Below are 140,743 nucleotides of genomic sequence, written 5' to 3'. Positions count from 1 at the left end.
AATTCACGCCAGATGTGGCCTGTGGGCCTCATCCACACGGTAATATGTTTTGACAGATCAGCGTATATAAAGTGATCTTATCCTATCTGAATGGTGATGATTGGATCACACCTGAGAAAAAGTCCTCTATTGATGAACAGAAGAGAAAAATATATTGGAGCTCATGCTGGTTTTCCTCCATTGAGCATCTGTTACTTGATGCTTTCATGTAGGTTGAGTTATGGAGGGCTTTCAGAGTGTACAGGATATTTTGGAGAACTCTTATAGCCATCTGTGCGTGCTACTTTGATTTCATTGTCATTTTAGCATTAAAAGGTGGTGGACCTGCTGCGGGCAAGAGAGCCTACAGTATTGCACTCGCATTATTAGCACTTGCAAGTATCACACTAATCCTCAAACCCTTAGCCTTATCTCAAAGAAATTCCCACCCCACCATGCATCAAGGGGGACTGTTCAATAGATCTTTTCCATAGTTTTCCTCTAGTCTCCAAACAATATCAGAAACAGTGATTACTAGTTTGCTATGAGGAGATTTGCATCCACAAATACATATACCTGGATCTCTCGTTTCGGTCCCTACAGAAAGACCATGCCTTCGGTAACTATCCCATGGGGCCTTGTCGAGGTGATTCACAGGTCACGCAGGAAAATGAATAGGAAACAACTTAGGGATGCCAAAATGCGAGCAATGAAAGCAATCACCCAGCGAAGCAGAATGACATGTCTTGTGGTGACAGGATTCCCTTCTCTTTAGAAGGTTAATCAACATAGAATCCTTAGTGTTTCATAGTCACTTCCAAACGTGGAATTTAGTCCCATGTTATACCGACAAGCAACAAATCGAGAGCCGCCGTCTACTTATTTCAATGTTTAATGTGGTCGTGAAGATGTCAGTCTGAAGCTAAATATTAGTTAATCACCATATTGAATACTTTCATGAATTAGCTATATTCTTCTTTCTCTTAATGTAGCAAGATTTCTCAAAGTGTATTTGATGCATTCTCGGAGTTCCTTGTTGGCGTTATATCTATTGGTCCCTTGGTCATTATCTTAAGCAAAACAAATTTTTTTTTCTCAAGCAATTGGGGAAAAAAATGTCATTAAGAAGAGTTTGTAGATTAGGTCAGGTGAATTGGACACAGATATTGAAACCTATCTATCTTAATAAGAGTTACAAATGCTTTAGGATACACATTACTGCTCATAAAAAAGTTCCTACTTTATAATAGCTTGGTGGCTTGTCAATCAACTACCACTCCCACTAATTTATTCAAGTTACAGAAACCCCTAACATCATGTGATAAAAGAACTATTCATTCAATCACCCTTCTCCTCCACGGTCTGCAATGTAGGCGGCAACCAAATCTGCAGCCAAGTTGCTCCTGCTTTTACATTGACTGTTTAATTTGCTCATTCTTGTCTGTTACTGTAATGCATAGTATTCCACCAATGCTCTATTTTCCCCTAATGGAACATCACAAGAACTTGTTCCTTGGAAGAGAATATCACAAGAACATGAGAAGATTTATGACTCTGTTCATAGTGTGGCTGGATTGTCTTGCCTTAACAAACATGACGAAACACCATCCATCATAGAAGGTTGACCTTATGCGTCGAGAGACATTTAGAGCCATACCAAGATAAGTTTGTAGTATGTTAGGTCCTATTAGTTAGTTTGATGGCCTCACTCTACTTTGATGGCATAGATGGTTTCGCTGTAATTTGAAATAAAGAGAACTAAGTGGTAGCCTACATTTTTCCAGTTAGTCCGGTGTTCAAACCTATACTTGCCAAGACTGTTGGACTTCTTGGAATTGCACAAGTTTGTGGTTCAATAAAGTTAATCGGACATGTTTCGAGCTGGCTTATTTGTTAAAAAAAAAGAAGAGAGCTTGTTTCGAGTTATGGAGTAGAGAAACTTTAAACTTATGCTAGGATATTAATTTGGTGCCAAAATTTGATCCAACTTAACTAAATTTCGATACATAACATTCATCTTGGATTTCTTGATTCAATGGAACTTTCTCTCTTGAGAGACTGCACCCTCGCAAGATCCCTATCCCGTCGCTTTTTTTCTTACTTTAAGGCACAAACATTAAATTGTCAGCTCGAGACAAGAGCTAGCATAACTGACACAGAGAAACACAGTAATTTTTAATGGCATACCATTTGGCCAGTTGTTTGAGCAACTATTGTTATAGATCATTGTACAATAAGACAGAGAGATCAGCATAACTAAGGCATTAGGTCTCGAATAGTTCATAGTAACTTTCCCTTAAATTAGATATTACTTGGTACAAATAAATTTGAATAAAAATAACTTTTCTTGCTAATATCTGTTCTCATTCCTAAACCAAAAGCCATCTTAGATGTGCATGGATTTTCACCACATAAAAAAGTTTCTTTTTTTTTTTTTGAAAGTATAGGGCAGCATTCCAATCACAACAGTCGACATAACCCAATAAGAGAAAGAAATATATAACTACTCATGGAGAAACAGACATAAACTTAGTTAATGCTTAGAGTCAAGAATCTGATGATTAAGAAGATTAAATAGGATGTTTGATTGACACCATGGACCACTCCAACTGTCTGATATGAGGGGCTCCCTGCAGACCTCTTGAAACACCCGAAAGGAATCAAGCTGGGCCTCTTCGCTCCTCCCAGGGGACGATAACGAAGTGGGACGCGGCTGTCCCATGCCCACCAAAAATAAAGAAAAGAAAAAAGAGGTCACACCGCTGAGGAGCAATGTATAATTTCACCTCTGTTCCGGACTACGAGCAAATCCAACCGAGAAGAAGGGGGAGTTTAAAAAAAAAAAAAAGTAGGGGCTCGTCAGCTCGTGCAGCATAATGTTGGACCTTTTTTTGTAAAAGAAGCCTAGGATGCTTTTAGTAAATTAAAAAAATATACTTCTTTCATAGAGCGAGCCGTCGACGTCGCGCTCTCTCTCTCTCTCTCTCTGTGCTTCCTTTCCTTTTCCTGCTTCCTTTCCTTATCTTTTTCTGGGGCACACTTTGGAGGGCAGCGGCAGCCAGAAAAAGGGGAGAGCACTTATGGAAAGGACTTGAGGGTGAAATAACACGTATCGCTCGTACGTGCTGGTATTCGCTTGATTCTCTAATCTGGGCCGCTTGATGTTGACGGCCTATGGTGGTCCCCAGTAGAGTTGTTACATGGGGTCCACCCAAGGGCATCATTCACCTTGGCCGGGGAGTGGATGGGAGGAGCTTATTTTATTATGGGAAATAACTATATGCGTTATATGATAGAGTTTTATGATGATAACAGTTTTGCCATTCGTTGGATTTTCGTGAATCACCAAGGCAGCTAATGGAGCTAGCCCATAGGGTGGCATGCTCCCATGTAACCGTACAATCAGAAAAGCCAATGGAAAGGATGAAGTTTTTTCCGCTATGGTATGATTAGCGATAAAAATAGCCATCTAATCGACTATACTATTATTGTGGTTCAAATTTGGCCCGAGAGTGACCACGTCGGAGGAGTCGAGAAAGCTGCCGGCCGAAGCGGAAGAAAGAGAGCCACCTCCCGTGCGACAGGGTACCTACACAAAACCTCACCAGTGGTTTCGGTGAGGGCCTCTGACACTCAAGTTAGAGTGGATCTTAGTTTGTCCAAAAGTCTTTGTAGTGTTATCTGATGGGGCTCTTTATAGTTCTCGTATATGTGTTCAGGTGGTGGAGGTATGGCCCGTCCTCATTATGGGAGGAGATGGGTTTTAGATAGATAGCACGTAGCTAGAGCTTGCTTGAGGCGCACGGCATAGGCCATTCCTGCAAACGGTAAGGCATTGATAAGTGTGACAGGATATGGCTGTAGTAGCATGGCGTTGTCCTTAGCTGTCGTTGGCACGCACGTGGATGCGGTCGTGGGTGAAGCCGAGCTCGATGAGAGGTCGCATCGTATATTCGGCGAGGTCGGCTTGACGAGTGCTGAGGTCGGCCTAGCTTCCCCGATTCCAAGATTTGCTCGATAAGGCGTCCTAATCTCGAGGGTCGGGATGCGTTGTTGGATGGGGCGCCCCAAACTTGGCCGGAGTGTATCGTCGAATATTAAGAGTGCCCCGAGCTCAGGTCGGGGCGCGTCGGTAAATATTAAGAGTGCCCTGAGCTCGGATTGGGACGCATTGGCGTATATGAAGGCACCCCAAGCTCGGCCAGGGCGTGTCGGCAAATATAAGGGACGCCTCGAGCTCGGTCAAGGCGTGTCGGCGAATAGTCCTGTGGTCGAAGGAACTCTTGGGCTTGCAGTTGGCACAGCAGGGTGTTCCGAGCTCGGGCTCGGGACGTCATTATAAGCATCATAAGAGGCTGCTGCAGGTCGTAGCAGTGGAAAGGCCTGACCGAGGTCAACTGAACCTTCGGCGGAGTCCGAGATCGGGCTGGTTCTGAGCAGGATCGAGGTCTTGCCTGGTCAGTGTTATGGTCTACCCGACCGGGATGGGACGATCTCCTGCCCTGAGCAGGATGGTCCATTTCACCCCATCAACTATATTATATATATATATATATATATATATAGAATTGCATTTACAGTTTCTTCCTCCATTTTAAATTATGTTTCTAGAATTTGGCATGCATTAATGTACATCGTGCTTTAATATATGTATACAAAAAGAAGTTTTAAGTTTGGATCGCTGTGGAGTTGAATTTTGGACGGTAGCTCTAGCGTAGAATTAACATAGATGAATGAGTGGTTATCTCATGAGAAACAAAAATAAGAAATTAGGAATGCAATTATAAGATTGGAATCCTGTTACCAAGCAACTTATAATTTATTCCTTTTAAGAACTAAGATTGGAGCTAACTTGACCTAAGGGTAAAATATGAACACAAGTCACTGGTATCCAACCCGGGTGACTTCGCTAACCTAACTAATTAGTATCCTAGTTTTCATTAGTAATTAGTTACTACTATTACAAGCTTCTTTTCTTATTTTTCTACTTTCTTTAATAACAAGGCACTGCTACTATATTCAACAAAAGTTTCTTTTCTTAATGTTACGAGGCAACCTGATCATTTGGAAGAGAGGAAAATCCCCCATAGGGGAAAAAAAAAGGAGGTAGGAGATTTTCATGTTTTGAAATTAACAAAACTTTCATTCACTTCTCTTGTCACGAAATTTTGCAAATTTCAGTACTTGACTGGCAACTTTAAAATTTTAGTTTGTTTCTAACTATATTTATTTGAAATTGATAGGCATTATATTTCTTGAAAGGTAAAGCATGGGTGACAGATGTGACTCTCTTCTCTTACTTAGAGGATAACCTACCATCAACCTAGATATAACAATCTTCAAAAATAAAGGATCAAGAAAACTTTTGCCTAAGGGGCCCTTATCACCTAGGCATATGGCCCATCCAAAACATTTCTCAACCCTGGTTTATTTTGCTCTGGGTTCATGCTAGTTGACATTTTCCTTCTAGGCACTCATGGCGTAATTAAGTTGACTTATATTGTTTATCTTTTATTAAACTTGTTGAATTAGATATCATGGATAGCATTACAAAGCATTATTAGATTAACATTCAGATAAATATATTTATTAAGAGCTACACACACACGTATGTATGTATATATATATATATAATGGTGTGGGTTTTTAATTTATATATTCTATGATATATCTAGCATACTAAAATTATTGCAAGATGTTTATACTATCAATATTGTATATGCAGGAGGCTTCCAAAATACATAAATTTGGTTCCTTACAGCGCGCGCACAACATATATTTCTATATCAATTAATTTTTAGATACATAGAAACCATTTACAACACTTGAATTTGCTCTTAAAGGTAGAAACAATAACTTCTTACTAGTGCATGGGAAACTAGCAGACCCAATTAAGTATTTGAGTTAAAAAAGAGTACAACTATACTTGTTTAGGGCATTTATCAATGTTAAACAAATAAAAGAGGGAGTATTAAGATAAGCCCGAGTGGCTAAGCAATGAAAACCTTGCTAATGAACATAAATGCAACTTAAGTTTTTTTTTTTTTTTTTTTTTTAGCGGGCGCCTTACAGTACATAAGTATGGATACATCCAATAAAATTAGAAAATAAAATATCATGAAGAGTCCTAGATAGCTCTTCCTCCTGCATGGCCTTATTAGCTTTTCTATAGCTATACTTAGCTAGAAAAGCCTCTTCGTTACGGAGTGAGAGATGGTCCCACCCAATGCAACTTGAGTTTAAAAGAAAAAAAATGACAAGGCCTTTCGTTTTCAGAAAGTTAACTCGCTATTTCCATGAGAAAAAGGAAATTTCCCATTTAAAGAGATCGTCGGGCATCAAAGCTGTCATGCTCATCTCCCTTTCAATCCATTAATGCGCATGGCTCGGTAGATGTCCCCTTCCTTCGTGGGGCCGGGAAATTGAAAAGCTAATATATTTAAAGGTCAAGGGCAGAGCTCATACATCCCAATATATTTCGAAAGAGCTTTGGAATTGGCCCCAGCAAGGGTATACTTGGACGTATATATAGCTGGCTTGGTTAACACGCACCCACTTTGGCAGCAATGGAGTTGAATCATGGTATATCGGATCAATAGATCTGATCCACTTGAGTAATAGGGCAAGATTTTAGATGCAGATTTCATCCATTTTGGAGTAATGGACCACAATTTCCAACATCTCGCGTGATCCAATTGAAATGGGTTAGATTAAATCTCCTCTTATGGAATTATGCCTTAGGTTGGTCCGGACTAGTTTGGTTGGAGTGAAACGTTTACGCTTTGTTGTGAATAGGGCTTGTTCGGATTGCCTTCATGCTCATGCAACTTTACAGATGCAATCAAGTTATCAGAGTGTATTTTTTTTTTAAAAAAAGAAAAAAACGCAATTTCTTTAGAGAAAAAGAGAGAAACTCTACTATAATTATTAGGGTTCGGATTTTTTGAGATGTATTACCTAAGAATCAAACACATGATGTATGATTGCAGAACAGAGATGTGTGACCGCTGAAACTAACTCTAGTTCAAATTCTTGCATTTTCTCTCATATATATATTTACTGCAATTGATTATTATTCATACTCAGATCCATTTTCTTAGGGTGGATTATGATATTGAAACACCTTACATATTGATGATTTGATCGGCTTAAAATGAGTTGGATTAGTCAAGTCCTCAACTATATTTGAAGTGCTTTTTCAGGAAGTATTTAGTTGAGCCATTCAATTTTATCTTAAAATAGTTTTAGATGGAGTTAGCTTAATCCATTTTGTCATAACAAAGGTTCGGTATATAAGAATATGCTTCTATATTAAAGGGAAAAAAGTTAAAAGGAAAAGGAAGGAGCGTCAACAGCTAAAAGATCATGCATTCAAACACCACATCCAATCTGATCATCAATTTAGGCTAATTCCTCTTGGATTTGTTTTAACATCAACTACATGCGATGCAAGTGTGAATATACAAAATGGAACCTCTTTTATCCTTTTAGTGTAAGTCACTAAAGCACATATATCTACTAAAATTGCATTTAGATGCCAATTAGTTGACCAGAAGGTAGATAGATTTAACTATTTGTACCCACTCCCTAACCAGGTAATGACTAGTTAAAATTATCTTAATTGACATTTCTGGATTAGTGAGATAAGTTGTGATAAAGCGAAAAGGTAAAGAGAGAGAAAATTGAGTTCATGTGGTTACCTTTATTTCACCCTTCTCTGTAAAATAAAGTTAACGATGTTAAATGGCATTTGGGGGCTTTGACTTAATAGCATTAACCCTCACTTTTTGACATATATTTGGCTGCTTAAGCTGTTAACCTACTCTTAACCAACAAATAACCAGCAACTAAACCCATCCTAAGAATAGCCATTAAATCAATTACAAAGGTTCCACATGAAGCATGACTTAACGTCCTCTCACGGCTCATCCCTCTTCGCCCACTTACACCATCATTATCGTTGTCACCACCACCATCTTTATTGTCATCATCATCAAGCTGCTAATTGATTACATCATGCATTATTTCTTTGGGAGGCGATGCTCTTTATTCCTTTGAAAGCGTTGCCTTGTTTTTTTTTATTATTATTATTTCCTTTTCTTTTCCTTTCTTTTAATTTGGGGTTAGAAGGTTGCGTTCTTCCAGGAAAGGCAAGCCATTTAACTAACGCCAAGAATCTCTAGAACAAGTTTACTTTTTGCTATTTGCTACCTAAATTACCTGAAAGCATTCTAGTGTGCTAGACATTAAGGAGCGCACAACTCTTACCAAACTATCCTCGCAACCTCAAACTCATGACCTTCTTCTGAACAGAAGTGATACATATCAAATTCTCTAAGATTAATTAGCTACATGTTGCCTTCCCAATTGGAAGTGAAGGTTGGAAGGACTTGGAACCCTAGACAAAGATGACAGCTGCCAAACATCAAAGGATTCTCGAATCAGCATCAAATCAGTCCATAACACTCGAATGATTACAAAAGCTTTCTAATGTACAGCAAGGCTGACTTGAAAACAGAGTATGCAAGTGATCCCAGGGGGGTCCAGCTCATGTGAATGGTCTGTGACTTGAAAACAGAGTATGCAAGTGATCCCACAGGGGTCCAGCTCCTGTGAATGGTCTCGTCATAAAACTGTGCCAACTGGTGTGGCTTCCATCCCACTGGAAGACTTGTTTTACCGCAGAAAATGTGACATCAAGTTTGAGGACTCCAAGATGCGAATCTTTGGCATCCGTACTCGCACAAATTCCAGCTTCATCTTTCTCACAAGTCGCTTGTCTTTCTCAAAAATATCGTTGCATGGCATTGAGATGAGACCCATTCAGTGGAGAGAGTGAGCCTGGTCTGGTCTGACGAGAAGCCCATTCTCAAGTTGTACGCAAATTACTATTGCCTGGGCCGGGACGGGCTTGGGCCCGATGCTCGACTACTGGCCGAACCAAGGGCTTCCGTTTTCCCACTGACGCTGCCCCCTCGCAAGATGGAAATGGAGGAGTCCACAGCTGACGTGCGCTGCACCTGACAAAAAAAAAAGCCATAAGAACAGTACAGTCGTCTGATTCATGATGCACAAAACACCTTCCATTTAAGGGTAGGTTGTATCAGTTCATGAAATCCTGGTGGTAGCAAAAGTGTGATTAAATTGGATATGCAGGGGATCGAACCCGCGAGGGCTCTACCATTTGAGCTACAACCCTGCCGGAGTGCAAGTTTGAAGCTTTCCAAACTTGTGGATCAGTTTGTCTCATTTGAACTCAATGGAGGTTTTAGTTAATGGCCATCATGGTAGGTGGATTTTTTGCGGATGAGCTTTCCGGCTTGACAACTATCATGCCCTCAATCTGAGATCGTGAGTCAAAAGTTCCGGTAACCACCGAATACTTATACAAAACTCTGCTTATAAGTATGCAAGGCATTTCATCACGACCATAGAAAGAAAACATTGCTCTGCCCTCGTAGCGGAGATGGAGGGATTTAGCTTGGCGTTTTGAGTTGAGAGGAATATTAACAGCCGAGGAAAATCAGAAGTTGCTGAAATGAATATGACCTTTCAGACTAGATTGTTCGACCAAGTAGAGCGGCCGGCCAGCCCTCATGGAAACTTACCAATTAAGGTTATAAATCCTTCTCCACAGGAAAACTTCAGCCACAGAGAAGATGATAAAATATTTGTGGTTGGCCTTGATGAGCAGACTCCAAGACGTGCCCCTCAAACAAGGGAGGAGAGTGAATGTTTGCCGCGCGCCCTTTGCGATTGCAGCTGCTAAGACCAAAACAGTCGTCTCTTCCTTCACTTTCAGCAAAACGTATCAAGCGTGCACGACTGCACGAGCTCCTTAAGTTCGCTTTGGACTAGATGGAGACGGAAGCGTGTTCCGTTTGGATTCTGGAAAGCGTGGGACCGGTTGATGTTTGGCTCTCTGCTGCCGACTTGGGAAAGAAGGGTGTTTCTGCAGCGGAAAAAGTCTTCACCGTCTTCCACGTTGGCTGCCGCATGCCTTGAGACTATTCTCGTTAAAATTTAAAGTTTATTGTGATACTACGTGGCTTATATTTCAACTTCTTGATTGTTATTTGGCTGGCCGAGCAGGCTGAGAATTTTTCTTTAGAGCACGTTTGGTTCGTAGAAAAAGAAGGGAAAAACGTATGGTCAACGAGAAATTAATGAGATGCCTCTTGTTTGGTTGGAATTTTCAAAGAAGAAAAACGGAAAAATTGTATTCCCATGAAAATATGATTTCCATATTTTAATGAAAAAAAATTTTCCATGAAAAATACTAAAAAGTTATTTTTCCATGGTCAGAAATCACTCCATTTTTATTTTTTTTCTCAAAAAAGCATTAATGATCTAATTTTTATTAAGGGTATAATCGAAATTACACATAACCTTTCCAGAAAAGTGGATGATCAATCAAATATAAGCACTCTGAAAATTTGTTACTTTTCCATGATCAACCAAATATGTCAAAAGTATTTTTCCAGGCATTGCAGATTTTTAGAAGAAAAAATGCTTTCTGCAAACCAAATGGCCCTTAGAAAATCCCTAGCTTGGCCCAAGTCAAGGTTGGCCTGACTTGGCCTCCCCTGCCAACTCGATTAAGATATTGATATGGTGCTATGTGTCACTCCGCAAGCATCCATCACCGAGGTAATCTTTATCTTCTAGGCACCGTTAAGTCCCTCCATTGCTACATGGTGCAACTTAACACGAGTCGTGGGGCTGGTGTGGTTCGCAAGATCTACAGCGGGCGGCGTCACTCTTGACAACATACTGAGAACGCTTTGTGTAATTGGTTGATCCACGTAACTTCTCCCACCTAACAAAAGTTGTTGGGCCCATGAAGCATTTGCGTAAATTCTTACATTCCCTTGTCCCACATGGAGGTGACATAAGGAGTGAAGAGGAGTTTATCCATGGTGGTCAAAAGGTTTTGTCAATAGTATCGTTATTAATTATATCATAAGAAGGCCCCTTGAAACCATTATTGATCATTATAATAATCATAATAGCAGTTATTTATTTATTTATTTAAAATAATAATAATTATTATTGTTACATGCAGCAATAAAATTTAGATAAAAGAAATAATGGAAGAGAATAATATTATTTTTCCAATCACTATTCATTTTATAAATATTGAAGTTTGAAAGAAAAACTATCAGAAGAATTAAATTCTGAAAAAGAAATAACATGTTTTAATGGTGATCATTTTTCTATGATTACATATAACCTAATAAAAGGGCACCAACGCCACTATAATGGCCATTATAAAGTTGTAGCAATCATTATGTTAAACCATAATCTAATCCTTTTGGACAGTGTCCTCGAAAATCTGACATCCAGCACTAATCAATGCACACTTTTGGTAGGTGGTATAACCATGCGATAAGGCCTTATTCCTCTTTATATTCCCAAACATCAAAAATAGGTAAAGAATAGTCTTTACATGTCTAAAAATAGGTGAGCTTACATGATACAATTCTATTCCACCATTTTGGTAGAGTGAAATTATATCATGAAAGAGGAAAAATTTCTCTCCTTTAATTATCTTATTATCCCTATCTATTTTTAAACCTAACCAAAATGTAAACGGGTGACTTTATCTTTACAATAAAATCTAACTCTTCTATGGAATCCAGTGCACTCTTCTGGAAGCCCCAATCTTCGAGTTTCTTCAAGATCAGTTTCGATAGGTCTGTGTTAGACGGAGATACAAGGGGCGGTGCAGGTTTTATTATTCGGAATCCGTTTGCTAGAGTCGTGACTATAGAAAGCAGTCAACTCTTCAACATATCGATTTCGAGTGCAGAGCTGAAGGCCGCTTGAATGGACCTTCGTCACGCCTGGTATGTTTTACGGGCCAATTTCATCATCTTGAAAAAGGACTCGATCATAATCATCAGCTAGATCCGAGGAGGTCTAAGGGGCAACGGTTGCGTCCACCCTTTGCTCTAAAATATATGGACAATAGTGAGGGATAAAAAAGCTTTTTATGCCAAACATGTCTTCCATGAAGCTAATAGGGCCGCGGATTGAATGTTTGCTTGTGTAGCCAGTCACTCGATAGAAAGTTGTCTTTGACACTACAAAATATTTTGTTTTTTGATTTTATTGGGTGCATCCGTACTCGTCTGGCATCATCCACCCGCCTAAGTGCCCAAAAAAAAAAAAAAAAAAAAAAAAAAAAAAAAAAAAAGAAGAAGAAGAAGAAGAAGAAGAAGAAGAAGAGGAGCAGTGACCTACTATGTACGATAGATCCGCATAAACTTCTATAGGGACATCTGGAAATATTGCCACCTGCGCCTCCTACGTGGGCCCCGCCAGGGACGGTGAGGCCGCCGAACCCGGACAAGGAGTACGGTTGGACGTCCCTGTCCTCCGAGTCTCACGTGTGAACTGGGAACGAATGGCTGGCTACTAAACCTACCGACTTTGTCAACACCCACCGCGACAGCCCATAATATTCTAAGAAGCAGGGGGCCCACATGAGGACCTCCCCCGACGTGTCGGGGTTGAGACGGCCGGCCGCGTGGTTTTCTACGTGGGTGTACTTGCCCGGCCTTCTCCATGGGCGGAACACGTGAGCCGAGGTGGAGACAAAACTGACGTCGTCGCACGGGTGGAGCGGCCGACTTTGGCCTTTGTACTCGCCTTCGCCCGCACGAAACTCGCCGATTCTGATTTAACTCCTCGCGCCGACCCGTGTCGGCAAAAGCGGGTTGGAGACCGAGAAGGACAAAGAGTCTGAGATTCACGAGAGTTGCCGCCCCCTGTTCCGGAGCGTTGGACGGACACGGGCGCTGTCTTTCGCGCGAATCACCGTTAGATCGTCCACTGGTCGCTTTGAGAGCTGTGCACGCGGATGAACGCTGGTGTCGATCCGCTTTGACATCTGTGCTCTGGACGATCCAACGGTGGATTGCCGCGAAGGAAGGAAGGACGGATTTTGGTGTGACTCCGGCACATTGGAACTTTGCTTTGCCCCTACTATGGAGAAAAAGTTTGCTTTGTTCCCAGCATAGAGTCCCTTCAAAAAAAAAAAAAATAAAAAAAATCTAAAACATATTATATCCATATTTTTATGACTTCTCCAGATAATCGGTTCCTCTTGTCATGGCTGGAAGCAGGAAGTCTAAACTCTAAACTTTATGATTAAAAAAAAAAGGTTTCTAAATAGACTCCAAAATCTGAATTTTTGGTGGTAAACTGTTTCTAACATTTCTTATCATATGCCATGAAATTTTTTTTGCTGCATTTTAGAATAAATACCATTATTTTCCGATGAATATTTTTTATTGGCGGCACCTTATTGTAAATACTACTACAATTTGTATTCTACGGTATAACTTGATGTGATCGAAATAGAACAACTATTATGGCTTTTAACTAATATGCCAATAAATAATATCATAATATATGAAATTTTAGAAGATTTGGTCACACCGAGGTTATCCAATATGCTATCATACACATTGTGGTGGTCATTGAACCTCTCATACTTGAAACTTTTTATGGTAAAAATATTTATAACAAGTTAGCATATCTTCTTAGCATTACTATATATAGATCACCGGTTGGATCGGACTTATATTAAAATATTAAAAATCAAAAATTATTTAAGATAAAAAATAATATAATAATATTAACATTTTTTGCATCAAAAATTATTATTACCTTTTATTACAACATAAATAAAAATAGTCATGAATTAACTATTCCTAGAGAGTTTGTAACAAAGTAATATATGATCATGATGACACACAAACGTTAATTTTTAAATATTGTCACAATAAAATTTTGAAATTATTATAAAGAATAAAATAAAGTAAGTTCATTTTTAACTTTTATGAAAAAGAAAAAGATTTTTCAATAAAATAATGATTAAAATATAAAATATTAGAATATACATCAAATTATTATTTAATGATATGAATATATGTTTATAAGTTAAATAAAGCATTCTTGTGTAAATCAAACAAGCGAACTCCTCCCTTTGTTCAAATTTTAGGATATATAGTTATTTTTTAGAATTTTTTACCAACATACATAAAATACTGAGATTGAAGCCTTAAGGCACTTACAAATGCCGCTAAAACAAAAAAAAAAAAATTATCATTTTTTTTGACAATATCGATATTAATTGCCGTCACCATCTTAAGATGGTACATAAACAAATAAAACAAAAATACCGCTAAAATATTTGCAATATTTTGTTTCCTTACAGTGGTATTTAAAAATATTGCTAGTAACCACTTTTGTCGTAATATAGTTGGCCCTTGATGTAATATTGGATATTACATTTAAGTGATATCTCTTGTACACCCTGAATTTTAGTTCGGCAAATCCCAAAATTTTTGAAAATTTTAGATATTATGCTTGCAAGAACTGCAAATTTAACATCCTCCTAGCCTTCCTCCTCGACGTCCTCTTTTCAGCTAACTTCCAGGATATTGCCGCTGGGAACTCATGCAAGTATGCGACCATGAAGAAGCATCAATAAATACACAATAATATTGTGCGCCACCAGAGACCTCCTAGCCAACTTTAACATGATCTGATGGGCAATCAAGCTTGATTTATGGTGCTACGCTGGTACGTTGGTGGGCTTCATCCGCCTTCCATACCGCTTCTACAACGCCTCGCGTGACTTTTGTTTTCTAGAAGCCCCACCCTTTGGCCACCTCAAGGTGAATTTTGACGGTAGCGTCTTGGCATGCGGAGACAGAGAAGAGACGGAGTTTGTGATTTGGGACTACAACTTCAGGTTGGTTGTGGCAGGCAGGCAACGCATTAGCGATATGACTGATCGAGGGGATCACCTATACGAGGAATTTTCTATGGACTGATCGTATCATCCTGAAGGAAGACTCTTCTACGGTGATTGAGTGGATTTGTCAAGCTGAGAAGTAGGACGATGGTCATCCATTACTCAGAAATATTCAGAGATTGGTATCCAGCTGCCTTTCTATTCAGGTTGTTCATGTGTATTGGAAGGAGAATAGGGTTGCTGACTAGATTGCCTTATTTGTTGTTCATCATTTAAGAAAAGTCTTGTGGGCAAGGTCGCTGCACCGCGTGTTGTGTGCACGACTCTGAGACGACTTGTTCTCCTCGGCGAGTAATGGGTTGGGTGGGCTCGCGTCATTTTTTCCAGACTTGAATGGTCAACTTACAATAAAAAGAAGGCATGACCAAATACCAAAGTATGATGTGGAAACACATGACAGGAAGAATCCCAGAAGCTCACCTTCGGCTCCTCATTCCTTTTTCTCTCCTTTCTATATTTATATCTATATATGGAGCCCGTGGAAGATAATAAACTGAGATCAATATAAGAGATCTAATAAGATTTGCACCATATTAGATAGATAGATAGATACACAGAGAGAGAGATGGGAAGGTCAGAGATGGATGGCAGGTGCAGGAGGCATCCAGAGCACAGGCAGTCCAAAGGGGTTTGCCCTTTCTGCCTCAGAGAGAGGCTGTCTCATATTTCAGCCCCTTCTTCTACAGCCACCACCAATGCTTCTTCCACCTCTTCATGCTTTTCTGACTCCAATCTCTCTTCATCAGTTTACTCCCCTCCTAACCAAGACACCAAGACCACATGGCTCTCCCTTCTAAAAGGAAACCCTGGCAAATCCAAACCACTGAGGAAGAGCCGATCCTTGGCCTTTGTGATGAGAGAGAACAGCGAGGAAGACAGAGGGAAGCAGAAAGAAAAGGGGAGGAAGGAGAAAGACAACAACAACAAGAGGAAGAAGAAAGGAAGGTTCTGGTTAAGGCTGATGATTGGTTCAGACGGTAGAAAGAAGGAGATGGACGGAAGCTTGTCGCACTCCAAGACCATGAAGGAGAAGTCTTCTGCCAAGTGGGTATTGTTCTAATCCTCTTTTTGCTTCAACCTGTACAGCGGAATAAGACAAAGCATCACCAAAAAGATTGATTCTTAGCATGAGAAGCTATAGTTGTCATGGATATGATGTAAAACCCTTTATCTTTTGAGTATGAGAAGGTGGGGACCTTCTATTCAGAAGGTTGAACAACTTGAATACCATGTTTAAACTCTTCTTTGTAGCCAGCACAAGTTGACAGGGTTTAATTTTTGGTGCTGTTGACAAGGTTTGGTTGAGATCAGGGATTCTTATACTTTTGCTTGCTTTAATTTGCTTGTGTGGATCATTACTTATTAAATGAGATACCTCTTAGAGGCTGTCAAAAACCCTCTATAGATGTTTCCTACCTTTTGTACAGTGGACACCCAGGGCACATTCCAACAGGTAAAGTTTTGGCTGTGGATGGTGCAACATAGAATAACACAACCAATTCTGAATCATACAACCTGTGATTCCTCAAACCACCTTGACTAATGCATCTGATTGTTATCAAACCCACCGACAGACTTATCGTAAATCCATCAATCAAATCTCAATTGTTAGGATGCACCTATCACAAACATCTAATCGTACAGCTACATCAGTACCACCAGATCATCTCATCAGGATTGATATTTAGAATTCCAGAGCAAGAAACTACAAATCTACCTCGTCACTTTTTCATCCAATTTGCAACATGGAGAAGAAGTCATTAAGATCTGGAAAACAGAAACCTCGAAAAACCAGCTTCCATGCTCTAGAAAGGATTTCTGACACCCTTTTTCTCACCACCTGGAAAGTAAGCTCACACCATATCAAAAGTAATTGGCAACATTTCAAGAAGAAAAGTTTTATTTATTCTTTTGTCAAACCAAGCAGCACTTCATTAATTCTCTGATTCCATATAAAGGAGATGAAACCAAATGAACAAAGGTATATTCACTGCTGTCTGAGTTATGTACTCAGCCCCTATAACAAATACAGCAATATGGGTATTGGTATCATCAATCTCCTATGCTAACCCAAATTCCTTGGAGGGAAAAAGTGACGAGTTGTTAGCTTTTTTGAATAGTCTGTAGTTCTGCACAACTTCCATTATGTTTTCATGAAACAAAATACCGATATGGTAAAACCAGATTTGAATTTGGCTTCCTATTATGAGCGTGCCCGGCCCATACTATATATCTGAATGCGCTTATGAAATTCACGACATGATTCATATCATCATCACCACAACCATAACCATATTCATTGTTATGGTCCCTAGTTGGATGCTGCTTCAGAGTCTGAAAAACTTTATCAAGTGACTCAAAAGGAGGAAACTCGAGTATAATGTGTAGTTTCCTGAACCTTACCCAGCAGAAGAAATTTCCTTGCCCATATGTTGGCCCTAAAATTTTGAAATCCAGTCTTCATTGATGCCCATGTCAAGGCCATCCCTGAGGAGAAGGCAGCCATGCTGCCAATTGAATGATCCTCTGAGATACCTGCATCACGCAAAGAGAATGAAGCTGGTGAAATGTCATTCTGTTTTGATATTTTGGAGGATGAGCACCTCCTGCCTTGTTGTTCCTTGTTAGTTGCATACTTGTTGGCAATGGCTTCTCTGCTGCTACCATATTTCTGTTTCTCCTCTTTCAGAGCTTTTGATGGACTTCTTTTCATCTTCACATGCCCTTACTCTGAATGCCAAATATCCGAGCTTAATGGCCAGAAATGAAATGAATGAGGTTGAAGTAATAAAACATATACAATGCATAAAGGCAAAATACAATCCTCGAATTGGGCAGAAGCCATGTGAGCTGTTCAATAGATGCAGCTTCTCTGATTTCTCAAGCAGAAAATTTTACTAGGATGGTCGCTGTAATTTTTCTTGCCCAGCAAGAAAAAAAGATCATTACTTACGAAGAAATCTGACATGGAAGTGCTACTTCTAAAGTCTGGACAAACATAAATGTAGAATTCTAGAACACATGCAAACTGTAAGATGAGCAGTAAAATTATTCCCCCCCACCCCCTCAACCAAACATTTCCTTCTCTTTTCCTATCATTACGAAAATGGATGGTGCTTCTGGCAACTAACATAATACAACTTGGAAGGTAACATACTAGTGAGACACCAGATTCAAGATCCATATCTGTATCATTGATAATTCTTGCCAATGCTACGACTTGCTCGCCAACTTTACACCCTCGTTGAAGCCAAGGCCACTCTGTAAACAGAGAGGGCCATAATCACATAAGAAACTGCATGAGAGAAAATGGAACCTGACAATCTCCCTAGTGCTCATAACACTACGGAGGTCTTCTAAGGACCAGGTCAGCGAAGGTTTTGACAATAAAACCAAGTAAAACTTAAACCTGTCGGCTGCTTAATTAACAAATTGCAATACTTGCCATTAGAGAGGTGACCAAGCATAGTGTCAATGATAATTACAATCTGTTTAATGAAGATAATCCATATGTGAAATGGTCTAAAAATAGTTAATACCAGTTTAATGAGCAAAGTTTATAAAAAAACATAAAGGTGTAGCAAGGACCAATAAGACCACCACATATGAGTGAGCTCCAAGGCTTTACATCAGCTAGAAATAAGGCCTGAACCCAGACTGAGGCTAGAATTATGCAAAGGCATGCTCTTGACAGGTTCAATCAAGAGGCTCCACAGCTAAAATTTTTGCATATGGATATGTCTGTCGATGCAAGAAGGCATAAAGAGGGACAGAATTAAAGAATCACAAAAGACGGAAAAAAATCACACTCACATTTCTGCACGATAATTGTTCCCAATGGATCAAATCCATTCATATTGTGAGAATCCGTGTAGGTGTTTGTCTGGCTCCGTATCAATTATGTGCTAAGAAAACCTTGCATATTTATACAAGGCCAAAAAATGCTAATAATATCTTCCAGCTTGCCTTTTTGGATAAGATCTTAGATTATTATAAATGATAACAAAGTGGACTCAGCTGGTGGCCCATGTCGATTTGAAAATACTGCAGTATGGGCCTATATAGGGCTCAACACAGGCTAATTGTGGTGTTCACGATTGGAGTTGATTGGATTTAGAACTTTAACATAGCAACGACATCAAGGCTTAAATAGGAGGAGTATGTGAAAATTCGAGCGGGTATATATTTAGTTCCATATTAGTTATATGCTGGAAAAATTTTAGAAACTTATACAAGGCTAAGAAAAACAAATAATACCTTTTGGCTGGCCTTTTTGTATGAGATCTGGATTGTTGTGCATATGTTCCTCCTATTTCGAACTAGAACTTTTTTCAGCTTTCAGAAAAAATAAAAAACTGTTACTTGCCAAAAGAAATTTCTTGCAGAAAACAAAGTGTAGATAACCACAATAATGGGGTAGTTTGTTAAAACTTTAACAAAAAAAAGAGATGGCATCATCAATATAACCTATTTTTTTGCAAAACAGTTTCGAAAAATAGTTGATATACCTCGTCATTATAATATGGCATTCCATATATATATATGGAACAAATAACATTATATCTATATAATTCGAATTCCTTTATTGTCTTCACCAAATGGCGATTCACAATCTAGAACCTTATACAAAAAAAAAATATAAGAAACGTATATGGTAGTTAACAATCTTCCCCCATTAGGCATGAATTGTTCAATCAAATTGGATGAAGTCTTGGGATCTTTAAAGATTGCTTTAAAGTTCATCTTGAGCCAATGCACCGAATATCTTGCCTCAAATTAGGTACCACATTTTTGTTGTCCTTTGCTGATTGGAAACAAATGCTTTTAATCTCTTAATATTTCAGGCTCGCTTCTCATGAACATCATTAAATTGAAACAAAAAGACAAGTGGGAAAAAAGAAAAGAAAAAAAGGAAAATAGTACGATGAACAGTTACCTTTGCACAAATTGTTTTGGCATTACCTTCAAGATGAATGAGGTTAAGAAAACTATAAGAAAAGGTGGTGCATAGCGTGCAACCGTTCTCGCAGAACTATAAGATCAACATGCAATAATTAGTCTAAAATCATTTCACATAGTTAAACAGGAATAGAACTTGCATAGAAACTTAGCAGCATATCATAAGCAAGCTAACTGAGCTTCTTGTTCTTGGAGTTAATGAATAAAACATCGACATCCCGATCTTCAACAAGGAAACCATATAAAGATCAAACAAAGCAAGGTTTCATAAGTAGACAGGAATATATATATATATATATATATATAGAAGCAAAATATTTAATGCCTTGAAAACAAGAAATAGGGGTACGCATTCTTCTCATAACGATTCATTTAAATCCCAAACAGGGACAGAGGTTTGCGGAACGTTTGCATTAATCCTAGTGATTATTATTGCCAGAAAAAGATGCAGTCATACAGGTTTAATCCATATTCAATCTTCAACAAGTATTTCCTTCCATACGAAATCAAAACAAGAGGAAAAAAAACGAAAAGAAATTACTTCATAAGAGCTCAATTAGATAAAAATCCAAATCATCCCTTCTCACAGGCCCAAATGAATCAACCTTACCAATAAAACAGTAAAACACTGCTAGAACTGAAAGAGGTGGGATTGATGGAAACCTTTATTCTTGATGGAGAAATTCAGCATAAGATTTATTTAGAAGGGAAGAAGGGGAAAAAAGAGCGAGGGATAAGAGTAGGAAGGGGCGAGCAGAGATCTAACGGTCCAGATGTCGGCGGGGACGAGGATGATGATGGAGAGGGAGCAGAACCAGGCGCATCTGACGCCGAAGAGGATGTCCGGCCCCGCGAAGAACCGCAGGATTGCCACCGCCATGCCCAGAACCAGCGGAAGCGATATTGGAGGAAAAAAATACCCACATCTATCTCCTTTTCTCTCTGGAATTCTTCTCAATCACTCGCGTCCTTCTCCGGTGATGGGAGAAGAGAGAGAAAGCACGGGGAAGGGTAACGGAAGGCCAGTGCCGCTTTGATGGGCCGTGGAACTTCCGCCTCTCTCTTTCCCTCTCTTCCCCTCCTACTTGTCTCTCTAATAAGTATCATGTGAACGTCGACCTTTGTGGATTTTGGCCCAATATTTTTTACTTTTAGATAATAAAAATAATTCAGCTATAGCGTCCAAACATTCAGCAACATCAGAAATATTCTATTATTCTCCTACTTTCACGAGCAAATCCCAACTCTCTAATGACTTTTAAAAAAAGGCAAGAAATAATATGACCAATAACTTGGAGAGAATTCTCATACACACACCACTAAATTACTCTATAACAATTATAATTATTAAAAGAGTATTAAATTATAATGATCATAAAATATATGTAATCAATTATCCACAACTTAAATTTTATTCCCATTGCTTAATAGAATGCATCACATACAACTGAAATAATAATTTCTCTGGCAGTAATTTATTAACACCAATTTATGATCATGGTTTGGATTCAACTGATATTTTGAATGTATTCTATAATTCGTTTAAATTATTTATGGCTTTAGATCTGCTGTAGTTATGTTTCCGAATGCATATGGATCGTAGTCGTCCCGCCCCATTGGGAGCATAGGATGAAAGGGCATGACCACAGCTTGCTTTCACTATCACTTTAGTGTCGGCTCCACTCACCACTGCATCACAAATTCCCGCCATCATAGTCTTCTTTTGTCACTAGTCAGCCATCGCAGCTTTCTCAGGGCCGGCTCAACCCTTAGGTGACTACCTTAGTCATCTAAGGCCCTGCCCCCCAAATGCATTTATTATAGTGAGTTAAGATGTGAGCGTCCAAATGCATTTGAGGCCTCCAAATTCAAATGCTACATATCTTTTGAGAGCCTTAAATGCTACATATCTTTATAGCTATAAATGCATTGAGGCCTCCAAATGCATTTATATTGGGACGTATCTCTTACCTAAAGAAATTTATTATCTCTTTACTTATTTATCTATTGAGGGCTCCAAATGCTGTTAAGACCTTTGAGTTCGCCTTAGGCCTTCAAATACATTAAACTGCTTCTGAGCCTTCTCTCTCCTCACTATCATTATCTTCGCTCACCACCATGGCCTCCCTCCATCGTCATACCTAACACTTGCTTCATAAGTTGGATCCTTATCACCTTAGCCGGACAATATACAACCATTAGGGTCTAGGGCTCGCACCAAGCAACTCCCACACTAGGGAAACAAGAGGAGGGAGAAAGGTGAGGAAAGGAGAGAATGGGAGCGAGATTGGATGGAGAGAGAGAGAGGAGGAGGAGGGGTTGGGGACTCTCCGCACTCAAGGGGCCAACGAGACCAAAACGAGGCTGTGCAAGAGCTAGAGCTAGAGTTTTGAATTCAAATCCTTTGCAATGTTAGTTTTGCACCGCAAAGCTCTATTCCTTTATCAATAGTTGCTAGAAATGTGTCCAGACATTTTTTAGTGCGATACATGGTATATGTGGAGTTAAAGAAGAGCCATCCTTCTCCAAGATAGATGATATGGTGGCTATTCATGATGGTACTGCACTGTGTGGTGGCTAAATATCCTGTCGTAGATGGTCCTAAAATTTTTGTTGAAAAGAGAGAAACTCTTAATCTCTCTCTAGAAAGTTTAGAGAGAGAGAGAACAACTCCTCCTTTTTTTTTTTTGTTATTGATTAAAAATCAATCGGTGTCCTGGGAAAAAATAAATGATTCGGCTGATCCAGCAGATTGTCCTTTTACATACCAGGCTCTAATTTATGGAACTTGCAAGACCCAAAATAGTACATTGGAGTCAGCTCCTAGTAGAACTTGTCCATCTGCTCGCAAGCTCTTGCGTTGGATTTTTTTGCAGCTCTTTCCCTCTCTAAACCGGTGCTATTTTAACCGGCAAAAGAAAAAAGTGGTGTTATTTTGACATGGACTGAAAAAAAAGAAAGAAAGAGGTGGATGACAGCCATTAGACAATTCATTCTTCGTCTAGATTAAATGGCTGTAACAATTAGAGGATCTAAAGGTAGTCGCAGTAATCGATTGCCTCGTTTGTTGAGTTGGTTGGCGAAAGATAGCTCATTTCGACGTTTTGGAGAGCGGTACTCCAACAACTGTAAGTTCTATGTTGGGATGGTCCGAATTTTTATAAGGCCTTTTTTTTTCAACAGTAATTCATACCGAGTACAACCAATAAAATCAAAAAAAAAATTGATAAAAAAAAGAAATAAACTTATAATTCTCTAGAGGAATTCTTTCTGAATGATGTGCAGCATAGAAAACAATCTAGTTAGCACTATTTGCCTTCCGATAAACATGAGTGACCGAAAAGAGCCACACTCTCTCAAAAACTTGTGTATGTTCCGGAGCCGCGGTTGCCTATCGTCATAGTTGTGCTGGCCTTGAATTCACTCGATCACCGTAGCCGAGTCTCCTTCAAGATAAATATTGTCCGCACCCAAAACTCGAAGTCTAACTTTCTTGGTGACCGGTTTGGTTAGGCATGCCAAAATCAATATTTTATAATAATGACAGTCGTGGATTGGGCTGACAATATGGAAGGGCTGTAAGCCATGGAAATATAAGAGGCCCATGCAGTGCGGGAAGAGCTTTTCTAAGTCGGAATGCTGTATAGATAATTCCTAAAACACAAGATATTTAATCTTTTCAGTAGAATTCGGTATCCTACTTTCTTTCATGATTTTGTGTGCTGAGGTGCTGCGATTGAGAGAAATTCTTATATATTCCCTCATGACCGATCTAAATTGGATTATATCCATCGAATAATTTACTTAGGTGTCCAAACATATCCTAAATGATCTGGCTTTAAGTTGCATTCTAATGTCGCATTTGTAGCTAGGATGTCATGCAAATGTTCAAGATAGGCAAGTGGATTAGGCCTATTTCGAAGCTATACCCAGTTCCCCATCAAAGTCAAGCAATTCGTGAGAGGATAAGATAAAATCGAACTCAATTAGATTGGGTAGTTGCATATGAATTTTGGTTCATGTCTAAACTTTTCTAAGTACTAAAATTAATTTCTCAAGTGAATCAATCAAGATCAAAACTCAACATTTGACCCAAAACCAATATAGCATAGGGTTCACATCCAGCTATCAATATGTGGTGTATGTGTTTTATACCAAGTAAGATCCTCACCCGTACATGACTATATAACAAGTTGACAACATCCGGGGGCTGTGGACCAATTCATTGTTAAGCTCAGATCCTATTCGTCGAGGGTGTATAGGATGAGAACCATTCTTTTCCTACCATCCGAATTTTATTTGCTATCAAAAGAGCTCCTCGTATTAAAAGTCACACATCTCGACTACGAATTTAGCTCAAAATATAAACAACTCGAGCTTGGAACTTACCTGATCTTCTATCATCCAACTCAAATAAGCTCAAAATAAAAATTATAAAATATTGCATTCATTTATATAGGTTTTATAAGTAAAATGTATTTTTATTTTTATTTTTAAAAATAACAATATATGTTATACAAATATAACTGGTATGCACTCTAGCCATTAAAATTTAATTTTATGACTATGGTAAGCAACAGTCAGAGCTAACAATTTAATGTTTGATTGTGAAATAGGAAAAAGTTTAGCCGACGAAAAAACAAAAAAACGTCTCATATTGGGTTTGAGTTTTCAAATTAGAAATGAAAAAATAGATTTATCGTGAGAATAGAATTTCGCTATTTTATAGAAAACAAATATAAAAATCTATAGGAATTTGAATAATTTTTTTTTCTAAAAGTATCATTGAGCTTTTAGATAGAAAGGAATAAAATGTTTTTTTTATTACGAGCATAACAGATATTTTACAAAACTAAAGTATATGTTCGACCAACCATAAACTATTTTGAATATATCAATTTTTTTATTGTGAACCAAATATGTAAATATTATTTTTTATATATCAATTTTTTAAAATTAATGTTTCTAAAATCAACTTTTTCAAAAAATTATTTTAATAAAAAAAATTCTCACGAACCAAATAAATTCTATATATCTTGAAAGAGCATGGCCCCGACCACCTCCATCCTCCTCGTTTTCTCCCTACTCATCTCCTCGTACTCTTTGCACCGGGATCACATATCCCATCTCTACAGTTGGTTGAACAATGGCCATCTTTATTCTCTGTTTTTTTTTCCCTTATTCTCCATTTCCATGCCTTTGATATGCGGATCACGGCGGCAATAGTAGAAAAAGAGAATTTTCTAGGATCACCGTTCACCAAGAGAGCTCTCTCTCTCTCTCTCTCTCTCTCTCTCTCTCTCTCTCTTCTTTTTTGAAATTAACCAACAGTTTAGAGATTTCTTTGACGGAAAAATAATAATAGTGGCTAATAACGAGAGTACCCTATACCCGCTCTTCCTTTCATCATTAATAGACTACTGATACTAATCAAGTAATCAGTGTAGCAGTTTTAGCCGATCCATCAGATATCTGCTCTCATCGTATCCGAGTAGAACGGATTTTATTTGGTCCGGATGTAGATTTTAGATATAATATTAGGAGAGAGTTTGGGTCGGATATGAATAATGATGTGCTCCATTCCTAATCCGGTTGAATATAATATAATTTTAATCTTTCTCTCTCTTTCAAAATTTTCAAAATTTATTTCATTGGTAATAGTCGTCACAGCTCAATTTTATTTTTTTAATTTCTGTTGCAGTCCATCCCATCCATTTTATCCAAATGAGATGGATACGTGGCCGGTCTAGCCGAGTTTTTAAGGCTTGTTTAACAAAACTACTCGAGCTTATATAAAAAATTATTTATTATTTATTAATTATATTTTTAAACTGTCATAAAATTTAATATGTGTTTGACAAATAAACTGAAGAAATAGTTTTAGATGGTCATAAAAAAGTATTACATACCATTATACAAAAGCAAAAATAAAATATAATATATATTAATATATAGATATGTAATATAGTATAATATTACTATAATATAATATAATATTATTTTAATACACTTAATATAATATTTTATACTATAACATAATAATATAATATAATTTGATATTATATAACATAACGATATAATATAATATTATATTTATATTATAATGCAGTTTTTTGATTTTTTTTATTAAATATTTTTATTTTATTTAAAAATATTTTTAGAAGGCCAAAAAAATATTTTTTTGGGGTTCGCCAAATGGACTCCGTTAATCTTACGTGGTAGTTCATGGTAGCTCCAAGTTGATGCAACACGGAAAGCAAATAACCTGAGCTAGGGCTCTCGGGTGCGGTTTCGCTTTTCGCCAAGTCCCGGTGCACTCGTCGTTTTCAGTTCGAAAACCATCAGATCTACGTACCAAAAAAGAAGAAAAAAAAATATATATATATATAAGAAACCATCAGCTCTGCCGAGCGCAAATCAGCGGCCAAAGTGCTGGCCCCAAAGTTCATCAAGCAACAGACGCTTACACGTGGCCGGGCCCATCAAAACCCCTCCCCTGTCGCCGCGTAGGGGCTTCAGGGAAAAGGCTTACGTCTCCTTTGTCCGCAACGTTGCGTACGGTCAATAACGCTTGCCCGAGTCCACCGACACGCAAATCAGAAGCACTCGTTGGGTCGGAGTTATCCGGTGGTCCGAGTACCGATGCGTCCGGTGGTTCTCAATGCGAAATAAGGATCTGATGCCACGTATCGCGAGTCCAACGTTTGGTCACGTCAAAGAATCTGATGCTGAACACTAACATCAGCACCGTCGCATCGCTGGTCCCATTTTGAATTAAAATCTCTCTGGCATGGTAGGTCACGTCCGCTGTTCCACTCTTTTTATAGCCACATGGAATTGCCTGCACCCGTTGCCCACCGTATTGGGTTTGGTTGGATGGAATAAATTTCATTGAAATGGACATTAAATTCTCTGGAAAGTAAGGTTCCAAGGGGGAAATCGACCAGGAAGTGTTCTTAGAGATGGCTAAAGTCATCAGAAAATAAAAAAAAATGGGGGCCAAAATCACTGTAAAGAAAAAGTTTCAAAATACTTAATTAAATCTTAATCTCAAATTATTAAGGAATAATTGCATAAATCTTTTTTCTTTCATTTCGTTGGATTTAGTATCATACTTTTTGAGAAATGTTGAGATATCAGGTTCTTCTTTTCTACTTCATCTAATGTAATCACGGAACAAAAGTTCTAAACTACCATTACTCAATTGTTTGTTAACAGTATTATCTTGAACAGTTAATCATACTAAATCATCTGTATTTTGAGAAGTTTACATATAAAATATCCAACTAAATGCTACGAATTAAATCATAAAAAATAAATGCTTGATAGGAAACTATATCAATGATTGGTTAAAAACTGACAATATATACTTAATTTAAAGTCAAGTAGAAATATTTGAACATGTTCCATCATTGTGTTTATTTTTTTTTATCTCATTAAGAATAAAATTTGAAATGCCAAGAACTTAGAAATTGCAGGATATATAAATAAAACTAACATTATATATTTATATGCCACATCATTGGATTTTATGCTCAAACAACAATGTGATAATTGCATTTATTTGCACCCCCCCCCCCCCCCAAAAAAAAAAAAAAAAAAAGAAAAAGAAAAAGTCATACTTAGTAAGTATACTTTTGGCCCTCTTAACAATTAGCGGTCATTAACAAAATATTTATTAAGCTTAGTTTGTTGCACAATGGATCAAGTTCAACCATCAAAATAATAAATAAGATTTTTATCAAATAAAATAAAATAGAGTTTTTATTTTTTTTTAATTTTTGGTACAATGGTAGTTCATGTCAACCTAGCATGAATACTACCCTTAGCATCACTAGAAAACAGGCTACATAAAGGTAAGGAGAGAGAGTTGGGCTCAACCCATAGAACCTCTCTCCAATGGTGAGCAGCAAAGGAGGTGATCCAGTCTGCAGTCCTGTTCGTCTTCCGAAACACATGGGCAACCTGAATCGAACAACAACCCGCTTCTAACCTCTGGATATCCCTGAGAATAGGGTGGCCATCTTCCTGGCGCTTGACCGTACTTAATTTTTCATATTATCACATACAATCACAATTTGTAGTGAGCTGCGATCAACTCCCTTCAATCTTCAATATGTGAGGCCGAGAAGAAAATTGTATGAGATTATCAATAATTAAAAGCCAGAAACAAAATCCTGAGAGAGAGACCAACAGCCCTCTTACCCTTGCCATCCAACAATTCAATTATCGCATCATATGATAAATATTACATTCTAGATAGATAATCATAACATTTATTAAAAAGATAAAGAATTAATTATAATATTTAGAGATTAAAAGAAAGTTGAGTGGGAGGGAGGAAATCAACAACAATGGGGGGCTGTTAATGTGAGAATCCCTAGGAGGGAAGGAGGAAGAGAGAGAGGTGCATGCTTGTTGTTTGTCTCCAGAATCGTGGAAGGAGTGATTGTGGAGTCATGGAGGACAAGAGAGCATGCATGGATGAAATTGATCAGAATCTAATCTCTAAATTAATTAGAATTGATCATATTTCTCCAACATGTACCATTATTTAATTCGATTCTTCTCGTAGTTGATTAGATAAAACTATTTTTTAATTAAGTCTTTAAATTTGCTCAATGTCATATTAAAAACTACTTGTTCCTAATGTATAAATTCTATCAAGTAAAAGCATGGCTAAAAAATTTGAGACGAACAAAATCTATTTTTTGGATACTAAAGTATCCATAGTAAAGTAAATTAAATTTTCTCTATATCGAAAGCTATGTTGGATATAGAATATTAGATGTTGAGCACATAGAAAACCATCTAATTTCAATGGACTGGGGCGACTCGAGCGGTTGGGTCTTCCCATTTTAACGAAATGGTTTTTGATTTTTGAAAAAATGTTTGAAGGAGATAGCGACACATGTTTCACGCGACACCGCCCTCTCAGAATCTATTAAGACAAATGACACGAACGGCAAGTATTTTAGTAATTAGTACGAAAAAAAAAGCTAGGGAGGATCCATCTCTATCGCCATCCAGATCACCGCTCTAATGAAGACCAAGGAAAATGGACGACCGATTGAACCCGGTATGAGCCACCTCATAACCGTCCGCTTGTCTGGACTGACACTGCTCACTCTCCCATGTACCATCCCAGTTTTCAAAGGCCGGTGAATCTACCTGTCGGTGATGGAATCAGTTACGGATGACATTATTGAATCAGTATACATTACCGTTCGAACATAGTGCTTTATTATCCGGAGCCCAGGATAGTGCTGGATGACGGTACACAAGACAGTACAGACTTTGTTACATGAAACGCGCACTACAGGATAGTGGCAGTAAATGGCTGCCAGTTGTTTGACATGTTGGTTTCGAAGGCAGAGTTACGAACTATCTAGGTGAATCTTCAACATGCGTGGATGATACTGCAGGCCAGTTCGATTATTCTGAAGGATGACTCGGCCACGATTATCGGATGGATTTCAAAAGGAATCGAGGAGTCAGAGCACGGACCACTTCTTGATCCGGAACATAGGGATAATGATGAGAGATGAGAGGCCTTACATGCCAAGCATGTATTCAGAGAAGTCAATGGGGCGGCCGACTGGGTGGTTGGCTATGCGGCCCACCATTTAGGGTACATCTTTTGGTCAGGAGGGAAAGGGCTGTCAGTAGCATTCCGCGAGTTGTTGTATTTTAAGCTTGTTGGATATATTCATACAAGATATAAGAAAAAAAATATTTTATTTATTTATTTATTTTAGGGAATAGACACCGACTTGACGTCTCTCTCCTACTTTCCCATCCGTCCTTGGCACCCTGTGAACGTGGAATCCGCCATTGGAGTTCGAGAGAGGTGAGGAGCAACGGAACGGAAATCACGGGGAATAAAGTGGGGGCTATAATGGCAAGTGCCGGCACTGGGAAGGGGCCAGTTGGAACGGGGGCTAGTTGAAGAACCCTTCGCTCTCTCTTTCTCTCTCTCACACTCTCACTACCACTTCACTGTCACACATACTCTCTTCTTGGCGAGAGACCAGAGAACAAAGCGCGGGCGAAGAGAAGAGGAAATAGTACGTAGAGAGAGATGCAGAGGCGCAGGCAAAGCGCTAGCAGCCTGTCCCTCCTGCGGTGGCTGCTATCGTGCGCTATCGGCGCGCTTGCCCTAGGGGCGCTCATGGCCGTCCACGTGTTCTCCTTCTCCACCGTTCGCTCCCTCTCCGACGCCTTCAAGCTCCCCGAGGCACTCGTCACCGTCTCCCCCCTTTCTTTCTTATTCTCTTTTCTACGATTCCATTTTTTTTTGAATTTTTTACACTTAGATTGAGCCCCATTTGCTGTCGTTCAATTCATAGAAGTGCTACAATGTAAAGGAGGTTTTTTTTTTTTGTTGTTGTAAGATTTAATTAACCAGGATTACTATTTCAGCAATTTTGTAAGTTTTTTACTGATTTATCTACATTTGTTCAGGAAAAAAATGGGAAGAAATAGAGGGTTTAAGAGGACTTATGGTTTGGATTATTGTTCTGCAGAAATGTGAGATTGGGTGCCGGAGGTGGAGCGGCGAGCTGAGGTGGGCGCAGGAGTTCGCGCCGCCCAAACTCTTCAAATTGCCGACTTTCACTCAGAAGGTGAACCAAAATCATGTTTCTTGAAGCTCACCATTCGTAAAAATCATATCTTGTTCCAGTACAATTTAGCTTGTTTCGATCCAAAAGCTTTCGTTTTTGTGATACTGGCGAAGCAATGGCTAATAATTTTCATAGATCTTAGCTAGTCTTTTGAGATGCAAAGAAGTCATCCCATCTATTTCATTGCTGTTCGCTTCTCAAGACTTGACAGTTGGGCGGCGCCAAAGGGGTTTTGCAATTCAAGAAGCTGTGGAAGCCTCCATCGAGGCGTGATTTCGTGCCATGCGTGACACCCAGCTCATCATATTTGCGTAAGAGAGTTCCACACCTGTCCATTCTCTTTTTTGTGACACCTTTCTGTCCTGGTTCCTTGTTGGTATGACGGGGTTTGATACTTTTCAGCTCCTTCTGACTCGAAAGGTTATTTGCTAGTTTACGCCAATGGTGGGTTAAACCAGATGCGAGCTGGGGTGGGCACCTCTTTTCCTCAGTTTTGTCATCCATTTTGGTTCCCGTTTTTGGAGGAACTGCTATTCAAAATGCTATCAATTGTTCTGTTTCTTAAGTTTCTTGCACTACATCCAAATTCATTTTCCATTTGGCATTGGGAAAAAAAAAGGTTGCTGTATAATTGGCTAGAGAACTAGGTAATGGAAACCTCAGGTATGTTTTACTTCATTAAGTTGAAAATGTCATTGATCCTGACACCTGTACAAGGTTTCTAGAGCAAACATCTTCGGCAATATGTATCACTTATTTGTTTGTTAAGAAGATGAGATATTGTGTTTTTGGGGTTACATGAATATGAGAAAGGAGGAATGGCTTCTGACTAGATACAATGAATTCTGACTACTTAGATTACAAGATGAAATTATGTGATGATGTGCAAGCATCAGGATACAGATTATATTCTGTAGCATGTCTGTTTCTCTTTCAGGCAAGGCAATCTCTTACATACAAGCTTCTGCTGTTTTGGAGTTGTTTGTGGCCTTTGACTTTGCACGTTATAATGCAGAGGCACTAAATACTCCTCTGCAGCCTATAGCATGTCTTTTTCCAGCTAACAAGTTACATATGCCATGTGCCTGCTTCTCCATGTAACAATCAATTTCTTTGCATAATTAAGAACCATTTCTAAATGCATGGTTGGAAGTAAAAAAGAACAGAAAAATACTGGTAAATATTCAATATGTAATGTTAAAGATGAACTAAGAATTACAGTTGGATGGATCATTACTCTCAAAACAGCTAGAGAGTTACGAGGCACTTAAATAGCTGCACCAGCTTAATGCTTATTGCCTTACTTTTATGAAATTGATTAAAAAATAGATTTTCTATTATATATATGCAATAACATTAGGTTCTGTGTAGGGGTGAATATTATATTGTCAACATATTATAAAAATGTTTTTGTCTGTAATAGGTACTACTTGAAATTTTGTTTCTATATCATCACATTGATTCTATGCTCCTTCTTTGCAACAACAATATATATATATATATATATATATATATATATATATATATATATATATATATATATATATATATATATATATTAAAACTTTAATGTAAAGGAGGGTGGATCTTATTCAAGATTTACAACATGGCTGATAGTCAAACAGCTTTCAGCCTCACCAAGTTCAATTTAATTGCACAGCCAAGTCCCTTATCACAATGGTCTTCTATGTTTTTTTCTAGTCAAAATCTTGACTTAATCAGCCTCATAACATTTTATGCAAACCTAGCTATCTTTAACAACTAACTGAGACTGATTTTTGTGTTGGATTGCATGTTCCTGAAGTTCATGCTACCCCAGAAACTGCATCCATTGCTTTATGTATTAATGATAATTGCAAGCATGTTTTCAATACCTTATACGTGACAGACTTGATGGGTTCTTTAAATATGTTTCTCCACTATAGATCGATTAATGGCTGGAGCTACTCCCAACTCACTGATTATCATTTACATCCGTGCTGGATAAGAAAGTTCGCACATCTACATTGTCAAGTAATAATGTCAATCAGAGCAGGTTACAGGAAATTGAATAATAGTCAACTGCAAAATCCTACCCAAATCATTTCCAGTTCATTTTAAATTATGTGTTATTGCATACTACCAACATGCACATGCAATAATTGCGCTTTGAGTTGCCTCTGCTGGGATGAGGCTTAAGAACAATCACAACACTGAGATCATATATGTTCATGAGGTATTGCCACTGCATGGAAGATATCTGTTTGTTAGATCATCATTTGACATCACATCTTCTTTTTTTGTGCTTCTTCTTCTTCTTCTTTTTAAGTATAAGTTTGTGATCTCTGTTTTTGTATTTCTTTCGAATCATGCTTCTGTACAATATATGGCATCATATAGAAGTTATCTCTGTAGCACATCATCATTTACTGTTATGTAGCCTTTCCTCATGCAAGTAAATGCTAGGAGGCGTAAAACTTCTATTCTAAATCAAAGGCTTGGTGAATTATTTCTTATTTTCTGTTTTCCTGTTTGTTTATTGGTTGATCATTCAAGGACATAATCATTTTGAATGGCAGATATGCGACATGGTAGCTGTTGCACGTTTAATTAATGCCACACTTGTTGTTCCACATCTCGATAAAAATTCATTTTGGCAAGATTCTAGGTACATTCTTTGTTTCATAAGTGCCTTTTTTATATGAGTCTGTAGGTGAAAACTCCCTGAATGCCTTTCTTTTTGTAGTTTCCTTATATATGGGTGGTAATATACCCACATGTGCATGCAGGGGAATATCACCTACATGGTTTACAGCTTCAGATCTGCTGTTGTATGGGACCCACCAATATTTGGTGCAGGACCCACTCAGTAGCTGCACTGCTGTGCAAGCATGTATGTGACTTTTCCCTGCACCCATGTGTAGGTAAAACATCCCTTTTTATTTTTTGTTATTGTTTTTAAAAAAGATTGCTTCCTATGTTGATGACTTTGTTGTTCGATGACAGCAATTTCTCAGATGTCTTTGATGAAGAACATTTCATCCATTCTTTGTCAAGTGATGTTAAAATTATAAAGAAACTGCCAAAGGAGTTGAAGGGAACTACCAAAGTCATCATGCAATTTAGAAGCTGGTCTGGGGTAGAATACTACCAAGATGAGATATCTCGGTTGTGGGATGATTATCAGGTAATGCATTTTATAAGGGAATCTATTTGTTATCTTTCCTTCACTGTTCACTGTGAGTTGATAATTGGTGGCATTCCTGATGCAAATGCTTTTCTTAATAGGTTATTCTGGCTGCTAAGTCTGATTCTCGTCTTGCCAACAACAATCTTCCTCCTGACATTCAAAAGCTTCGTTGTCGTGCTTTCTATAAAGCACTTCAATTTGCTCCCCAAATTGAGGCACTGGGAAAAGTAATACTTAATCCATGTTTTTTTAATTCCTGTTTTACCATATCATAAACGACTTTACTACTATGACTGTCATTTATGTTTTCGGTGATGTTAAATCTGTAGTTATTGGTGGAGAGAATGAGGTCCTATGGTCCATATATTGCTTTGCACTTACGTTATGAGAAGGACATGCTTGCTTTTAGTGGCTGCACCTATGGCTTGTCTCCTGCTGAAGCTGATGAGTTGGCAAGAATCAGGTAAAAGTTTCATACAAGGGTTTTTGTAGATTATTGTTTGACCTAATAAAATGTATAACTAGTTCAGTTATATTAACTTAGACCTGCTATTGCTTCATCCTGCAGAGAGAACATTTCATATTGGAAGGTGAAGGATATTGATCCCCAGGAACAAAGGACAAGAGGGTACTGCCCATTGACTCCAAAGGAGGTGGGAATTTTTCTTTCTTCTCTAGGATATCCATCAAATACTTCTGTATATATTGCAGCAGGAGAGATATACGGAGGAGATTCTCATATGGCTGAACTCGAAGCCCGCTTTCCCATTATAATGAGCAAGGTACAAAGAATTATGTTTGCTGTAACTAGAGGCTGCCTATCTTAATTTCTGCTTTTTTGTGCACTTAATATTGTAGCTAGCATTGGTTTGACTTTGTTATTAGTAGACTGTATAGTTTGTTCACAGTTCCTTAGTTTTGTAGCATATACAATGAGCATACCATTTGCATTAGTTTATGGCTATTTTAAATTTTTCATTTGTGGACTTTTTCAGCAAAAGCATTAGTTTTGATGCAAATTACTTTTTAGAAATGTTACTGCCTTGGTTGGCAATCACCTTAGATTGCAAATCCAGTATTAGTCTACCATGGATATCCTATACGCAACAGCTAAGTGACAAAAACATCGGACTCTGTTGCTTCATAATCGCTCCAGATACATGAAACAGGTTTAGAGATTAATAGAAAGCAATATTTTGAAAGAAAGCCTACAAGGAAGAAAAACCCATAGATGCAATTTTTGCTTAAACCCACCCATTTTCTTACGTCAGGAAGACCTTACTAAAAGCAGTTAAGAAGGTTAAAGAGTTCTACACCTCATCATCTGTGAGTCTTCTTCTGCTTGATGCCCCATACTACTTTAGCACCAAAATTCCATGACCATAAGCCTCTTCTACCAGGACTTATTAAATCCTGCCATTTGTGAAGAAGAAAGCTACTTAGAAGTAGTAATTTCAAGCTTTGACTCTACAATTTGCCATTTGAAAGCCTGCAAGAATCAAATGATCCAATAATCGCTAGTGTTCTACAAGAATCCCTACCAAAGACCACAAATGATGCCAGATGGTAAGAGGTTAAGCGAAAGAGGGGAAGGAGATCGAGATAAGGAAGTAAATAGGAAAAGAGAGATAACAAGTGGAATTTACCACTAAATTCAAAGAAACTTTAGTATAAGGTTCATTCCAAATCCTTCACTGTCTTTCTTTCCTTGTATATAGATACAAGATGACCTTACATATCCCACTGCATTAATACTTGAAACTTTATAAGATATAAATAAATAAATACTTTTACACACCATGCATGAATCATAATTTTTGTGGTTCAAATTTGGCCCGAGGGTGACCATGCCGGGGGAGTCGAGAGAGCTGCCGGCCGGAGCGGAGAAAGGAGAGCCACCTCCCGTGTGACAGCGTACCTGCACAAAGCCTCACTGGTGGTTTCGGTGAGGGCCCTCCGATGCTCAAGATAGAGTGGATCTTGGTCCAAAAAGTTCCTTAGGCGTTACTTGATGGGGCTATTTATAGTTTCCGTAGAGGTGCCTAGGTGGCGAAGGTATGGCCCGTCCTCATCATATGAAGAGATGGCTTTTAGCAAAATGGCGCGCAGCTAGAGCTTGCTTGAGGCTTATGGCGTAGACCGTTTTTGTGAACAATAAGGTGTTGGTAGATGTGGCAGGGTATGGCTGGAACAGCATGGCGTCGTCCTTGGTTGTCGTTGGCCAGCAAGCAAAACATGACGCGATGAAGTTGTAATGTACGGCCACGTATGCGGACGTGGGCGAGGTCGAGCTTGATGAGAGGTCGCATCATATACTCGGCGAGGTTAGCTCAGTGGGCATTAAGGTCGGGCTCGTTCGGGGGCCGCGGCATATGTTTAGTGAAATCGGCTTGGCGGGTGCTGAGGTTGGCTTGGCCTTCCCAATTCTGAGGTCTGTTCGGTAGGGTGCCCCGAGCTCGAGGGTCGGGAGACGTTGTTGGATAGGGCGCCCCAAACTTGGCCGGAGCGCATCGTCGAATATCAAAGGCGCCCCGAGCTCGGGTCGGAGCGTGTCGGCAAGTATAAGGGTGCCCCGAGCTCGAGTCGGGGCGTGTCGGCGAATATAAAAGGCGCCCCGAGCTCGGGTCGGGGCGCGTCGTTGTTTAGTCATGCGGTTGAAGGAGTTCTTTGGCGCGCATTCGACGCAGCAGGGCGCCTCGAGCTCGGGCCCGGGACATCATTATAAGCATCAGAAGAGGTTGCTGCAGGTCGTAGCAGTGGAGAGATCCGACCGAGGTCGGCTGAGCCTTCGGCAAAGTCCAAGATCGGACTGGCTCTTAGCAGGACCGAGGTATGGCCTGGTCGGTGCTGAAGTCTGCCCGGCTGGAATGGGATGATTCCTTGTCCTGAGCAGGACGATCCATTTTGCCCCCCATCAATAATTAATAATCTTAGAAATATTAAGAGATATATTGAATATCAATAACACATAATTAAAGCATAATAACCACTAGCTATTAATAGCATAGCTAATACTATGCTTTGATTTCTTGAGTAAATTACAGGCCACTCTAAAATGGGCTGAACCAAAATAGACTGACCGATATAGTTGGTCTATCACTTCTGTGGCAAACACTTTTGCTGCATCGAACTCATTCCCGAGCTTTGTTAAGAACTTGATGGTGTGGGCCTATATATGTTTTCTACCGTGCTGTCCGAAATCTTTTCTTCTTGCACCTCTCATTCAACATCTTCTGTCGCAAGTGATGGTGCGGTCCTATATGATTTTGTTCAATAAAGTGAATAAACTCTTGCAATATTTTTTTCTACAAGATTGTGGTGGAATCAACATGGGTGTAGTAATAACAAATAATGAGCAGATATATACTCCTTGCAAGTAAGGATCTTCATAATCTTTGTAGGTATAGTGAGGAGAAACATGGCCATTTACCAATATGACTCTACCCTTCAGTCAAAACCTTTAAAGGATCAAAAGAATTAATCCTCGTGATCAATTTTAAGATATAATTTCTTGGAATTGAGTTCTTGGTCGAACCTGGGTTTAAGTTTATGAGTCCTAAACAGATTCAAAATTTCCAAACCATGCAATAATCCATCCTTATAGTGCATGCAGATTGGTAACTATTGCAAAATTAAGCTTCCTCCTCCTTACTGGCCTTTGGTTCCAAAGATTAAAGAAATTTGTAAACAGATCGAAGCATGAGAGACTGCACAAATACAAGACTACCCAAGGGGGTCTATGGGTAAGATTGTGGTGATAAATGATTAGACAAGTTACTAATTCACCTGCTCAAGGCTATTCTAACTTTAACCAGTCTAGTTTTATTGTTTTTGGACCAGGTTTCAAACTTTTTCACCACCTTTTGCTCTCAGTGATTAGAATGAGTCAAAATAATAACTGGGTTAAATAAATAATTAGCATGGGGGGATTTGAACTCAAGACCTCCAGCAAACATACATGTTGACTTACCAATAAATCCCAAAAGCTTAAGCTGACAAGAAAGGAGTCAGCAATGTATATCAGGCTTAACATCCTTTCATGTGACAACATTTGAGCGTGCCTTGCCCAGAAGCCCTACTATAAGCAATGGAAGCGTTAATTAATAGTTTAATACCCCATTTTCAGTAATTTCTGTTATCTAGACAATCATGTTCACCAAATGGTTGAATATATTGCTAGTTCATGCTCCAGTCTTACCAGGAAGCAGATATTTGATGATGTCAACATAGTTCTTTTTTGTGTTTTTTTTTTACTGAACTGTGAATGGTTCTCATCTAATTAGGTATACTCAATTTAAACTGTGGGCATGTTTGGTTTTCACTGATCACTTTATTTGGTGATGAAATTGAATTATCTAACCTTTACTAGTCGATAAGGATTAATCAATGTTATATATCTAAGTGAATGAATTCAAATAATTGATTTTGAAGTAGCACATAAAGGTGTTCTGAAGGAAGCTACAGAGTTTTACACTTTCTTTATGATCCGTAATTTTGTGATTAGCATAATTTTACTATTCTATTTTAAAGTTTTTAATCAAAAATATACTGGATGTGAAGAGAAGCATGTGTGTTTGCATGTTTTCTAGTTTGGAAAGCACCATCTATGAGTTGGTCCTTGCATTGGCTCTCACAGAATTGGTTAAGAAATACCATTCCTTATCATTCTTCCTGAATTGATTAGTTTATTTAGGTGACTATTATCAATTACATTGTTTCTTAATTTTTCCTTGGAACAGTGTTGCAAATCTTGTTTTGCAATCTTAAATGCAGTATATGGCTGCAGAAGATTAATGCACAAGATAAATGTACATCAATTTTTGTCAAACTGTTTAGATTCTTTCTTTAATGACCCTCAAACATGTTCGCACGCATCTCGTTATATGACAGGTCCCAGGTTCAAACCTAGTGGTGGTGAATAACCACCATAATTCTCAAAAAAAAAGAAAAAGGAAGAAAAAAAAAGAAACTCAAACAGGTTGTGTATCAGTTGTATGAAAGCCTCATCCTGGCTGTGTGATGCCTGTGAGTTAAGACTGCATGGTACCATTGTCTGATGCAGGAAACAAGAATTATCTCTTTATACAATGCTTCACATAATGCTAGGAGAATATTCAGGTTTGTCTAGGCCTTCACAAGTCTCCTATAGTTTCACAAATCTCTTATAGTTGTTTTGAAAAGCCATGAGCCAAGTCTCTTTCATGGAACCCACCTATTTCCCAGTCACTAGAGACGCTTGGAATGAATCTGTCGCCATACCATCTTTATTGCTTAGTTCTTCATTTCTCCTTGTGTTCACTTTTTTTCTTATCTTGTTATGTCAAATTTTGTTAGTACTTATGCACTTAAAATCTCGAACCTTTTGGCAGGAAAAATTGGCATCAGCAGATGAACTCAAACCCTTTAGTCATTATGCCTCACAAATGGCAGCCTTGGACTACATTGTATCAGTGGAGAGTGATGTTTTCATCCCCTCATATTCAGGCAACATGGCAAGGGCAGTCGAAGGTCACCGTCGTTTCCTAGGCCACAGGAAAACAATTACTCCTGACAGGTAAACTTGATGCATGCGTGCATATATGCTGTTTGTTCACAGGATGGACCCCCAAGTTTACTTCATTGTTTCCAAGCAGAAAAACACTCGTTCGTTACTTTGATAAAATCAACCAGGGGGCTCTCAAAGAAGGGAAAAAGCTAGCAGACACAATCTTAGAAATCCACAAAAGACGGTATGCAAAAGTAAGGGAATCGTGTTTGCATTGCTTTCATGTTTTGATGCTGATGTTTTCCTGATGAATTTTGTAGGCAAGGGTCTCCACGGAAGAGAAGAGGACCCATTTCTGGAACGAAGGGTGTACAAAGGTTTCGGACAGAAGAACCATTCTATGAGAACCCTCTTCCTGATTGCTTGTGTCGGAGGCAAGAATCTCAAGATTGGAATGGTTCTTTGGCATGGAAGACTTCTGCAGTTCTACACAAGCATGGGACAGGTCAGTAATTATATAAAGGCAATTTATATCCTGTTAGTGGATAATTTGGCATGGCAGATCCCCTCCAGCAGCCCAGCTATCATTGGGCATAACGAATAACCAAAGGTGGTAGAGCTTGTGGGATTTCAGGAGTCCCGTGGGGTTTGCATGTTCTGAGCCCATAAGCTGTAATGGATGAGTGTAAATGCTGATTGTCTGTCTACATTGTGAGAGTGCAGCTGTGATAGATAAGGGATCCAAATTTTGGACATGTATCTATGCAAAGGAATTGTCTGGGATTTTTAGAATGGCTTGATTGAGCCTAACAGTTATCCGAAAATAATAAGCATATTTGTAATATAATTACATCAAGGCAGCAAAAGAACAGAAATAAAATAAAATAAAAAATACAGGCCCAACAGGTGTCTCTCTCTCTCTCTCTCTGTTGTGTTAAATTCAGGTCTTATTTATCTGTATTATTATTTTTTAAGAAGTTTGCTTTTGTAATGATTGGTTAGATGACCTAGGGCTTTGGCTCTCTCATCTTCGATTTCTGAGGGTGTAGCCTATCGTTGACCTTGCATCATTTAAAGACATGAATAAGTATCTAAGCTCTTGATGATGCTTATTCCTTTTGCAGCATCTAAGCTCTGTTGTTTTGCACATAAATTTTTTTGATGACAATGGTGGGAAGCATTTCATGTAAGTAATTGGAAAGTTAGCATGTCAAACAGTCGGGGAGTTTGTCTTCTTGAGCGGAGAGCGGAATTGTAAAAACCACAACTACGTTTTCCATTTCAACTTTTTTTTAAGCTTAGGTTTCTTTCCAAGCTCTACGCTACTAATATGATATGATCTATTACTGCCGGGAAGCCTTATACAACGTATTGCCATCAAGGAAGACATATACATGATACCATTACAAACGACGATATGCATGTCCCATAATGCAACCGAGACAAATTTTTCTTCATATAAGAAATAAAGTCAATCTGATTAATGATTGGCAATAGCTTTTTATTTATATAGTTTTTTTTGGGAAACTTGTCCACGCGGTATAAATATTGTGCGGTTCTCCAATTTATCAACAAAGCACAACCGAAATATCAATGAATCCACGCATTTTGATGTTGAGCAGAATTAAAGAGCTGCTCCTTGCAACCTCAAAGCTCCCATGGCGACGTGATCGAAGCAACCTCACATATTCTCTATTGATAGTACATTAGCAGAAGCCATGTAGGAAACATCTCCCATACAAGATAACAAATTCTAGACAAAACAGGAGGATGCCGACAACCCAAAAACACATCCATCCATGCATGCATATAGTAGCCAACCAAGTTAACTTATAAACCAAAAATAGAGAGCCTATCCAATAAACTAGAAGCAAATAATGCTGTTGAAGGCCCACCGAGGAAGATGGACGCTCGAACGGCTAATTTTATTCACCAGTAGATGATCTAGTACACCAAATCAAAATACCAGTATTCAACCACATATTGTAGCTAAAAAAATCTAACAGTTCGACGTTCCTAATAAGAAACAACGAGTCAGGCTAAAAAAAGCAATTGCAGCAAGGTTTAACTGGCAATGTTTTTTCCAGTTGTTCCTAAAAATATGAATCCAATGTAGTAGACAAAGTTGATACTATCCGGGGCCATCATCAGCAAGCTCAGGCCCTCTCACCACGAATCCTCTTGGCCAGCTGAATGTCCCTGCACATGATCGTCACGCGCTTGGCATGAATGGCACAAAGATTGGCGTCCTCGAACAGCCCCACAAGGTATGCCTCTGCTGCCTCCTGCAATGCAAGCACCGCATGGCTCTGGAATCGCATATCAGTCTGCATTGTTGTGAGATATTAAAATCACGTATAATTCCAGCATCAGCGGGGAAGATACAAAAACATCAATAGCAAACACCAATTAATCACATTATCCCCGAAACCTCACCTTGAACTCCTGAGCAATTTCCCTGACAAGCCTCTGGAATGGCAGCCTCCTGATCAAAAGTTCGGTGCTCTTCTGGTACTTGCGAATCTCACTGTCCCAATAAAGAAGGTAGTAGCTAGTTATGCAGCAAGGATGCATCAAAAGAAGGTAGGACGGCAATAGAATCGTACCGCAAAGCAACAGTTCCAGGCCGGAAGCGGTGGGGCCTCTTCACTCCTCCAGCGGTGGGGAGAGACTTGCGAGCAGCCTACAGGTTATAAACAATATCCAGCGTCAACAGAACCGCTGAAACCCAACTTAAAAGAGGATAGAAAACAACGACAAAACCTTAGTGGCGAGCAATTTCGTAGGGGCCTTCCCTCCGGTAGACTTGCGAGCAGTTTGCTTGGTTCGAGCCATCTGACAAACGAGAGTGCCATATGTTAATGACTTTAAACATCACTCAAAAATACATTGATCACAATGCCGTATCTGAATGCAATCCAGCATTCACCGAGAACGCTGCAAAACAACAACATAACATTGCTCTTTGCTTAATTGTTGCTGCAACCTGCCAAAGAAAATTCATGCACCTAAAATTCATGCAACAGCATAGGTATTTTTGGTTTCTTTGCTCACTGGGGGCCTCTCTCTCTCTCGATCCATCCATCCATCCATCCATCCATCCATCCATCCAATATTTATTGAGTTGCAATTTAACTTATGGCTTATGACAAGTTCTCAAAAGACTGTTTGCAAATTTATCCATGATCATGAACACAAGGATGCAAAAGTCGCTCAACATTATCGAGTTCAATAAAACCAAGCAAGAGAAAAGTTCAGGTCGCATCAAACTTGTTCAAGACAAAGAATACGCTCGATCACATAAACAAGAAAATCCTATTCATTCAAAACAATAAAAGAGAAGAAAAGTTCGGATCGCATCAAACTTCTTCAAGACAAAGAATACGCTCGATCACACAAACTAGACAATCCTATTCATTCGAAACAATAAAAGGGAAGGAAAGAACCCGAGATGTTGCCAGAGATAGAACGGAAGAAGAAATCAAAAGCCATCAGGTAGCAAAACCCCAGTCCTTATCATGACCATATATTTCAGCAACAAAAAGAAAAAATAACAAAAAGCTTCCCGAAAAGAGGAGAAATCTCGGACCAAACTAAACCGCTTCTCCCTAAAATTAAAGGACTAATCATCGAAGAAGCACTGCAAACAGGAAATTGGAGATATTCATAAACAACCCAAACCGATCATATTAGAATCTTGCTCATCGATTTAGGGCAACAAATCAGCAAATTTCTATCAAAAAAAAAAAAAACGAGAACTCCACAAACTCAAATCCCGAAGAACAAGAATATGGCCCTAAAACAGCAGCAAAACCCCCGTAGAACACAAACTCCTGCCCTAATCCAAGGATCAGAAACGATAAAGAGTTTTAAAAAGAAGAGAAAAACTAAAGGCTTCTCTCACCTCTTCTCTCTCCTTCTCTCTCGAAGAGGCTTGAGACTTGAGAGTAATGGGAAGCTCCGGGGGAGGAGGCCTATTTATAGGCCTCACTGAGTCGGTTGTTTCTCTTTCCCGCGCAATCTAACGGCCGAGGTGGATCCCGGCCGAGGTCCGACGTTGTACGGCGCGTTCCAACGGTTCAGATTTACAGATGACGAGAGAATCGGATCGGACCACCTTAACTCTGGCCTCCTATTGGTTGACGAGTTTTCTTCCAGATAGTGTTGGGGTGATTATCCGAATATTCCTCAATAGTTGCAATTATCCCCTAATTATTAGTGGACTTATCCCCATAGCTATTTAGAACATATGCAGTTCTTATGCAAGCTTATGCTTAGTTTGCAAGTTAGAACATATTTAGCCCTAATTCTCTACGTCGACGCAAGTTCGTAAAGAATTAGGAAGCAACCTTGATGGGATCAAGTAGTTGTGCCTCCAGTTGTTAGTGTAAAGGTGGTGGGAGCCATTACTGACATACCCATGCATGGAGGAGTACTATTGTTTCAATAAAAGGATGCACCATCGTCATTTATAAATACTGTCGCACGTGCTGAGTTGGTGCAGGGCGAAAGATATATATGGGAGGCTTCCTATATATAGGAGAGGCACCAACCTGTTCATTTTAAAAAGCATGCATGCCTCCCACTCTCTCTCCAAGCGCAGTCTCATGTTTAGTGTCTTTCTTAGCGTGACTTCCAATCTTTCCCTTGGTTACGGAGCTTACAGCAGGAAGTTCCCATCCCATGTATGATTGTGAGACAGTCGGATGGCTGTGATGAGAGCCGCTTCCCACAATATACTGCATGGTGGATATATTAGCGTAAGGTTCCTTCAGACGTGCATGAGGAAAAGCTGAAATAGCAAGTTCTACAAAGAACCAGCTGATGAAGATGTACGTTACCTTATTAAATTTTTCCATTTTCGGTCTTTATCATAAAAAAAAGTTTGACTACGATCACATATTACATTGGATATGGAAGAAGCTTAGAGACTAGCCCCCGAAAATAAAAGAAACTACATAGGCACAATTATGCATGTGTTCTAGGACCAAAAGAGTATACAAAGATACGAAGCATCCAGCTAGGCGTTGGCAAAGAACAGCTCAAAATAGCTGCAGGACATAGCCCAGATCAGTTTTATGGAGAAATGTTTGCAAGTTGAAGGAGGAGGAGTTGGCAAAATGGGCCGGCTTGGAAGTATCAGGTTAAGGAGAATTCAATGTAGCTAGAGGAGGATTATACATGCGTCCCACTGCCCTACAAGGAAGCTAGGGACAAGATGAGATAAGAAGAAGCTTGAATGGGCCGTCGCCTTCATGCTTGAACTTGCTTTTAACTTGGGCAATGGGGATAATATAAGATTCTGGGATGATTTATAGCTAAGAGACATATTTAAAGCTTCTATTCCCTAGTCTTTACCAGCTAGCAACCAAGGACAACCTCACGGTGGAAATGGAGAGAGAGAGTTGGCTTGGTGCGTTGATTCTGAGGGGCCCCTTGTATCTAAAGATGATCAGGAGCTGAGTAAGTTGCATGAATTATTATATGGTGTAAGACCTAGCAGGGTGGCAAAACAACATCCCTGAAGCTGACAATACTTTTTCTGTGGCATCTTTCTCCAAATTCCTTAACAATAGGGGATTTCTTTTGCCAAATTATAAATCTCTATGGAAGGCATCGGTACGTGAGAAAGGGTTTTCATGTGCCTTTCGCTCAAGCATAGGCTCAGTATTAAAAATACTCTCTTGAAAAGGGGTTGGGTTGTGACTGCTAGGTACCCTCTATGATTCTAACGCTGCCTGAAACCATAAACCTCTATTCCTCCACTGCCCCTTCTTCAGAGGTGCGTGGAATGCCCTTAAATCTTGCCTATGATCGAAGGTTGGCCGGGTTCCTTGTTCTCCCTCAACTACTTGGAGGAAGAGACGTGTGTCGTACGTCAAAGTTTAGGAAAACCTAGGACCAGTGGGCCCTTGCAGTGTTACGATGCTGAAGGATAATGGCAATGTCTTTCTACAGACTTCGATATATATCTTCGGCTCTTCCTGCTGCTCTGAAACTTTGATATTGCCGCTGCTTTGGAACTTTTTACCTTATGGTGTATTGGGTATAAGGCCGCCTTCTTGCTTCACAGATGATTGTATTCTTCTAAATCCTGCTCAGTGCTGTTGCTTTATAATTATTTTTGCCCATTGCTATACAACCAACATAAGCTCAAACATGCAGTATAGCAAATTCATTTAAAACTCGCATTGGATTTCAATGCGAGTTCTAAATCAAAAAAAAGAAAAAAAAGAAAAAAAATCGGAACTTACATTGAAAATATGAATTAGGATATGGATCGAAATAAGCATTTACTGTGCCACAGAAACAATTAACTGTCAATTCACACCAACTTATTAGGGAATGTACGACTTAGGACGACCCACGCTTGGTGCAAAGGATGTCAAAGTCCTATGCTTTAAAATAATCCTTCATCTTTACTATTATAGTGCATCATCATTCATATCTATACTATTATAATTTAAAGTACCTTTACTATTATTTTAAAGAAAATAAGCATTGCATACCAGCTCAACCTTCTTGCTCCCTCGTGTACTCAATTTTTAAAACATTAAAAAAACCTTGCTCAAACTGGAACCGATGCAAGGCCAATGATGCAAATACATGCCAAATTCAGCTGGAGTACAATTTGAAAATCAACATGAATGCAGACAACTAATTGCAGCAAATTTTGACCACCTCATACAAAAGTCGCCTATTTACGCTCATCTTTGAGAGTGGTGCTAAAAAAGTTAGCTTTCGTACCTCAAAAGGCACATTCACAAAACGCCGCATTTTTTGAAAAATGGAATGTGAAGGGATCCGTGATTATAAGCAATGCCCCTTTTCAATACCAAATCTCAATATTTTGAGCATCTGTAATTCCTCAATTTATATCTGACTAGGCAGCAGATCAGTAGTTTGAAACAAGGATTCAATGAAGAAACCAATAAGCAATTATTCAAATGCCGAACATTTCTAGATGTTACAATCTGCATCATGTTACTGAACTAGAAATAGTTCAGTCAAATGCTGTGGTGGAAAAGCCGCATCTTATGCAAATTCATTCATCAATGTGTAGAACCTTTCCTTGGACTTTAGGACAAGCCAAAATGTTTATTCAATTTTCTGAATAAGAGCTTCTGATGACTCTCAGTACAGATTGATGTTCCAGTTTCCAGAATGTCAAAAATATGGTTTGAATTTACTGAGATTTGTTGGCACTGGCCATCTATAAAGGACCAGGGAAGGTCCCATTTGCTCGTTGCTCGTTCCATCGCTCGATCTGCAAACATGAATGTACATGTTACTTCAGCAGTAAAAAAGAATTTTTGAAAATACTTCTCATTTCCGTTTCATTCTTTCTTTTGCTTTTCTTAGACAGGCATTAGAGAAAACATTATAGTAGACGAATATTGCATGTTTATTCTCTGCATATGCCTGGGACTGAAGTGACCTAGAGCTTAATTAGTCTAACAGGGCTTCTACTTACTGAGATGGTGGAATTGGTTCTACCACCATAAGATTCATAAATAGAACTGATAGGATCATGAAATAATTAAGAATGAAATAATAAAACGGCATTCAGATATCCCAGATTCGCATGTATACTATCAACTAGTGTGTTAAGTGTCGTAACATACTATATGTTGTGGGGCAAGATTCGTTGTCTCGGTACCGTACCCCATACCGATGCCACACTAATATTGTATCGGTACGGTACAGTACTGTATAGAATTTTTTTGGCATACCGAATATCCGTACATCTCCCGTACCATATACATGTAATGAACTGGTATGGTATGCCCTGTATCGCCTGGTTTCGGCCAATACGGTAAACTATAAATATGGGTTGTACAATATGGACCCTACAAGGCATTTGGTACCACTATGGGGTTGTCCCCTATTTGGCACATGGTACACCACCTGAAACGGTTCCAACAGTCTACCATGTGTCCATATAAGGCCTATCATATTAAACCAGTGATAACTGAATACGAACCTTCGTACCTCCCTTTACGGGCTTAGTACAAGGACAACATTATCATCAACGTCAATGATTAAATTGTAATGCTTGAAATAAGACTTCGCAGCGCTCTTAACGCACACAACATTTGAGGAAGTCACTATGTGATGTTTGAAATGTGAAGGTATTTCAAATCTATTTCCCGTCAACGCTCTTAACAAATGCAACCTTTGAGGAAGTCATTATGTGATGCTTGAAATGTGAAGGTATTTCAAATCTACCTCTCGTCATACTTCAAATCTAAACTAGTACTAACTGAATATGAGCCTTGGTACCTCCCTTTATGGGCTTAGTACCAGGACAACATTACTATCAACAACAATGATTAAATGGTAATGCTTGAAATAGGACTTCATAACGCTTTAACAAATGCAACCTTTGAGGAAGTCATTATGTGATGTTTGAAATGTGAAGGTATTTCAAATCTATTTCCTGTCAACACTCTTAACATATGCAACCTTTGAGGAAGTCATTATGTGATGTTTGAAATGGGAAGGTATTTCAAATCTATTTCTCGTCATACTTGACCGAGTCAAATTTAACAACAACAATTTGAAGGTATTTCAAATCTATTTCCTACCATACTTGACAAGTCAAATTTGACAACAACAATGCTGTTAAAAAAATGCAAACCTTGAGGAAGTTATTGTGTGATGTAACAACAACAACAACAACTACTACTAATAATAATAATAACAATAGTAATAATAGTAACAATAACAATAATAATCCTGAACTCCTGCTACAAGCAATTCTTCTATGATGTTCTATAATGTGTTTCTATAAAACTGATAAGCTCTTCGCGTCAAATGCAAATGTATTTCTTTTGCTGTAGTTTTGCAATAGCATGCTTTATATGGTATCATGTGTCCTTCACAATTGAGCAAATTTAGTGTCATCCAACAATAACATCCAAAAATCTACATGGGAATACCCTGCACAACCATGGAAAAGGAACATGCACACCGTTCTAGCCACGTGAAACTTATCAAGATGTTTTACCACTTTCCTCATGACAACATAACACACATTAGGGTGCTGCAGATGATTTTTATTCTATAGTAATCGCAAGTGGGGATTTTATTTCTTCAAGTGACCAACCAACAAGGATATTCCATCTCAGAGGTGCATTACTATCTGTTCCAAGACTGAAATCTTTGAGGAGCTGCAAAAATCAACATGCTTGGATAATGATCAAGGACTTGGTTGAAATGATGCACACTTTATTTCAACAGAAATGACAAATGGACCGTGTTCACTTAAACTGAGGCATCTCTTATCAAATACTACATTCTAAATCACTTTGAATCCCAAATGTCACAGATGGTTTTAGCAATATATCTGTAAGGTAACCAAATATTCAAAAGGATATGTTTTCTGGCAATGTTTACTTCTTTTCTGTTTTAAGTAATGTCATATACAGTCTATCCAATACAAGTACTGACATCCTGTAAAGAATCCATATAACTAAACAAACATAGTTTCTTTCCCAAGCACATCTACCTGACCTTATCAACTTATCCTCCCTATATTTATGATATTGATTTATTCAAGATAGTCTTCCTTGTCAAACTTAAAGATTCATTAGATGAGGAAGATTCTATCATGGTTTCAAAAAGTGGCCAAGGTATGCAGGCAGCAAGTATCGCATAAGCAGCATGCAGCCACTTAGGTGGGCATACAACTGGTGTGCAAATAAACTTTTTCATAATAATGGTTAAACAAGTCAAAAATAAATAGTTACCTCAGAACTTAAGGGGGAACATAGAAAAAGGCAACGGAGGAGAGGAGGCAGAGGACCAAATATCCAAAGGCTTGGGCTTATGCCAGCCACGTGTGTCCACCGTGCAGCCCATCCACATATAGGGGCAGCCTAGACCCATGGGGTCACCAAGAGACTGCATATACATGCAACCACATGGATCTCTTTTTGAAGCAGTGAGGCCCATTATGTGATTCCGAAATTACCGATACCAAAGTCTCCATCCTAACAAAATTAAAACACACTACCACTTGATTTTTCAACTTGATGAAAACACTCCTAAAATGGTCTTAATAAATTTGTCTTGTATTGGATTAGTACCTGCTGAAATCCGAGAAATTCATGGAACTGACCACAGCCTACGTTTGAATTGGCCATAACAAATTTTACCACAACCAGTAGAGCTGCATAGAACAAGCAGAAGCCCATTCTGAACACATGGTCACTTAAGATGGTGGGCTTCAACTACGTTCGGGCTCCAATCAAGCCTAGAAATGATGGTATACCAATAGCAGCTTGCTATTTCCTGACAAAATTTTGCTTACAAAGGCTACGACAAACATCTTGGTCAAATCTTTAAATATGATGCACAAGTAAATGATAAGGCCAAGTGACCTGTAACATATGCCAAAATAAATTAAATACTTGCACATATAGCGAGAGTAGAAAGAGTAGAGAACATCAATCTGTTAAGTACCAACCTTGCAAAGAAAGATAAATTGACTTATCTCCATGATCTTAAGTGGAGTGGGCTGGGGATGCATTAAGTGAAGGATCCAAATAAATAATGAAAAGAGACTACTGGAAGACTCATCACGTATCCACAAAATATAAGAATGTCACCCATGATTCTACATGTGAATGTGCAATTCACCAACTATGAGTAACGAAAACTTTATGCCTCATTACAAAAATATACTAAACATTTTCTACAACCGTGACAATGTATGGAGATGAGGATCCCTCTAAACAAAACATTGAAGTAATATTACATGCTACAAATGTCACTGGGGCAAAATCTTAATAGATAATGTCTTGGAAAGCTAACAAATATTGATGGAATATTGCATTTTGCATTAGAAAAGTATCAACATAAAGGAAGAAAAAAGTGCGTACCCATTCGCTTGGGCAAAGTGAGCGATAATATTTTGCAAATTTGTCACAGTCAGGAGCTCCCTCCCCTTTTGCTGCTATGCACCTGAATCGACATGTTATCATGAGTCATCAGTGATATCCATCAATGTTGCTACAGGAATGCAGACACGATTATTGAGATAGTCTGATCATACTTGTGATATTCAATATAGCGAGTAAAGCAATGCCTTGTTTGATTTGTTGTTGGAAAACGGAAATCTGCTGGGGCTGTCTCAAGCTGTGAAGCAACCATACTTCTAATAAATTAGAATTTACAAAAATGATGTTTTAATTTCTGTACACAGTAAGAAATATTTGAAACCCCAATTTGCATGTTTTAATCATTGAGGAATCAAACCTTTATCATTGGTTTCTCTTCAGTAGCTTCTTGTGATTCTGTCTCTTCTTGCTCAGGAGGTTCACTGTTTTCCTCTGCAACAGGACTAGGTTCATCTGCAACAGGGTTCTCATCAGTCTTCTCTGGGACAGCTTCCTCAGAAGTGGCATCGGCAGGCTTTGGAAAATGGAAATCTTCTGGGGTTGTTTCAAGCTGTCAAGCAACCAAACTTCTAATAAATTAAAATTTATAAGAATGATGTTTTTAATTCCTGTACACATCAAGAAATATTTGAAACTCCAAAGTACATGCTCTAGTCATCGAGGAACCAAACCTTTATCACTGATTTCTCTTCAGCAGCTTCTTGTGATTCTGTCTGTTCTTGAACAGAAGTTTCACTGTTTTCCTCTGCAACAGCGGTCTCATCAGTCTTCTCTAGGACAGCTTCCTCAGAAGTGGCATCAGCAGGCTTCCCATCCCCAGTTGTTTTCTCGACAGGGGCCTCACTCTGATCTGACTTCTCTTCTTTGTCCTCAAGTGACCATTGCTGCATGTCATTGAATTTAAACTAAGAGGCCAATAGGAACCCAACTGAACATGACTTATCAAGAAAGGAAGAAAAAGAAAATGGAGTAAGTCATCCTCTTCAAAGTATTGAGAACTATAGAACTGCTCTACGTGACTTAAGGATAGTCATTCTAGAATTTAGAATACATATTTGCCATCCTAAAAATATACAGGTCTAAATTATACACTTTATCCTTGAAGTTAACATTGGGACTAGATCATCTTTTGGCCTGCTAACTATAAGCAGCAACAGACATGTAATGGATTAAGATTCCGGTAAACAGCCCATATAGATATGAATGCAATATAAGTTACCAGAATAGGTATGATCTTTGCTAGTTATAATGCTAATACATTTTGAGTACACTACGCAACAGAGTGATACAATGCAATACAACATAATATACTATATCAGCTAATATGCTTTGGATTTCAATTAATATCTAGAATACCTTTCATATGATAGTTATGCATAATTGTTTAAAATATTCTATATGATATGGTTTAATTGAATAAATAAGATGACAACTGCGTTTCTCGTTTGGTATGACAGAGTATTGGTATTTGAGTCCAGGAGTCTCACACTGATGCATGAGATACAAAGTTATTATTAGTTTAAAACTAATGGGATCTTGTCTGACAGATTACACTTGCATCTTGTCATTCTCTGGTCAAATCACCACAAAACTCACTCAAAATAGCAAGAAGATAGGAAGGTTATTCATGCACCCATATAAAGCATCTAATACTTTTTTTCTAAATTTTTTTTTCTATTTTTCCAAATAAACAATCACTCAACAAATATTGTAAATTCAAAATTAAAAACATTGCATAAACTCGATAAGCATTGTGCCCTTGTGTGGTACTGTTGCACTTTGGTGTACATAAGTTTCTTCTTCAAAAACTTAGTATTACTTCTATGATGTTAGTTGTGTTTTTGTTAACTGGTACACAAACTGTATCAGCATGGTTCTTTTTGTCCCCTTTTTTGCCCAATCTCTTAGAGCTTTGTAAGATTTATTTTGAAGGTCATAATGGTCATTGGAGCCATTATGGAGAAAGGTAACTCCAATATGTTTAGTGCAAGATTTTAAATCCTGTGGGATGGATGCGGGGGGGAGGGGGGGAGGTGTTCTAGCTTCTCCATAGAATGGGACACCCTGTTGTCCCGCCTCATCCTAGTGACGGTCGCAATAGATGTCTCCCATCTCTCTCCCCTTCTCTCCTTTCTTCTTTCTTTCTTTCTTTTCTTTCTTTTTTTTTTCTTTCTTTCCTTCCTTTCTTTTTCTTCTACCTTCCTTTCTTTCCTTTCCTTTTTGTTTCTTCTTATCCCTTCCCTAATTTCTTTCTTCCTTTTTCTTCTTCTTTCTCTTTCTTTTTCTTCTCCCTTTCTTTCCTTCCTTTCTTTTTCTTCTCCCTTTCTTTCTTTTTCTTCTCCCTTCGTTTCCTTCTTTACTTTTTCTTCATCTTCTTTCCTTTCACTTTTCTCTTTTCTTCGTCTTTCCTTCCTTTCTTTCTTTTTTCCTTTTCTCTTCCCATATGGATGGGTTTGAGAGTCTCGACCCCATCCCGATCTCATTTTTTCATAGGAATGGGACGAGATAGCTAGGACGCCCTCATCATCCCGCTAGGACTTAAAAAATCTTGGTTTAGTGGCTTGTTTTTGTCTCTATTTTTTTTTTGGTTTAAAAATATCAGCAGGTTTTGAAAAGTGGCATTCTGCTGCCATGCTTAAACTTTGGAGCTACTTTAGGATGTATGGTTTGCTACCATTTGCTTAAAAGCATGTTATGAAAAGTAGTGTTGCAATGTTATTGGTTTTGAAAGATATTGAGCATGATATTTAATGCTCAAGACGATTACGATTTAGAATGCTGAAATCAGACTGATTAGTTTTATGACATTGTTCTTGTTTTTTTATACAAATAGTATTTATTTCTCATCCAATTCTTAAATTAGCGGTCACTTTCTTCAGGCAAGTGCCTTTTTGGCGCTAGCGCTCTAAGTGATATGGCGGTCATATCACCTTAGTGGTAATAGTTAGTTTCTTTTCGTTTTACTCCATCCAAAATAGTGTTTTAGGTTGCTAGCCTATGATCCAAGGAATATTGCTATATTATGTCAGAACTATTACACTTGTTTTATATATGGTTTAATGTATAAAATGTCCATAATCACCATGAAGCAACCCATAATAGCATAGATAAGAAAGAAATTGATTTCCTTAGCATCAAAATTAGATGTCGTTTTTGGTTTTGTAGACACGTCTGTGTGTACTTTATGCCACCATACCATCATTGGGCAGCACTATGTGGCACTATAGATTAGAATCCAACTGGGATTGACCATTACAAATGATACTTTGAACCTTGATTTACAGAAAAGATAACCAAGAAGTCAAGTGCATATGTGATATAACAGGCTTCAGTGATCATACACCATCCTTTATTATAGGGTACATTGTATGATATATGGGCTGGAAAAATCATCTGTTAATAAAAGTTAAATAGAAATTTTGGAGGCATCCAAAGAGAATCATCAGAGATAGGGCAGTAATCTTGAACTCAGAATGTCCAATTGAGTGGATGGCAATACTAAATGAAAAGAACTTAGAACATCTCTAGGACTTATTTGAATATAACCTCAACAGTAAGGGCACGAACTTGCATATGTTAAAAAACAAAGCTAGCCAGATTTTCCAGTAAGGCTTGCAAGACATGATAAACAAAACTCTTCAATGAAGAAAATAACCATATTAAAGAAGAAAATGTAGGAGGAGAAAGAAATATGAGGAAAAAGATCATAAGAACCTACTTGACAAGGAACAAAAAAAAAAACATAGTACACCCCTTTTACGTTCAGGAAAAGGTTAAGCCCGAAGGAGTAACCAAGTTTCATTCAGACGATGAAAAATATTACTTTAAAAAAATATTAAACATAATAGGTAAATAAAAACTAAAATAGATTCGTCCGGTATCAAATTAAATTGATTGAAATAAAGAAAAAAAAACAACTTTTTCTCATGCATTCATCTTTTCTCCACTCAGACAATTTCTCCTTTTCTCCCTACATCTCAATATTACTTTATTTATCATATAAGTCCACGAAGAACATCTTAAAAGGCGACCACAGAAGCATAAATCTATTCAAAACTTCTTTCCTCCACCCAAGTCTTAAACAAAAGTCTCTTTTTCAAGAACTAACCGAACATAAACTCGTTAACGACTTCTACGATGATGTAATGAGTAATTTCGCATGAATCTTTCCCCGAATCTACTGATATTTTCAGCGAGATCTATAACAAAAAACGAAACAAAATTCCTAAGCCAAATAATTAGATCTACAACTACAAGACAAGTTGCGGATCAATCACAAGAGAAAACGGAAGAAGATCGAATGAGTCCCTGAGAAGTATCCATGGATAGAAACTTTCCGAATGGAAACGCAGGGGAAATAAGGAGACAGTCGTCCGTATCATCTAAGGAGCATGACGAATTGGAAGGAAAAAAAAAATTCAACGAAGACAAGAGGAAGAGTGGCGATTACCTCGGCAAGGCTGGGGATTTTCTCCTGGGCGGTTTCCGCCATGGCCGGCGACTTCTCGCTCCCAAAGGCTCAAAAATGGGGTGCGTGGTTTACACAAGGGAAGAAGAGGAAGAGGGGTGGGGTTTTAATAGCTTTAAAAGGAGCCTCAGATGATGCGGGAAGCACCTCGGCGTTTCGAACGGACCAATGGGTTGCTGGGTTCGGACCATCTACATCGAGTCTTTTGCATTTTGATCGAGCCTAGGCTCCATGGCAGGCACAACGGGCGCAGTCCTCCCTCTGCCTGTAAAAGCCCTTAAATCCTATGAAGGTAGGATTTGAATTGAAATTTCTGGGACAGTTTTCATTGATAGGATAAGTTCACAAACTTTCTATACGTCCCAAGCTAATATTATTTAAATTTTAATATCAAATTTAAGGGCAATGTTAGCAAGGCTGTTATTAATGGATTCAGTGGCTTTCTTTGTCGCCAACCATGCCGAAAAACTTTTATGGGAGAGAGAGACGGAGATGCTCGATGCCCTCCGCGATGTATTGTCTTCTGATTTTTTTTTGGCTGTATCCATACACGTTACATATGTTACTTCTATTCTAGCAAAAAAAATAAAAAAACAAAAATAGTTGACTTTTTGTGAATTGTGTGGTGGATGAAACCCCCATTCCCATCTCACAACTTGTAAAATGCCCTCTCTTTTCTCTAAGAAACTCACTTGATGGATAAAAATAGAGAGCCAATCTATATTAGTTCCTCCTTTCTCTCTTATCTTTTCCACTTCTCTCTCTTCTTGGATTTACCAGCATATATATTCGACAACAACAATAACTCCCCCGATTGGTCATCGCCTCTTATTTCAACTACTCAATGACAGTTATCTTCTTCATCATGCTTCTCTTTCTATGAGACCTCTAGACCTCAAATCTACTCGAACCCGATGGCCTCTGCCTAGCTGCATTAGAATCCTCATCTTGTCAAGGATGATACCATAAGCAACAGATTGAGCTTATCTCTAGAGTGTTGGATCCCGTTTTAATTACATCCTGATCCCGTTTAATATGAATCCATATTTGACAAGTGTCCCTTGGATTTCGTAAATTCTGATAAACTTAAGGGCATTAAGGTAATTGCACGGCAGTGAAAGGTTGCCTTGATGGGGGGTGACTCTTCACGGGTGTAACTAATCACGGCGTTTGGTCCCTGGAGAGGGCTATAAATAGCCGGTCAGACCCCTTCTCTAATACATGCATATAAAGAGCTCTCTCTCCAGAAGATCTTTCGCTAATTTCTGTCCAGATCATGCTAATCTCTGTCCAGATCAGAGCAATCTCAGTTGATCGGAGCTGCGCACGCATCTCAGAGTTCAATCCAAGATGGATATAGCGACTCAAGGTATGATTTATGATATATTAAGATTAATCATTCCATTAATAGTATCAGAGCGGATGGATTGGATTTCAAAATAAATTATACCTATTTGATCCGTTGGTTGGAATGTTGGGATCCCGTCAAGTTGTGGCTCACACTGACAAATGGCGTCAATATGGTCCAAGTGGGAGAATGTTGGATCCCGTTTTAATTAAACCCTGATCCCGTTTAATATGAACCCACATTTGACAAGTGTCCCTTGGATTCCATTATAGAGACCTAAAGAAGGTACACAAAATCAAACTAGCATGGCTAAGATATTAAGGAGGTTCAAGTGTGCATTACCTGGATATGTAACATGTATTAACAGATTAATAATATTGACTATGTATTGATTTGAGGTGTATATAGATAAAGCAGAAATTATGTATCAAGAAAATATTAGGTGTGTATTTATAATATTCTAGAAAGCTCAGATATGTATTGGTTGGATATATATTATGTATTAGAAAAACAATGACTTAAACTATATATTACCTTAATTTGAGTTGTGTATCAATAAAATATAAGTTATGTATCAACCATATGATGAGTATGTATCAATGAATTGTTGGTCACCTTCAGGTTGATTGTCTACCAAGGGATCGGCACCGGGTCTCCTTCTTTGGCAAAGTCCAAATATCATACTTTCCCTTCGATCTACCACCCTGTATGTTGATGCAAAGGAAAGGAGAGAGATCCTTTCATATCTTCTGTGACAGGCAAGATCAAAGGTAAATTTGATTAGACCAGAGTGTTTGATTCGAATTATTACTTTCAATTCTGGAGAAGGTGGTGGATTAGAAAGAAAGTGCATTAGAATTTAAAGAGATCTAGAAATGGTAGTGACAATGGTACAGAAAGAAGAGGAGCTAGAGCATTCAGGCAATGGAATAGTGAAAGAAAGGAAGATCGGTGAAGGAAGAGAGGCGCGCGTGGACCCACAATATGTATGTATAATTTTAGAGGTACTTTTTATTGATTCAATGTTTGATCATATAATTTTTAGAATCTAGTATTTGTCTACCGTTTTTACCAACTGACTAATTGATTTCTAAATTAGAAGGTAAAGATTGTTTTATTAAGCCATAATATTTTCTTTATCAATATTTCTCCAAATCTTACCAAAAGCTCAACTTTTTTGACCTTTGGAAAAGTTTGAATAAGAATCACTATTTGCCACTAGGATAAGAGAGGGGTTCGATTCTAGTTGGAATCAACCTTCGAGAGACGAGTGGATTGAGAAAAGAAGAAGAGGTCACCTACAAGTGAGCTTTATTTTACATATTCATATATACATATGGCACATACAATGATCAAGCATCATCATCCACCAAAGTTGGATAACTAACCATTTACAATTAGTTCTCAAATTATGCTTACTCCCTTTCTGGGGGAAAAGAAAAGGAAATCTGATGACTGTTGAATCCCTAGCAATAGCCAAAAATAAAAAGATTAAACTCGTGCAACTAAAGAGTGGGAAAACCGAAAGCCCACTAAAGAGCGGCATGTGAACTCGAATACACTGTGTTCTTGATGACAAGCAATAGAGGGCTCTTGGAAAATAGAGCAAGCACAAGCTCGGTTTGTTTGCTCATATTGACTGCGAGGATAGACCTGCAAATCCTCGATCGTGATGTTTGACTCTCCAGAAGAAGTAGAATTTGAAGTTTGAAGGCAGGCTTGACTGCTCGAGAAATTGCTGCCTGAAAGACACGACGATCAGCAATAGCACAAGCAAGGTGTGTTCCCATCAATATGGCCCCATGGCTGGCAAGTAAACAGTGGAAGCTGAATGGATGCAGCCCATAAATTGTAGGTGGCACAACCATCCATTTGGATATCCACAGTGATGATGGGACGGGGAGAAAATATCATAGCTGTAGGAGGTGTTCAAAGAGGTTCCTAAAACCTCTGAAGAAGAGCTTGAAAGAGTGCCCAAAGGAGCTGAGGATATTGTCTGTGGATTTACGACGGTTAGGTGGATGGCTGGCCTTCTAGAAATTGCTGACAAAGAGCTTGGTTGCTCCTATGGTTAGGGGGCTGCAAATTGATCCTTGCAGCAATTGGTTGGTCTCTGGTAATTTCCCAGCAATAAGCCAATACTTGGTGTTTAGATCGCTGAAGCTAATTTGAGGCAATTTGTCAAGCACGTAGTCTGCAGTGACTCATTTTGGTCTACGAATTGCATTGCTGCTGAAATATGCGGACCATAGTTGCTGCTAAAATATGAGGACCCATGCGAGCATTTGTTTAGTTCCATATCGATTATTTACCAAAAAAATCTTGGGTACTTATACCAAACTAAGGAATCCAAATAATATCTTCCGGCTAGCTATTTTATACGAGGTCCTACATGTAACAATGGTATTAGAGCGAACCTGGCCAATAACTTATGTAGACTAGGGGACACTGCAACACAAATCTATTAGGGCTGACCACGGATTGACCGTGGTGTTTGTGAATAGATTTGAATGTATTTGAATGCTTAGCCTGATGAAAACGTCAGGGCTTGAATGGAGGAAGTATGTAGGGACTCGTGTGGACCTGTGTTCGGTCCCACATCGGTTATTCGCTGGATAGATCTTGAGTATTTATACAGGATTAAGGAATCCAAATGTTATCTTCTGACTAGTTATTTTGGGTGAGATTCTGAGTTGTTATATATGCCACACTAGAATTTGCACACTGAGAACTATATGAAACAAACGCTGAGGTTTTTTAGAATAGCACTAAGCATTAAGGACTACATGAAACAATTTCTTTTTTATTGAGAAAGAACCATACAAAACAACTTCAAAAAAAAAAACGAAAAAGCAAAAAAATATACATGGCTCAGTGGCGAGGATCAAAAAGTTATGCAAAAAGAACCATTTTTTTATCTTTTCTGCCGACAAGCAAAAGGTTCTGCAAAGAGAATACAGAAAAAAGCTACAAGAATTGGCAGGCCTAAATAATAATGAAATAAATACGCAGGATAGGCACTACTTTTGAAAGCTTCTCCTTCTCAGTATGTCTCCAAATCTCCGGAGAATTTGCCTTTTCTTTCTCTGCCTCATTGGCGATTCCCATCCGAACTCTGATTTTTCTAATTGTCTTCCATTTATATGATCAGAATCATCAAAACTCACCGAATTTTCGTAACTTTTGTCCATCAATGCAACTGCTTGATCCTTCCTCTGCTCCGGTGGCTCGACCATATCAAATATAGATCCCTCAAACCTTTCAGAATCTCCCAATGAATGCCTGCCTCCAGCTCGGCCGTTTAAGTCTTCAACTCTCCATTGGTCTGATGGGAATCGTGCCATTGGTTTACGAGCTCTGACCTCATTCGCCGGTGCCTTCGCGGGGAATAATGATCCACTCTCGAATGGATTGGTATTTCTGCTCGAATCCATAGAAGATGCGGCGACGAGCAAGCTCTGCAGCTCCTTAACGCTATCGAGAGCAGCAGCTTCACTGACCTTGAGGCATTCAAGTTCCTGCTTCATGCTTTGGAATGCCTTATCCTTCCCTGATAGCGCATCCTTGAGCTGAGAATTCTCGGTCCTAGCAATCTCCAAGGCTTCTTTCACCACGTTAGCCTCGTTGATCGCTTGTTTTAATATGTCCCGAAGCTTGGAGATCTCTTCTCTTGCTGCCCTCTGTGAATCGACCAATCTACCATTCTCTCTTTTCAGACTAGTAATCTCTTCTTCGGACATCTTCATGCAATTTATGAACCCATTTTCCTTCTCACTCCAAGTACCAAATGTTTCCTCTGCCTCAAACTTCAGCCTCCTGGACTCTTCCAATGCCACCCGAAGCTTCTCCTCTGCGTGCTTTATCATGGACTTGAGGTGTTCATTTTCAGCCCTCGTGCTACCTAACTCCAATTGGGTTTTCTTGGATTCTGTCGATACTTCCTTGAGGGCCATAGCTAGATCATCCATGGCCTTCTTGCTCTTTTCCTCTGCTTCCAAAGCCAGCCTAAGCTCGGTCCTCAGCACCCCAATCTCCTCATTACCATGAACCGCATCCAATGTGATGCTCTTCCCAAGTGTTCTGGGGCCTCGGTTGGCAGAGCCCTCCAAAATTTTGATGCTCTCGTTGAGGGACCTTACATCCAGCTTGGCTTCTTCGAGCGATATCTTGGTCTGCTCGAGCTGTTTGGTTTGGGAGGTGAGGGACTCGAGCATTTTTCTTTCTGATTCCCTTGCTTTCTCCAAGTCGGCCTCTAACATTTCCATTTTAGCCTTGGAACGTACTGAATTCTTGATGGCATTTTTTTCCGACGACATCCTCCATCTCAACTCTTCGAGCTCTTGGAGAGCTCGCGATTTCTCCTCCTTTGCCAGCTTCAACTCTTGTTGGAGATGAATCACCTGGTGCTGCATCTTCAAAGCCTTCCCACGCAGAATGGAATCGCACTTGTTTGGTGTTATCAAATAAAAGAGCCCGAGGCTAACAGGATACCATTTAAAAGATCCCAGAATGGATCTGAAACAGAAGAATTCATTGAAAAAGGAGTCACCTTTAAGATTTCGATGGAGATGGCATATGATCCAGAGTAAGCAGAAGGAAGAACAAAGCCTTAAGAGAAAAAAAGGAAAAGAGAAGAGAGAATGCTCGTTAATGGCTATGAAAGATTAACACCTCAATGCGGCTTCAAAACCAAAGAATTCTGCGGCGGGAACCGAGTATTTGATCTAAAGTAGTAGGAGAGAAGGGAACTTTGAGTACCTGAGAATAGCATGATGGGTTCTTCATAGAAAACTCGATACAATCTCTTCTCTCTTTGCTCGTGTTCTCAACCATCTCTTCACAAATCCAGTATCTGATGGCATTGAGGACGATGACAATGACAAAGAAGAAGGAGAAGAACACAGAAGTAGAAAGAGAGATAGAGAGAGGGAGGGAGAGGTGGGGAGGGGGAGGCGGGGAGGGGGAGGGGGAGAGAGAGAGAGGGAGAACCGGGTCTTCCTTTGTGGGAGGCCATTCGTTGCTGTTCCCACGCGAGAGCAACTAAATATAGCGGGAGTGGAAGTGGCACGGCTGGGCTCTGCTTTGTTCCGAGGGAAAATCCCATGAAAGAATGACCCTTACCCACCACCCCTAAAAGCTGTTAATTAATTCTAATGTTTCATATATATCGTTTTTTCTTTGGGATAAAACATATATTTTATTTTTATTGAATCCAGAAGGTATGCACCTGAAATCAAGCAGGGCTTTGGCATGATAAACATCGGGCTGTCTCCTAATTAGGTCAAAAATTTGAATGCAACCATAGGCAAACTTTTATTTTCAGTTATATGGAATCATTTTTTTAAATTTTTTTGTTGAAGGATGGAGAGCATCGATGATTATCATGCCTCAAGCTTGCCATCTTAGTTAGCTCCATAAAATATGCAAGAGCTCGACTTGTATGGTAAAATATTAAAAACAATAAAAGTATTGTTTGTAAGTAATAATAAAAAATTATGTCTCTATCGTAAACTAACCCACTTCTCAAACATAAATTAATTACGTCAACCATGGTCTCAAAGTACAACCCTCAACATCAAAAATCATTGGCCAACCAAACATATAAATGATTGATTATGACATGGAGTAGCTATTAGATTTGGGTCAACTGTAGTCTCAAAGTACAGCCTCCAATATCAAAAACTATTATCCAACCAAACATATAAATTTTCAGTTTTAATCACTAAGTTCCCAACTCTCCAAATGGTTAGCATAATCTGAAACTTTTTTAAACCCAAATCAAGTATCTGCTCCATCTCACATGCATTAACAACCATGACAGCTCCAAGTATCCTACTCCTCTAAAAACATTGAAAGAAAGATTATTAGCTTGATAGCTCAATAAGATTCCCTCCAACACATCCACTTGCATAACATATTTAAAAAAATATGATAAAAATATCATCATCATGAAGTTGTGTATACTAATTATCATGAACACCAGACCTCTATCCCTGTCCTCTCATAAATTAGGTATCACCTTGTGCTTATCTTATTTAGAAATAGAGGCAAGCATAACACTCTTAATCACTATAGTTGTTGATGAGTCTAATTATTTGTTGTATTTTGCTATTATAATGACATGGAGTACTTCCGTATATGATGCAACTATCTCCTAGATGTAACACAATAATCTACAAGTTTCCTACAGAGGCTAGCTAAATATCACCAAGTCTTTTTAGCACGCTAAGGGCATCCATCTCACCCATATCCATTTATCCAATTATCATAAATCTACTCTAAGTCTGCTGTCTTTATATAATATAAAGTATCCTTTTTGGTAATTTAATAGGTACGAGTGGTATTCCTTATAATTTTCGTTCCAAGAACAATATTTGTCATTGTAATGTTTATTATATTAGTTTAGCCTGCTTTTATAAGCCCTAAAACTCCGAAATTGCTAAGTAGAACGTTGATTTTGGGCCAAACCTAAAGCTCATATTTTGGATGAGCCCCATTATTTTGGATGGGCCCACAATTTGGGGTTCGTACGGTACATGTACAATTGATAAACAATGGACCAGCCCAACTCTGAAGCAAGATCTAGTTTGTATACCCTGTTTGCTTCACTCGTATTCAAAACAGTGACCAATGTCGCCTAGTTTGAATCTTTGGGCCATCTTGTACTGAACGGGCCTTGGGTTCCGTTAAACTGATCCATTACTATTGATCATGCTCGCCACTTACTTATTTCTTTTCTCTCTTCTTCTCCTATTTTTCTTTCTTTTTTCTTTTACTTTAATGCAAAAGATGGTAGAGTCGTCATCCATTCATTCATTCAGAAAATGGAATTAAGCACTAGTTAGTTACTAGTCACAAAACCCTATTTCTATACGTTATAACTCCTAATTAAGTTGAAAGAATTAACAATTGTTCATAAAAGTGGCAAAAATTGACCCGATCTGAGCACTAACCCACTCCATTCTATTTAGATTGGGTTTGGTTCAAGGAATTTTTTTCTTATGAGGGAAATTTTTTGATCTGTTTAAATGAGTAGAGCATGGTTGGTCAAAGTTTTGACTCGAGTCATGTTCCGAGAGTGTAGTTATATTTGGATTAGAATCGCTTGTTTTGGGTTGAATTATTTTTTACATCGGCTATGTTTTCTTATAAGCAAGAGAAGTATTAAGTTTTGTACCTTTTTTTTCTCTCCTAATTATATAATTCATGAATATCAAATTGGGGCTATTGTTCCTCCTTTGCAATCATGCAATGAGCCAAACCCTAGACTCGACCAAACCAACATACATCCAAACTCTAGACTGAAGTAATCTGACCTAATTTTTAAAAGGCTAGCACCACTGTACAAAAAGATCCACTTGATCCACAAACAACTTGTTGGTGTGCTTAAAGATTTTGCTAAACCTTATCGAGAGCATAGCTTAGCTTTTTTTTAATCAAATCTAATTGCTTGCATTACTCAATTTGCAAAACAATCCTTACAAGATATCAGATAAAAGTTACATAAAAATCAGATATTAAATAAGCAAATAACTGCATAACAAGATACAGAATTAAAAAAAATAGATAACAGGCTAGGCCATAAATATTAAGAAAAAGGATTAGACGAAAGAAGGATGGAAGAAACTACAGAGACCATACATTAGGGATATAAGTTGATTCCTAATCAAGGTGTTGAAATTGGCTTGCCAATGGTTGCTTATACAAATATTACATATAATATACTTAACAATAAGTATTATGATATCATGATAATTGATTGGGGGGGGGGGGGAGTGGGCCCACCGACACACGTGACTGAGGAACCCAAATCCGACGACGCACGTGATCTCAATAGACATGGTCTCGGCAGCTATAGGCTTAGCAAGCACGAGCTCAACAAACGCGACCTCGGCAGAATTGACCTCAGAAAACTTGATTTCAGCATACATGGCCTCGGCAACCATGAGCCTGACAAATGCGGACCCGGTAAGTGCGCCCTGACCGAGCAAAGCCCGCTCGACCTCGAGGCTAGAAAGGACCCGGTCAAAACCCACAGCCGACTCCACCGAAAATCAAGCTGATCTCCGAATCGAAACGGCTACCACGTTCTCCATATTCGGGATCGACCCCCGCAATCTATGCCACGACAGTTGCCAAATTCAAATCCTTCCGTTCTCCACCAAGGGCCAGCTAATTCAAATTCTCAGGCCAATTGAGGTAACGTATTTTCAGTCCGAAACCCCCGCTATAACGCCTGATGGCGTGTAACTGCCACATCACCTCCTATAAGGAGGAAAAACTCCAAGAAGAGAGGGGACTCTTCCTCCGCCACACCTGGGCTTCTCCACTAAAAAACTATCTCCAAATTTCTTTCTGACTTAAGCATCGGAGGGCCTTTGCCGGAACTCCCGGCCCATGCTTTTTGCAGGTTCTCTGAAAGTAGCCATCAACCGCCACCATCTTCCGGAGACAGCCTTTTACAATCGCCCGCGGTGGAAGCTCCTCCCTTTGGTCGGCGATCACCCTCAGGTCCCATTTCCAGCAATAACAATAATGATTGGGATATTCTCTTGGCCTCATAGAACATAAGGCATGTTCCCTTTCCATCGCCGCTTTTAATTTCAAAACAACTTAGTCGGTATCAAAACTCATTGTTTTAGAAGAACACCTTCAGCTGGACTTCGAGGTTTATATAATATAAACAACTTGGAGACAATCTCGGGGCACTTCTACCCGTTCAAAACGGCATGACAATTGCTAGGATTTTCAAGTTTCGAGGAAGCAAATTGAGAACCTTCTCCATATTCAGATATTCTTCCCTGGAAATCTTCTTCATCTTACTCAAGACTTTGAGCCTTCAGGGTACCACATAATAATATAACTATTTGGCTTCTTTCAAATTAAATATGACAGTAAAGGCACTTGGAGGGCATATGTGAATTGGCTTGATAATATCGATCCATCAATGACACTTAAAGTGCACCAATCGGATTGGCTTCAAAGAGCCACTTGATCAAAAGAAATATAGGGCTCGTTTGGTTCGCGGGAAAAGAAGGGGGGAAAGTGTGGTCAACGGGAAAGTAATGAGATGCCTCTTGTTTGGTTGGAGTTTTCAAAGGAGAGAGAAGAGAAAGTTATATTCCCATGGGAATGTGATTCCCACATTTCATGGGAAAGTCTTTCCCATGAAAAACATGGAAAAGTTACTTTCCCATGAGGCGGGAATCACTCCATTTTTACTTTTTCCCAAAAAGTCCCTTCAGCATTAAAGAAGCATTAAAGAGGCATTAAAAACCTAATTTTTATTAAGGGCATAATAGGAATTATATATAACTTTCCTAGGAAAGTGGATGGCCAACCAAACATAAGCACCTTGGAAATTTGTCACTTTCCCATGGTCAACCAAACATGCCAAAAGTACTTTCTTAGGCATCCTCTTCCTAGGAATTTGTTTTCCAGGAATCATATTCCTAGGAAGGAAAATGCTTCCCACGAACCAAACGAGCCCATAGGAAAAGGGGTATAATTTGAATTGGCCAAAGAAAGGGAATTGGCCCCCAAAAGGATCAATCCACCAAGAATGATTGATCGCTTGAAAAAAAAACATTAATCAACCTCAAATGAACAATCAAACAAGGAAGGCTAATGGGTTAAAACCTATACAAACCAAAATTTATTGCCAACATGAACCACCTATATTGATCAGTTGGTCGATCCTAAGGAGGTTAATTGACCTTGAATACAACCAAAATCATGATTGACCACATATTCCCGATGCTAATAAGTTCTAACGAAATTGAATGTTAGGAGTGCATGCCCTAAGAATTAAAAATGAGTGGTTTGTAATCATTATGCATATGTTCGGTCACTAACTATAGTATATTTTCTAATCGGCTAATACCTTGGTCGACAACATAATATAGTTGATTGATATTAAATGGTGGCCGTCTATTACTACAATCTATTTATGTTCATTATAAATAATCGATGACGTCTTGATTTTTATTTGATTTAATAAATTGCCATCTTCATTCACTTTTATGAAAGGAACAATAGGAGGGTAATTATTTGCACTAAATATGTGCCGACCAACTATGGTTAATGGTACGGATCAATTAAGATTTAGTTAGACTTGTATGTATAAGATAGATTATAGCTAGCACTTGTCATTCATGCAAAAGGCTATATTTGGATGGTTAATTTCTAGAATTAACTATTTATGAAGAGTTATCATGAGAAGATGGAGTCATTCCTCGAAGAAACCGCGAGGCAACCACCAAGGAGGGAGTTACTCGGACTTCGAACTCCCAAAGAAAGATAGTTTTTGCTAGAAAAACTACATTTCGACATATAATGGAAGAGGAAGAAGTCTTTGTTTGGATACATGATCTCTCTTTACAACAACATCATGATAAATTGCCATCGCAACCCTGTGTCTTAAGATTAGAGCCTTTGGTGCAAAAGATCTACCCAATTTAGGGTGTTTCTTTGGTATTCTTTTATTTTATGTAATAGATCATTTTATCTACCCAATTAGAAATATAGAAGGGACAAACACCAAAACCCGGTCAAAAGTGATAATTCGAATCAAGGCATCTGCTTTTTGTTGGGTCCTTAACTTTTAATGAAGGATTATAAAATCCACGTGAACCTAAAAACTACCCTACATGTCGCGAACAAAAATCGCATGGGGCGAGCATAAGGCAAACTTTCTATTTTACTATATTTTTCTAATATTTATTTTTGGAAAAATCCAAATTAAGAAAGAAGGTTCTTTTACTAATGAAAGCATCGGTCCCCATTTAAAAAAATAAAAATATCATACGTGAAATTCTTTTTTTATTATTTTTAGAATATATTTTTTACCGATACACATTACATGAATAGGTAATGTACCGAGCAAGTTAATCATTTAGCAATCAATACATATCTCTATATAAATTGACACATAGTTTCTGCAACATAATATTTACCAGTATATAGTATCCAGTTAGATGATACAGACTTAGCTAATTAGTCATCTAGCAATCTAATACACATTTTTAAATAAATTGATATATAATTTTTATAAACCATATTGACCAGTGGTCCAGTACAGGTTACAAGGCCAGGTGATATACACTCGTCGACTTTTTGATACATATTGCAACCTTCTTTGATATATACCCTACAGTGATCAAATACATACATTCAGATAAATCGATATATAGTTTGCAGAATATATTTTTTACTAATATATACTACATGATCAGGTGATATATACCAACCAAATTAGTCATAATTTTCATTTTCATAATATAATGTTTATCAGTATACAGTATACAATTTTCTAGTTTTATGTAATATAAAAAAATATATACATATTACTTTCTAGATTTTATAAAAATTTAGAAACAAAAATTTTAAAAAAATAAAAAAAATTGAAGAATGAAAAAGAAAGAATTTTTTTTTAATCATGGGATTGATCGCTTTATTAGAAGGAAAAAAATTGAGATTTTTTTTCAAAAAATGGACGTCAAGGAGAAATATGGCAAAATTGGGGACCGCTCCCCATATCTTCACTCGTGCCCGCTCTACATGATTTTCGTACGTTGTCACACGTCTTTTCCTATCGGTAAGACTTACGTCTTTAAAACGCATCCTCCGTACGTTATTTCTCTTTTTTTTAGATGAAGAACCTTACGTTATTTCTCTCTCTCTAGGTTTGTCCTTTTGCCCACCTTCTCTCCCTTTACCCATTTCACGTGTTCTTGGCCTTCCTTGCCACCTTATCCGGCGCCTTAGACGATCGCTATTCATGCAGGGAGCCAGAGACAAAAATATTGCTTGTTAGTTGTTACGAATACCTCCAAATCAAGATAAAATATTTACACGACTCACAACCAATTTAATATCTCTCTGATACTCGAAAACCTTCGTAGAGTTGTGTTGTATGATCCATCTGTATCATAAAAAAAATAAAAAGTCTTGTAGAGGATGCATCCAAGTCATAGGCCATGCTGATCCGTACTCTCCATTCTTATTCACTAGGACCAGAAATTTCCTGCCAAGAATACCAGTCTTTATGGGTGGGTATTTAGGAGGACTTCCTTTTTGTACAGTACAAAAATTTCCTATAGAGTATATGTATCTTTGATAACAAAATTGCACTGCCCACCCCCCTACTAGAATTTGTTAACATTGTATCAGACGCCATGTATATTTTTGAAGAGAAAATGGAGAACAGCCCATCAAGGGCGTAGTATAATAATTATAATGACATTTGTATAAGCAATAAATAGTACTTATAATGTTAAACATCCTTGCAATTCTAATTTAATTTGGTATTTGTTAATGGTGTCGTATGAGCAAATATGAATGATATTTTGAGCTATTACAATCAATCTCAAGATGATGATGGAATAAAAATAACCAGTTATTACATTAAAAATTAAAAATATCCTAAAACTCTGCTTAATAAAATGTGTAATGCCTCCTCTCAGATAAAATTGCCAATACTCATCGCATCCCCTCCCATCTCATCACAAACAGCAGAGCCCAGCCCCTCATACAACCCTCCACCCATAGTTTAGTTTTTTATATATATAAATATAGCCTGCCTATCATTCTTTCTACATAACCTATGTTTTTTCTCTGATTCAGAGGTGGACGGATATGATGGAAAAAAGCTGCCATTTCTTTGCCTCCACCACCGCCGCCGCCGCCGCCTCCGCCTCCACTAATACCATCACCAATACTAATAGCAGCAGCTCCGCCGCCATCTCCTCCTCGTTCACCACCACCACCACCACCACCACTAGCTCTCCCATCCAAAGCTCCCTCAAATCAGTCAACAAGGCCTCTTATAAAATCTCTAAACCAATCCCAAAAAGCTCCCACCCTAACCCAAACCCAAACTCCTTGCGCCCCTCCCCGCCGCCCTCCGCTATAAACAGCGGCGGCACGCCGCCTCAGCAGCCGCAGTCCGCGGTATACAACATCGACAAGAACGACTTCCGCGACGTCGTCCAGAAACTCACTGGATCCCCTGCCCACCAACACCCCCGACCGGCGGCGGCGGCGGCGGCGGCGCGGCCTCCCCCTCCCGCCGCCACATCCCGCCTCCACCGCATCCGCCCGCCGCCCCTCGCCGACCTGCCCCCACGCTCACCTCCCCTGGCTCCCGCGCCCCCCGCTGCCGCCGACGTCTGGATGCGGCCGTCTCTCTCACCGCTCCCGCCCTTCCCCGCCGTCAGCGCTGCCTCGGAGTCGCCGATCTCCGCCTATATGCGCCGCCTCCACGGCGGCGGGGGAGGGCAGCCGCCGCTGGCGCCGTCTCCGTCGGCGGCGGCGGTGCTGCTCCCTCCACCGACTTCGCCGCTGGTGTTCGGGTGCCTACCGTCGCCCGGAACGGCTTTCCAGATGATGATCTCGTCGGGTATGGTGTTCCCGACCTCGCCTGGAGTGCCCTTGCCGAGCCCGAGGTGGGGGGATCCGTGATGGGGAGGGCTCCGATGCCTTCTTTTACTGGATTAGCAGGCTCTCCGGTTTAGAGGTAAGCCATTTCTTTGCCGCAGATCTGCTAGGGTTTATCTTTGATATCCTTTCATGTGTTTCTTCTTTTACTTTTCCTGTAAATCTGTACCCTTCAAAGTTTCATTAACATTCGTCATTTGGATAGATCTGAAGCTGGCGAAAAGGAAAAAAAATTGGTGTCTTTGTAAATGGATGATAAGATTGTAAAACCCTTTCAAAAATGTTGGTTCTTTGTGTTTGAGAAATGATAGCTTTCGTTAGGCATTGTTACTTTATATATATATACACACACACACACACATGTATATATACACATACATACATACACACACATACATACATACATACATATATATATATGTGTGTGTGTGTACACACACGCACACGCGCGCGCGCACACACACATATACATACATAGATATATACATATATACATACATAGATATATATACATACATACATACATACATAGATATATACATATATACATACATAGATATATACATATATACATACATAGATATATACATATATACATACATAGATATATACATATATACATACATAGATATATACATATATACATACATAGATATATACACATATATACATACATATATAATGATAGTGGCGTGCTGTTGAATTGAACTATGACGGATTTTGTGGGAGGAAGTTTGGGTACAACAAGTTTTGGTGAAATAGTGTGATGCTCCTGTTTTGTCCTTTTTGAGGAGAAATAAGAGATTGATTGAAGAAAAAGTGAAATTGTTTGTCATTACCGCCATCAGTTGGAAAACAATTAGCTCAATATAATAAGGTGGCCTTATCTTGTGCTTTCTAATAATTCCGTTCTGTAATATATGTAATTTGGAATAAGTCAACCTTCATCTCCTGCTTATCCACTAAAGATATACCCTGGGAGTTAACCACTATTTTTTTAAGTTGCCTGGGAAACTAGCCTTGGACAGCCTCCTAAAGGCTACAACCTGGCCATGGTGTTATCTTGGACATGCTGCTGCTCGGTCAATTACTTCTTCCTTCCTATGAGCAAAGTAGATTGTTAATTCTGGCAGTCTCAGAAGAATACTTTGTGCTTGACGAGCGTAGCTAAAAGCACGCATGCATACTTTGCTTGGGGGATGAGATCAGACATAATTTGCAGCATCTAATTACACAGGTAGGACTGTTACGTTGTCCTCCTTTATGTGGTTCTGCAAAAGAAAATTTAAATTTTGCAGTGACCGCACCTTATCTTTGGCTCTTCAATGAAGAAAAATCAAGAGGATGATGGGAGCATGATGAGATGAAACCTTGATCATTTTTTGTTTTAGTCTTTACATTGCCAACGCCTTAGAGGTCTCTGTAAATTGAGAGAAATCTTGTGGATGGAAGTCTAAAGGCAGAGAGAAGAAAAAATTCTTTCTTAATAACTTATAGAGCACGAAAAAAGGAAGTTGAGGAAGTCGCATGATAGAAAAACAGGAGAGTTTCTGGTGACTCTGGTAGTTCTTGGATATCCTTTCATTTTTTGTGGAATTTCACATCATTTGTGGTAGGATCAATATGGAAGATAGAACATGGTAGTTGATTGGACTGGCGAGTGTTTCATCCTATAATGTTACTCCTATCCCTAGTGGAGAAGCTTAAACTGATTAACATCCTGCTATCTAACCAATTGATCTACTTCCTTTCAATCTTCTTTGTCCTGGTGGTGTTGTTGATGTGAGACTATATTTATATAAAACGAGAGAACAAACCTAGAGGAGGGAAATCACTTGATCAGCTACGTGAAAGTCTTCAAGAATAAGGCCGAAGAAGGTAGTTCGATAAGACCAATGAAGCCTACGACTTTTGAGGCTACTTGGTCTTTCATTGATAACATAACAAGCTTCTCAAGTGGACCTCACGAATTAGAAAACAAAGATGGGAAGGGAAAAAAGAGGGCTCAAACTTGATGAGGATGTGTACCTAAGCTGATTGCCACTGTATGAACATGTAAAGAAGCAAAGCAGATCCAATGGGGATGATGATAATTAAGAAAAAACTCAAAGCCCATAGATTTCCAGAGAGACCACTGGCATGGAGAAAGCGCAGAAAACTCTAGAGGGGGAGTGTCTGTAGAGGTGCAGGGACAGAGTGGGCTACGATTACTATCAACATGTTTCTATTGGATTTGTAGGGTTAGCGTTTCTTATGAGCTTAAAACACTGCAATATAGATCTTGAGGCATAGAGTAAGTGGTTTTAAGCACTGATTCTTGAAGCTTGAGCTAAGATGTGCTTCTTTGACATGTTGGAGCAAAGGGCTGGCATTGTCAAGAATCTAGGAGGCTTGGAGCAGTTTTAGTAGCATTATGAGGAAAGTATGACCTAGCATGAGGCAAGGTTTTTAAGTGTCATGTGCAAATGTTCTTCTACGCTGGCATTGGCATGTATGTGCCATGCAAGTGTTTGGTACACATAGCTAGTTGTGTCACACGTCGCAATACATGCCAGTACATGATGATCAACAAGGCTAGGCCTAGCAGTTTAATTCTAGGTATAAGGGCATGTGGAATCCAAATCCTTGTGGTTCTGTTTGTTAAATGCTAAAAGAGAACCTTTTGGAGTAATTTTACTAAATACAAAAAATATCTCATGGTTTCGCACCATGAAATGTTAATATCCTATTTTGTCCTAACACATAATCCCCATTCATACGGGGTTGTCATCATGCCGTTCTTGCTGTCATCTAAAGGGGAAGATTAGAAGAAGTCGTCTAACATACACTAATATTATGGCATTTTTTTAAAGAAAATCTAATTTGTCTATCATATGGCACCTCTTTTCCACTATGGTCTGGTCCTTATCTGCAACCTTCACCTGCAGCTTGTGCTGCTGCTTTTTACGTCCTTACTTGTTTATCTTCCAATCCAATGCATATTGCTACCAATTCTTCAATATATAGTTTTGGGCTATCAATATCATGTCAAACTATCGGATGTTTTACTTCGTCCGCTTTATGACTACCTCAGGGTTCCCTTTAGAGGTTGGACCAAAATCATAGCAACTTGATCAGGTGGCCTTCATCCCTACTTATCGTTTCTTTGGCTGTACGTCATGTTTTCTGTAACTTCTTAGGGTACCATTTTGGCTTACCTAAGGATATGTTCTGCCATCAACATCATGACCTTCTTGGTTACTCTTTCCTCAGCCGCTTTGGTTCTTCCTGTCGCTAACATCTTGTTGCTTTAGGCATTATGTCTGTCATCGTCAGCAGTCGGCTCCCCAACCCACTACATAACCAGTCCGTCTTGACCTTCTTTTGTTATATTAAATTTCTCATGGTTCTCCCTTTTCCATTGGTAGACCCACTGTGCACATCAGGTTGATTAGTCTACCTGGTTGGGGAACCTCATGGGGTATGATCCAGGTATAATCCACTTAGATGATGAACTTTTTTTTTAAAAAAAAATCTATAATTTGGATGTGGTTTCCAAGTACTGTTTCGAATTTCTCCATGATTTGTTATGATAGTGACATGGTTCATGTGCACCGACACTGTTTTGTGATATCGTAATCTGTGCCGTATGTGATTGATTTATCTGGCTTCCCTCATTGATATATATATCCATATCAGACCTAGATGGCCATTTGGCCACCTAGGTTGCTCATTGAGGTGAGTTCCATCTTAACTTCACAACCAGGCTCATTCAACCATCCCTTCAAAGTACACTGAAACAGGAACTTATCTGAATTTTGAGGTTGAACTCCTGGCATAAGTTCACTGGCAAAAAACATTTGATGTTCTGATCGATGCAAGAGGTTACCGAAGAAGGTTCTTTAATTAGGTATTTCATCAGAGGTGTGTCCATGGTTCTGTTTCTACAGGATATTTGAGGTATCTGTTGGAATGCTTTAGGCTGTATGTTGTAGTGTCAACAGTCTCACAACTCAAACCAAGATGGTTTATATGATTCTTTGAGCTGTTACGCAGCCAAGGTGAACTCATTCAGACTAGAACCCTTTTAGATGTGCACCATTCTTCATGGAGCTTGTGTATCATCAAATTGTTCTCTCAAGGGGAAGTAATTGTTATTGCTTTTAGGCCTTGTGATTGGGCTGCAGGTACCTTTGTTATCATCACATCATATGTTTTTCATTAGTTGTATCTGATGAGATTTGATTGTGCTTGAATCTCATTTTATTTTAGCTGGAGATTTGTTGTGTGTATCGTTGAGGTTGAACCCGAATCACCTGTACACATTTTTTTCTGAACTTCCAGCACTATTTCAGTGGGGTGAGTTCCGGTTAAAGCTCATAGAAGAGTAAATTATCTTTCTTCATTAGCTAGATAGTATACGGTCTGAAGTCTCTGAGTTATTATTTCCATTCATACCGAACATTTAGAAAACTTTGTACTCTTCAAACTTTGCCTACAGTACCCGGGTTCATGTAACATTTCAGCCATGTGGCACATTTGGCCGGTTACCCACTACTTTCTGCCGTGTACTCTGCTACTCCCTCGGTTATATTTCTTTGTTTAGGTGCGTCTAGACCGAATTTAGCTTCTTGCGAGCAAAAGTCTGATGATTGTACTACGATGTTCCTGTTTGCCCTAGTTATTTCTATCATAGTAAATAGAAAGTAAAAATGAGAAACATTGCCAAAAGGTTAGGATTCACCAGCATTTACGCGGGTCATTAGTGCCCATGGCCCCATTACAATCTGAATACAGAGTAAGATCCATTCTTTTCTTCTTAGTTCGTCATCTAAGATTCTTACCTACTCAATGTGAAGTGAAAGTGGCAAAATATCATACTTCAATGGCCGTTTGATGGATGAGCCCCAATAAACATTTTGTCCTGATTTGTAATGTCTATGACAGGAAAGGTGGATCCAGCAGTATTGCTTAACATTCCTCTTTCTTCAAGAGGGATTTTTTTGAGAAAAGTATGTGGGCTTTTTCTGTTTAAAAAGAATGATGCTGTGTTGGTTAGGACTAGGTGGTGAGCGTAAAGTGCAATGTGAGGGGTGAAATCTGATGCCAAGACTGATGCTTGTGGTAAAGATGTCAAGAAGTGGATCCCGTGATAGCTGCGACATACTTAGCATATCCATATCCGCACCAGAAACTAAGGATTTGGCAGCGGTAACGGCCGCTACTGGATTAGATCAACATTAGTATGTGATGGGGGGCAAAATGGATCGTCCTGCTCACCACAATAGGGCCACCCAATTTTAGCCAAAATAGACCCCAATGCCCGTTGAACCAGGCCTCGGACCCACTAAGAGTCAATCCAAGCTCGAACTTCGTCAAGGGCTCAGTCGATCTTAGACAGGTCTCTCCGCTGCCGCAACCTGCATCAACTTTCTTCGATGTTCATAGCAAGGCGCTCCTCGTGGGACAAAGCCGTGAGGAGAAAATTGCCGTGCATGAGCCGCGCACGATGTTGAGCACGTGCGTGCTCCCCCAAAGCGGACAATATCTTGCTCTCCATCGAGTTGCTCCAGCACTCTCTATAGACAATGTCCTCAGGTCAAGCCTCGGGCACCCCTATGTTCGCCTATGCACCCCAACCGAGCTCGGGGTGCTTTATCCAATGGCGCGCCCCGACCTCTGAGCTTGGAGCGCTCCATCGAACACACCTCGGAATCATGGATGCTAGACCAACCTCAGCGCCCGGCGAGCCAACCTTATCAGACATCTGATGCGACCTCACCGAGCTCGGTCTCACCTACGACCGCATCCACGAGCCTGCTTACGCCCACTCACGTGGTCGTACATTGCAACGCCTCCGCACCATGTTTTGCTTACGGGCCAACGACAGTCAAGGACAACGCCATGCTGCTCCAACCATACCCTGCTACAACTGTCAATGCTTTACCGTTCACAAAAACGGACAGCACCGTGCGCCTCAAGCATGCTCTAGCCACATACCATCTGGCTGGAAGCCATCTCCTCTCACAATGAGAACGGGTCATACTTCCGCCACCAGGACGCCTCTACAAGGATTATAAATAGTCCCATCAGGTAACATCTGGGGGAGGACTTTTGCTCTATTAGAGAACTACTCTAACTTAAGCATTAGAGGGCCCTCACCGGAACCGCCGGTGAGGCTTTGTGTAAGTATGCCGTCGCGCGGGAGGTGGCTCACCCTCTTCCTCAACCTTCCGGCGGCTCCCTCGACTCCTCCGGCATGGTCACCCTCAGGCCAAATTTAAACCACAACAGTATGGTTACTTCATTCCATGCTAGGAAGACCATTGTTGATTTTTCAGCTATCAAGGACCAAATATCAAAACACTAGTATAGGATGAACTGGCGTTTGTCCCAGTAGTCACACTGTGCCTAGCAGCCAGCATTCTTGATTTGTTTCTTAATTGATGCTTATCCAAAAATCTGATCCCAAGTAATTATAATGCAGATTGTTGTTTTCTCCTCTCTTAAAAATACGCTGAAGTAGTCTTTTGTGGATATTAGTGTTGAGGATACGTGGATTATTTGTTTTGTTAAACCAGATTCAAGGATCATCTTATGCAGTCCAAGGACAACTGAATCACTAAATAATTGGCCGATGTCACTATTGAAAGTCAGCCATAATACACTGTGTATTGCTGAATATGTGATATAATCATTTCCTTTAGTTAGCTCAGTAAGGTAAACTATGGTCCTGCTGGCTAGTGGTCAAACTGCCATGTCTTGCAGTGAAGATTGTATGTTTGATTTTTGGATGGTGTATCCTAAATAATTGGCAAATATCACAACCTTTAAAGCCACGCTTTGTATAGGGAAGCTTTTAAATAGCCGAACGGGCAACTTGCCATTGTAGGACCGGCTATCATATATTGGAACTCAAATCATCTGAAAATTTGACACTCACAAATTGAGTTTCATGACCCGGGGTTACCAAACGAACCAGTGGAAGGTGACTGCAGGCCACATATCTCATTCTAACCTAGAGTTATTTAACATCAAAAGACTGTTTGGTTGGTAAGTTTTATTAAAACAGATATATAAAAAATTTAAAATGAATGAATGATTATTATTATTAATTGTTGTTGTTGTTGTTTATTATTAATTGTTGTCGTAAAGTGACTGTTTATCCGGAAAGCAAGTTTATGACTCGCCATATTTATAAAACAAGTTCTATCAAAAGCACTGAAACTAAAAATGTGGTAGAACTCATTCATCTAGATTTTTTACAAAACCTATTACAGTAAAACCTAACAAACAAACAAGTCAATGGATTTATTCTCTTGGCTGCAATTATGCTTTTGATTCAGATAAAGTAGATTCATCGGCAATTATTTAGGCACTTGAAGGAGATCTTAACAGACAATGGGCTATGATGAAAGATAGCTTTACACTTAACCAAAAACAAAAAAACAAAAAAAAGGATAGCTTTCCTCTAAATATCTCAAACCCTCTCAACCCTAATAAAGGCAAGATTTGAATCCAAAACTTTAGTATAGCCATCAGGGCCTAGGTCGGAACTGGGATACGAGATGGGATAAGGCATTTATACTGCCTTATTACTGGAATAAAATTATAAATGTTGAACTGACCAAATCGTGCGGGGGAACAGTTGATCCCCGACAGTACGGTTAGAGATATTTGGAGATCAATTATTCCCTAGGTCCCCAGCATTCCACTATCCTCACTTGATTTGGGCACATACTCAAGAAAGCCCATTATATATATATATATATATATATATATATATATATATATATATATATATATATATATATATATATATATTAAAAAAAAGTGTAACCAAAAAGAAAATATATGCAACTTTCATCCAAACAATAATCAGCCACATTTCATTTGTAAGAAATAAGTAATGATTAAATGGAAATAAAAATACTTATTCCAAATGCAAATTATGTATCATTATTAGTTATCCTAATTTCTTCCATAAATAACTAGATCTATCGGACAACAAAAAGTTCTACCCGAAATGCTTATTCTACATCCAAACTGAGTCAAAGAGACCTTAAGCGGGCACCGTAGGCCTTACCTAACATTCCACCACAAGCATTGGCAGATTTGCCGGCAAGCAGGTATTAATGGAGTGATTGCACTGCGGATTTTTTGTTATTCCTCCTGCACTTTCTTCTCGGTTCATTTCGTCGATCCCCAACGAGAGATGATGAGTCCAGGCATGAAGCCAGACAATGAGATAGGTGTCTGGTGCGAAATCGTATATAGTTAAAACAATAAAACCTGAGTGAAATTTTCTTAAGGTTTAACAGGATTGCTCGCACAAGTTGGTTCAAGCGGTCACAATATGGCGTGGTGCATGCATGGTTTGACATAGTTTAGATGCACTTTGCCTTGGTGGTTCAAGTCAGAATGTGCCTATGGGAGCTAACAGCAAGCGTTTTTGTTTTTTTGTCATCCAGGTGAATGAAATAGAAAAATCTCGGCATTTCTAACAAGAAGATAGCCTCTACTTGTAAATCTGGCTTGCTCTACATTGAGGGGTCTAGTAATAGGGCAAGCAGCATTATGAGTTGTGCTTGGTGCACGGTGTCAGCCATAATAGGAACGTCCCAGAGGCCCCATGGGGTCCGGTTGGGCGCACACCTCGTTATGCAACAAACTCTCTCCACCTACACGTAGTCTAGATAGACATCGGCAGACTTGGCTCAGACTCCAGAAAACCCTGCCAAACCTTATCTCTACAGTATCATATAATGATACCATGTCTTATCGTCAGCAGTTGATGTGTTGGTTGGTGGTCCACGCAAACTGAAGAAAAGGAACCAACGACCATCTAAAATTGATATCATTAATATATATATATATATATATATATATATAGAGAGAGAGAGAGAGAGAGAGAGAAGATATATTTAAGAAGATCTCATCTTGGAAACGTTTGATGCATAGATCAGAATCTCTAAATCATATCATTTTATGTATAAGCAATTTAAAACATTACTAAATCACATTACTAATCTATACATTCCTCATTTTCACCAACAAACAGGACCAGTACGATGAAAAACCTCCTAAGTTTCAACCAATGGCCTCATCCCTCAGATTTTTCATAAATAGATCTTGTTGAGATTTTATTTTGAATTGGCTCATCATGCAAAATTGAAAATACTGTAACAAAAATAAAAGCAGAGTATAATTATATAAGGTATTCCATTAAAAGAACATGAGATGAAGTCTCTCATTGCATATCATTGCAGAAAGCCATTGAATCCCATAAAAAGGGGACTTTCGCTGGCCAGCATATTAGAGTCTTGCATTTTCAAATTCAAACACAACAGCAGACCTAATGATGATAAAAGGAGCACATAAAAGTAGAGGATTCATATTTAAGAGAACAAGAAGAAAGACAAGCCAAGAACACAAACAGGATGACACTCCAGGAGGCAGCAGATTAGTGAGAAATGGAATGTCAAGAGATCAAACCCACTGACAAACAACTAATATCCATCTCTCTCCTATAATATAAGTACGACCAATCAGAGGGACCCTCGATCAGCAATGAGGATCCAATTTCATACCTACTACTTCTGTTCGTCATCATGCTTGGGTGCTTCTTTGATCTCGTCTACCCCATCATCCTGGAAACAACAGATATTAATCAATTGAACTCTTGATGAGAATGTGATCACCGATTGAAGACATAAATACATGTTACTTATCATATTCAACGTTCAAAGACCTGCATGTCTGAAGTCCACAAGGTAAGATTATCTCGAAGAAGCTGCATGATAAGGGTGCTATCTTTGTAAGATTCCTCGCCAAGTGTATCCAGTTCTGCAATTGCTTCATCAAATGCCTAGGAGCACCAATTGGAAGATAAGATTAATATCTCAATAGCATATCAAGACTCATATTTACTTCCAATTCAAGGATCTACAGAAGAGCCTGATAGCACACGACGAGGAAACAATGGGCCTAAATGATCCTTTACATTTCAGAGTGAAGAAAAAGCTAGACCAAAAAGAGGAGAGAAATACTGGAACTTTAGTCTAAAGAGACCAACACAATTTTAAGAAGTCGTCATAAGCAAGAGATATCCATTAAAAGCAGTGCCAAATGAACTAATAGAACAAACTGATTCAAAATTCGAGCAGAACCTCAACAAAAGATTTTTTGCAAAGAAAGGGAGACAAACCAGGCGCTCTGACCGAAACACAGCATAGTCAAAGGGAAATATAATAAATCGATGATATCATACATGCAGAAATACAGAAGCAAAATATCCTAATACCTAACAGCCAAGTATATGAATATACCAGAGCTTGATGAGCTCAGGTGAAAGACTACCTTAACACCACGCATCATTTAAAAATAAGCATCGACCATCGGCCCACATCACATAAGTTCAATGCCATTTTAAAGGAGTACAATTCACGAACAGCATCATTCAAGCTTTGTTAATTGTCACACGATGCATACATGTTGTATCTAACAATTAAAACAAAAGAAGGGAGCTACGTGGTCATTTATTCAACCACTGAATTCTACCTCGTGTAGCTTATAGGTGCAGGGCTATTCCCATCCATGTATTTAATTTGATCAGAAAATTATGAAATTTATAATATGAATGGAATCTCTCTCTATTGGATGTTAGAGACCAATGTTCTAATAATAGCAAGAGGTTTGCAAACTTCAAAAAAACAAAAAAAAACAAATTTCAGAAATTAAAATTTCTAAGATCCATTCAGCTCACCTGTTTCGCAAGAGCACATGCCCGGTCCGGTGAATTCAAGATCTCGTAGTAAAACACCGAGAAGTTGAGCGACAGGCCCAGCCGGATCGGGTGCGTTGGGGACAGCTCCGCCACCGCAATTTCCTTTCACATCACATCACATCACATCAGATCAGATCGATCATCCCCACCACCATCATCATCAAAACTACCGCCGTCTAAAACAAATAAAACTATTTTTTTTTGCTAAGAAAATAAAAGTAATTCAAATCCCAAACACTAACCCTAACCCTAACCCTAACCCTAACATGTCCTCCATGAGATAAGCAAGAAAATAATTAATGAAGAATAATACGACAAAAGATCAAAAAGTTCGATCTTGGCGCCGATCCCAAATACTAACCCTAGCACAAATCCGATGGGATCAGATCGGATCACAGAGAGAGAGAAGGAGAGACTGGATACCTGGGCGGACTTGTAGGCGGAGAGGGTGCTCTCGGCGGCATCCTTGCGGTCGGAGCCGGTCTTGAACTCGGCGAGGTAGCGATGGTAGTCGCCCGTCATCTTGAGGTAGAAGACCTTGGACTCAGCGGCGGACGCGGAGGGGATGAGGCTGACTTCGAGGAGCTTGAGGATCCCCTTGCAGATGTCGGTGAGCTCGGTCTCGATCTTGGCCCGATAGTCGCGGATGGCGGCGACGTGGTCCTCGTTGCCGCGGCTCTCCTCCTTCTGCTCGATCGACGACACGATCCGCCACGAGGCGCGGCGGGCGCCGATGACGTTCTTGTAAGCCACCGAGAGGAGGTTGCGCTCCTCCACCGTGAGCTCCTCCCCCTCCACCGCCGCCCCGGCGACCTTCTCCATGAACTCCACCATCTCCTCGTACCGCTCCGCCTGCTCCGCCAGCTTCGCCATGTACACGTTCTCCTCCCTTGCTCCCGCCATCGCCGCCACCTACCGACCGATCGATCCGAGAAGAAGGACAAAGATTTAAGCGAGAAAGAGAGGCGAGAAATAGGAAGAAAGAAGGAGAAGAAAGACAGAGGGAGGCGGCTTTATAGAGGAGAAGAATGGTTCCTTTCTTTCTTTTCTTTTATTTATCATTTATCAAATTAAAAACGTAAAGAATTTTTGGGGTCGTGCGGAGGAGGAGGAGGACGAGCCGAACCAGGGGCAACGGGTCATGTTGGAAATTCAACGAGATGTTTAGATCGGCCGTTGATTACACTCGTAGATGAATCTCCTCCGTTCGTTGACACCGTCGTGCGTAAAGGAGGTTTATATGCGGAGGTTTTGATAAGACATTTATGCGGGGCCAGTTGTGGGTATCCGGATAGGATCGAGGACAAACAGAGAATTCTGCCAATAATTTTGCGCCTCGTGTCCACGTTGGTGGGACCCTCTTTAAATTAAATACTTGGTAATTTTCATTGAATGAGAGAAAGGCTGCTCTCCTGTTAGTCTTGTACAGCTGTGCTCGGCCGTTTCTCTCTTTTTTGACTGTAATTATTTAAAAGGTTATTGGTAGGAAAACTTTAGACAAAGGGGTCGGAATTTGTGTGCTCTTTTTCTTTTTTTTTTTTTTTTTTGGTACAAAAATTTGTGTACGCTTGACCCTTGAAACATCACCGATCCCTGCGGAGTAGGTCTGTTAACGAGCCGAGCCGGGCCCGAGCTTGAGGAGGCTCGGGCTCGGCTCGTTTCACAGAACTCGAGCTCGGGCTCGGGCTCGGTACCGAGCTCTGTATTGAGCTCGAGCTCGGGCTTGTTTGGTAAAAGAAAAGTTCGGGCTTGGGCTTGTAAAGCCCGTTTCGAGCTCGGGCTCGAGTCCCATAACAAAAATCCACATTAAATACCACAAATGAGGCCCTTACATCATTAAAATGAGGCCCATTTCCTTGGTCTCACTGTTGTGGCTCGAGCCCGTTTGGGCTCGTGAGCTGCTCGGGCTCGAGCTCGAATTTAAACGAGCCTCATTTTAGGCTCGAGCTCGTTTGACTAACGAGCCGAGCTTTTAACAGGCCGAGCCCGAGTAGCTCGGCTCATTAACAAGCTTACTGTGGAGTAGCTTCTGCGGCAGGGAGAGGCGGGAGGAAAGTAGACAAATTAGGGAGAAGCAAGCATACCAATTGTTGCATACGACCTTACAGGTTCTTAGCACTACGGGCTTGTTTGGTTCATGGAAAGCAAATTTTTTAAAAAATATAAATTTTGGAAAGAAAATTTTTAGAAAAAAAATGTCTGAAAATATATTTTTGGCATGTTTGGTTAAACAATAAAAAGTAATAGATTTTCAGAGTGCTTATATTTGGTTGACCATCCATTTTTCTGAAAAAGTTATATGTAATTTCTATTATATCCTTAATAAAAATTAGGTCTTTAATGCCTCTTTAATGCTGAAAGGTCTTTTTGGAAAAAAAATAAAAATGGAGTGATTTCCATCTCATGAAAAATAACTTTTTCATGTTTCTCATTGAAAAGACTTTTTCATGAAATATGGAAATTATATTTTCATTAAAATACAACTTTTCCATCTCTCTTTTTGAAAACTTCAACTAAATAAGAGACATCTCATTACTTTCCCATTGACTATACTTTTTCTCTTTTTTTTTTTTTCTTGCGAACCAAACGAGCCCTACATTCTTCCAGTAGTTTCCATTGCATTTAGCCACTTCTTTGAATAAGTACACAATAGGGTGCAGTGTAGTACTAAAATATTAGCAAATGTCAAGATTTACCCAAACAATTTCTAAAAGCATCATGGAAAACTCTTGGCCCTCCGTAGAAATGCTTTTTATATAGTTTATCTCATATATTTTGAAAATTCCAGACTAATTAGCAATAAATGTTTTATAGATTAATATTATGTAATATACAAAAAGCAATAAAACATTGAACTTTTAGGTAATGATTTCTGTGACTTTATTTTACAGAAAGAGTGAATTGCGAATTAGGCCCACCGAGTATTGTAAATAATCGGTGCATCGCGATTATTTTGTCACAAAATAAAGTAAGAATTGTGAATTATGAATTCAAACTCAAAGGGAATGAATCCATAAATCAGAAATCTTAGTATCTAGAAAATGCACGAGGACAAGGAGAATGCACCAAAACAAATGAGGAGTAAATTTACTAATTCCTTGATAAAATTAATAACATTGAGGAGGGATTGGACACAGAATCGGGGATAGCAGTTGATAGTGTGCAAATATTGCCTATTTGTCTGAATACTTTTATTATATATTGAATGCTTAAAGCATTCTCATGAATGGTCTGATGGAACCATGTTGGCCTCAGGCACATGCCGGTGGCCTAGCTAGCCATCAATTATAGCTTAAGTATGTGGCCATGTATGCCACTAATTATAGCTGCTCATTTTATGAACCTCATTCATCATTGGCATACATTTCTCCTCATCGAAGACCTTATGGCTTAGCTAGCTATCCTATCGGACTAGTGACCTAACTCTTCGCTGGTTCAGTTTCTATGTTGATTTAATAACTATCTGTTGGATCTTTACCTAGCCATCCATATGTCGCATCTAATTTGGATGGTGGATTCTATATATTCCAACCAGTTACAATGAAGTTATATCTATTAATTTTTATTATTAAATTCTACTCGATATTAGATTTGTATTTGAATATTATCCAACCTATATCCATAGTCAAATAGAAAATAAGGAAATAACTAATATTTGACTTATATCCATATTCATTAACAATGATCATAGATATACTTAATATCTAATTTGTAGTCATGTCCGTTTAAAATAAATATAGATACTAATTTTGGCGTTCATGTAAAATCTGTATTTGTATTTATATTTGTTAAAAAAATATGGATATCGATATATATATATATATATATATATATATATATATATATATATATATATATATATATATATATATATATATATATATATATATAACATTCGATCTATATCCAATTCATTGACAGGCTGACCACCGTATGCAGCCAAGCCCTTAGATTAAATATCTCCTTTATTTTCTTCACTGTGATCGGATTGAAGCCCTTCATCATTTAACAATCAATATCCATTAAGGGCATGTCTTTAACATTGGACTCTTTAAAGATAAGAGTCATTAGAGCAAACTCTTACAACATTTATAATAGATTTGTAGATGAGGTGAAAGAAACAAAATGTGAAATTAGATTTTTTTTTTTTATCTCAAGGATAAGGTAAGTGTTTACTAATTTAAGACTTGTTGTTAGACCATGCAACACCTAATCATGATAATGTATAACAGAAACACAAGTCTTTCATTCATTTCATTATGTTTTGCCATAAGCATTATTCATTAGAAAATAAAAATATCTAATATTTTTTTCACCTCTATAAAATGTTTTAGGCTATATTGTGAGGCTACGTATGTTTGTTGGATCACATGCCAGCCCAATCTATTAAGAAAGCCCCACAACTGCTTGGATACACAAAATACATCTTCCAACCTGAAGTTTGTATGCTTGTCTCTCTAGGATCAACAAGAAAGACTCATGATAACCCCATTGAAGTTACGAAGCACTCTTCATTGATTTATGTTATTCCCAAATTTTACTACGTATGCAATCTAATTTATATTTCTTATTTATTATATGGACAATATTAGCAAAATATACATAAAACATATGACATATATATACATATATAAACACACACATATACAAATACTAACACATTACTATGCCCATACACACCACTGGATTTAGTAGCCGCAACCATGTCCTATATTTATCATATGTTGCAAGGCATGCACGTATAAAATTTCTTCCTTCTCGTGGTATAATTGCCCTAACCATAGCTAGACACTGGACAACTAAGCCCATTGTCAAAGTGTATTGAGGGCAGCTTGGTCCAGATTGAGTTATGCCCAACGCTTTTTGCCTGCATGCGCTATAGAGCTGGAGAGTGACTTGACGACATTCATCGGTTGGATCCATCAAGGTGCGAGTGGTGTGGGCGATAGCCACCCGCTGCTCAGGAACATTCGGGCTATGATGTGTGGGGAGATGGTCGTTCAGGCAAAACATGTGTACCGTGAATCCAACGCGACAACAGATTGGGTAGCCTCTTACGTGGCTAACCATTCTCGAGAGACTCTTTGGATGGGAGAGGACTTACCTGGAGCACTTTGAAAATTATTATCTTTTGACTTTTTTGGATGCATTCGTAAATGCCATGTATGATACATCCGTTTTAGTAAAAAAAAAAAAGCACGATATCCATATTTACATTACAAAACTTGTGATAGAGGTAAGTTCGACCTTGATTGGAGTAAATTCTACGTCATAAGGTGGTACAAATTTTCAACCCTCCTCCTTATGTTCCATCTCATGTATAACCGGAGGTGCCTATCAAGCCATGCATCACTAGCTTACGCAAATCCTATAGGGCTTATTTGGTTCACGGGAAAAGAAGGGAAGAAGTATGATCAACGAAAAAATAAAGAGATGGCTTTTGTTTGATTTGAGTTTTCAAAAGAAAGAGATTGGAAGTTGTATTCCCGTGAGAAAATGATTTTCACGTTTTATGGAAAAGCCTTTTCCATTAGAAACATGGGAAAGTTACTTTTTCATAAGTCGGAAATCGAAACATTTTTATTTTTTTTCAAAAAAACCCTTTGGCATTAAAAAGCATTAAAAACCTAATTTTTATTAAGAATAAAATAGAAATTACACATAACTTTTTTATAAAAGTGGATGGTCAAACAAACATAAGTACTCTGAAAATCTGTCACTTTTCTATGGTCAACCAAATATGTCAAAAGTATTTTTTGAGACATGCTCTTTTCAGAAATCTACTTTTCAAAAATTATATTTTTATAAAAAAAATTCTTTCTGCGAACCAAACAAGCCCATACTATCTTTGTGCCCCAAGTATGTCATGGATCCCATTCTCGATGGCCACCTAGGATTGACCGTGCTGCAATTTTTGTGTACATTAATAGAGGATATTTTGCAGTACGCGCCCACTAGATTTATATAATTTGATCTGTCGAGCAGTAGGGCCAATTACACGTGTGGTCCACCTAATCCCGTGGCCGTACATGTAACCTGCGTCGCATCGTCAACCAAGCCGCCCAAAGACTTCCTCGCTGCTGCGCCACGTATTCGAGGGGGTCCGCTCATGAGTCATGACTGTTTAGCCGAAACTTGCCGTGTCCTTGGCGTCATGTTGACCGATACCATAATGGACAAGCTTGGTGTGACGGAATCAACAGCCATTATGGTATCCCTAGTCATCAAATAAAAACGAGTCATTATTTAATATATTCATATTTATTCTTTTGAAAACAACGAAGATAAACTAACACTGGAATCTCACAAATTTCCTTTACCTATTCCAGCAGCTATTTTCTTGACGCATGCTTAGATTAGGTTTTTATTGGATCTCTGGAAGATCCGAATAAATCACCCATTCAATGTGTTGTGTACCAAAACCTAGTTGCCGGTGGGTGCTTAATTATCAATTATTGATTTTGTATAAAAATCAGATTATTTTTTTATGCAATGATACATTTTTTAGAATTATGGATTGCACATATTTAAATATTTAATAGATGTATTTTGATATCGGATATATAATTTTTAGAACATTTATCAGGATGGAGAATTCATGGGAGTAGAGGCAATGCCTGACTGTGACTGGAAGACTAACAGCGTTCCGGTTTTGTGAGGCCACGCGAGCAGCAGGTTAATATGACGCAACAGTGCCATGTTGCGACGAACCATATCTCAATGTCGATTGAAGCTAAGTTTAGCACGAGGAATCCACGTGGGCGTCTCGTGGCCGCTAGCCGCCAGTGGAAGGAGAATATTTGCCGTGAGCAAATTGGCGGTATCACCTTTCTCCTTGAGCACCGTTAACGTCGTTATGTAACGGACGCAACGCACGATTTTAACCGCAGTTTCCCTCCTCCATTCCACCAGTGATGCGCTGACTTGCCCCTCCCCTCGACCCGGCTGGGTCCAGATCAGACCGGCACGGGACCGGCTGACTGACCCGACTCCAATGGGTCAGCACAAATTATATGGAATCAACCCATCCAAGATATTCAAAGTAGGGCTGGCCGAACATTTGCAGGCCATAACATATCATGATCATGATATTATCAAAAAGATAAACAAGAAAATATGAAGCTAATTGCACGCATCTATTGCTTGCTTATGTTTTACTTGTGCAATACACGATGATTTTTTCATCAACACTCATGTTGCAGGTGAATAGTTGCTGATTGATTAAATGGTATTTAAGTCCTTGCCTGACATCATCTACCTCTTCTTTACTATATCAATCATCACCTTTCATATAAATTTGATGCTTCGAAGTGTAATGGCAAAGAGAGCGCATGGCTCGACCCACTGAACCAAGTTCACTATACATGAGGGTGGGTTTGAGTTACTAAACCAAATTGAACCAGAGCCACCGACACCTTGGGAGACCTTAAACTAAATTATCTCGGCAGAACACTGCAGCACGGTACTTTTAACGCATATCTAAGTCCCACTTTCCAAGCTCATCCCGGTAAAACACTTCGACGTCGGACAGATGGATAGATTGATACGTTTAATCGACAGCCTACGAGCAAGAGTTCTCGGTTTCTCCTTTCCTGGTTTTCTCTGCTCTGTCCTTTTCCTTGCCAAAAGAAAAGAGGAGAGAGAGAGAGAGAGAGCCGGGGTGTGGTGGGTCTTGTCTCTCTGTGATTAATGCTTGCTTCTTTCGATTTCTCTTCCTTTTCTGGATCGAAATGGAGCGGTACGAGATGTTGAGGGAAATCGGGTCCGGTAATTTTGGGGTGGCCAAGCTGGTAAGAGATGTTTCGACCAAGGAACTCTATGCCGTGAAGCTTATAGAGAGAGGGCAAAAGGTTTCTACCTCTTTCCCTTTAAGTCTTTCTTTTGAATTCTGCTTAAAAATCCAATTTTTGATATCTCGAGATGGCGAAGATCGCCAAATTAGCAATATTTGAAGGTTTTTCTGTTTATGGCTACTGTTCGTAGCCATTGATAAAGGTGTTTGTTTTGTGGGACTGAGGAGACTTTTGTTGTGACGACAGAAGGTTCCCCCGCTTTTTTATTTCTGTGCTTTCGGTAGTTTTCTTTTGGATGCTGCTTTGAAAAGTAGATACTCTTAATAAAGTTTTGGGGGAAGTTTCTCACTTCCTCCAATTTGCATCAAAAAAAAAAAAAACTGGTGGCTTTGCTAAAATCTTTATGATCTGCTGGTTTTCTTACTGATTCCTTTTAATTGGCAAGTACTGTTCGATTATAAATCAGAAGTTTGTTTTGGTCGGCAGATTGATGAGCATGTTCAGAGGGAGATCATGAATCACAGATCATTGAGGCATCCAAATATTGTTAGATTCAAGGAGGTATTTGTTGCTATCCCTGTTAGATGGACCTTTTCCTGGGCCATGTTGAGATGGTACTCAAGCATGTTTGACTTTTATTTTCCTTATATGCCCCATGAGGATTGTTTGAGTTGACTTATGTTCTTTAAAAGTGATTGGATGCATTATCCCTGACTACTTCTATTGATATCTTGGTGTCGTACGTTTCAAAGAATTATTGGATTCAATATACCAATAAGAGAAAATACCTTCTCATTGTGTTTAAAATAAAAGACTTTGTTTGTCCTCACTATCTTTATCAAAGCTTTCCCTTATTGCCAATATGTAAAGTTCTCTGGCATTTCCAAGTTCTGTTTCTTAATGCTCGCATAGATGCTGTCCTGAGGGCCTGCTCTTGGAGGAGGTCCAAGGTTCAAACCTAGGTGGTGGCATATTTCCACCACATTGTTTAAAAAAAAAAAAAATCTCTGCACATTTAACTGTCACCCAAATCTCATTATTGCAACAAGTTAACATGTACCAGTAAATAATATTTTTGGCGTAAATATTATTTCCTGTTTCTTAATTATGTGACAGCCAGACATGTGTTTGATATATAACAGCATATAAGTATGACATGGATGTCCACTGAAACCCTGGTGACTCAATTCTCTTGTGACATCATAGAAGTTGGTGGAGAATGGATTCAGTGTGCTAACTGGATGGCACTGGGGATCCTATAACTTCGTTCTGGTATTGGAACTTGAAGTAGCTTGCTGATGGTGCTGTCACTTGATAAGCCTTGATTTTTCTGAATATTTCATGAATCTTGTATGTACTTAAGATACCATTTTTTTTTTGCTTCTTTAACAATGTTTGATATTTATGCTCAATGCATGTTGCGTAGCTTGTAATCTCTTTGTTTTCTTAAAAAAAAAAATAAATGCTGTTGTATAAATGAGTCAGAAACCTTCCTCACAATGCAAAGCGACATCATGAGAGGATAATGAGAGGATTCTAAAACCAAGGTTCTCTTCTTTCCCGGAGTTTAATGCTGGTTGCTATTACACTAAAATCTTGGATACTTTAGATATAATTAGCTCTGGTAAAAATGGTTCCATCAAAATTTTATGCTCGTACTTTAATGCCTTTGTCATTGTCGGTCTAGAGTTGTTGGAAATAGATAATGCTGAGACTTACTCTGCTTTCAGAATTGGTATTAAATTTCCTCATCTATTTTATTTATTAGACTATATTACATTGTCTGACCTGATATTTAGTGGGAACGGGAGTAGGACCGATATCCCAGCTCTCACTTTTTCAAGTTTTAAGAATTTATCCTGTGAGTTTCCCAAAAGAGCAATGCTAAACCAACATGAAAACAGATGAATGATGTCAATGCAAGGGTTACCACCCATAGACTTTCACTTATGGGGAGGCCACCACCAAATCAGCTCCCTAAACTAGTACCAACCCTGATTTTTTAGGGTTACTCCCCTCTTTTCATTTTAGTTTAGCATTTTTCATATCCAAAATTAACCACTGAAAGATGTTCTGCTAATCCTTTTAGAATTTATATATTTACAAAAATATGACTTCAGTTTAATACTGGTTAGAATACTAGTCTCTGTTAGTTACATTGCATTTGGACTATTGTTTGTTTGGCGAGCACATTCTAGTGCATTAACCTGCTTCTGTCCATCATCACTTGGACGAGTTTATTTTTGGATGGTGGGTTGATAGAAGACCATTTACTGAAAAATCATATGACCTGTTCCTAACTATCCACCATATCTATATGCAATTTATAACAGTGTTTTCGTATTTATAGCACAGTGCTAATGGGATATAAATAGAATTCACCGCAAACCATGATGGGTTACATGTGGTTAATTCTATTTCTAAGTTGCTAAAACAGAAAAGCATGACACTGAAAAGTTCTTAAGGATATTGTGAGTTGTTTGGATAAACATTCTCTCCCTCGAATACCAGTATTAACAAGTAAAGCTCTAAACTTACTCTTTCCCTTTGTTACATAGTTTGGGTCCTTCCCAAGCCTGATATTCCTCCAATGGAAGAGCTTGTTCAACCTCTGAATGCTCTTTTGATTCTTTAGGTTTAGATTATAGAGATGGGAGAAGCTGAAACTTGCACAAAGCCCAATTAATTGCTCCATGAACGACGCTATTCACCTTTTCCATCTTTATGATGGCCTCTTACAACGCTAGGCGCCATCAAAGGAGTTTCTAAAAAAATGTGCCACCGAAGCCATGCCATTATAAGGTTGGTCAGAGTAGATAGGTGATTTTGAAACAAGTAACAGACCAATAACTTCGGTTTCTAAAGCATCTTGATTGTAGTTTCTCTGGGTTAAGGTCTAGCCAGCTAAATCTAATTAATTGTGACTATGCCTCTCTCATAAAATTTTCCCCATGATTCTTTACCAAAAAACCTTGTGTCTGCTTTATATTAAACCAAAAAAATTCTTTTCAGGTCTTGCTAACACCTACACATCTAGCCATACTTATGGAATATGCTGCTGGTGGCGAGCTTTTTGTGAGGATATGCAATGCAGGAAGATTTAGCGAGGATGAGGTAGAAATATATTCACATTATCTTAATTCTTGTTTGATGGTATATAACTAAAACTCCACCTTCTATCCGGTTCATTTGTTTGTCATAACAATTGAAACAGGCAAGGTTTTTCTTTCAACAACTGATATCAGGAGTCAGCTATTGCCATTCCATGGTATTTATTGGTGTTTGTCATAACCTATTAAAACTCCATATCCTAACAATCACATGTATTGATAGCTTTATTATTCTTTTCATGGCAGCAAATATGTCATCGAGATCTTAAGCTGGAAAATACTCTCTTGGACGGTAGCCCAGCACCCCGCCTTAAGATATGTGATTTTGGTTACTCGAAGGTAATTAACTGTTGCTGCATGACTAGAAATTTCAACTCGAATTAAACACATGACCGCATCTTTCTCATCTGCCAGTCTTCAGTGCTGCATTCCCAACCAAAGTCCACTGTTGGCACACCAGCTTACATTGCTCCAGAGGTTCTTACAAGAAAGGAATACGATGGAAAGGTTAGTTTGGTTTATCTTTTCCTCTGTCGTCTATGGTTTCTTTACTGAAACTAATTGACTGTTTGGTGGAAACTCTAGATTGCAGATGTTTGGTCTTGTGGAGTAACATTATATGTAATGCTGGTAGGGGCTTATCCCTTCGAGGACCCAGATGATCCGAGGAATTTTCGGAAGACGATTGGGGTGAGTATCTAACACCCTTTCAGAGCTAAAAGAATGATTGGATAATTTGCAGTGCTGCTTTCAGCAATTCTAGGAATGGCCACTGACATGTTGAACCAGAATTGGGAAGAGATCTTACTGTCTTTCCTGTGGTCTGAGCAGACCATAACTAGAGCATCATATTGTGCTTTATTTGCTGTTTGCATGGACATAATTATTCCTTGATCACTGGTCATTTCTGTCCAAAATTAATATTTAACATGTTTTAACTTTGTTTGGCAGCGGATACTTGGCGTCCAGTACTCCATTCCAGATTATGTACGAGTATCGAAGGAATGTAGACATCTTTTGTCTCGGATATTTGTAGCTAATCCTGAACAGGTAAGTCAATCTTAGGAACTTGGTAGCTTTCTGAGCTTTGCCGTGAAATATATGGCATTGAACTTGAAGCAGTTGGTGAACCATTTATGCCGCGGCCTTTGACTTAATGGCATCTCTCATACCATTTTTGTTTCCACTAAATATATCAGATTTTATCCAAGGCTTTACTCTGTTCATTGCTTTCTTGCAGAGGATTACCATTCCAGAAATAAAAAACCACCCTTGGTTTCTAAAGAGCCTGCCGATCGAGCTAACTGATGAGTATCAGAACAGACTGCAGAGTTCCGACGTGAACGCCCCGTCCCAAAGCATTGAAGAAATCACGGCCATCATACAAGAGGCACGGAAGCCTGCCGAGGGTCCAAAACTTGGTGGTGGGCACTTTGTTGGTGGCAGCAGCGTGGACCTAGATGACATGGATGCAGATGTGGACCTTGATGACATTGAGACAAGTGGGGATTTTGTTTGTGCTCTTTAAATGTTAGGAATACATGATCTGGCTTCTAGCATTTGGTTATGTGAATTCCTTCATCTTTTGTTGAAAGAAAGCAAGATTTTTAGCTCCATGAGGTGCAATTCCCATTTGTCATGTGTGGAGATCTGCTATTGTGTAAATGAACGAAGTAATGCTCGTGATGTGAAATACACCAAATTTGACAAATACAGAAGATTTGGCAAACCTTATTGTAAATTGCAAGACTAAAAGATATGGTATCAATGTATTTTGGTATCATGTAAAGAGAATGTAGGGTGGACATAATTAATAACTTCATACTATGAAACAAATTTGACAACGTATAATTTGTAATCATACATTAAATTTTATACTCATATTTTTTACTTGCATAATTTATTTCTCCATGATATACCCAATGGCACACCCAATAAGTATCCATCCCTTCATGAGAGATCAAACAGAAGGCAGAGACAGAGATCACTCGGCCGTGGCGAGGCCGTGAATCAGGGAGAGAGAATTGGCGGTGAGTTGCTTCACCTGCCGTACCCGACGGCTAGCGTCGCTCTTCGCCGGCCCATCATCCATCTCAGCCAGCTCGTCGGCGCACAAGTCCTCCTTCGTCAACGCCTTGCTCATATACGCCTGCGCCTTCGTCACCGACGACTCCGACTCTGGCTTCGCCGTCGTAGACTCCAGCCCGGCCAACTTGGCTGCCGATCGCCGCGCCTCCTTGGCAGCCTCGCCTAGAGCGACCATGCAACCCTTCAAGGCCTTGGCGTCCTTCGAGCGGGTGGCGTTGTGAGTGAGGGCCGAGACACGTTTGGAGAGGCCGCGGAGGCGGTTGACGGTGACGACGGTGGTGAGCTGGGTCAGCTCAGTCGTGCCGGTTGGGTGGATGATCTCGGTATGCTTCCTGAATACCTTGCAGCATAACCTTGGATATACGGCATTCTCGCAATACGAACGGATTAACGCTGCGGAGCTGGGCGTCTTCGTAGAGCTCCATGCTGCTGGAGATGACGCTAACGACACGGTGGTGGTAAATACGAAGAAGAGGACAAGGATGCACAACTTTGCAGCCATTTTTCTACGATGATTCTTTGGTCGAATCCTTCGAAATTGTGGGTCGATCAATTCGATGTTTGGGACTGAGGGGAGGGGGGGGGGGGGGGGGGGGGGGGGGGGGTTAAATAGTCTTTGGTTCGTTGCACCAGGTCCTTTTATTAAAAGGGTGCCGGCCATGGATCGGTAGGAATGGAAGGTCGAAAGAAATGTTGGATGGTTAGCTTGGTTACGAAGGTTACATAAAAATAAACAGTATGCCTTGTTGCTCTGCTAATAAGGAGCACGAGTAGTGGTGGGCGAGCGCTTTCTTACCACTCCCATTTTACGTAGCTCAACAGCTCGAAGGGAAGAATGGTAAGGAAAGAGTAATTTGCTATTTATTTAAGAAACTAATCTTCGCATCCTAACCTCCATTTAGAATCCTATCTCTACTTCCCAACCTCCTTCCTTGGGCTTCCTTTACCTCCTCTATTAACAGACCGAAAGGACATGGAAAAGCTACCATACAAAAAAATGGCGGTCATGGAAATGAATAGAATTCTTCAAACACAACAATAAAATCGCCTCGAATTTAAAGACCCCAAATTTTTTTCCTTTCTTATGATGATATGATCACCGGATAATAAAAATAAAGGACCAAGGAGAAGGAGATTGTAAAACATGGGTGATTGTAAATCAACCAACTTAAATTTTTATATACTCCAATATAATAAGAAATCATCATTCTTGAAAATCATTGAAAGATAAATTCACTCTGCAAGTTCCAAACTTTCCATCCCCTCTTCATAGCTAACAGCTGCTTACTATGGAATAAAATTGACCATGTATAATTAGTTGTCATATATTAATTTTCACTCTAATACATAAACTTCCTCAATTATATATAGGATATTGAACTTCATATGATTTAGCCAAAACAAAACCGATAAATATCCCCTCATAAGTAATCCAACAGCATGCAGAGAGTATTAGTAGGCCATGGTGAGGCCATGAATATGGACGGAATGTTGCCAATGAGTTGTTTGACTTGGCATACCCAGCATAGGATGGACCAGATAATTTTAGTAGGGATACATCCAAAAAAAATCAGAAAACAAGATGTTCTGGAATTAAAATGAAAGGACATCATAATTCTCCCATTTGATGCTTCCAGTATGCTCACTATGTAGGAAGCAACCCACTCAGCTATACTGTCATATTGACCATTGCAAGTCCATTATCCACCTCATGCAATTTATTGGTGCATAGTCCTTATTTAGCAATGGTGTGCCCATGTATGCCTACATATTCATACTCTTGATATCTATTCGAGATAACTTAAAAATGAATTTGAAAATCCAAAATCTAATACAATTGAAGAGCATGTTCATGAAATAAATATAACAAAAATTCAAATATTTGGAGAAATTGCTTTTCAAAACTAATGAAAACATAGAATAATTTGGATCAGAGGTGTGCTGGGCTAAAATAGTAGGGCAACTGAAGAAAAGAAGCAAAAAAAAAGAAAAAGAAGAAGAAGTCGCAGCAGCAGCCTCTTTAAACGTCTAGTGCAATCTGGTGTGATCTGCCCTTGGTGGGTTGGGGTTTAGCTTGTCAAGTCTCTCTCATCCAACTTTGTTGCCTAGAAAAACTTTTAAATTGAGGCCCATTGATGGATTGAATCGTGATCAAACCCAATAACAACCTGAACCGAACTAATTTTCTAAGCAACTAGCACAGCATGAATCCACCGTTGTCACCCACCTCACGGGTCTCAAAGTACTTTGAACTCCATCTTTCATCTACCTGCATAGATATCAAAGTGACTAACGGATGATCCAACGGTAGATTAGGGCAGATGAATCCTTCTTTTCAAAGTTAGCAATTTACTTTACCCCAATTGGATACCTGACTCGATCCGATCCATGGTGGATCCAAGACTGATATGAATAATCATTAAAAAAATATAAAAAATATATTTTTTTATAACTTTATCTGATCCATCCAATCTATCCAATCTAACTTTAACCATCTTGGTCCATTCTAAAACTCCATCTACCCTATTTCGTCCCTAGACAAGTATAACTAATGGCTTATTCGATCCGTATCCAATCAATTGACGTCCCTATTTTTAATGCATAAAACATACTACCCAGTCAAAGCCACCACCTCCCAACTATTCAAGCAACAAAAAACACCATGTGTAGAAATGGACTAAGATTCACCTTGGAATGGCGACCCCTTGATAGTCTAGGATATAGAATTTTCAGAACATCGCAAGAACACCACTTTCATTTTAAAGTCACGGATGGTCTTTCCTTTTTTTTGTTTAATTGCATGCTGAGATGGGAGCATGCGTATAAGGGCATGGTAAAAATTGCTAACCAAAAAAATAAATAGAACCTTTTTACATGTAAATTGGTTAGCCGTTGCGCGGCATTCTAGGTTAAGCATGTTTTAGCTTCATATGTGGCCGATCAGTTTAGAAAAGTTCTATGAGTTGGAAAGAGAATTTTTAGAATCATCTATTTTAGTAAAAAATATAAAAAATGAATAGAATTTTTAGAATACGACAAAGAAATTGCTTTGACCGCGAGGGACAGCGAAGAGGAAGAAAAAAATATTAGAATATCGTAGCATAGTGTTCAATGACCCAAGAGTGTCGACCCGCGGGACATTGATTCGACCCACATATTTGCTTGGATCCTGTGGTTCAGATCTGTTTATAGCCCAACCCCACTAATATCCGAATAAGGTTCTTGTTCTCTCAAACCCAAACCACATCACCGCCGTATCCGTCACAGGCTTCTTGAGTTCCAATCCGAGGTACCAATTGCACCGGACCGGATCGAACGGCCACATCAACCCATCCTTCTAACGGTGACCGGTCCAAATCATTAGGCCGTAACCAAGCCTTAACACTCCCCGCCCCACTGCGGTTCCCTATATAACGCCCAGCCGGAAGCGCTCCAACGTCTCAGAGGGAAAAACCCTAGCAGCCGCGGTTTCTTGAACCCTCGCGTTCTCCTCCCTCGGTTGCCGCCGTGCAAGGGACGCTCGATCCAAGATGAAGGTACTCGCCCAAGTGTTCGAGTCGTTGGCTAAACTTTGATAAAAGTTGACATTTTTCATCGGTTTTCTGCTCTCGTTAAAGTCGGTATCCTAGTTGTTTCGGATCGTTTCCGCTTTGGACTTCCTCGTCTGTTTTTTGTTGATTGTTTCCATAACTTTTGCAGTTCAACATCGCGAATCCTACCACTGGGTGCCAAAAAAAGATTGAGATTGATGACGACCAGAAGCTGTAAGCTTTTTTTTTGTATTTGTTGTTGCTTTGTTAATATCTTTTGTTTTGTGTTTTATTCATAGTTCGTTGTAGTTTTTCTTTAAAAAAAAATTTGGTTGCGGAGCACGTGTTTGGTGATTTTGGTTGCTTATATTAAAGGCTAGGAGTAGGAAGAGAGGAGTCTAAAGTATGGTATGCGTCTATATTAGTTTGTAAACTGTCGTAGCGATTTAATTCATGGGGATGTTGAGAGTCTGAATGCTGGCAAAGTGGAAAGGCAATTTCTTTACGTTGGGCATTTGTTAGCAACTTGGCATAGGAAATCATGGTGGTTCTGGAGACGAAGTTGTCCTGATAGGCAACTTAGATGTATAATTAAATATGATTGAGACTTGAGAGGTATACAATCATCACTATTTAGTCTCATTTCTTAATCTTGCATTTGTAACATGTCCCTGAGAAATCGAATGGTTGATTCTTCATGTTCATTGAATATATCTGTATTATGTCATAGTTGTAGGTGGTATGGTAGCATCTTTTTTTAAGAACTTAGAGGAATTCAACTTTGTGCGTTGAGGTGTAAACAAAAGAAAAGAAGATTCATTTGAAAATTGAGATTGCACTTTGCAGTAAGAAATTGCTTTCTGTGAAGCAAGGAATATTTTATGCCTGAATTGTTCATAAGTTTTGAAGCAAGTATATTGAAAATTCTATGCTTCAGTTTTTGTATTACCCATTTACCTTAGTTTAGTATCCAGTTCCTGGGAGGGTATCATAACTTAGAGGAATTCATAAGACTTTTTTAGAACCATCAGTTTTCTGGTCTTCTTCTTTCATAAATTCTGTTTTAGTATATCTAAACCCATGGCACCTCGTTAGTGAGCCTATGTCTTAACGAAGGCATAAATGAGCCAGCTGCTTTACATGCCTCACACGAGCTCCTCTAGGCAACCTGTGCAAATCACATGTTATATAACCTTTTTCACGGGTTTAAGTGTCATTTCTTTCATCCCATTTTTTTGTTAGAAAAAAAGAAAAACATTGTTGTACCTCGTGTTACAGGCAAATTGAACCTTGCATGGCTCTTTTTAGCAGACACAAGGGGAGAGGGAAATCACTTAGGCAGGATCATTTTTAGTACTGTATGACTGGCACGTTATCTCATATGCTCCATCATTCATTAGGTAAATCCTAATCATAGCCATAACTAACAATCTTCTTGTATATGTGATGGGCTTTGAGAATTCTTGCTCTCAATTCCAAGGTTTGCCGTCTCGATATCAGACCCTGTACCGGTGTCACACTAGCACCATATTAATATGGTTTAGTATAAATTTTTTTTGGCATACCAAGTGTTGGCACGCCACCTATACTTGATATCCGTACCGAACCGATATGGTACGATATGCTCCATACTACCTAGTTCGGGCTGGTACGGCATACCATGCTCAATTCACACTTGTATGCTTGCTATGAGTCTGGGTCATTAGGGAACTTCTGTTTTTTAGCTTTTTTTTTACTATCCAATTTCACATTTTATATTTTTTATTGATATTGAGTGAGACTTCATATTGCTTAAGCAAACTTGCCAGTTTTGAGGTTATGTTCTCTTATTCTATGAAGCATCATCTCGAGCAAACAGTTCAAGGAGCTTTAGTTAAAGTTCATCTTGTTTAATTGCAAAGTTTCTTATAACATCCTCATGCTGTTAATTGATGCAATACCGACGGTTAGGTGCTCAAACATCCGGAAAATTCTAGCTATGGTATGCAAAGATCATTGCACAACAATGAGTTTTTTAATGCATTCTCCATTGTTTGATGTAGGATTTTTTCCAAGAAAATTCACTTTAAGTTTATTCTTACAAATATGGGTGAGTTGATTTCTTTTCTCTGAAACAGTCCATTTTGGATTTTATTTGACCACGACACCCCCGCTCTCGTGTCTGCCAAATATTCCTGCAGAATAATAAATGCACCATTTTCTGAAAATGAAATTTTAGTGGATTTTTCTGCTAATTCCCTTTGACATAATTGTGTGGTGGGACATATTGGCAATTGTTTTTGGCTCTGCAAGCATTTTTTTTCTCTCATGGAGCCTTAAACAATCGTTGCATGAGCAAACATTGGTTTTGTGGTAGCAATTTGATATGATTTCTGTAATCCCCACTGCCATAATCTTATGGCTTTTTGGCGATCAATTTTCTGCAAGTTTACTGTGTGCATGCTTTTTCGTATGTCAGAATTCAGCAATTGGTTGCATCTGAATGCTTGAAATGATGTCTCTTAGAATCTAGACATAATCTTTGGGTTCAGAAGGTAAAGAGTGTTGAGGTCTGACTAATGTCACATGTTAAGTTGTTCAAGTTCTTTTATGTGATGTAAAAAGTGTTTTATGATTGCTAAATGCTTATGGCAGTGAAATGAAAGTGGCCTATATACTATTCATTTTCCTGGGAACAATTTGTTGAACAATTGTTTTTTATGATTTAATCTGCATTTCTGTGATGATGTACTATCTTAATCCATGTGTCTGTGACAAATGTACAGCCGAGCATTTTTTGACAAGAGGATCTCTCAGGAGGTCAGTGGAGATGCCCTCGGTGAGGTATAATTCAGCCACAGCTTCTTTCAAAGAATGCTGGAATACCCTTATCTTGGCTCAAGTATCTTCTCAAAGGAAAAACTTAGGAAGCATATAGCCATAACTACATGCTTATTTGTATAGGAATTCAATGGCTATGTTTTCAAAATCATGGGAGGCTGCGACAAGCAAGGTTTTCCCATGAAGCAGGGAGTACTAACCCCTGGACGTGTCCGCCTGCTGCTGCACAGAGGCAAGCTTATAAACTTTTGTTATTTATTTATTTGTGTTGAGGATGGGGTGGTGGTGGTGGTGATGCGGGCTTCTGAAAAATGAAGTGCTGTATGAAGGTGTCTCATTTACATTTGTTTCAATTAGTTATCCTCATTTGTTATGGAACCTCTAAGGCAGGAACACCTTGCTTTCGTGGGTACGGCAGACGCAATGGAGAGCGCAGGAGGAAATCGGTTCGTGGGTGTATTGTCAGTCCCGATCTTTCAGTTCTGAACTTAGTCATTGTTAAGAAAGGTGAGAATGATCTTCCTGGATTGACCGACATCGAGAAGCCTAGAATGAGAGGACCGAAGAGAGCCTCTAAAATCCGGAAGCTATTCAACCTTTCCAAGGAGGATGATGTCCGCAAGTATGTCAATACGTACCGCCGAACCTTCACAACTAAATCAGGTTGGTCAAATATTTTGCAATTGCTGGGCTCTGCTGTATTTTTATGTTGCATGAATTACAGCATCTAAATATTTTTTATGGTTTCTTAATATCAAGAAGTTGATGATTATCTAAAGCCTTCTAGAAGTGTAGTTTCATTGTGTTTTTTATTGTGCTTCATCATATACTTGGGATGAATTCAGCAAAACAAATCTGTAATTTGGAAATATTTGGTGGGGAAAGGTTCATTCCATGAAGGCATCTGTTGCATTCTCATAGGATTTCTACTGGACCTCATCAGTTTCTCACTCTCTGCGCCATGCGCATGTATGTGCATGTTTGTGTATGTTCATCAGTTGATTAGTATAGTAATGCATTAGTCATGCCTTTTATTTTTTTACGGTATTTACCAGTACTTTTTTGAGAACTTGCATTGACAAGTGTTGAATATGGTCTTATTATAACTTCTGTAGCATGGTTTTATGATAGTTGTTTTGTGGACCTATTATTATCAGTCTTCAATTTTTGAGCTTGAATCTTCGAATATGGCATTCTTGTCGATATCTGTTGCAGGCAAGAAGTGCAGCAAGGCGCCCAAGATTCAAAGGCTTGTAACTCCCCTGACTCTCCAAAGGAAGCGTGCCAGGATTGCTGAGAAGAAGAAGAGGATCGCCAAGGCCAAGGCAGAGGCAGCTGAGTACCAGAAGCTTCTTGCGACGAGGCTCAAAGAACAACGTGAACGTAGAAGCGAGAGCTTGGCAAAGAGGAGATCTAAGCTTTCTGCTGCCTCGAAGCCATCTGTTGCAGCTTAGGCATAAATTTTATTAATAGAAGAAAGAAATATGTTTGGCGGGTAACTGCTGATTTAGAATTTGAGGTCATTTAGTTTGCATGCCTTATGTTCTTTTAATTTCGTGGTTGGGATTTTTGACGTGCAAGTGCCCACCTGTTTTCTTGAATTTTTAATGCTGCATCTCGGTATGCTGGGATTTTGCCTTGTGGTTTTAATGCTCTGCCTTTGGAACTAAACCATAAATACTATAGCAGATTATTGCATGGTGAAATCATTGGCAAATATCGAGACTAGGGAGCTAAAATCATACCATCTGAAAGCGTATACGGATGGACTAACGAATACCCCGCTGGCTCCATTTTTCCTCTTTAGCAACCCCAGTTCTCGACCCGACCCCTCTTCTTCTTCTCCCCAGCGCCTGCTGTCTCCGCCCGCCCACCTCCACCTCCTCTGGCCGAGCGCCGGTGACACTACTCCCTCCTCCCTCAAGCAAGAACCGGTTCTCTGTCCCGGCCACCCTGCTTCTCGCCAAACAATCCAAATCCCTTTTTGAGCGGCTCCATCTCCCCTCTCATTTTTTCGCCCTCCCATGTACTAGAAGCCTTGGCCGGTGCTGCCGCCGCCGCTGCCCGCCACTGGATACCACGCCGATCGCCGGCCTCACCTACTTCCGACTCCCCTCCCGGCGGTCCAGACCTCATCCTCTCCTCTCTTCCCGTCAATGGCCGCCACCGGGCGGTCCAGACCACGTGTCCAGACCCCAGCCGCCACTGGCCCGTGTGCTCCCTTATTCTCCATCCTTCCCCCGGGAACTGGGAATCACTCTTGAGCTTAAATTGCGTGAAAATTGTCCTTAGATTCGCATCATTTTCGCTACAATGTGTTGGGACACTGTACACTCAATTAGGATGGCGAAAGTTAGTCGAGCTCTTGATTATTCATGGTCGACCAGTTCACCATTAAAGCGAACACGGAACTAAGATTATGTACCGTAAACACCAGAGCTTGTCACGTTCATGTTAGGTTAAACATAATTATGAAAAAGCTAATAGTATGGCTAATTATACAGAAGCTATAATGTAAACTGTAGATATTCTTTCTAATTTTGCGCATAAGACATCTCTTCTGATTTTGTGCATATTTTATTTTATAATTTTTCTGGATGTACTTGTACTAGGTTGGTGTAAGAAATCAGATTTACTAGAAAAAAAAATACCTAGTGTCCCTTTGGGAGGAGGTAGTTGGCAAGACCTTTTGAGAAGGTATATATTCTTGAATAAGAGGTTTTGGAGACTACTAAAACTAGGGTGCCGAGGATGGATCCTTTGTGGCACACCTTTTGCATCAAAGAGAACGATGCTTGCTTGAATATCATATCGCTCATTGTGGAAATCGAAGGCTCTCATTTATCTTGTAGCTGCAGAGCATTGTGTTCTTGCTATCTGTATGCCCTTGGCTTCAAGGGACCCCACAAACTTTCACGACATCTTTAGGATGGTGGGGCAGAGAAGAGGGTTGAGGTCGGAGTCAACGGGATCCTCTCTTGCTAAACGAGAGGTGAAGGCGGCAAGGATGGAAGCGGCAGTAGTTGGAGATGGCAGAAAGGTGGAGTCGCACTCGAGGGTTGGGAGAGGGAACGAAGCTAGTGGGGGCAAAATATACCCTACACTACGTATACCAATGTGGTCATGCACCACGCAAATCAGCACGCCTCCTTCCCATTGGTCAATCACTAAGATGGGGCCCATAGAAAGGAGACAAGATGGTTGGTGTGGTGCACACGATGTGAGTGAGGTTGCCCGCTAGTCTCCTCTAACTCCATCCTTACCCATGTCATAGGGTAGGTGAGGTGGCATAATTTAGCACCGTCCTATGTCATGAATCATGAGGCACAACAATATGTGGAATTCTTATTGGGACTGTCTGGCTTCATGTGGAGTATTAGTATGATAAATATCATATTATTTGCGGACACCGACGAAGCATTATGCCGAGATGAAGCATTCGAAATATAATACCGCTGTCTGAATTAAAGTCCCATTACCTCCTTTGTTATAATTGATCCAGCTTAAACCGCGGATATCCATTTACAACTGACGCTTGCTAACCCAGCAGCAGCCAGCAAAAATACCACATCCTATCAACTTTCTGGGGTGCTTAGACCTACTGTTGGCCCATCAGCTTTGCCAACATTAAAATCCCTTAGTAATTTTATGCCAAGGAATCAAGAGAATGATTTGTACCCTTCACCCATTTAAGCTGCATCGACTCATAATCGCGTTCATCCGATAGTAATGGGAAAAAGCTTTACTGCACCATTCTTCCCTGCTTAGACTACCAGTTCTATATGAAGGTGGGTGATTGGCTTTGGGGTACAAGCAGCCATTGTTCCAATCCCCAGATGCTACAGAGGACCAGTTCCCCGGGCATGGAATGGAGCCGTTGCAAGGAGCCATAGTTCCTATCTTTTTCCAACGACAGAAGCAACGAGACACAAGAACCCAAATAAAAGTTTTAAGGTTCTGTCCCAGGAGGACGTTGATTGAATGAAAAAGGCAGGAACCGTGGGATGCCTGAAACGAACCCTCGTGTACATAATAATATTAAACACGGATCTGATTGTATGATCCCATTCAACAACAAACCAGGGGACAATGGCCTATAGAATCCTGCCCCTATTCCTATTCCATCCCTCATCTTATCTCCTTCGCCATATCATAAGCTTCACGTTACACAGCCCCTTCTGCCATCATCATTTGCAACATATTCATTCCAAATAATTATTTAGTATCTACATGAGCTACATTATATATAACAAAGAAGCACCTGAAAACTATTTACTTCATCGGAACTCAATCCACCAGAGATAAAACAATTCTCTCCAAGTTCAATATTGATTCCCTTAAACCTATACCAGTAGGATATACATCTATTACAAAGACAGCTCAATTGATTCCAGCACACAACTCCAAACTTTGATCCAAGCCTAAGGATGCAAAATCAAGATGTCCGACAGCACAACCTATTCTTAGGAATCTCCTGTGCCGGCCCTGGGACAACAATCTTTTCGCCAGATAGTGCTGGTCCGCTGCCATTGCCTCGAGGGTCGGAAACCAGGTTCTTCTTGCTGACAATGTTAAAAATTTCAGTCAGAACAGTTTGGAAGGCGGTCTCAACATTTGTAGCCTCCAGTGCTGATGTTTCCAGGAAGAAAAGGTTTTCCTTCTCAGCAAACTCTGTGGCATCTTCTGTGCTCACAGCCCTCTGGTCCTCAAGATCACTCTTGTTGCCCACCAGCATGATCACAATGTTCTTGTCAGCATGGCTTCGCAGCTCCTCAAGCCACCGAGGTATGTGGTCAAAGCTCTGACGCTTGGTAATGTCATAAACCAGCAAAGCCCCTACAGCACCTCGGTAGTAAGCACTTGTGACAGCCCTGTACCTATTAAATGTTTTAACAATCAGCAACATCAGATTTCTGTACAGGAGAAAACATCAAAGCATTATAGTAGTTATCTTTTTTAAAAAAATATTACAGTTAACATTAATATGAACAGATGTGATAAATACATTTCAAAATTTAATACTTTATGGCAGTTGGGCAGTTTACTTTTGCATGCCGTAAAAGATGGAAAAACATAATTGGTCTTTCAGCAGTGATTCACATGATCATCATCACAGAAAAAACATTTATCTCTACCATATTAAAAAGAATGGCAGTTTTAAATTTTGCTTCATCCCTCTCCAGAGAAATTCTTTTTTTTTTCATTTCATACGACTAGTCTCTTTTTAGTGACTTTTAGCAAAAATGAAAATTCAGCCAATCAATAGACACCTTTCCGCATAGGGAAAATAAACAGGATAGTATATAGCTCCATATCTCTATTGTTCTCCTGTTTTAATTGCTTCATTCACACATCTCTCCCATCATCAACAATTAAACTATTCTACATAGATTAAAAGCTCAATTTTAAATTCTAGATTAATAGAACTCCATCTCCATATAATAACATGTTCCTTCTAAGTGTCTCCCTCATAGTAATCCATTTAATTTAACAACATTTTTATTTAACAGCATTTTTATTTAAATTACAGCTTTCGTATATAATGTAATTTAATAAAAAAAAAATTCATTTCTTTTACCCAAACATGCATGGCATGTGCTGGGTGGCCGGTAAGCACTCAAAAATCTTGGTTACGGTAAAAAGACACAAGTATCTCTAATGGATATGTATGTATAGAATGGCATGCATCAATACATAAACTCTGCTGGAGACCAAACAACGTATTGTATCATCCGATAACATACTTGGGGCTGCATTTGGAGGTTGCTAATTTGAGAATCATGCCCATTTGTTCAGTCATTTTAAAGTTTGTGAATTCAAGAGCTAAGACTATTTTTGAAGGAATTTGATTGCTATAAAGAAAAGTCCAATAATGGAAAAACTTGATTAGGAGAAAAAAATGTTAATTCAGAATACTTTCCAATTTCATAGTTCTATGGATTGAAGAAATAGCATTGTACAGAGAAACATCGGTATTATATGAAATCATAAATTCTAATATCAGGAACCATGTAAATCATGAATCATGATTTTGTCGTATATCCAGACACTCATAATAACATCAGCCTAAAACCTTCCTTGGCCCTAAATTAAGCACCAAGATCACAAAATTATGCTCTTTTTCACAAGAGTTCAACTAAACAAGAAATTTAGATAATCATGGAGTTTTCGCCTCATCCTCATTTGTATCATATACCCCATCGATAAAGCCCCTGCTTGGTAGATCAGCAGAATTGGTCTCACTAAGCAAAATGGCAGGGTGGCCATTCATCATCTTAGTATCAGGATCACAAATTCACAATCAAGCTTTCAACTTATACCAATCCGTGCGACATACCCAAATTCTGATAGACAACTTGTCTATCCTGTGGCCCCACCGAGCGCCTCTTATTCTCATGCTACTCCTCAGGGAGCATCATATAGAATAATCTACTTCTTAGAACAAAATGGTTGTGCTGTTATACTATTTTATGAGACGCAGTTTAAGTCCACTAGAAGCAGAAACTTATATGTTGAAGATTTTGAGATTGGCAAATGCCATCATGTGTCAAGCAATGTACCAAGAAGCTGTGAGGGACTTTTCAGATCTGAAAGTCCACCATGAATGGCAGGCAGGCCCAAGGTGGAAACTAAGTTTCTAATCGGTAGCATACCTAAACCGCACTTCATTTTGTGACGTAATACATCTTAAGATGATTTCGTTACAGGACAAGTGATTGATTTCCTTTCATGTTGGATAAGTATTGATAGCAAGGCCTCTTTTTTTCAAAGGCATTATTATTATTGACGATCGCCACCTAAGTTCATTATTCCGAGTGGTATCCCTTAAGATAAATAAAAGAAAAGGATCAATTAATTACCACAGATTGTGTTCATTTAATTTGGAAATGGGCTTCAAACACAATAACAAAAGAGGTTCAGACTTCTATATAAGAAATATTCACTTATAAAGAGTAATATTTGCCTTGATCAAGCACCTACCTTAACGTGTTATAATGATATATACGTTTGTAAAACAATCATCAATAATACCAGTTTCAAGCATATCATCTTACATATGGGAGTTAATATATGGTAAAATAATAACATCCAGCTACTTGGTTCAAAATTTAAAACATTTTGTCTCCTGAAAAAATGCCTTTACCCTCTCATCATTTGTTAATCAACAATAAGATATGTAGTGAGATCACTGCAAACACATCGTATTAGCTGCTTGTGCAATCAAAGAACTATGCCAGAGGATTTTAGACAGTAGGATACATGGACACTTCCATGCCGCAACCTATATGCAAAACATATTGGATGTCAATATGTGTTGGATATGCCAGGATATGCATTGGATATCTATTCTAATTTTAAATTCTAACATTTTGAAAAAGGGCTTCAGATACTTTCCAGGTATGCTAAGGATATTTATAATGCCAAAAGGCTACTATTAACTTATTAGGAAACTTGTGTTCATACCAACTGTAATGGAAATAATCATGATGAGAGTATTACAATTTTAAAGGGGAAAGGAAAAGCCCAGCCTCTGAATGAAACCAAGGGAAATGAAACTAAGGGCCAAACGGTCTCTGAACAAAAGAAAAACACGGTGTAGAATGTATCTGTCACGCCCCCGCTTCCGCGGAGCACGTGAGGCACCTAGTGCCCACGTGGGGGCCACATGAGAGGGAAAAAACGGGGCTCCCCTGCCAGATATTGTTCGGTTCCGGAGCTTCACGCAAACGTCCTTCACCCTTTCCTGATTTTGTTTTCCAACCAAAACGCGTTTGCAGGATTTGGAGACACCCCTCCCCAGTTCCGGGGCATATGAGGCGGGTGTCTCCAAATCCTGTATACGCGTTTTGGGTGGAAAACAAAACCGGGGAGGGGTGAAGGACGCTTGCGTGAAACCCCGTGTTCCCCTCTCATGTGGCCCCCACGTGGGCACTGGGTGCCTCACGTGCCTCGCGGAGACGGGGGCGTGACAGTATCAAAATAGACAATAACACAAAACACTGTCTATTGTTGCAAACTTGAGAATGAATTTCCTAAAGTCAGGAAATAATGATGATATGATATTAAAATCAGTAGAAGATGCATAATCTGTGAAAATCATTGGGAGTAATATGGAAACAGGTCTGTTATATACACATGAAAAATGGAAAAACAAGGAAAACTAACAACCTTTATGCTGGAAATTTCATGAGAACAGGATATTTGGTGTCCATCTAGAAGAAAAAAATTGAGCGTGCATCTGAAAATTAAAAAGAGACGGAGGAAGAGAAGTTATGGAGTATCTTTACTTTAACTAAGGTTGCAAAAGGTAAAGAGTGTTACATAATCTCTTCATACAGATGAATGCACACGCACACACCCACCATCTTGCAGCAGCATTACCCCACCGTAGGTCAGTGTTCACAGCATGGCTACCTACAGATGTCAATCTATAAGAATTCCCTAAGACATGTCACTCTCTAGAAACCAACTACCAGATCCTGCCTACATTTCTCATTTTCACATGCATTCAAAGTACTTCATCAGATAAGCTTTCACATGTGGTGTTCTTTTCTACGTCAACTTGTCATCCATGCACAGAATGTGAACTACTGGATTATAGCTCAGGACCATGGTAAACTTGAAAAAGATGGACTTAAGGTTCAGAATCTATTGTAAATATAATTTCAGAATTCACTAAAATTCTGCCTATCCTTCTGGAAGGTTCCAAGATCTAAAGTATATATGGCTCACCAGAGTTAAACCCATGTTGTTATCCCACGTGGGGAGCTCTTCACTGTTGTTATTTATTTTTTCTTTTTTCCCTTTTTGGTATCTTTATTCGGAGTTTGCTATTATTCTATAACTTATCATCTTTACAGGAGGACGTTGGAGCGAATACATTTTGTCCGCTTCTCCATGTACACCTTTGACATCCATTTGCTAGCAGTTAAAAAAGTCAGAAAAACTAATTAATAATCTAAAAGAAATAAAATATATAGAATCTATGTTTATACAGTTAAAGACCACTATCTTCTTTCGTAGAAACATAGATGGTACCAACATATGCATACGACTTTGACATCCATGTAAAGCAACGGAAACCTTGACAACCAAGTCCTAACATAACATGATGTCAATATTGTGGACCATATAGCTTCAAGAAAAATCTGAACGTGTAGCCAACATACATGTGCAATCTTCATATAAAAATTCAATTAATTTGAAACTTAAAAAAATGTATTTGATGTAAAATCGAGGCTCTCTATGAACTTTGTTCAAAACAATGTATCATAAACTTGTGTAATATTGTGATGCACAGATGAAGCATCCATGCCCCAAATTCTAGAAAAATAACCCGCATATTTCATAGTTTTTACGTGTTCCACATTATTATAGTTCTACGTGAACCACCAGTAACAACCATTTCCATTTGTGTCGCCTATATTTAGTTTCAGACTGCATGATGTATGTACCTTCCAGAATATCTGAAGTGTCCACAATTTATAGTAAGCGTATGAAAGTACTAATAAAACATTCATATTCTTAACATGTTTTTTTTTTTCTGTGTGTGTGTGTGTAAGAGAGAGAGGAGGGGGGATATCCTCCACTATATTTACTCAGCTCCAAATACTTGGATGCACTAAATTCTTGAACCCAGAACATCTGGTTACATGCAGAGGTGCATGACCACTGGACCAAGCCCCAAGTCACTCCTAACCCACTTTAAAAAGGCTGTGCATAAAATCAAGATAAACAAACAAGATGAAAAGACATGGTTGCTACTGAAAAGAAATTGCATGATTCCCACTATTGAGATTAAAAAAATAGTATTAATCCAATATAGGACTGGAGAAAAACAACTAAACCCAGCTAGAAATGGGAATTAACTGGCCTAATTACAGTATCTATAAATATTCTTATAAAACCCCCGAGGTGAGAGTAGTGTTTTACATTTGACGTGACGGTCATTCACCTTCACCAGTCACAGGTTCCACTTGATTCCACCCATGCTACAATCCAGAGAAAAGTTTCTGATAACTAACCGTTGCAGGTTTAAAACCATAACAACAATCAAAATGTCAGTTATCGGTCCCTAATCTATGACCCAGAAGACCAATATATTTAAAATTCTAAGTATCTAGAAAAGGCAACCCTAACAACCTGGCAACAGGCGCTGCAAGCTTAAGGAACTCTTGAATTACAAATTCGATACAATAAGAATTTAATGATATAGCAAAGCAATGTATACCTCAGTGCAGATTTTGGCACCAACCAACAAGCAAACAAGATCTTGCAGTTTCACTACCATTTTACTCTACCTCCTAAGTTATGTATTCATATCACAAGGGAACATAGTTGCATCTAGGAATGTAAGAATCTAAATACCAGGTCAGATCCTAGGTAACGTCAGTAAATGAATCGAGAAAAATATTTAACTTTCCTTGAATTCAGAATGCAATCAAAGTCATAACCTTTTATTGTCACCCTGCCAGAGACTAATAGTGAACAAGATCAAGCAGCTACTGGGAAACGATAACAATTCTCAACAATAACTCGAGCATTAAAGACAGCAAAAACACTAAAAAAAAAAGCAGTCAAAATTAAAGCATTGGATCAATAGGCTGCCCTTGTTTCACAAAAAACTCTCAAGGGCACTCAAATCTAAAATTCAACAGGATCAAGAAGCTTCCGGACCGCAAAACCAAACACATAGCAAAGAACTCAACCATTAAGCACGACCACCTAGATTCAAACGCAAGGGACACCAAGAGACAACAAGCCAGTATTGGATCTAAGGAGTTGCGCAAGAAAGAAGACAAAATGGGAACGGACACGAGGAAGGAAGAGAACCAGAACCAGATTAGACGTCTAGGGTTTGGAAGGAGGTACCTCTCTTGGCCGGCGGTGTCCCAGATCTGGGCCTTGACGCTCTTGTGCTGGATGACGAGTGTCCGGGTCTGGAACTCAACCCCGATGGTGGCCTTGGAGTCGATGCTGAACTCGTTGCGGGCGAAGCGGGCCAGGATCTGGGACTTCCCCACCGCCGAGTCCCCGATGAGTACCACCTTGAACACGTAGTCGATCTTCTCGCCGCCGGCCGCCATCGCAGCCGTCGCCGCACCACGAGAGTAGTAGAAGAGAGAAGTGGAGAAGAGCAAGAGCAGCCGAGGAGAGTGACTAGATCCCGCTTGGAGCACGCCCTCTAGGCTCTGGTCTCTCGCTCCCGAGTGTGGAGTCCGTTAAAACCTCCCAGGAGTATACGGAAAGATTGACCCTCAAAAAAAAATACTGGACGAAAATATACTCCCCTCGCGGTCGCTGGAGCCGTGGTAGGTTAAACTAACTTCAGATATAAATTTTAAATTAAAAATAAATTTAGTAAATATTAGATTGAATTTGGATTTTAAAATTAGATCCGAACCTCGTTGAATTGTGTTTGGATTTATATAAATGCATTATCCAAAACCCAAAACCGGTCAAATTATATGCATTATATAAATATATATACACATATACTCATATGTATAAACTTATAAATACGCACACATGTTTATAGCTGTCAATTTTTCATTTTAATTATCAAAGTAAAAATAAATATATTTTTGTCGTGAACTTTTTGTAATATATTAATTGTATTTTAATATTTATACTAAACTTGATTTTTAAAATATTTTATTCTCCATATTCTTTGATGGCATAAATAACAAAAATAATAGTTGACTAGGAACCTACTTTAGATACAATTTTTAGTTCTTTTATATTTTTATGTTTCACAGGATAGTATTTTTGAGTGCATTAAATATTTTGGAAAAAATTCAAAAATATTACCAAATAACTTTTTGGACACATGATTTCTATCTGTAATCTAACTCTACACCCTACCTATTTTGGTCCAAAATTGGATATGAGTATAGAGTTTTTTTCAATTGAGGTAGTGATTGTTTTCATCGTATGGATAAAACCAAACCTGATCTGAACCTAACCAATTGAAATCTATGAACGTTGGATAAGCTAACATGATAAGCATTTTCTTGACTAATTTAAAGGTTTTTGGGATGGATATTTTTGATTTGGAGCTTTGAATCAAAGCAGGTATTGGTAAGGGTTGCAAAGTTGAGGAATAGCTCGGGCCTGACTCAAGCTCAACTAAGAATACGCTATGTTCAACCTTGGTTAAACTAAATTGAACGAGCTTGGACCAACATTTTAGGCTAAAAAATAATGTCAAGCTAAGCTAAAAACATTTGGCTCATTTTAGCCCATCTTTTTTAATAATTGTAATAGCATAGGTCGCAAAATAACACACTTCATGCTCCTCCACTTGTCTCCCACAAAAGCTTCTAAACCCTTTAATTTAGAATCAAACAAATAGATTTAATTACAATGCATGCGATGAACAGATGAATGATTGCGGTCCTATCTGATGGAGATTGCTTCGCCAACTTCTATTAATTTATACTGCACCACAAGATGCACCTCCCTTGAAAGTAATCTGCATGTAGGTGATTGTGGATCAAAGCAGTAAAAATTTGTATCACGCTGTAAAAGGTCAGTTAAATAGAGATTGGATTGGTTGAACTTGATAAGATCCAGTCCCACCAACATGAAAGGAATGATTCCAAACCCAATCCAAACAAACATAAGACAAGGCCATGTTTGTCTACTCTTTCCCTTGGGTTTGCGAGAATTATTTAATAATAATAGCCAGATCTCATCTGCTTAAATTTTTAACTCGTGCATTATTCATCCCATCAAACTTGGACTAGGTCGATTAGGTTTGTACCCAAACCAACAATCAGCACAAAAATAGTAGTCCTTGCTCTACGAAAATCATTATAATAAAATATGTGATGAAATAATGATTACTATTTAAGCTTTTGAAATGACGGTTTTAATCATTAACTCAGACTTGCAGGCTTCCGAATATTATTTTCGAGCACTAGATTGAAATCTATTTTTACCATAAATTATTAATAATACGGCCGTGATCTGTCGTTATGTATGCCTATTTTCACCAAAAAGAAAAAGAAAAAAAAGATCAAATCAACTTAAATACTAAAAAATTTGCCTCCTAAGACAGGAGGAGTTGGCGCTTCCATTCTTTCTCCCATTGATTCTTGTGTGGCTATAGATAAAGGAAACAATGGGCAATTACTCTTTGCTTAACTTTCCACTAAAAACCAACTTTTGTTGATTCATTCTTTTTTTATACTTTAAAATAAAATTCTGAATTACTTGTCACAAAATAAAAATATGAAATTTTCAAGCTTCCCCTGATGAACTTGATAATTTGAATATTGTCATAAACACTCCTCAGCGTTTCATAATTGGATAGTGCTATATCAACAAATTTGAAACCTTCATAAATTCCATACCAATCATTTTTATAGCCATTTGCGCTATCACACCATTTTTTAGTGTAGCTTGTTATAGATAAGTTTATTCTTACCACCGCAACTTTGTCATTATTGGATGACTGACACGGAGCAAGATATTCATCTTATAGTTATTTTTTCCATTGATTCTAATAAGGAGCAGCTTGGTCCAATAATCACCAATCTCATATATAAATGTGGGAAAACCGTCGGCCCTGCATCCACCCTCTAAGTATATCATTCAAAAGAACTCAAAAGAATTATATAAAGATAGATTGGTAGAAACTTTTGATAAAATACCAATTAATACCCATAATATATACAAAACACCGTACAATGCACGTCCCAAAAAAAAATAAAATTTGTAAAAATTAAAAAAAGAAAATAAGAAAGGTAAAATATATATATTTGTTTTTAAATTTCAAAATAAAGTTCAATAATTGGGACGAACATGAAAGATGGATTATTTTTTAAAAAAAAATAGATTAAGTGATCTAAAATATCTATAAACAATTATATAAATTAATGGAAAATAGAGGAATATGTAACTACTGACCTCTGCATCCTATTTTCCACAAATACTTATTGAAAGAAACTAAAAGCTAGTCTGAGCAGCAAACTTTGACGCACTGAATCTAATACAATAATATATATATATATATATATATATATATATATATATATATATATATATATATATATATATATATATATATATATTACATGGATAATCAGCAAAAGGATGGCTGGGCTCTTTCAAGGATACTCGCATGCTTGAGTTAAAAGAGATAGCATTAGAAATTGGACATACCAAACCCTTATACTACGGACATGCTCGAAAGGCTTTTCGCGTCAGCGACTTCGAACAAAGTCGCAAAAAGGCTACAACATACCATAACAAGCAAAGTAGCAAACGGAGAAAAGCTAGCAAATACACACTCTCTCTCTCTTCACTCGATCTGGACCTGGACCACGTCCTTGCGCTCCTCGTCCTTCACCTTGGGAACCACCACCTTGAGCACCCCGTTCTTCATCTCCGCCCTGATCCCGTCTATCTTGTACAAATTCGGCGGCAGATAGATCCGGCTGCTGTACCTACTCCGCCCCCTCCCCTCCTCTTCGCCCTTCCCCTCCTCTTCTTCCCCGCCCTCCCCCTTTATCACCAGCGTGTTCTGCTCCGCCGTCACACTCACGTCCTCCTTCCCCAGCCCCGGCATCTCGACCCTCAAGTACAGCGCGTCCTCCTCCTCCCTCGCGTCCCACCCCGCCCGCGTCCCCCACGCTGTCGCGAACGGGCTCTCCGCCATCTGGTCCATCAGGTTCAACACCCGGCTCAGACTCCGCGTCGGGTTGAACGGATCGAACGCATCTGGACCCCAAAATGAAGAGAGTCAGACGAGATTAACCAACCCGTGATCGGACAAAAGGGGGAGGAAGAAGATGAGGAGTACCGGAGAAGAAGCTAGGGAAGAGATCGCCACGGCGGCGGCGGCGGCGGCGGGGGGCGGGGGAGACGTCGGTGCGGCGGTCGATGTCGAGGGTTCTTGTATCTCCGGCGACGTCGCGGGTCTCGGTGGCGGAGAAGGATCGGAAGGGGGCGAGGGCGAGGGCGGAGCGGATGGGGGAGAAGTGGAGCTTCTCGAGGAGTTTGGAGACCGGGAAGGCGATCTTGGCGGCCATGACGAGTCTCTTCTTTCACTCTTCTCTTTCTTTACGGCGATTCGTGTTCGTGCGGGAAATGGAGGGGTTTATAGGAGAAAGATAAGGGATAGGAGAGAGTTCTTGGGAGAAAGGCGGCGAGAGGGGTGCCGAAGCTTCCAGCGAAAGGGGCGGGAAGACGCCAGAAGACGCGCCGGAGGATCGTACGTGGCGACTGCAAGAAGTGATACGCACGCGTTTCAACGAGCGTCTGATTAAGATCGGACGAGGATGAAAAAATATTTTAAGTGGATCGTGCACTTGCACTACTTTTTCTGATGTCAGATTAAAATTCTAATCTTTTTCCGCGACGACGTAAACCGTTGGATCGCTGAAAGCACTCGAATCTCTTCCTTCCATTCCATCCCCCTCTCTCAGAGCGTCTTTGCATGATCTAGAGATCATTCTTTCGCGCACTCGAACTTCTTTTTTACATCAGCAGCTCATGCAAGTCTCGCATGAATACTACCATCTAAATCAAAAGCTAAAATACTACATAAACGTAGAGAAATAGATGCAGAATGGTTTCATAAAATATTTTCAAAATAATGAACAGTAGAGACGGCATTCATCTGGTGGCTTGGGAGACTATTTGCCAGCCGACCAGCAGGAGAGGACTTGGTATCCATTCGTTGGTTGAGTGCAAAGAGTTACTGGCGACCAGGATGGCAACCCGGTTTCTTTTAGAGCCTGAGAGCTTTTGGGGCTCATTGTTGAGGGCGAAGTACGGGGATCCTACCCCCCACTTCGCCCTACGTGCTGCCGTGGAGCTTTCTTTATCTGGAGAGAGATCTGTGCCCGCGTCCCGGGAGTGCTACCAAAGATCAGGTGGGAGATTGGGGACGGACGAACGATCAGCATGCTGGAGGACAGATGGCTGGCTGAGGTGGCATTGCAGGGTTGGCCCACCAAGATTGACCATGGCTGGATGGAGGGACGCAGAGTGTGTGACTTATTTGCCCAGGAGGAGCGGAGGTGGAATGCGGGTCTTGTTCCGCAGGTATTCGGGGAGCACCTTGCAGAGCATGTCCTTGCTATACCGATCCTAGAGGAGGAGACCGTGGACAGGAGGGTGTGGACCAGGACAGGGAGGACAACTGTGAGAGCTCGGGACCTCTCGTGGATTGGTAGAGGGCCCTCAGTGCGACAGATAGACTATGGCTGGATTTGGAGGATGCACATTCACCCGCAAGTGGCCCTGTTCCTGTGGAAGGTAGCTTGGCGGTGTTTACCTACTAGTGGGATTTTGGTGAGGCGGGGAGTGAGGTTTCTTGCCAGATGTGGAGCTTGTCAGGCGACGGAGGAGACCATCTACCATGTTCTCTTTGGGTGCCCGAGAGCCAGGCAGATATGGACTTCAGCCCAGCCTGACCAGAGGCAGTTGTGGGTGTCCACTGAGAAGTTTCTACGACATTTGGAGGCCTCGGTCTTGGGGTCTGTACAAGAGGAGAGGGGGGCTCGTGATGCCTACCTGGCCTATTACTGCTGGCTGGAGAGGAATACACGGATCTTCGATGGCGAGAGCCTCCATCCGAGGGTGGTGGCGGACCGAGCCCTACGACATGCGACGGAGATCACTGGCACTATTGAGGCTTCACCTATTGGGTTAGCCAGGGACATCTGGGGCCCTCATTCTGCTCTTGCAGCGTCCAGGACGATATTGATATCCTGGGTGCCCCCACCCCTTGGGTTCCTCAAGGTGAACTTCGATGGTAGCATAGCAGCGGATGGGAGCTGCGGAGGAGTGAGATTTATTATCAGGGATCATGACGCCAGACTCGTGGCGGCAAGTGGGCGGAGGATTTTTGATTCATCAGTGGTGACCGCGAAGCTTAGGGCAGTATGGGAGGGTGTCTTCTATGCGAGACGGGTATTAGGTGCGGGTCGCATCCTTCTCGAGGGGGACTCGACCACGGTGATCGAGTGGATCCGGAAGGAGGTGTGCTCAGTTGAGGACCAGCCGCTACTCCACAATATCCGTAGGGCTTTGGGAGAGACTGACTCCTACCAGGCCACGCACGTATATCGGGAGGCGAACGGTGCTGCAGATTGGGTTGCTTCCTTCGCGGCTCATCACTCGGGAGGCTTTTTCTATATTGACCATGGGGCTATGCCTATGCGCAATATTTTGTTTTCTGATTTTATTGGTCATCTTCACACTCGTCAGGTGTGAACCGCCGATATACCAAAAATAATAATAATAATAATGAACAGTAAAAAAAGATGATCCAACCAGCAGCTCTATTCGCCTTCCGAACTTCTGGTTCGACACAAGTCCATTTATAGCATTCCTCGAAGGTTTGTTCAGGATGTTGTACCAAACCGGCAGATGGGATCCACCATGTGATGACGCAATTGACGATGGTTGGTGCAGGAAGGAAGCAGGGCGCATGCTTAAAATTCTAGACCATGGAGAAAGATAATTCCACCACTTGTTGCCTGATGATGATTAAAGTTCAATTCCTAGGCATAGGACAGAGCATGATATAAATATCATTACACATACATCAGCTTACCACATATCCATGAGACCATGAGATATATCTCATAGGTACATAAAAGTATGTCCATGAGATACATCTCTTTATCCTTTAACCGCTAGAATATCTACTGAATGATGTATTATTTGTTGTAACGGTGTTATAACCTTAATGACAGTTTTTGTCACCTCCCATTGTGTTGTTGAGAAAAATAACTTGGAAAAATTTGATGGCTATTATTTTTCATTATTTCTCATTATAACGGATCCCGTAACATATTGTTTTCATCTATACCTGTTAGTTAAAATATTATTTTAAAATACAAAATTTTTATCTCAAAATTCTCTCCAAAAATAGTTCCAACATTCAAAAAATAATATTAATTTATTTAATAAAAAGTAAAAAATAATATTATTGTTTTTCTATTATTGCCCATTATTCCATGATATCTACATAGAAACTGATAGAAGGTGGAAAGTTTTAAGATCCAATTTTTAAAAAAATATAGCTGCCGTAACTGTGAATAACGATTTCGGTGGATCCATTATAACGGAATAACATGTTACTTAAAACCTTAAAACCTTACAACCTTGGTGTTATTAAAAAAGTCCTAAATAAGAAGTATTGGTCACGTTTATTTGCAGTCATTAAGGACTATGATTTTGGTATTGACATCTGAAGTCAATATTCCTCTCATGTGATATTCCAAATATAGGTGGTTCTTTGACTTGTCACTTGAAAACATCTTTCTCCAGTTTCCTAGGCGGATTCCGTTTCCAAGCAGTTGTGAAAACAGCTTCCACGACAGCGGGGTACGTAACAAGTGCAAGCAAAATCCTGCACGGCTGCCTTCCATGATTTTTCTATTTCCCCCCTAAGAAGCAAGAACCAGTTATCAACAAATTTGATTGGCAAAAGAGAAATATGTTTTTTTTTTTTTGGCTGGAAAAGAGGGAAGAGAGAAATTTGCGTCCCTCCGGCTGGAGAATGTTTGATGCAAAGTTGCAAACAAATTACTCATATCTTCCCCATCCGTAGTGAAACCTCACGTGTGAGTACATCACACCAGCACTACCTAAGTACCGGCAGATCAGATAGCGACTCCATCGAACAAATCAGGCGGACGACATCTGGTCTCCGCATTCAATCGACGCCCGCGCATTTCAAATTTGAGCCACTCCAATGGAATCAAAGCCTCGCTCCCACCATGCTACCACCTCGGTGGTAAGAGAAATATAATTCGCATAATGAAATAAAAATAGACATGGAGGGACGAAAATTAGGTGGGAGAGAAAGGAAAGAAACAGGAGAAAAAAATACACACGCTCTGAATCTGTTTACATCAAGGATGAAAGCGTATATCACTAGTTTTAACCTCCCCACACTGCCTTCCCAGTGCCTTCTCAAACACACTGCCTTCATTCCCTTACGAAAGACCAAAGGCCAACCGTCTAGATCACTTGTACATATAGCTTTAAAAACAGGTAGGTACATTACCTGAGCTTATATAATTTATTGTAAGAGAAACCATCAACAAATAAAACCATAGATAGATTGCAGATTCTGCCAAACTTCATGCCCTCAGAAAGGCAAGGGGGGCAAAGAGCTCAAATTGTTGGAAAGTGGCAACTGGATCCTCCTCTTTCTAAGACGCTCTGCAATGATGAAGGCAAGCTCCAGCGCCTGAGATGCGTTGAGCCGTGGGTCACAGTGGGTCTGGTAGCACGATCTTAGGTCATCAAAGGTCACAGTCCGAGACCCACCGATGCACTCCGTCACGTTCTGCCCTGTCATCTCCAGATGAACGCCTCCGGGGTGGCTCCCTTCCTGCTCGTGTACATCAAAAAATGCTCGCACCTCCGCCTGCCGAGGAAGGAAACAACATTATCGCCAGCAATAAGCCAATAGAGTTTCATCTTATTAAGCATGTTTCGTGAAAGATGATCTATGGTACCCAACCTTCTAAAGGATTAGGATTTTTGAGGTCTCAAACCTCTACAAGCTCTCTGTCAACTTTGAATGTGGATCACAAAGATGCAATAAGGGATCCAAACATGCCCCTAAAAGTCCCTCTCAAATTTAGATGGGTGAGATAAAGTCAATTATTGTGAGATGGGTGATGAAGAATTAGGGTTTGATTGTGGAGAGAGCATGAGATATGGTTGGCACGTCCAAGAAAGGCTGCAGGTTCAAATACTAAACAAGCAATGCTAAACTAACATCATTCCTTTTTAAAAAAAGTCACAAAAATCAGGTTAGTGGGTGAAATTTTTGTTTGCGGGAGGCTTGCCATCCAACCACATGGCTCTTCTCCTAAACAAGCATTAGTTCTGATTTTTAATGTTGTTATGAGGGCTGATGTTTAGTTTAATATTTTTCTTAACTAATTTGATACAGGTAGATGATGACATTTATAAAAAATATACCACCTTTGATAGCCCCCCCCCCCCCTTTTTTTTTGCCATCTACAGCTCCTATGTTCCCAGACAACCAATAAGCATGTTAGTATATGCTATAGATCGACTGATCAAATTAGAAAATATGCCACCGGATATTTAATATCAAACTAGAGGAATCTTAAATATTCCATGCAAAAGAAAAGGTTAGTGCCTGGGTCAAGCTTTCATATCAATGAATAAACACAGAACACACATTAAACAACTTAGTAATGACATTTAATATAGATTTATCTCCTCCACACTAACCTTCATCGCAAATCTGAGGACCACACCAACCACAACCATGACCATTTTGGATAATTATTTTAGCGGGCAACAAGTAGATGCATGTCATTATCAATGACAACTTTGGCCCAATATACATGGTCAACATTTCTGGGTCTCCTGTCTCTCTTCCTTGAGGTTACTTGAGCATGAATAATTAAATATTCTCTTTGATAGCTTTCTGCTTTTTGTGATGAATGGAGAGACTCAAAGCTTAATGGTATCATCACAATTTTACTCAAAACTCAGGATAATTCTTCCCTAAGATTTCTTAGTACATGTTGATTAACTAATCTAGGGTTGCCTACTCTCTCTCTCTTTTCTTTTTTTTTTTTGCTCTTCACATCAACTTTTTATGTTCTATTTTACCATTTTAAGTAGTAATTTGTGACCTCCCAGCAAAACCTCAGTACATATGAAGTCAACAGTTTCCATAATACGTGGCATGGATTCATTGATTGACGAATTGGATCATCGGCTGATGAAACAGTTTAGAAGGGGAATGCCTGCCCTATCACAAGACACAGGCACTCCTCAACCACTTAATGGAGCCATAAGCCTCAGAACCCTCAGTGTTGTAGCTGATGGGCCAGAGTTGTCATGCTCCATCACCATTTTGAAAGCTCAAGGGAACAGTTGACCGATCAATTATGTATTAGTTCATGATTGAAAGAATTGATTAGAAGTAACTCCAACAAGGAAAAAGGAAACTCATTAAAATTGAAATAAACAAATAAAGTTTTTTGACGGGTCTATATGCCGTAAGGTGCAACAGAGCTACAAACATACCACCTGAAAACCAACTTTAGCTCAAAAATATGCACTTAATGTTTCACAAATAGCTTTTATATTTTCATACCTTTTATTCTACTCCAAGACATTAAAGCTAGAATTAAAATGTTAAATACAAAGTCATTAAAGAAAGCAAAAGGTTAGTTGAGATCAAGGTTTTAAATACCAGTTCCCAATTGTCCCAAGTGTCGGGACAAGATGAATTGAGAAATACCGGTTCCCAATTGTCCCATGCATCAGTATGCGATGCATCTCGTCGCACGGGTGACCCGTCCCATGATTAAAAATCTTAATAGATGCTATTTTTGTTTAAATGAAATGCAATATACTTATAAGAGATTTAAATGCATATCAATAAAATGATAAATGAGAGGGAAGCTTCACATACCCGGATGGCATCAAAAGGTCTAGTCTTGAGGCCACAGGGGGCCTTGATGGTGTTGCCATGCATGGGATCACTGACCCAGGTGACAATTTGGCCTGCCCCACGAACTGCTCGGATGAGGTGGGGAAGCTTCACCCTCATGTTCTCAGCCCCCATCCTCGTAATTATTGTGATTCTCCCTGGCTTGTTATGAGGGTTCAGTATTTCTATCAGCTTCACCAGCTCCCTCGGGTCCATCTTATCACTTACCTGCGTCAATTCATCCATTGAAGCACCTATATTTAGTCTCCACACAAGCACATACTAATCGGAGTTTCTTTGGAAGGAAAAAAGGGAATTCTTGTAGCTACCTTGATGCCAAGGGGATTGGCAAGGCCACGAAGGAACTCAACATGGGCTCCGTCAAGCTGGCGAGTGCGCTCCCCAACCCAGAGGAAGTGGGCAGAGCAGTCATAAAAGAGGCCAGAGGTAGAGTCCTCACGAGTGAGGGCCTGCTCGTAAGGGAGGAGAAGGCACTCATGAGAGGTCCAGAACTCAGTCATTGTCATGATGGGGTGGTCCACTGTTAGCCCTGCTGCTGACATGAACCCCAGTGCCTCATCCACTCGGTGGGCAAGCTCTCGGTACCTGGAAGCTCGTTCCCACAGAAACAGCAAGACAAGGAGCAAGTTTTAGATTTTGGATTTCAAAAATGTCTCGACGGTCTCAGTCTTGACTTAGGAATTGACTATTGGATTCTAGAATCTCTTGTTTTTTCCCCTGAATTAGGAACAAAGTCGCAGTCCATAATTTCTCTCTCTTTAGGATGTTGAAGGCATATATTTTTATCTTTCCCAGTCGAGTCACTTTCTCGTCTAGAGGACTGAACTATTGATAAATGCACTCCTTAATTTTGGTAGATATCTTTTTCCAAACTCTAAGATAAAACCGAAAGAAAAAAAAAGCAGGGAATATTCTAATATTGACAGCTTAGAACATTACAGAGGAAAGATATAATAGTGTGGAATAACAGGCCAAATAGTAGAGTGAAATTCATGCAAATATATTTTATATTTCTAGATGTCACAATTTCCTTACTATGAATTGTGGAAGTCAATCTGTTATTTGTCGGTGCTGGATTTAATATGTATCTAGAATAATATGTATATTTATCATAAGAAACCAAATTCATTTATAAAATAAATTGATCAACGCAACTTTTATAGAGAAAAACTGATTCAAAATTCAGCAATATTAAGTTCTACAAGAGTTTATATGATAACTCCAATTCTTCTTCGTTCTCGTAAGATAAAGGCATATAATGAATATTATGAAGAGCTCAAGATAAAGGCATATAATGAATATTACCAAGAACTCGGGACCTCTGCTCTGATACCATGTTGAAAACACCACTTGTCCTAAAAGCATAAGCTTATAGAATGAGCTATATTTATTTTTATATTTTATATTTTCTAACACTCCCGTATAGATTTATTTATATATTTTATAATAAGAAGAATTCAAAGCTAACGAATAAATATTAATCATTTCTACAGAAAAGAAACAGCACAACACCTATCAACCTTTTTGAGAAAAGACTGATATTCGAACAAAATAACTATGATAAGCGCGAACACTACATAAAGTTTAAAACCAGACAAAACTTTTCAAATAGACTAAGAAACAAACAGCAATCTAATTTGTGGCGATGAAACAGATCCCTCGAAACCAAGATCAGTAGAAAAAACTTCACACTACTCACCGGTCTCCCTGCTCACTGTGCTCGGCAAAGTCGAGATTCCACTGCGTCACCCGCTGCATCGCGGCGTACCCTCCGGTGGCAAAGGCCCGGAGGAGGTTAAGCGTCGTCGCCGCCTGGCAGTAGGCCCTGATCATCCTGTCGGGGTCCGGCGTCCTTGACTTTTCGTCAAACGCGTCGCTGTTAATGTTATCCCCTCTATAGCTCGGAAGCTTCACCCCGTTCCGCTCCTCGAACGGGTCCGACCTCGGCTTCGCGAACTGGCCCGCCATCCGCCCCACCTGCGCCACCACCGAATCGAGCGATCACGGCCCTAGATCCCGCCAATCCGACGGCCCAGAATCCAGATCGCAGGGGAATGGAAAGGGCATCTTACCTTGACGACGGGCATCTGGCCGCCGAACATGAGGACGGCGCCCATCTGGAGGAGGACGCGGAAGGTGTCTCGGATGTTGTTGGCGTTGAACTCCTTAAAGCTCTCGGCGCAGTCGCCGCCCTGAAGGAGGAAGGCCTTGCCGACGGCGGCGTCGGCGAGGCGTTCCTCGAGGTGGCGAGCTTCGCCGGCGAACACAATCGGCGGGAAGCTCTCCATCGTCCGGAGCACCGACTCGAACTCCTTCTTGTCCGGGTACTCCGGCAGCTGGAGCGCCTTCTTCGACTTCCAGCTGTCCAGCGACCACTTCACCGGCGCGGCCGTGGCCGCCGGGATCTTCTCGGCGACGGCCGGGTTCTTGGCGGGCTCCGCCGCATGGATGGCCGATATCGGACGGGGGGCGGCGCGGCGGCGCTGGGCGGGGAGAAGGGAAGCGAGGCGGTGCTGCTGGCCGCCGGCGGTGGCGGAGGAAGAGAGTTGGTGGAGGGGGTTGGTGGCGGAGAGAGTGGAGCTGCTCACTAGGGCCATTTCCTTCTCTCTCTTCCTTCCTTTCTTTGTTCGTTTGTCTCGAAAGAGAATGAGAGAGAGAGAGAGAGAGAGAGAGAGCCCTGGGAGGGCTCGAGGGGAAAGAGGGGCATTTATGGGGCGGAATGCGAACAACCTGAGCGGGGGTTGGTGGTGTGGTAGTTGAGGAAGAGGAAGGGTATTTCGGGTATGGGACCAAGAAAATTCTAAGATACAGTGGACTTAGACCGTGCATAATCTCCTATCTATAAGTTGATAAAATTGTGGATTAAAATATCTATATCTATATCGGCAAATTATTTACCTAACCTGCTACGGTGAATCCGATGGGGGACGGCTTCGAGCCCAACCGCAGGGGGCAGGTCTCTTTTTTCCTTTTTCAGATTTTAATTTTCGAGATTTTAATTTGGGGAAGGGTTGGTGGTAACACGTGCAACGCATCGCGCTTTGGAAAGTAGGAGAGAGAGGGATTTTAGTTTGGTAAAACCACGTGAGCGGATCCGCTTCGCTCGATTTGCAACTAGCACGTGCCACCTTACTCCTGAGAGAGAGAGAGAGAGAGAGAGAGAGAGAGAGAGAGAGAGAGAGGAGAGAAATAAGATCTTGAGTGTATTCGTATGCGTATTGTATAAATAATTCGTCAATACTAAAAAATAAAAAAGAAATAGGAAGCTTTGGATATTGTACCAAGTGCATGAAGTTACTTATCTTGGTAATTGTTCCATCAGTTCATTGCCACACAAGCAACACTAATTGTAGCGATTGCATGCAGTTATGTGTAGTTGTTTGGCCATCATCTTAACGAAATTTTATTTGAAGCATGATTTGTATTATCAACTTGTATTTGACAATTTGGTTACTTATATTTCTTTAATTCACTTGAGTTGAGTGGTGATTAACAGGGCTGATAGATTAAGGAGAGGGGAGAGTAAAGCGAAGGGAGGCTTTTGTTCGTTAATGTGAAGTTCGTTTTTTAAGTCCAAAAACTAGGACGATTTAATGCGTCAAAATTTTGAATTTGAAGTCAGCTCGATTTGGCTTTGATGTAAAAAATAGCAGTAGAGTTTTTTATCTAATAATTAGGGCTCGTTTGGTTCGCGGGAAGCATTTTCTTTCATACGAATATGATTCCTGTGAAGCAAATTTCTGATAAAAAGTATTCTGAAAAAGTACTTTTGGTATGTTTGGTTGACCATGGAAAAGTAATAGAATTTAGAGTGCTTATATTTGATTGACCATCCACTTTTCTGAAAAAGTTATGTGCAATTTCTATTATAATCTTAATAAAAATTAGGTCTTTAATGCTTTGTAACAAATAAGGATCCTTGATTGATAGCTGAAGGCCTTTTTGGAAAAATAAAAATGTTTCAATTTTTAGATCACGGAAAAGTAATTTTTCCATGTTTCTCATGAAAAGATTTTTCTCTGAAACGTGGAAATCATATTTCCATGGAAATACAAAATTTTTCGTCTCTCTTCTTTAAAACTCCAACCAAACAAGAGTCATTCCTTTACTTTTTCTATTAACTACACTTTTTCCCTTCTTTTTCCGCAAACCAAACCAACCCTCGGTAACTTCACATGGAAGCAGCTTCTGCAACTTAGTGTGAACTACAGAAGAAGATAGCCACTTGATTCTTACCAATCTCTTCCCAGTTCATCTCTTTTCTCGAGGGATGTGTTGAAGATGGGAAATCTTAGGTGGGTAATATGGACATGGTGATGCTTCTGTAGCTTCGCACTGCCTCAGCTTTGCTATATCATAGTCTGGGACTCTTTGCAATCTTTGTGGGTTAGAAGAAGAAGCTTTACAAAGATTTTTGATAAGGAGTTTGCATGATGACATTTTTGTGCAGTGCCCCATGAGAGAAAGGAGTCCAAATTAGATGATCTTGTGCCAGTATTTTTGTAGTGTCAAAGATTTTCTCATAAGGTGTTTATATTGAGAGAAAGGACTTCACAAGTTAACCTTTAATGACAACCACTTAGTTTGGGCCTTTTCAAAAAAAAAAAAAGAATTTCTAATCAGGGAATAGTAGGTGGCAAAGACCACTAGCTTACCTTCAGTAAGGAACCAGAAACCATAGAGAAACCATGGTTTTACCAATGCCAAGGTCGGGATCCAGGGCCCTCTCTCTCTCTCTCACACCACACACAACTGCCTTCTATCAGTGAAGAAGAGGAGTTCCACTCCAGCGTCAATACTCCACCACAACCATAAAAGAGGGATGAGCGACTTGACTGCATCAGAATGTGATAGGCACATTCGAAGAGCGGGGTTGGGTGGGAGGAGAGACTGTGTGATGGTTTATATGGAATCGTATTTACGGGCTCGGCTTGGTGTCGCGAGTGAAGGCTTTTTTTTTTTTCTTTCTATAAATATGATTTCTGAAAAACAAATTTCTAGGAATAGTATGTCTAGAAAAAGTACTTTTGGTATGTTTGGTTGACCATGGGGACAAGCGACAAATTTCACTTTTCTGGAAAAGTTATGTATAATTCCTATTATGCCTTTAATAAAAATTAGGGTCTTTAATGCTTCTTTAATGCTGAAGAAACTTTTTGGAAAAAATAAAATAAAATGATTCCTGCCTCATGGGAAAGACTTTTACATGAAATATGGGAATCATATTCCCATGAGAATACAACTTTCTCACCTCTCTCCTTTGAAAACTCCAACCAAATAAGAGGCATCGTCATTACTTTTTCCGTTGACCGCACTTTCCCCCTTTTTTTTTCCGCGAACCAAACGAGCCCTTAGTTACACATTGGTCAACATTGGGATAGCATTAAATAGATTTTAGATATTTATATAGAATTAATAATTATAAATAATATCTTCCGACTAATTTTTGGATGGAATCTTAGATTCTTCCAAATAGTATTAAAAAATTAGAAAAAAAAAATCGAGCTTAAAATTTCTGAACTACCGGATCAGGATGGTCTGAAATTATAGCCTGACATAACTATTTTATCAATGTGTCATGCTGGCCTGATTGACTAGCTCGATCTATTTGTGCCCTTAGCTTGTTAAACTTAGGCTAGCCTAATTAAATCCTAAAGAAGTTCAGATGGCCCCAAATACAATTTCAGTCCAAAAAATAAGCAGAAGGAAATAAAAATATTTAATTGGCTATAGTATATTTTTCTTTTTCTTGAGTGTAACAGCGGATAACTAATTCCTGCACATCTACAGCATTTTATTATCCTAAGGAGACTTCATTTTGCTGCTATTGTAACTTTGCCGTCCCACAATCAGCATTTGATGTTTGGTTGCAATTCTTTTACAGTGTTTTATTGACTGTATCCGATTGTAGCTGATTCGTATAAACTAACTTAATGCCAGGAGGTCTGTCCGTCCATCATTATAATTTTTTTTGTCAATACAACAACTAAGGTTTTATGTCAAGTGCTTGTAAACATTAGGTCTTTTATGCACGCGGCTCGGCTCGGGTTGTACCCTTGGCACGAAAGGATGGTTGATCTTCTTTGTTGGTTTGTAAATGGTTATCCTTAATTTACACCTTCAAATACATAGGTCGGACATTATATTAATAGAGATGGCAACAGATCGGCCTTTATTTGCACTTCATTCTATACTCGTCTCGGCTCGAAGCGGGGCAGAGTGGATAGATTAGATAGAAAGGGTTGGACGGATCGAGTCGGATAAAACTATTTTTTTATTTTAATACAAATTAAAAAAAATAATATAAAAATAAATTTTAGTACTTTATAGTCCATACTAGATTAAATAAATAATAGTTGAAAGATATAAAATATAATAGACTGATTTATCAAGAATAATAGAAACATAATAAACAAAAAATATTATTGTTTAAAAAGCCGAATATTTCTTAAATTAAAAAAAATATCTAAGCATCACGGCTTATAGCTTTCACCATGTTGAATTTTTATTAAGAATAAAGTGATTAAGACAAAGACGAAAAAGAAAATTTATGAAGAGTTATATATATTCGATTTTGGTTCGGAGCTAATTTTACCATTACATGCACCTATTCCGGATCTGCTACGGGTTGTGAAAAACTGGCCTCATTGCGGTCAAATAGGTCGTTGATGGAGCGAAGTAAATTACTAGCCGTGGGTATTAAAATGATCATAGAAATCAAGGAGTGAGAATAAAGGTGAACATAGAATAAACATAAAATGCTGTATCCATATTAGGATGGGCCTAAATTTTCCTTGATAGAAACACCTATATGAAGTTTTATATAGGTGATTTGTCTTTAGCAAATTTCAGACACATTTATATAGGTTCAGTTGTACCGAACCTACCAAACTAAATGGAATCAAGATTAGTTGGATGAAATAGAGTAACGGGTGCGCCAGCGCATATTTAAAAGAAATTGATATCCGGTTGCTTTGTTGACTGTACTATAATTTCTAGTCTCCATTGTCTCGGACTCTGAGGCCAAACTATTTTATCATGGTTGTCTGGATCCCGTCACCCATATTCTCTCTCTTATTCCCTGCCTAGTTTTCTCACCAAGGTTGTCTTATCAAAATAGTTTAATGGGAGTCATTTACATGTGTCATATTGTAATGCTAAAAAAAATCTTCAGCACATCAATGAGTTCAGTTTATCCTTAATTATTTTTTACTTCAACTTTATTCACAAGTAGTTTATTAGTTGGATCATACTTTAAGAGTAGCAGTAACAATGGATCATTTCTACTGTAGCCTCGGCTACACTCTATCCTGTCTTATCCATCTTGTTTAAAATGAATAGTTTGATGGTAATAAATTGTTTTTGAATATCATGTTACTGTCCTCGTTATTGTTTGATTACTCTATTTTCAGCTAATGTAATATCTTAGGCACCCCGAGATTTGTTCTGAGCTTTCAGGCATGTTCATCTCCAAGTAGAAAGAAAGTCCTGACCAACTACATTTTTAGTTTATAATAGATTTATGTTTTCGATTATCTCAAAGAAAAATTTTGGATTTATCCTCGCCCTAAACCTCAAATCCCAAGGCTACTCAACTCCTAAGTCCCCATCATGGTCATGTTTTGGGACAATCTAGTTTGACTCAGCTTTTGATATTTCATTAATAAACTAAACCATATACTACGAATAAAGAGAATTCAATATGGTTCATGGGTCTAGGAGCCAGTTAATTTCCAACCAATTTGATTCAGCCCGACCCAGTGGTTTCTGATATTAAACCCAAAAGCATATGAACCAATCCATGTATAAATATATTAATTAGCTTGGGGTTGACAAGTGAGATCCAAATTTCAAAATAGTTAGCACAAACCTATTTGCTTCTGGTGGGTTCATGTAAGTTGGTGGGTCTATATCAGATTTTACCATCCGTAGATTATATCAGTAATTTTAAATCTCTATCACTTGGAATGGGGCTTGAATCCAATTTTTGAAATAGTTAACTAAAATCTATTTATTTTAGGACTCATTTAGTTCACCAAAAAATTGTTTTTCACTAGAATATTTTTTTTAGAAGTTGATGTCTGAATATATGATACCTGAAAAAATATTTATTTTCATATTTGGTTGACTACGGTAAAATAGCATATTTGAAAATGGCTTATATTCGGTTAAGCATATGTTTTTCTGAAAAAAGTTATATAAAATAACTATTTTGACTTTAATAAAGAAGAAAATCTTATGCATTTGAGCTAAAACTTTGAGGATATTTTTTTAAAAAAAATATTATAAATTTTCAGCCGATGGAAATTGGACTTTTCTAAGTCCCGCGTGGAGCCAATTAATTTCCAACCAATTTGGTTCTAATGACTCATTGATTCCTGGCATTAAACCCAAAAGCATACAAACCAATCCATTTACAAATATATTAGCTCGGAGTTGACAAATGAGGCCAAAATTTCAAAATAGTTAACACAAACCTATTTGCTTCAGGTGGGTTCATGCAAGTTGACAGGTCCAGATCAGATTTTACTATCTGTAGATTATATTAGCAATTTTAAATCTCTCACTTGGAAAGGGGGTGCGAATCCAATTTTTGAAATAGTTAACTAAAATCTATTTATTTTAGGACTTGGTTTGTTCACAAAAAAATTTCTCATTATTAGAATATTTTTTTTTGGAAGTTGATGTCCGAGTATATGATGTATGAAAAAGTATTTTTTACATATTTGGTTGATTATGACAAAATAGCATATTTGAAAATGGCTTGTGTTTGGCTAAGCATATATATATATTATATGAAAAAGTTATGTAAAATACTTATTATGACTTTAATAAAGAAATTTTTTTTACACATTTTATGTAAAAACTTGAGGATATTTTTGAAAAAAAATTATCATAATTTTCAACACGTGAAAATGGCCCTATTCTAGGCCCATGTAGATTTTTTTTATGAATATGAAAATTTTATTTTCATAGAAAAAATATTTTTTTTTGAAAACTTCAACCAAATATATTTTTTAAATTTTTTATTGACCATACTCTCTACTTTCTCTTCTCGCAAACCAAATGAGTGTTAGATTCATGCAGGTTGATGGATCTAAATCAGATTTTGCCATCCCTAGGGCATGTTGATAATTCTAAACCTCGTTAATTGGGTTTTATCAAAACAGACATCGTTAATTGGGGAGGGCTCGGGAGTGAAGAAATACAGGAATCTGGACCGGAACTCAAGGGTCCCAGTCAACCCGACTAAATTATAGTCGGGTCCGTGAAGCCAAAGGCTGAAGCGGGTCGGGTATAATTCGACCGTGTCTGACCAGATCCGATACGGATCCGGACACTGGCAGCAAAATGGCCTCATGCGTATTTGGATAATAGCCAGGAGGTCCCGGATCCAGGCAAACCCGATCCGCGTTCCGCCGTTCCCTTTCCCAATTCTCTTCGGTTCTTCACTCCTCGAAGTCTTCGAGTGTTCAAGGCCGGCTAGGGTTCTTTCCCACTTCCCAACACCTTCCGCCCTCCCGAGCGGCAACCGGCGATCGGCGACGAGCGCCATTCTCGACCGGCAACCGGCGATCCGCGACGAGCGCCATTCCCGACCGGCAAGAAAAGCATCCAAGCGCGGTACCAGGTAGTGGAATCTTGAATCTTGGTCTCCTTTTTCTGTTTGTATGGCGGTTTTGATGATTTATGGCCTGGAAGTTGGCGGATGTGGGGTTTTAATCCGAGAGGTAGCGTGAATTTACTGGTTTATTGTGTTTTGACGCTTCTTTTTGCGGGGAAGTGCGGAAAGATTCAATCTTTTGGAGGTTTTTTGAGCGGAGGTTTCTGGGTTCTTGGGACGATGAGCTCTCATATTTTGGAGTAATGCGGGATTTCCTTGGGTGTTTATTTTTTATTTATTATTTTTTTTCTTTTGTGTTCCCTGTCTATTATTACATGATCATCTTTTAAATGTTGGTGCTGAGTAACTTATTTGACTGGGTTTTAGGATTGTTGAGATTAAACTTTATAACAATAAAAGCCTTTGATTCGCAAACTGTCAATTTCTCTCTTTTTTCTTTTTTATTCTTTTTCTGTTACGCTCACTTTCCACTCCGCCTCTGAAGTGGCTTTGAAATCCGGCTGGCTTCTGGAAAGCAAAAGCGGAGAGGTCTCCGGGAGTCGTGCCGGCGACCCGGAAGGAAGTGAGTGGGCCGAGATCTTCTCAGAGGCCCTCGTTGGGTTTTCCCGCTTCAGTTTGTGAGGTAAACGCCGGATTCTTGATTTTCGCGCATTTTTCTTGATTTTTTATTGATGATTTTTGACTTTATGATCGGTTCGTGTGGGGTCTTAGCGAATTTGTGCGTTTTTTTTTGGATGGAATCGTAGTAGATATGTGGTTTTAGTTTTTCCTTTTGTTATTCGTTTGGAATCGATGACGAGGGGTTTCCGGAAATTACTAAAGTATGGATTTTCTGGGAGTAGGGTTTGCATTTCGAGTTCTTTTCAGGATTTTTGGTCTTTTTTTGGGCGGTGTTTTGTATCAATGTACGCAAAAATCTAGGTTTCCTCCAATTTGTTGTGAGATTACGGAGGAATGCCGTCCCGTGTATTATTTGAGGACAAAAGAAGACATTTTGTTCAGTTTCGAGCACTGTTTCGCTATTTAAGGTGAAATTTCTTCATTTGGTGGAAGCGTTAGAGGAAAATCTCATTTTTAATGCTTTTTTAATGGATTGCTCTTCTTGAACGAGCTCCTCTCTATATTCTCCATCAATCTCCCGCTACTGAGCTGTCTCTTGAATGTATCTTTTAGTGGGTGTCTACTCTATCATGAAAGTCTGCTTCCTTTTACCGAAGGCCACAAGAGGAGCCGCTCAGTTGCATTGGAGGGGGATTTCCCTTTTCCCTGCCGAGTTTCTGAATTTAGTTTTGCAGATATATTCATCATGAGAACCTGAAAACTGGTTGTCCATTTTTATGAAATTGAAGCCTGTGGTGTACCCTCTAAGAGTGAAACACAAAAAACTTTGCCTTGATGTTATGTCCATAGTTGTGGTGTCATTTGATAAATTCTAATTAATTGTTCTGAATTAATGGTCTTGTAATCTTATCATTAAGCTATGCAGCATATTGCTTAAAAAAAGAATATGATTTTAATGTCAAGACAAATTTATGCCGAAGTTGGTTTGACTGGCTTCATAGGCACATAAAAGAACTGCAGATTTTTCCAGATTTTTATGTTCATGATAAGTTGTGAAGTTCCTCACTTTATGTATTGGCATTATATTTACATTTCATTACTAATAACTATTGAACTGCAGGAATTTGCATCATTTTTGGTGTGTCAGATCTTGTCATGTTTCTCAAATCGTAACAAGACAATAGGATTTTTTTCTCTGGGAAGATAGCTTTCAAGGTTTTCTCAAGAACACATGTTAAGTACATACATGTTGCAGCTTTTGCCGTTCCATCATGTTGCATATTGTACTTACAGTATCCTTTTCTGTTCCAAATTTCAGTTTCACTGTTGCCATGTTTCTTATTTGTCTTGTTGACGTGTGTTTTAGTTGCATCGAGGCATTGATTCTTTAACCTTTATTAATCATGTCTAATTCATTTAGTTGTCTTACTATGTTCAGATTGTACCAGTTTTGAGCAAAAGTTGCTTATCTCGCATTGGACTTGAGAGGCATTGCCTAGGAGTTGGAATTTTTAACAAAGTGATAAAGTGCAGCTATTGCCATTCCATTCCAGTTATGGCTGGTGACATTCCCACAAACATTTCAAATGGTAATACGCAACATGATCCTAGAAGAACTTTTCAGGTTGTTGTTGCTGGCACTCGAGATATGGGTATTGGGAAGGATGGGAAGTTGCCATGGAAGCTGCCATCCGACCTTAAATTTTTTAAGGAGGTTACTATGACTACATCAGATCCTGTAAAAAAGAATGCTGTGATAATGGGTAGGAAAACATGGGAAAGCATTCCTCTTCAGAATAGGCCTCTGCCTGGTCGTTTGAATGTTGTGCTGACTCGCTCCGGGAGTTTTGATATTGCAACAGCTGAGAATGTCGTCATCTGTGGAAGCATGAATTCTGCCTTAAAGCTGCTAGCAGCAACCCCTTATTGTTTGTCAATTGAGAAAGTGTTCGTTATAGGTGGTGGCCAGGTATTAAGGTGAGTTTTAATTAACTCATTTAAGTATTTACGGCATCAGAAATGTTGACAATATTAATTGCAGGGAATCTCTTAACGCACCTGAATGTGAAGCCATTCATCTCACAGACATAGAAACAAACATTGAATGTGACACTTTCATCCCTCCAATTGATTTTTCAGTGTTTCAACCTTGGTATTCATCCTTTCCATTGGTAGAGAACAATATCAGGTATTCTTTTGTGACATATGTTCGTGTGCGACATTCGGCTACTGAGCTTCATGCTCTGCATGATGGGGAAAAAACTGATGATAAATTATATTTGAACAAGTTTGAGGTTGAGAGGTTCTCATTTCTTCCTAAAATAATACATGAAAGACATGAGGAATTTGTGTATCTTAGACTTGTGCAAGATATCATAGAAAATGGTGCCCAAAAGAATGACAGGACAGGGACTGGAACACTATCAAAATTTGGTTGTCAGGTATGCCTGTTTTTCTGGCAAATGCTTGTCTACTTTTCGTGCCAATAAATTTGTTTCATTAAAAAAAACACAAGCATCTTAAAATTGTCTGCCTGCACTACAGATGCGGTTTAATTTGCGAAGATCTTTTCCGCTGCTTACAACCAAGGTACTACCTGTTATCTTGTTTGAATCTTGATGTTTGTGTCTGCAGTATGCTAGAGTTTATGATCACAAAGCTGAGATCTGGAATTAGTTCAGCAAGTGCACAGGTAGCAATTGCTAAAAATATTACTTTGAAATTTGAAAAAAACTTAAGGATGTCAGTTGAATCGAGAGACAATATGGGATATTAGAAACACATTAATAAAAAATATTTTGAACATGCTCAGATGCTTCCTGGTTGTTTACGTTAGTTGGTGAATTATTTGTAAATTTGCCAGAAATTCAGGGTTTGCGTTTAGCTTTTGTAATTTTGCAAAACTTTGAAAAATGTTTTGCTTTGTCTTTTTATGGAAAATTTGGCGTTTCTATATAAAATTCCTTTGTCTGCTCACAGTGGACCACAACCCCCACCATATGCACCTGCATGCAAAAAAAGCTTGATTTGAATTTTAGTTGTTTAATCATGATTTTACTTTCTGGATGCTATAATTTACTTATGGTCTTATGATTAGTAATTTCACCCTACCAATTATGGAGAGGATACCACTGCCTTCTAAAGTTCAACATGACATGGATGTACATTTTCTTTCATTTTCTAGTACCACAGAATATCACTATATGGTCACTTTTGCAGAAAGTATTTTGGCGAGGTGTTGTTGAAGAACTCTTGTGGTTCATCAGTGGTTCGACGAATGCAAAGGTGGGTAACATATTATGGGTAAATTTTATATCAGCTGTGATGCATATCTCCATCACCACCACCACTACCACCATGACCACCACCATCATCAATTCTCCTATCCTCTTTTATATGGAAATGTTTCTGTGATCTAGATTAGCTCATGAATCTATCTATCGAATTCAATGCTCCTATACTCTTTTATATCCAAATGTTTCTATCAGCTAGATTAGCTCATGAATCATTTCTATCTATCGAATTGCCTGGGTTGTATTGGCTAAGATTTGTTTCAAGTGCTGGTTTCTATTTGCTAGTCCTGTAGTTTCATGTTTTTATTGGTTAAGGAAGAAATGATATGTAATGTACAATTTATGGTGGATAAATCAGGTGATTTGCAATAACTCCACTAGAAAAGAAAAAAAATCTGCTATCGTAATGCATAGAAATTAGTCATGCATGAGTTGACTAGTCTTGGTGAAATCCTGATGGACATTCAAGCTTGGTAAAGATATTTTGAGTTCTGGAAATGATGAAAAAATGCTGAAAAAATGTTTGGCAATGTGATTAATACAATCTTGAATCTTCTCATGGATGATATTAGAAGAAAATGGCATCGAAATGGTCTTTTCTGGTTATGCTATCCTAGTGGCTTTTTGGTGACAAGATGCTGATGAAACCTACTCTATATTAATGAGGCCTGTTATGTAATCTGCACAGCATTTGAAACATGTTTCTGTAAATGTTCTGATGATGTTGTGTGTGGGGTACATATTCAGGTGCATTGTACTAATGGCTATTAAATTGCTAGTTCATGACTACATTGCACCTATCAGAGTGATTGGAGCTCAAAAGCCTATTAAGGGGCAAGTTCAGTCATGTGTGAACCATAGTTCAACCCAATCTTGCAGTTGGTTAGATGGCAGCCTAATCCGACATATTGCAATCTGGAACACCAACATTTAAAGTTGATCTGAAACCAACAATTCAACTGTAAATGAAATTAGATAGGATTGAGTTATTGGGATCTGGAACAAAAGAATTTACTATCTAACAAGTCAAAATAACATAATAACTAGGAAAGGGTTTAAGTTCACTTGAAGACAGTCCAGTCATGAAGTGATCATTTCTTGTTTCTAAGTGGTGGATGGTTGATTTAAGAATTTTAGATTGAAGTTTATAGGGTTTGTTGAAGTATGTAACGCTTACACACTATTGCATGCCTGTGATAACTTTTGAAACCTATACATATGGTATGTTTTATATATATATATATGTTGATATTCTGTAGTGGGATCAGGTTGGGTCTTGTCACTTAAGGTGGCAACCTGAACATGAGCTGGAATGGTTTGGTCTGGATGTAGTTTTCTTGAATCCAACCAGGTTCTTCTCTCTTTTCAAGATGGCCAAGATTGGCAAGGTTGGGCTAGCTACTTTTGGGGTGAACCGCATGATTGCAGCTCTGGTTCTTTTATAATGTGAGCTGGATAATGAATAGGAAGTCTTGCTATTGACCAGCTAATCTTAATATATATTTGACAATTATGTGGAAACAATTACTATATTTTTTCAAGATCTATGTTCTGATGAGGCTATCCACAACTTAGGTTGCTGCTGATTGGACTAATTATTTGATGAATTATATGGTGCACACTAACATCCTTTTGTATCCCATTCTGTAATAGAAGTTTAATTTGCTGGTTTTGTCTTTGTTTAACACATTCTAGTGGACAAGTCTCTTTTTTAACTGTGAGCTGCATAGTGGCCATATAGCTCTGAACCAATTTTTTTCATTATTTCGTTTGGATGCAATTCTGTGACAAAGACTTTTATTTTTTGAACAGGTTTTACAGGAAAAGGGTATACATATTTGGGATGGCAATGCATCACGAGAGTACCTTGATAGGCATGCACCATGCTTTCTTTACTATAAATTTGATGTTTTGATTTCCATCGAATCTTGCTATCTGATGTCATTAAATTTCTTTTTCCAGTGTTGGGTTATCATGTAGAGAAGAAGGCGACTTAGGACCAATATATGGGTTTCAGTGGAGACATTTTGGTGCCGAGTATGATATAATTTTGGAAACCTGTCCATCTATCTCTGCTCTGACTTGGTGAACTTCTAACCTAGAATCGCATATTTTGCAGATACACTGACATGCATGCTGATTACACTGGAAAAGGATTTGATCAGCTATTGGATGTAATTGACAAAATAAAGAACAATCCAGATGATCGTCGCATCATTCTCTCAGCTTGGAATCCTTCAGATCTCAAGATAATGGCCCTTCCTCCTTGCCACATGCTTGCACAAGTTAGTGATTATGCAGAAATTCTAAATAATATGAACCCGTTGCACCACCGTAGGTTTTAGCTGTTGAATTTGTTATTCAGTAATCATTTTCAGGTGTTGTTGTATGCTTATGCATTTTTCTTAAAGCACAGTTTATTATTAAATTAGTCCTGGAAACTTTTAAACCTTATCTTTCAAAAAGTGAGGACAAGTGTAACCCATTGGGAGCAACAGTGTCTGAAATGAGCTATTGATATTTCTATATTTCCCAGCCTTGACATTACTGCCACATCCTGTTCTTGTCTGTGAAGCAATGCAAGATTAACGTAGAAATGTTCTTAGAAGACAATTAGTAACTACTCTTTTTAGCACTTGGAATGGTAGCAAATGCATTAGGAAAATTAACTCCACCAGTTGTTTTGACTGCACATCTAGAACTTGTTGACTAGAAATTTTTATTGCTGGACCTCGGTTTTTATGGCTATTTAATTTTTAATTCCTGGCCCATGTAAAAGGTGTATATATATTGTATATTATGGACTAATTGATAAATGGAACTTGGGCAAGAATTTATGGTTAAATGGCAGCCAAAACAGGGGACAGGGTTCCATTTACCCAAAAGCATCCATATTGGTATCAATCCTCTCATCTGAGGATCCTTACCTGCTGCCAATTGCCGTAAAATGGCCATTTAACACATTTTGAATATTAAGGTTTTCACCTTTAGCATAAATCAATAGGCTCATGATCTCATCTATTATTACTGCTTGATAATTTGCTTGTTTAGGTTATTCACTTGTTGCAAGCCTCTCTCTCTCTCTCTCTCCCTCTCTCTCTCTCTCTTTCTCTCTCCCTCTCTCTGGAAGGGGGAGTGAAATGATTTCAGAGACTTTAGAAGCTATGTGAAAGTGATATTTGAAAACATTTTCTTGGTGTGGGATGACTTTTGTCACACATGTAATTTATGTTTATTTATTTTTCTTTATTTAGATCTTAATCATACTTTTTCAGTGCATGCTCCTCTTTCTGTTTCTATCTATAAAAGTTGTTGCTTCTCCCCAGTTTTATGTGGAGAATGGTGAGCTATCATGCCAAATGTACCAACGGTCTGCAGACATGGGTCTTGGTGTGCCATTTAACATTGCGTCGTATTCGCTTTTGACATGCATGATTGCTCAAGTTTGCGGTATGTTATCTTTGTTTTCACAGAATTTGTTGAATTGTTTTATGCTTAAGAAACTGTTAAATATTCATGAGCTGCCTGGGTATGGATTATATTTTGATGCCAGCAAGTCAATACATCTGAATATGATTGCTAAAACTGGCTAACCTTATGCATGATCTACATGTTAGGAAATACATAGTTATTGGAGTGCAATAAACATTTTTTGAAGAGTTTATAGATGCCAATATTTAATGGTTTGATATTTTGGGAGGTTCTTTGGGAGTTAAATGTGCTGAGGTGTATATTGGTTGCAAATAATGCATTGTTTGGTATTTTGGGAGGTTCTTTTGACAAATCAGAAGTTGAGCATGGTTGACTACAAATAATCAAGACACCGTCTCACTTTCTAGAGAATACTTCTATGACTCTTTCCAAATGCCTACCGAACTATATGGAATGTCAAGCTCCATTCTTTTGTAGCCCTATCACACAGCAGTTGGGAGCTCCAAGCTAATAACCAAGGTTGTATGTCTTGAGACACCAATTTATAGCTCGGTCAAAACTAGAATCTTGCCACAATGTCTAGGTGAAGGAAGGAAGCACATGATCCATGCTCTCATCTTTGACTGAAAAAGTGCATTTTCATTCAAATTTGATGCCCTCATTCAGAGGTTCTCTTCTCTGAGGATTCTAGATGACCAGCCAAATAAAGGCTTGGAGCTTGCAGGAAGCCTTAATGTTCCAGCAGTAATTTGCTCCCTCTAGCATTTAGGATCCTCATCATATGTATCTAAAGAAGCCAGTTTAAGCATAGAAATGTGGTATTATGTAGTAGTCTTTGGAAGGTCTGAAGGATGCTTAAAGGTGGTTACTTGCATGTTTAGTTATCAACCTTTTGGTACGAAATCTGTTCCTTGCTTTAGTGCATAGTCCACCTTATATTTAGCTGTTCAATCTGTCATCCACTTCTATCAGTATTTTTTAATTATTTCTATTTTGGGATTTGGTGGGCACGTTGGGTTTTGGGGGGACAATTTATAGAATATGTTGGGCTGATGAAAATCTCCTTGGTTCTTGCTTTTTCCCTACCTGTGCAAATTAGGTTATGGATTCCAACTAGGATGCATAATGCATATAGAACCATGGATATACTCTGTTGTAGTTATTTGAAGCCATTTGCATAAAAAATCATACTGATGAGATTGCTACACATTAATGATCCTTTTCCTTTTATTTTGTCTATATACATTTGTTTGTCTCCTTACATGGACCAGTGCTTTTGTTATTATTTTGCTTCATGGCTGTTTTCTATATGCAGATCTTTTGCCTGGAGATTTTATCCATGTTATAGGAGATGCTCATGTTTATAGAACTCATGTGAGGCCTTTAGAAGAGCAGCTTCAAAAGCAACCAAAAGCATTCCCGGTGAGCAATGCTATGTAAATTATTCTAATAATAGAATTAAGTAGAATAAAAGAAGAAATGGTTGGTCTGAAGTTAATTGTAGTATTCCAATTATTTGATTTTATGTTACCACTTTTTTTCGTTCATCAAACACAGATTCTGAAGATCAACCCTTTGAAGAAGGATGTAGATTCCTTTGTTGCATCCGACTTCGAGCTTGTTGGGTACGACCCTCACTACAAGATAGAAATGAAAATGGCAATATAAGACCTTCAGCTTTGGAGAAGATAACTTGTCCTACTGGTCTACATAATGTGTTTCTGCATAGTTATAGAGGTAACTACTTGTTGACAGCCTTCTATGTTTAGCAAGTTATCTTAATACTGTCAGTTAATCAAAAGTCAGGTATGAACTTTATGTTACGAACTCAATCTAATAGTAGTGGGTTCAATTAAGGTACGCCGTACCGGTACCGATAGGCATACCGGTCGCCTATTGGACCGGTATGGTTCTGGTTCGGATCAATTTAAACCAATACCGAACCGGCCAGCTCTTCCCCGCGGAAGCGGGTGCGCCCAGCCAGAGCCTGGAAAGAAGAAGAGAAAGAGATAGCGAGCGGGGGAGGGAGGGAGGAGAGGCCTCCACTGCTCGCGGAGGGCCGCGGGGGGGGGGGGCGGCAGAGCCCGCGGGGGCGCGGCCGCAGAAAAAAAATTAGGACTTTTAAGTGAAGTCAGCAAGTCACTTAAAAATCTCCAAATTAAAAAAACTTGCCCCCCTCGGGCCTCCGCCGGCCCCCCACGGTCCTTTGCGGGGGGCGGCGGAGGCCTCTCCTTCTCCCTCCCGCCCCCGCTCACTCTCTTGTTCTCTTCTTCTTCCTCGGCTCTGGCTGGGTTCGGCATCTACGGGCCATGTACTGGTTTCCGCGGCTCCGCCGTACCGGTCAGGGCCCGGACCGATATGGTATGTGCTGAACCGGCCGGTACGGGCCGGTTCAGCATACCATGGGTTCAATACAAGATGGCAAGCTCAGGAGAGGGTTCTTTTGAACTTGCTTTGAGTGAGAAATGGCTTAACAGCCAGAAAACATATCCACTTATAAGATATCGCAAGCTTTGGCTATTGACCAAAAGCTTGGGGCAGGCTCTACCTAAATAAATTTTTTCGTTGCATCAAAATAAAGACTTATGTTGATAAAAAGTATCATTGCTCAGGAGGATATTATGATTTCCATGCTCATGGAAGGTAGAGATAAACTTTTTAATAAACTATTTTTTTGTATCATGCTTTCCCCCACTTGTATCAGGTACAGCTGCATGCCTATTTGTGGAGAGGCCCTTAAAATAACAATCAAGAGGTCTTTACTCCATCGGCACATATATGTCTAGAAAGCGATCATCTTATAAGTTTCTGAAAGACGATACCAAGAGGTGACTGAAATTATTCTTTGTTTTGATTTCTGGATCATCAGTCTAGCTTTCATCCATGACCCTGACATTTTATGGATGGAACTCTGGCTCTCTGTTTTTCAATTTGAGCCTATCTGTGAGTTCCCATGTCTCAGGGAACAAGAATGTGTCTTTATGCCCATCTGAACTTATTTAGTGCCTTCAGTCTTGCATTTATGTTAAACAGGGGTAACTGTT

The 140,743-nt window shown here is 39.2% G+C and overlaps 15 protein-coding genes across 28 annotated transcripts in view; 6 read left to right on the top strand and 9 right to left on the bottom strand.

Moving 5' to 3' along the window:
* The first annotated feature begins 15,026 nt into the window (after window positions 1–15,026).
* Window positions 15,027–16,114, top strand: LOC103701781. Its single transcript, XM_008783953.4, has one exon. The coding sequence runs from the start codon at window positions 15,375–15,377 to the stop codon at window positions 15,867–15,869; it is 495 nt and encodes a 164-aa protein (XP_008782175.2). The 5' UTR covers window positions 15,027–15,374; the 3' UTR covers window positions 15,870–16,114.
* Window positions 16,115–16,691: 577 nt separating this feature from the next.
* Window positions 16,692–20,879, bottom strand: LOC108511099. Of its 11 annotated transcripts, none has more exons than XM_039130045.1 (5): window positions 20,535–20,879; window positions 19,746–19,841; window positions 19,067–19,144; window positions 17,446–17,539; window positions 16,692–17,344 (listed from the first exon to the last, which is right to left on the bottom strand). In XM_039130045.1, the coding sequence occupies exons 1-4, from the start codon at window positions 20,646–20,648 to the stop codon at window positions 17,525–17,527; spliced, it is 303 nt and encodes a 100-aa protein (XP_038985973.1). In that variant the 5' UTR covers window positions 20,649–20,879; the 3' UTR covers window positions 16,692–17,344; window positions 17,446–17,524. The 11 variants fall into 11 exon arrangements, 4 of the variants coding, with proteins under 4 accessions (XP_038985973.1, XP_038985971.1, XP_038985972.1 ...); XM_039130043.1 differs by having other exon boundaries at window positions 17,446–18,070; window positions 20,535–20,878; XR_005513303.1 differs by having other exon boundaries at window positions 17,967–19,991; window positions 20,535–20,878.
* An 8,683-nt stretch (window positions 20,880–29,562) lies between these two features.
* On the top strand, window positions 29,563–39,968 carry LOC103701780 (O-fucosyltransferase 7-like). The gene is made up of 12 exons (XM_008783952.2): window positions 29,563–30,005; window positions 30,295–30,393; window positions 30,605–30,704; window positions 30,796–30,863; window positions 32,952–33,040; window positions 33,379–33,559; window positions 33,661–33,789; window positions 33,892–34,025; window positions 34,131–34,344; window positions 38,932–39,116; window positions 39,196–39,291; window positions 39,368–39,968. The coding sequence occupies exons 1-12, from the start codon at window positions 29,850–29,852 to the stop codon at window positions 39,558–39,560; spliced, it is 1,644 nt and encodes a 547-aa protein (XP_008782174.2). The 5' UTR covers window positions 29,563–29,849; the 3' UTR covers window positions 39,561–39,968.
* A 939-nt stretch (window positions 39,969–40,907) lies between these two features.
* On the bottom strand, window positions 40,908–42,111 carry LOC103701779 (histone H3.3-like). The gene is made up of 4 exons (XM_008783950.4): window positions 41,811–42,111; window positions 41,654–41,730; window positions 41,484–41,574; window positions 40,908–41,374 (listed from the first exon to the last, which is right to left on the bottom strand). The coding sequence occupies exons 1-4, from the start codon at window positions 41,880–41,882 to the stop codon at window positions 41,204–41,206; spliced, it is 411 nt and encodes a 136-aa protein (XP_008782172.1). The 5' UTR covers window positions 41,883–42,111; the 3' UTR covers window positions 40,908–41,203.
* Window positions 42,112–45,895: 3,784 nt separating this feature from the next.
* On the bottom strand, window positions 45,896–54,532 carry LOC103701778 (cytochrome c oxidase subunit 6b-1-like). The gene is made up of 6 exons (XM_008783949.4): window positions 54,402–54,532; window positions 50,623–50,835; window positions 50,310–50,501; window positions 50,107–50,189; window positions 49,934–50,015; window positions 45,896–46,314 (listed from the first exon to the last, which is right to left on the bottom strand). The coding sequence occupies exons 1-6, from the start codon at window positions 54,441–54,443 to the stop codon at window positions 46,261–46,263; spliced, it is 666 nt and encodes a 221-aa protein (XP_008782171.1). The 5' UTR covers window positions 54,444–54,532; the 3' UTR covers window positions 45,896–46,260.
* A 4,127-nt stretch (window positions 54,533–58,659) lies between these two features.
* Window positions 58,660–60,361, bottom strand: LOC103701890 (WEB family protein At3g02930, chloroplastic-like). The gene has a single exon (XM_008784109.4). It carries the CDS (start codon window positions 60,177–60,179, stop codon window positions 58,788–58,790), a length of 1,392 nt encoding a protein of 463 aa, XP_008782331.2. The 5' UTR covers window positions 60,180–60,361; the 3' UTR covers window positions 58,660–58,787.
* Window positions 60,362–68,060: 7,699 nt separating this feature from the next.
* On the top strand, window positions 68,061–69,539 carry LOC120111891 (VQ motif-containing protein 9-like). The gene is made up of 2 exons (XM_039130042.1): window positions 68,061–69,283; window positions 69,410–69,539. The coding sequence occupies exon 1, from the start codon at window positions 68,404–68,406 to the stop codon at window positions 69,226–69,228; it is 825 nt and encodes a 274-aa protein (XP_038985970.1). The 5' UTR covers window positions 68,061–68,403; the 3' UTR covers window positions 69,229–69,283; window positions 69,410–69,539.
* Window positions 69,540–78,389: 8,850 nt separating this feature from the next.
* Window positions 78,390–80,986, bottom strand: LOC103701775 (14-3-3 protein 6-like). Its single transcript, XM_008783946.4, has 4 exons — window positions 80,393–80,986; window positions 79,949–80,071; window positions 78,935–79,051; window positions 78,390–78,833 (listed from the first exon to the last, which is right to left on the bottom strand). The coding sequence occupies exons 1-4, from the start codon at window positions 80,870–80,872 to the stop codon at window positions 78,777–78,779; spliced, it is 777 nt and encodes a 258-aa protein (XP_008782168.1). The 5' UTR covers window positions 80,873–80,986; the 3' UTR covers window positions 78,390–78,776.
* Window positions 80,987–87,539: 6,553 nt separating this feature from the next.
* LOC103701777 (serine/threonine-protein kinase SAPK2-like) lies at window positions 87,540–92,655 on the top strand. Of its 2 annotated transcripts, none has more exons than XM_017841515.3 (9): window positions 87,540–87,819; window positions 88,249–88,323; window positions 90,775–90,876; window positions 90,977–91,030; window positions 91,119–91,211; window positions 91,287–91,379; window positions 91,458–91,562; window positions 91,824–91,922; window positions 92,113–92,655. In XM_017841515.3, the coding sequence occupies exons 1-9, from the start codon at window positions 87,700–87,702 to the stop codon at window positions 92,398–92,400; spliced, it is 1,029 nt and encodes a 342-aa protein (XP_017697004.1). In that variant the 5' UTR covers window positions 87,540–87,699; the 3' UTR covers window positions 92,401–92,655. The 2 variants fall into 2 exon arrangements, with proteins under 2 accessions (XP_017697004.1, XP_008782170.1); XM_008783948.4 differs by lacking the exon at window positions 87,540–87,819 and adding an exon at window positions 87,871–88,011.
* Window positions 92,656–92,856: 201 nt separating this feature from the next.
* On the bottom strand, window positions 92,857–93,462 carry LOC103701888 (pectinesterase inhibitor 3-like). Its single transcript, XM_008784107.1, has one exon. The coding sequence runs from the start codon at window positions 93,460–93,462 to the stop codon at window positions 92,857–92,859; it is 606 nt and encodes a 201-aa protein (XP_008782329.1).
* Window positions 93,463–96,362: 2,900 nt separating this feature from the next.
* Window positions 96,363–100,960, top strand: LOC103701774 (40S ribosomal protein S6-like). 2 transcript variants are annotated; one of them, XM_008783944.4, is made up of 6 exons: window positions 96,363–96,496; window positions 96,660–96,724; window positions 99,256–99,313; window positions 99,434–99,542; window positions 99,701–99,973; window positions 100,526–100,960. In XM_008783944.4, exons 1-6 carry the CDS (start codon window positions 96,491–96,493, stop codon window positions 100,762–100,764), a joined length of 750 nt encoding a protein of 249 aa, XP_008782166.1. In that variant the 5' UTR covers window positions 96,363–96,490; the 3' UTR covers window positions 100,765–100,960. The 2 variants fall into 2 exon arrangements, with proteins under 2 accessions (XP_008782166.1, XP_008782167.1); XM_008783945.4 differs by having other exon boundaries at window positions 96,399–96,576.
* Window positions 100,961–103,489: 2,529 nt separating this feature from the next.
* Window positions 103,490–110,550, bottom strand: LOC103701773 (ras-related protein Rab11D-like). The gene is made up of 2 exons (XM_008783943.3): window positions 110,183–110,550; window positions 103,490–104,187 (listed from the first exon to the last, which is right to left on the bottom strand). Exons 1-2 carry the CDS (start codon window positions 110,395–110,397, stop codon window positions 103,746–103,748), a joined length of 657 nt encoding a protein of 218 aa, XP_008782165.2. The 5' UTR covers window positions 110,398–110,550; the 3' UTR covers window positions 103,490–103,745.
* A 2,865-nt stretch (window positions 110,551–113,415) lies between these two features.
* LOC103701772 (heat shock 22 kDa protein, mitochondrial-like) lies at window positions 113,416–114,400 on the bottom strand. The gene is made up of 2 exons (XM_008783942.3): window positions 114,120–114,400; window positions 113,416–114,037 (listed from the first exon to the last, which is right to left on the bottom strand). The coding sequence occupies exons 1-2, from the start codon at window positions 114,346–114,348 to the stop codon at window positions 113,619–113,621; spliced, it is 648 nt and encodes a 215-aa protein (XP_008782164.2). The 5' UTR covers window positions 114,349–114,400; the 3' UTR covers window positions 113,416–113,618.
* A 3,742-nt stretch (window positions 114,401–118,142) lies between these two features.
* On the bottom strand, window positions 118,143–123,467 carry LOC103701771 (phospho-2-dehydro-3-deoxyheptonate aldolase 2, chloroplastic-like). Its single transcript, XM_008783941.3, has 5 exons — window positions 122,861–123,467; window positions 122,488–122,765; window positions 121,097–121,373; window positions 120,750–120,995; window positions 118,143–118,709 (listed from the first exon to the last, which is right to left on the bottom strand). Exons 1-5 carry the CDS (start codon window positions 123,383–123,385, stop codon window positions 118,428–118,430), a joined length of 1,608 nt encoding a protein of 535 aa, XP_008782163.2. The 5' UTR covers window positions 123,386–123,467; the 3' UTR covers window positions 118,143–118,427.
* A 6,740-nt stretch (window positions 123,468–130,207) lies between these two features.
* Window positions 130,208–140,743, top strand: part of LOC120111890 (bifunctional dihydrofolate reductase-thymidylate synthase-like) — a 10,591-nt gene continuing 55 nt past the window's right edge. Inside the window, exons 1-13 of one of the 2 annotated variants that reach the window (XM_039130040.1) lie at window positions 130,208–130,419; window positions 130,898–131,035; window positions 132,413–132,951; window positions 133,016–133,415; window positions 133,519–133,563; window positions 134,194–134,259; window positions 136,080–136,141; window positions 136,230–136,304; window positions 136,387–136,552; window positions 137,594–137,717; window positions 139,015–139,121; window positions 139,257–139,436; window positions 140,404–140,743. The exon at window positions 140,404–140,743 is cut by the window's right edge and continues 55 nt beyond it. In XM_039130040.1, coding sequence (XP_038985968.1) covers window positions 132,530–132,951; window positions 133,016–133,415; window positions 133,519–133,563; window positions 134,194–134,259; window positions 136,080–136,141; window positions 136,230–136,304; window positions 136,387–136,552; window positions 137,594–137,717; window positions 139,015–139,121; window positions 139,257–139,367 — 1,578 coding nt within the window. In that variant the 5' untranslated portion in view covers window positions 130,208–130,419; window positions 130,898–131,035; window positions 132,413–132,529 and the 3' untranslated portion in view covers window positions 139,368–139,436; window positions 140,404–140,743. The remainder of the gene's footprint in view (window positions 130,420–130,897; window positions 131,036–132,412; window positions 132,952–133,015; window positions 133,416–133,518; window positions 133,564–134,193; window positions 134,260–136,079; window positions 136,142–136,229; window positions 136,305–136,386; window positions 136,553–137,593; window positions 137,718–139,014; window positions 139,122–139,256; window positions 139,437–140,403) is intronic. The other variant, XM_039130041.1, reaches the window with a different exon arrangement.

Source organism: Phoenix dactylifera, chromosome 9 (assembly GCF_009389715.1).
Source record: "Phoenix dactylifera cultivar Barhee BC4 chromosome 9, palm_55x_up_171113_PBpolish2nd_filt_p, whole genome shotgun sequence".
NCBI lineage: Eukaryota > Viridiplantae > Streptophyta > Magnoliopsida > Arecales > Arecaceae > Phoenix > Phoenix dactylifera.
This window is presented reverse-complemented; position numbering and strand designations above follow the sequence as displayed.

Bases quoted from the DNA above. Each gene is read 5' to 3' on its own strand.
- LOC103701781 (XM_008783953.4), top strand. From the start codon at position 15,375: ATGGGAAGGTCAGAGATGGATGGCAGGTGCAGGAGGCATCCAGAGCAC.
- LOC108511099 (XM_039130043.1), bottom strand. From the start codon at position 20,648: ATGGCGGTGGCAATCCTGCGGTTCTTCGCGGGGCCGGACATCCTCTTC. The intron at 19,842-20,534 runs GTTAGATCTCTG...TTGATCTTATAG, and splicing joins TCCCCGCCGACATCTGGACC to TTCTGCGAGAACGGTTGCAC. The intron at 18,071-19,066 runs GTATTATTTGTT...CTCTGTTTACAG, and splicing joins ACAAAAAGGCCAGCCAAAAG to AGTGGCCTTGGCTTCAACGA.
- LOC103701780 (XM_008783952.2), top strand. From the start codon at position 29,850: ATGCAGAGGCGCAGGCAAAGCGCTAGCAGCCTGTCCCTCCTGCGGTGG. The intron at 30,394-30,604 runs GTGAACCAAAAT...AAGACTTGACAG, and splicing joins TGCCGACTTTCACTCAGAAG to TTGGGCGGCGCCAAAGGGGT. The intron at 34,026-34,130 runs GTAAAAGTTTCA...TTCATCCTGCAG, and splicing joins GATGAGTTGGCAAGAATCAG to AGAGAACATTTCATATTGGA.
- LOC103701779 (XM_008783950.4), bottom strand. From the start codon at position 41,882: ATGGCTCGAACCAAGCAAACTGCTCGCAAGTCTACCGGAGGGAAGGCC. The intron at 41,575-41,653 runs GTACGATTCTAT...TTATTGGGACAG, and splicing joins CCTGGAACTGTTGCTTTGCG to TGAGATTCGCAAGTACCAGA. The intron at 41,375-41,483 runs GTGAGGTTTCGG...ACAACAATGCAG, and splicing joins AAATTGCTCAGGAGTTCAAG to ACTGATATGCGATTCCAGAG.
- LOC103701778 (XM_008783949.4), bottom strand. From the start codon at position 54,443: ATGGCGGAAACCGCCCAGGAGAAAATCCCCAGCCTTGCCGAG. The intron at 50,836-54,401 runs GTAATCGCCACT...AATGACATGCAG, and splicing joins AAATCCCCAGCCTTGCCGAG to CAATGGTCACTTGAGGACAA. The intron at 50,016-50,106 runs GTATGATCAGAC...ATGTCGATTCAG, and splicing joins CGCTATATTGAATATCACAA to GTGCATAGCAGCAAAAGGGG.
- LOC103701890 (XM_008784109.4), bottom strand. From the start codon at position 60,179: ATGCAGCACCAGGTGATTCATCTCCAACAAGAGTTGAAGCTGGCAAAG.
- LOC120111891 (XM_039130042.1), top strand. From the start codon at position 68,404: ATGATGGAAAAAAGCTGCCATTTCTTTGCCTCCACCACCGCCGCCGCC.
- LOC103701775 (XM_008783946.4), bottom strand. From the start codon at position 80,872: ATGGCGGGAGCAAGGGAGGAGAACGTGTACATGGCGAAGCTGGCGGAG. The intron at 80,072-80,392 runs GTATCCAGTCTC...GTGATGTGAAAG, and splicing joins CCGCCTACAAGTCCGCCCAG to GAAATTGCGGTGGCGGAGCT. The intron at 78,834-78,934 runs GTCTTTGAACGT...TGTTGTTTCCAG, and splicing joins TGTGGACTTCAGACATGCAG to GATGATGGGGTAGACGAGAT.
- LOC103701777 (XM_017841515.3), top strand. From the start codon at position 87,700: ATGGAGCGGTACGAGATGTTGAGGGAAATCGGGTCCGGTAATTTTGGG. The intron at 91,212-91,286 runs GTAATTAACTGT...CTCATCTGCCAG, and splicing joins GTGATTTTGGTTACTCGAAG to TCTTCAGTGCTGCATTCCCA. The intron at 91,563-91,823 runs GTGAGTATCTAA...TTTGTTTGGCAG, and splicing joins ATTTTCGGAAGACGATTGGG to CGGATACTTGGCGTCCAGTA.
- LOC103701888 (XM_008784107.1), bottom strand. From the start codon at position 93,462: ATGGCTGCAAAGTTGTGCATCCTTGTCCTCTTCTTCGTATTTACCACC.
- LOC103701774 (XM_008783944.4), top strand. The intron at 99,314-99,433 runs GTATAATTCAGC...TTATTTGTATAG, and splicing joins GTGGAGATGCCCTCGGTGAG to GAATTCAATGGCTATGTTTT. The intron at 99,543-99,700 runs GCAAGCTTATAA...CCTCTAAGGCAG, and splicing joins CCGCCTGCTGCTGCACAGAG to GAACACCTTGCTTTCGTGGG.
- LOC103701773 (XM_008783943.3), bottom strand. From the start codon at position 110,397: ATGGCGGCCGGCGGCGAGAAGATCGACTACGTGTTCAAGGTGGTACTC. The intron at 104,188-110,182 runs GTACCTCCTTCC...AACATTTAATAG, and splicing joins GACACCGCCGGCCAAGAGAG to GTACAGGGCTGTCACAAGTG.
- LOC103701772 (XM_008783942.3), bottom strand. From the start codon at position 114,348: ATGGCCGCCAAGATCGCCTTCCCGGTCTCCAAACTCCTCGAGAAGCTC. The intron at 114,038-114,119 runs GTACTCCTCATC...TTTGGGGTCCAG, and splicing joins CTTCCCTAGCTTCTTCTCCG to ATGCGTTCGATCCGTTCAAC.
- LOC103701771 (XM_008783941.3), bottom strand. From the start codon at position 123,385: ATGGCCCTAGTGAGCAGCTCCACTCTCTCCGCCACCAACCCCCTCCAC. The intron at 122,766-122,860 runs GTAAGATGCCCT...GTGGTGGCGCAG, and splicing joins GCCAGATGCCCGTCGTCAAG to GTGGGGCGGATGGCGGGCCA. The intron at 118,710-120,749 runs GTATGTGAAGCT...CTTCCTCGGCAG, and splicing joins GACCTTTTGATGCCATCCGG to GCGGAGGTGCGAGCATTTTT.